Source organism: Mus caroli, unplaced genomic scaffold (assembly GCF_978045245.1).
Source record: "Mus caroli unplaced genomic scaffold, Mus_caroli_1 scaffold_11, whole genome shotgun sequence".
NCBI lineage: Eukaryota > Metazoa > Chordata > Mammalia > Rodentia > Muridae > Mus > Mus caroli.
The window spans coordinates 99207835-99329730 of record NW_028227266.1 but is presented as its reverse complement, the minus strand read 5'-3'; the positions used below and the strand labels follow the sequence as shown (position 1 = coordinate 99329730).

General features: G+C 41.7%; 3 protein-coding genes and 1 long non-coding RNA gene across 9 annotated transcripts; 3 read left to right on the top strand and 1 right to left on the bottom strand.

The window, feature by feature from the left end:
• The first annotated feature begins 1824 nt into the window (after nt 1–1824).
• On the top strand, nt 1825–22026 carry Slc35g2 (solute carrier family 35 member G2). 3 transcript variants are annotated; one of them, XM_029481378.2, is made up of 3 exons: nt 2026–2087; nt 13938–14059; nt 19501–22026. In XM_029481378.2, the coding sequence occupies exon 3, from the start codon at nt 19519–19521 to the stop codon at nt 20755–20757; it is 1239 nt and encodes a 412-aa protein (XP_029337238.1). In that variant the 5' UTR covers nt 2026–2087; nt 13938–14059; nt 19501–19518; the 3' UTR covers nt 20758–22026. The 3 variants fall into 3 exon arrangements, with proteins under 3 accessions (XP_021028269.1, XP_029337238.1, XP_029337239.1); XM_021172610.3 differs by lacking the exon at nt 13938–14059 and having other exon boundaries at nt 1825–2087; XM_029481379.2 differs by lacking the exons at nt 2026–2087; nt 13938–14059 and adding an exon at nt 2101–2215.
• LOC115031919 (uncharacterized) lies at nt 20412–27040 on the bottom strand. The gene is made up of 3 exons (XR_015044476.1): nt 26947–27040; nt 26712–26830; nt 20412–20699 (listed from the first exon to the last, which is right to left on the bottom strand). It is a non-coding gene; the product is annotated as an uncharacterized LOC115031919 (long non-coding RNA).
• A 93-nt stretch (nt 27041–27133) lies between these two features.
• Nucleotides 27134–80085, top strand: Nck1 (NCK adaptor protein 1). Of its 4 annotated transcripts, none has more exons than XM_021172607.3 (4): nt 27134–27272; nt 62407–62650; nt 72943–73655; nt 75229–80085. In XM_021172607.3, the coding sequence occupies exons 2-4, from the start codon at nt 62425–62427 to the stop codon at nt 75421–75423; spliced, it is 1134 nt and encodes a 377-aa protein (XP_021028266.1). In that variant the 5' UTR covers nt 27134–27272; nt 62407–62424; the 3' UTR covers nt 75424–80085. The 4 variants fall into 4 exon arrangements, with proteins under 4 accessions (XP_021028266.1, XP_085684070.1, XP_029337241.1 ...); XM_085827944.1 differs by having other exon boundaries at nt 27157–27240; XM_029481381.2 differs by lacking the exon at nt 27134–27272 and adding an exon at nt 27494–27721.
• Nucleotides 80086–83992: 3907 nt separating this feature from the next.
• Nucleotides 83993–111761, top strand: Il20rb (interleukin 20 receptor subunit beta). The gene is made up of 7 exons (XM_021173127.3): nt 83993–84367; nt 95409–95535; nt 97207–97397; nt 101645–101769; nt 103697–103847; nt 107936–108078; nt 110308–111761. Exons 1-7 carry the CDS (start codon nt 84295–84297, stop codon nt 110422–110424), a joined length of 927 nt encoding a protein of 308 aa, XP_021028786.1. The 5' UTR covers nt 83993–84294; the 3' UTR covers nt 110425–111761.
• Nucleotides 111762–121896: the final 10135 nt, after the last annotated feature.

The following is a 121896-nucleotide window of genomic DNA, read 5'->3' as shown; positions in this document are numbered from 1 at the left end:
CTGTCTCTTGTGAGACGATGCCGGGGCCTAGCAAACACAGGAGTGGATGTTCACAGTCAGCTATTGGATGTATCACAGGGCTCCCAATGGAGAAGCTAGAGAAAGTACCCAAGGAGCTAAAGGGATCTGCAACCCTATTGTTGGAACAACATGATGTACTAACCAGAACCCCGGAGCTCTTGTCTCTAGCTGCATATGTATCGAAAGATGGCCTAGTCGGCCATCAATGGAAAGAGAGGCCCATTGGACTTGCAAACTTTATATGCCCCAATATAGGGGAATGCCAGGGCCAAAAGAATGGGAATGGGTGGGTAGGGAAGTGGGGGGCGCTATGGGGGACTTTTGGGATAGCATTGGAAATGTAATTGAGGAAAATATGTAATAAAAATATTAAAAATCAAAAACAAAAACAAAAAAAAACAAAAACAAAAACAAAAACAAAAACAAAAAAAAAAGAATCCTGACACTTACCATGTTCTACCAGGGCTGTTCCTACTCCAACTGGGCTGGTCCTCTTAATCTACCTACCCCATGGGGGCTTTCTCCTCTCTTCTTTTGGTCTCTGCCTCAGACCCCAAGCCATGGAACCAAAGCCCTGCCAACCTCTCTTCTGCCCAGCTACAGGCTATAGGCATCTTTATTCAACCAATAGTTTTAAATTAAGGACCAAGGTTTGCACAGCAAAAGCTGCTATGGTATGTGTGTCCATATGTATGTATGTGAGTGTGTATGTGTGTGTATTTGTATGTGAATGTGTGTATGTGTGTGTTTGTATTTGTATGCATATGTGCATATGTGCGTATATGTGTGCATATGTGTGTATGTGTTTCCCGTGTGTCTCATATACTCACACCATCCATAACCTAGAAGACAGTTGACTTCATCCATTAAGGTGTGTGTTTGTGTGTGTGCTTGTGAGTATGTGTATATGTGTGTTTGTGTGTGTGTTTGTGAGTATGTGTATATGTGCGTTTGTGTGTGTGCTTGTATGTGTATATGTGTTTGTGTGTGCGTGCGTGTGTGTGTGAGTATGTGTATATGTGTGTGTATGTTTGTGTGTGTATGTGGTGTGTTTGTGTATGTGTGTGATATGTAAAAGAACCCTCTGGGAGCCATCCAGGATTGAAGGAGGAGGACAGCTAGTGGTCAGGTGTGCAAACACAAAACTCTACCAGAGGATTCGGGTTCTGACTTTGAGATGAAGACCAGTCGATAACAATAACTGTTTCCCATGTGTCTCTCACTTGCCCACACTATCCAAAAGCTAGAAGACAGTTGACTTCATCCATCAAGGTGAGTCCTGAGTCAGAGCAGGACTGAAAGGGATCGAAACAGACTATGAAGACGCTTGTCTTTCCATAGTTAGCACCATAATTCAGGCCTGATCCTTTCTTACCTGCTCTATGATCACGGTCTTCCAGCCTGTCTCCTGGACTCTCATTGCCTTGGTGACTTGGTCTGTTTTTAAGAGTGTGTTCATTTAGCTTTGGGGGTTGGAGTATACAAACATTTGCATTGTCAAGACTTCTCCCACCTTGCAAAACCTGGGTAAAACAGTCAGGACTCAGGGATATCCCAAGATTATTCTGTCCCGAGGTTTATAGATGCTGTCACCACTTCAAACATCAAGAAATAATTTTTAGTTCTTACAACCAGATAGAAATGAATGGAGACTGCTTCCTCATCTCTTCCCAGAGGACCAAGTCACCCTGGCTGGCAGTCGATTGCTTCTAAGAGCCCCCCCAACCCCGCCTGCCCCCACTCTCCGCCCCAGGGCGTTGGCAGCTTCCATTGCCTGGGACGCTCACGCCTCTCGGGGAGGGCCAGTCCCCAGGTCTAAGCAAGCATCCTGGTGGTCTCCTGCGGTCTTCCACTCCCGCAGCGCCTGCAGGTGGGGGTTGGGGCAGCGGAGAGCGCAGGCGCAGTGCCCCCGTCTGGCGCCCCTCTCCTTGCTGGCCGCCCCTGGCAGTCCAGGCTGCAGTGGTCCCCGCCGAGCGCGCGGCGGCCTCAGCTGGCTAGGGAGGCCAGACCAGGAGCGCGGGAGTCCGCTAGTGCCCCCGGCGCACCGGCCTAGCCGCGACTCGCAGGTAACCGAGCCGGTGGCGGGTGGGCAGCAGCGGGCGGTGCGGGACTCAGCCGTCTGGCCCCGTCCGGAAGAGGGAGCGCACCGAGCCCCACGTCGGTGGCAAGTGACCCGTAGGGCGCCTCGTTTGGGGTAAGGTAGGCTCCCGTCAAGCGCCCCGCCTACTTGACAGACCTCGGTGGAGCGCGCGTCTCTGCAGGACGCCCGAAAAGCCACCCAGTGCCCACTTCTCCCCGTTGCTGTCCTGGAGAACAGGAACAACGGGTTGATAGTCAGCACCATCCCCGGGCCTGACACAGTTGCTTGTGTGGGCCCAACCCCAGTCGCATGATGAAGGTCAGGGCTTGTCCCTCCTTTGGCCCCGGAGCCCACACAAGCGTGTGGCGTCATAGGAGTGATTGCGAACGCAACTTTCGAAAATTACTGGGTGGTTTTAGGAGTCTGACAAAGATTTTGGATTTGCCATCACTTTCCTGTCCTGTGTCTTTTGAGTCTTGAACTCCAGTTTAGATGGGTTGTAGATTTTTCTGTCTCTTGACTCGATAGGGAGGAAGGACCAGAGTGTGGAGGTGGAGGCTCTGGCAAGTCAGTTTCATCTCATCTATCCACTTAGAACAAAATGCGGATTTTCTTGACGGAATTGGTTCTAGGTTTAGAATTTTACGCAGCGTGTGACCGTTTAGCTCATGGGGGAAGACGGGTCGCGGGAACTGGCAGGAAGAACAGTCACTCTTCCTGGGGCAACTAGGGGCGCTGCGCAGATCCACGTCACTACCCAGGCTGTCACCAGGCTCTGGTAGGAGCAGGAGCAACTTCCCGTCCTGGGGAGGATTGAGGAGTTCCTAGTCTCACACCAGGCGGGAAGGGTGAGGGGGCAAGAAGGCCAAGTCTGCGGCTCTTCTGAGGAAAGGGCTTTGAGCAGAGTTGACTGTGTCCGTGGTGCTGAAGCTCCTCGTGCCCAGGTCTACGACTTCCTGGGCCTATGCCAGCCATATTTTCCTATTTTGCACCTTTGCCAAAAAATAACTCATGGCCAAAGCAAGCGGACAGGCCGGAGCCGGCTAGACACTGAAACTCTTCACAGATGGGTTGAGCGTGGTCTCCTGAGGGAAACACTGCAGGGAAATGTGGCTCACCTTGGAAGAAGAGATAAAGCACAGCTTGCTTGATTTCCTAAAAGTACACACTGTGAGCAAGCACACCGGCCCTAATGTATGTGCATGCATGTGAAGGATATATGCATGAGTATATACCTACAAACATAATGCTCATCTCTTTTCAAAGCTATCATGTACCACAAGCCACACATTTCCCAGAACCTTTTGTGACTTATCTTTATTTATTTTTTTTTTGACACCTCTTGAGTTTCTGGACTCTAGAGCACAACTAATTTTCATAATCCTCTGTTCCAAAGGCACTGTGCCTGTAGATTGAAGTGCTTGGTGCTTGTATTCACCCAAGTTCCAGAGAATGCTGTATTAGAGGGACTGGGAGTGTAGCTCTGTGGTAGAGCATCCACTCAGCGTTCAAGAGACCTTATGTGGGCTTCTCACTGCCACAATCAATCAATCAATCAATCAATCAATCAATCAATCAAACAAACACTCGATTGAAAGACAAAAGAAATGTAAAGAAATTTAGGTAATAGAGAAATACAAAAATTCTTTTGTGTGAGCACATATGTACTTTTAGATGGACCATTCTTCTGTCTGTTCTGTTTTCGATAATCTCTTAATTATTGAACACTTATGTTCAACATTTTGTTAGAATTGACTAGTGGTTCTCAACCTGTGGACTGCACCTCCTTTGGGGTAGTCACACATCAGATATACTGCATATCAGATATTTACATTAAGATTCATGACCAGTAGCAAAATTACAGTTATGAAATAGCAATGAAATAACTTTATGGCTTAGGGTCACCCCAACCCAAGGAACTGTAAAGGGTCTCAGCATTAGGAAGGCTGAGAACCCTGTTAAAGACAGTTCTGCGAACAGCTTTTATGTTTGTTTACAGTTTTGGGACAGAGTCTCACTGATTCCCACACTGGCCTCGAATGCAAAGTTGTCCTGCCATAGCCGTCAAAGTGTTGGGATTGCATGGGATTATGGATATGTGCTATCAAGCCCAGCAAACACTCTATGTTTTTTCTTTTAGACAGATTCTTTTAGACTTCCCCAGTTGGCCTAAAAATTGGTATGTAGACAAAGATGACCTTGAATTCCTGATCCTCTTACCCTCATCACCCAGAAGGTGAGATTGCAAGCATGCACTACCATGGCGGGCCTAATGCCTGGCCTAAGTATCTTAAGAGCAGAGCTAGAGATGTTGGCAGAGAAGAGTGCTTGCCTTTCTTGCTGAGGACCTACATTTGATTCTCAGTCCCTAGATTGCAGCTTACAACTCCCTGTAGGTTCGATTGCAGGGGATCTACGCTCTCTTCTGTCCTCAGAGGGCACCTGGTATGGACCAGGTGCACATACATCTATACGGGCAAACATCTTTACATATAAAATAAAAATAAATAAATAACTCTAAGGGAAAAGAGATATGGTAAACATCTACTTTCTCAAAGATTTAAATGCATTAGATCAGATGGATGATAATGCATTAGGACTGACTAGAGGCACAATGGACAGCAATTCCTGCATTTATTCATGTGACTGAAATGTCAATGCATATAGACTAGTAACTCCCTATTTCTCCCTGCTTCCCAGCCCCGGGTAACATCTGTTCCCATCTTGTCTATGACTTTGCCCATCTCATGCACTCCACATAAGTGGAACCACACAGTGTTTGTGGTTGGTTTCTTTACTCAGCATAGTATCTTGTTTGTATTTTTCATAGGACAGAATTGCTTTCTCCTTAAAGGCTGAATGTTGTTTCTTTGTATTTATAGATGCTCCATTTTAAAAAGCTATTCATGTACTGATGGACACTTAAATTGCTCGGTGTGAATATAACCTCTTTGCACAAACACACACTTGTTTAATTACAATCTTCTTTGTTTTGTTTTGTTTTGTTTTCTGATAGTGTTTCTCTAAGTAACTTTGGCCATGCTGGAACTCACACTGTGGACTAGCATGGCCTTGAGCTCAAATATCCTCCTGCCTCTGCCTCCTTAGTGCTGGGATTAAAGATATGTTCACCACACCCATCTTAAGTATATAGTCTTTTCATTCATTCATTCATTCATTCATTCATTCATTTATTTTGAGACAGAGTTTCTCTGTATAGCCCAGGCTGTCCTGGAACTCACTTTGTAGACCAGGCTGGCCTCGAACTCAGAAATCCGCCTGCCTCTGCCTTCCGAGTGCTGGGATTAAAGGAGTGCGCCACCACGCCTGGCAAGTATATATAGTCTTATAACAAAATTCTTGAAGTAAAATTTGTGGTTCAAATTATGGATATTTTAATTTTGATACATTTGAGACATTAATTTGTTCAAATATTTTTTATTTCCTCTTTTAAACATTTCCAAAATCACCCACCACATTTAAGGAATATTTATTGGGCAACCAGTATTTACAAATTGTGCCTAAAAAATTGATGAACATATGCTACTATAAATGGTAAATTTGAATTTCAGTAGACTCATCCTTTCACCAAAAACAGGTCTTATCAATTGCTAAAGGGTTTTTCTAATTGGGTAGAGAGAAAAAAAAATTGTTCATTTATTCATTAGCAATATTTATTTCTCACTTTGCGACTTATTTACTCATATATTTATTTTTCTATTGGCATGCTCACTTACTTTTTGATTCATATAAGCTCTTTGTATAGTACCATATTCTGTTTGTTGTACTTTTTTTTTTTTTTTGGTTTTTCGAGACAGGGTTACTCTGTGTAGCCCTGGTTGTCCTGGCACTCACTTTGTAGACCAGGCTGGCCTCGAACTCAGAAATCTGCCTGCCTCTGCCTCCTGAGTGCTGGGATCAAAGGCATGCGCCACCACTCCCGGCTGTTTGTTGTACTTTTGAAACAAAATCTCAACATGTATTTCTGACTGGCCTAGCTAGAGTTTCCTATGTAGACCGTGCCGGCCTTGAACTACAGAAATCTGCTTCATGGGATTAAAGGCTATGCTGCCACATTTTTTTCTTTTTAATTTTGTTAACTTTGTTTATAGTATTATGCCATATAGAATATATATATATATATATATATATATATATATATATATATACACATACATACACACACACACACATATATATAATTTCTATTTGAATGGTGTGTATGTGTGTGAGAGTTTCTTTAACTGTTGCTAGGATGTAGTATCTTAAGAAATCAACTTAAGGGAGAAAGAACTTATTTAAGCTTATAATTCAAATCACAGTTGACCGTGGCGGGTAAGTCAAAGCTGCGAGGGTTTGACATAGCTGGTGCCATCACATCCATAGTCAGGAACAGAGAGGTGTGGGTTCAGGCATCTGTTCAGCTTCCTTTCTCCACGTACACAGTCCAGGACCTGAGCAGGGAACGGTGCCTTTACAGTAGTGGGCCTTCTGATCTCAATTACTGTAACCAAGACAACCATAGATATCAATAGGTATCCCATAGACAACAATAGGTATCTGCAGAGGCCCATCTCCCAGGTAATTGTACTTTTTGTTAAGTTGACAGTCGACACTGCCATCACAGAGTGAGTCCATGTTCATGTGGGTGTGTGCATATGTGTATATGTGTGCGTATCATGGTGTGCATGGTGTGTAAGGGGATGGAGGATGCTGGGTGTTTGTCTCCATCACTGTTCAGCTCAGTTTTTGAAACAGTGTCTCTCACATAACTTGGAGCTTACCATTGGCTGGAGTGGCTGTGAGCTCCAGGAATCTACCTGTCATCCCTCTTCCCCCTCAGTACTAGGGTTTCAGATCTGTGCTACTGTGGGCTTTCATGTGGGTGACAGGGATCTGAATTCAGGTCTTCATGCTTGCTCCACTGATTGGGACATCTCCATGCATATTAAAATACTTTTGTTATATTTTTTGGCATTTATATCAGCACTGCATTTCTCTATATACAACATAATCCTCCTGATACTCTGATGTTCTGAGGTTACAAGCATGCATCTGCTTCTATTGCTTTTCATATATAAAAGCATCTTCTCATGGGAACATTGTTTTAAGTTTTGAATTTGCAAATGATTCATTTATAATTTACCAAAAAGATGCTTTAAACCCCAGATTTATTCTCTTATTTTCTTTTTAAATGTAGTTCATTACTAGTTGTAAACTATTTTGCACATTAAATAATAAAAATAATAATGTCAGTTTTCTAATACATGCAAGGCCCTGGGTTGGAGTGACAGAAAATGGAATGGAATTAATGATTATTGATTTCTAATCCATATTTATCTACATCTTCTAAGAGAGGCACTATGCTATTTAATCTGAGTCTTCCAATGTGATATATTTAACATTTAGAAATCCACTTACAGTGTTTTACTTTAAATGTAGTTTGTAGTATTTTAAAACTGTTAGCATGCGATTTTAAAAAAGCTATACTTTAGAGTATTTTTAATGTAGTTAGAAGAAAATGTGTCTAAGAGCACTAATTAGCCAAAATGGGAACTTATGTCAGAATGTTTCTAAAAGGAGAACCACCCATTCATAAGGATGCATACATATAAGGTTGGTCAAATGCCTTTTGGCAACCATACATTATGGATCAATGTAATATATTTTCCAAAACAAAAGAATGATTATTTGGGTATTGTTGAATTATTCTGTATTATTTTCTTTTCAGTGTTTAAGATCATTTTGGACTAGACTAATGAGAATAACAATTTTTAAAAATATTTAGTTCTTTATTGGGGAGAGGGGTGTCACAACACCTGTATGGAGGCCAAAAGACAACTTGTCCGGGTTGGTTCTCTCTCTGTACCACAGGAGTCCAGGAAACTGAACTCAGGTTATCAGGCTTGGTGGGCAAGTGCTTTAACCTGCTGAACTAACCCTACAGCTCTGAGAATAACAACTTCATTGTTTTCAGAGGATATATTTAAAAACAACGCTGATTATAAGAAATAAAAAGATCAGATTATAAAATAAATCCTTCTAGTCAGTCCAGGTCAGTAGGAACCAGCACAGATGTTAGTTTGAAGTAAATATTTTCAGATTATCACATTCATAACAATGACTGTGAGATGTATCAACTTTAAGATACATTTTAACTTTAGAAATATAACATTATATACAATGAACTTAATGCATCATAAGTAGGGTTATGAGGTCTATTTTTTTTTTTCTGTTCTGTTGGTTGGTTGATTTTTGAAGCAAGGTCTTACTCCATAGTCAGGCTGGCCTTGCTGTCTCTCTTTCCCTGCCTCAGCCTCAGGTGCTGAGATTGTAGCCATGTACTCCGATTCTCCTATTTTTCAAAAGAAAATGTTTTTTCATCAGAACATGATTTTAAGGTTTCAGTCAGTCAACATCGTATGCACATTTAGATTACTGGCAGTTTAGTATAACTATGTAACAGTGGTGTTTCCTTGTGGTAAATTCCTAAACAAAGTTAATGCTTCAGGTGGTGGTGTGGCACTGCACTGCAGGGAGCATTTGCATCTTTCTCATCTAAATGGCAACCTGGACATCAACCTGTTCACTTGTGTTTCTGTATCTTTAACAGGATTGTATATCATTCTAGGTATGTACTGGCTATTCTTGTTTTTCTTTTATGGATACCTTGTTATAGTAATCACATTGTATTTCTCTAGTCACCACTTCTGTTTCTGAGCATGCTCTAAAAGGGTTTATCTATCTGTGCTGGTGTGCCTTTCAGGTAGCTAGCTTGTCTGGAGTAAGTAGAATCAAGCAGAGGGGCCAACTCTGAACATAGGCCAACGGTCACTCTGATTTTTTTTTAATACAGCTGAGAGAATAGGAGTTAATAACTCCTATTTCAAATAACATAAAAATAATATTAGGGGCTGAAGAGATGGCTCAGTGGTTAAGAGCACTGACTGCTCTTCCAGAGGTCCTGAGTCCAATTCCCAGCAACTCCATGGTGGCTCACAACCATCTATAATAGGATACAATGTCCTCTTCTGGTGTGTCTGTGGAGGGCTATGATGTATTTGTATAAAAATAGACAAATAAATCTTTAAGAAAATATTAAAAATAGTCTCTGGGGTCTGTAAAGATTGCTCAGTGATTAATGTCATTTACTGTTCTTCCAGAGGACCTGAGTTTGGTTGCTAGCATCTGCGTCATAATCACCTGTAACTCCAGCTCTAGGCACCTGATGCTGCTGTCTGACATCTGTGCACACCTGCAGACATGTGGCATACATAGACATACAGGCAGACAGACAGACAGACAGACAGACAGACACACACACACACATCCCACAATCTTTGTTTTCTGTGCTTTGGTGTTTTGGCTGCATGTATGTCTGTGAAAGTGCCAGATCCCCTGGAATTTGTTGTTACAGACAGTTCTGAGCTGCCATGGGTGCTGCTAATCAAACACAGGTGCTCTGGAAAAGCAGTCAGTGCTCTTAACCACTGAATCATCTCTCCAGCTCCTAAAATCTTTTTTTTTAAAGATAGTATTTGGACAATGATAGTTCCTTCAGGCTGCCATAATAAAATGGATGGCTTTTAATCAACAATAGAAATTTGTTTCTCATCATTTTGAAGGCTGAGAAGATCAACATTAAGACACTAGAAAATTAGGTATCTGGTAAGGTCTGCTTTCTGTTCATAGATGATAGTCTTTTGTGTGTCCCCATGGTGTGGCCCCATGCAAGGGCGTGGCAAGAGCTCTGCTCTCATGGCCTAGTTATCCTCTGACGTCACATATGGACATTCTTACATATGACTTTGTAGGAAGAAAGATAGTCTAACAGGAAGGTTAGTACATTTACAAATCATAACTAAAAAAATTGTCCTGTCACGGATGAGACACAGGATGTGACACAAACTAGGCAAATACTCTACTACTGAGCTGTGCTCACAGCACACAAACCATAAATTATTAAAAAAAAAAAAAGCCCTACACATGATTTTGTATCTCTTCAAAGAAGTAGGCTTAATAAAGTCAAGAGAATATATAGAAAGGCATAAATACATCCTGTGATCAAACACAATTTTAATTGAAGCTTATAAAGTTTATTTTCAAAATATTTTAATTCACAAAGATGGCTAAGTTTCTTGATGCTTTTCAGCTTGGATAGACAGTGTTGCTATCCACACTTGAGACCTGGCGGATCTCTGCCAACACCAATGTACCAAGCAATCTTATGGTCTATGGTTCTCACAATGAGGATCAGCCACTCCTCAGTTATGTGCTCCAGGAAGTTTTGCTTCCCGATGGTCTGAACAGAAATATAACCTTCTGGTGGCATGGGGTCTGCGGTAAGGCAAGAGGGAAGAAGAGCAGAAGCCTCTTCTAACTGGGCTTTCCCCAGCATGTTAGAGCTGTGCTGCTCGTAAAAGCCTTGCTTGGGTTCCGTGCTGAGCCACCTTGTGCCATGGTGCTGTTCTTACACACTGACACCTCGCAGTGCCAGCAGGGCCATTGCTGTTTCCTCTTTGCCAGTTCTCACTCCTTTCCCCTCAGGTTTGTACCCAGGAAATACCCTTAACTTGGCAGGGAAATGTCAGAGACCAGTTGAGATCATGGAACTTTTTTCTGACTCTTGATTAAAATTTTAGTTTGCTCTATAAATGTTAATGTACACACATAATTAAAAATAATGGCTTGTATATAAAATTATATTGGTGCACGGTTTACTCTAGGTTCACATAATTGTTGCTGTACAGAACCAATGCAGTATAACACTTTATGTGCACATAAACACTATTTCTCTTATGATTGCATATGAACTCAGTCCTCATGCTAACATTTTACTGGAGTGTGTTTAGTCACTTCCTGACTGCATATAATCAGTGACTTGGGAGTGAGTTGTTTTTTATTTAAGACATCACACTATCTTTACTGGACTCGTTAAGAGCCTGATAAAAGGAACAAACTCTGTGACCCATTTTTCCGATGACATTTGCTTTACCTTTGTCTTCTGTCTGTTGCTGGATGAGCCACTGTTTTAAACAGGAGTGGCGGTTTGAAGGGAGAGTGAGTGTGAGGGAGGCTATGAAGCCAAATTCTCCTATTACTCCAGAGTCAGGAGTTATGGGAGAGTTAGACTGGAGACAAAGGCATGCATCAGCTGGTTTGATTGAGGATTCAAAGCCAACAGTTAAATGTGAGGCCAGCTAGGCCAGAGAGTTCCTGATTTACCAGCATTTGTTGAGTCTAGTTCTGAGGTAAGACCTTCAAGATATCAAGAAAAAAAAAAAAAAAGATAGTCAGCATCCTTGTTCTTGGCCTGGTGAGAGTTTATCAGGGGCTATGTTTACATGTGCACACAGCCCACAGTGATAGTTTGTCCAGGACTGCTATAACATCCCAAGAAACAAGTGTTCCAGAGCCCAGGGAAGGAACAGGTCGTGAGAGAGAAGCTCCTCCAAGTGAGTTTCCAGCCCCCATTATCTCATATGTTTTCTTATGATGGGAATCCGGCTCCTGGTATCCTCACTCTATTTATTTGCTCTTTCTCCTTTGATGTAACCATTGTCCCGACCCCATCAGCCACTTCCTTGACCCAAATCTTCCCAAGACTCCATCCTGCTGGTTCTGCCAGCCTCTTCACAACAGTAAATAAATAAGAGAGCTGTGGACCAAGAAATTAAAATCTCAAAGGTGCTAATTACTTGTGAGAACCCTTTACTGGATCTTCAAGCCCAAGGACGTCTACTTATAAATGGTATCAATGAAGACACTCAGATAAAAGTAGGCTCTTGGGTGATGAGTGATGGAGAGCTAAGGAGGCAGAAATAAAGATCTGGACAGTGAGTCAGCCCCAGGGACTTGACCTCCATAAGAAACATGGGGGATCAAGGGAAGGGCAGCCAATTGAGGGCCATGGATGGAGGATTCTCCAAACACGGTTAAGCTTCAAGGACCATTCACCCAACATCCCCAGGACCACAGATACCCTTGTGTGTGTTTTGCTCTGAAGACCTTTTCATGGCATTTATTTAGTGTGTGTCGTAACACACTTGTGAGAGTCAGGTTGGTAGCAAGCACCTTTGCCTACTGAGCCACCTCCCCACCCCTCCTCCGATGTGTCAGAAACACATTGCACTAAAGCATAGAAATATCACTCTGCTTCTGAAGAGGGAGACAGCGCTCCTGTGAGCAGCTTCTGAAATTGCAGTCTGAGGACGTGGATGACATTATCGTCTGCTTTAGTGCTGACTCCAGTCCCTGGGCCAGAGCATCGGAAATCTGTGCATGCCTTAGAGAACAGCATGCGGTCCATCTGTTCAGGTCAGATTTTCCCACATTAACATGCAGATTTATGGGGCGGTAACTTATGTAAGAAAAGCCAATGGTAATGATGTTAGATTCTGTGCTGCCATTTGGAATCTACATATATTTTTAGCCTGTCATGAAAATACCATAATGCACGCATGCAAGCGCGTGCACAGGCACACACACACACACACACACACACACACACACACGCGCGCGCGCGATTCTTTCTAAAGCAATAACAAAGGCATCGCCCACAGTTTGCAGTCATTTGCCTCTGTTTTGGTTTGAGCTCTAGACAACACCCATTCATATTTCCCCTGTAAAGTGGTCTGTTTACCCACAGCTTTCCTTCCACAGATGGCACAGATATACAAGAACTATGCTGGCTCCTCAGCTGACTTGTCAGACTAAAATACAGTAATGATATATGTTTTTCTTCTTAAGAAAGTAGGTTAAACTTTTTCAGATTTTAAATAGATACATATATAGAAAAATAAAAAAGCCCATAAGTACATATGCATGTATGCACATACATATGAATTATTTTATATAAATAGAACCCGATCATGAATATTCTTTAGGGTGTGTGTGTGTGTGTGTGTGTTTTAGTGAAAAACAAAATCTTGTGCATCTCATATTGGCTTCAGACTTTCTTTGTAGCCAAGGATGTCACTGAACTCCCTATATTCGCGCGTTTGCCTTCAGAGGGCTGGGGTTACAGGGTGGCGTGGCCATGTCTGGTTTATGTGATGCTGAGCATCAAACCCAGGACTTCATGCATGTTGGGCACTTTTCCAAATGAACTACAACCCCATTCCATGAGCACTCTTTTATAAATTTCTTTTGGTTCAATAATATGACATAATTATTTTTTATATCCATATATATACATAGGTATTATCATTTAGTATTTTTCTTTAGCTCCTCTCCACTAATGGGTAATTAGTTTATTTCTAATTTTTTATCAATTAAAGAGAAGCAAGGTGACTACTCTCATGTGTGCATTTTATATGCCTACGGATGACCTCCTTAGGTTCTATTACTGGGATTGGCATGGCTGGGAGAACTCTCACATATAAAATCCTGATCCATGTTGCTAACTAACTTATGATGGCATGGACTACACAATGCTTGTCATTAATGCACAGAGTCCCTGGCAATGATGGGGACTTGATGAAGTCTTTTCACCTTTGCAGTGGGTATGTGTTCTACATACATTAATAGAGTATGGTGATTGGTGTACTGTGATTTTGATATGTCTATGTATATTATGTTACCTACCAGGTATTGTGAAATTTAATTAAAAATATGATTTACAGTGTGGTCTGAAATAAGAGGGCATCTAATGACCATTTCTTAATGGTCTTTGGGATTTTACTGAAAAACAGTATATGGAAAGAGATGACTGAATTGTGACTTTTTAAAATTATAACATCATTCTGTTATGTGAAGAATCAGCTATGATTAAAACAAATCAAATCTGTAAAATGTTGGGACTAATGCACTGTGGCATTTCTGGACTTTGGCCTAGAGTGGAGTTTGAGGATTCTGGCTTGGTGCTCACACAGATAAACAGCAGGAAGAACAGAGCAGATGGGAACAGGTGGTGCATGCAGTGTTTCAGGGCTCTGAGAACACACTACTGCTCCTGGGGTATGTCCTCCTCCTCCTCCTCCTCTCCCTCCTCCTCTTCTTTCTCCTCTTCCTTTTCCTCCTTCTCCTCCTTCTTCCTTTTGTTCAGAGATTCTTACATATCTAGGATGATTGGAGGACATCTTTGAGCTCACTGGGATGTTTGATATTCTTTCATAAGACTTAGGTAAATGATAAGCAGCCAAAGTACATCAACAACACAAGAATTTGTTTTACACTTATTTAGCATGTAATCAATACAATAAGTCAATGATTTAACCATGGATATACCTATCAAATATAAAATACAAAAGGTGATTTTAGCTGGGCCTAGTGCTACACACCTTTAGTCCCAGCACTCAGGAAGCAGAAGCAGGCAGATCTCTATGAGTCTGAGGTCAGACCGGTCTACATAGTACGTTCCAGGACAGCCAGAGCTACACAGTGAGATCCTGTCCCCCTCAGCCTCTCCATCAAAAGAAAAAAGAAGATAATTTTATTCTTGCCATTTTTCCCTAGCCATGCTCTATTATCCTTAATAGAGCCACCAGCAAGCTGAATTTAAAGGTGCTGATTTCAGTGCAAATTGACTTTGCTTAAATTTTTTTTTCTTTCAGGCAGAAAGAAAATAAGTGTCAGATGATAAGTATGTGTCATCTGAGACTAGCATATTTTATGTAAATTGATAAAACTGCTTTTCAGAGATTGAAGGGCTCTTTGCTGGAAGGGGTGTGCTGAGTATATGTTGTGAGACTTGGTGCTGGGGCTGTAGCTTGACATGTGTGAGACCCTGGGATCGACCTCTGAAGTCAAGGGAAACAAAGGGAAATAACATAAATGGTGAAACTCTTGCATTTTAGCGTGTTCTTAGCTGCCAGCCAACACATTCATTAGTGTGCCAGGATGACTTTTAAAGTGTCACAACATAATTGCTCTGTTTTAAACCAGGCATCATCACCTTCACACAAGCCAAATCTACTCACTGTTTGAAAACTGACACATATAGTCATACACACACACACACACACATACACACACTCACACACAAAACTTTTGTGAAAAATCTTTTTTAAAGCTCCCTTTTCAAAAACCTGGTATTGCCAGGCCTGGTGGCAAATGGGGAAAAGGCACAAGTCAGCATGTCTTGCTGCCTTAGCATTAGAAACCCTTGTCTCCGGCCTTCCAGTGAGCCCAGGTATCATCCCCTGCTACTCACTCTGGGGTCACTACCATTTCCTTATTGTAAATTTTTTCCCCTTTCTTTTCTTGCCTTAGCGGTTTGGGATGGTCTACAACTGATGAACATCTATGAGCAACAGGGGCTCAGAGCCTTTAAAAAACAATAGCATCTCAATTTAGGTATGCCTTCTCATTCCCCAGTTGGAAACACGCCTAGATGGAACACTTTAATTTGCCCCTTGTTTCTTTCTGAGTACAGAGAGTGTAGTTGGAAAGAAAAGAGTGAGCCACGATGGGTTCAGTCGCTGTTTAGAAAGACAAGGAAGAATGAGTCTCTTGGGGCCAAGTGAATACAGTTGGTTTTTGTCCAAGACAGCTAGGCACTGGGAGAATTGTTAGCCCCACAGTACTAAAGTCTCCCACAGCAGAGACCTGAGTGTGAGGTCCTTTGGAACTGACCTGAGAAAACCTGCATTTGCATGCCTGCAACCTAAGGATATGTAACAAAGAAAGACACTTACAGAAACAATTCCAAGTATAGGAATGTGAAATTCAGGACCACCTAGGGACTGTTCATAAGGAACTGGCTTATGGTACTGTAGAGCAAGTGTGAAGTCTATAGAGAGGTAGTCAGGGAGGAGAGATTAAAAGCAAGTTGGAAACTCATAAACACAGACTATAAAGTTTTGTTGTCTAAGAACAGTAAAGAAAAGTAGTGTCTGCGGGCAGGTTGGAGCTTTGACGGCATCAAATATTTGGATCTCTGACATCATAAAACCACTAAGCACTCCTTAGACATTCACCTTACTAGGTTAGCCCTGCTCCAAAAAGTCATGTGGTCTCTTAATTAAGTTAAATTCAACTGATCATGAATATTTTCTCTTTTCCTTTCTTTTGTTTCTTCCTTTTCTCTCTCTCTCTCTCTCTCTCTCTCTCTCTCTCTCTCTCTCTCTCTCTTTCTTTTTCTCTTTTTTTGAGGCAAAGTCTCATGTAGCTTGGGGTGGCCTTGAACACCCTGTGTATCGTATCTGAGGCTGGCCCTGAACTCCTTATGTTTCTGTCTCCATTGCCCCAGTGCTGGGATTACACCTCAGTTAGGGGTTTTTAATCACATCTACAAAGTCCATTAGTGACAGCATTTAGATTTGTGTTTGACTAAATAAGTAAGGCCTGTAGTGCAGCTTGGCCTAGATTAGACATCAGTAGGCCATTACACAAGAGTCTGTGCATGGCATGTGTCCCTCTCATGTTCTTTCCTTTTTTTTTTTTTTTTGCCACTAGAGAAGCTACAGCCCAACAGATGGGGACTAAAGCAATTAAGATAAACCCTTCTGGGGCTGGAGAGATGACTCTGCAGTTATGAGCACTGGCTGCTCTTTCAGAGGACCCAGGTTCAATTCCTAGTACCCACTTGGCAGGTCACAACGGTCTGTAACTCCAGTTCTAGGACTTTTGACATCCACACAGTGACATAAATGCCAGCAAAAAAGGAGTGAATATAAAATAAAAATAAATTATATATTAAAAGGTTAACTTTTCTTTACAATTTTAAATATTATATATGTGTGGGTTTTGGCATACATGTGCCATGGCATGTGTGTGGAAGTCAGAGGAGAATTTGCAAGAGTCAGTTCTTTCTACCATATGAGTTCCAGGGATTGGACATTGGCCTTTTTTTGGAGTGCATCCTTGACTACGCAGCCATCCTGATAGCCCTGTAAACTCTTCTTATGGTCTCCAAAAGGAGGAAATAGGAGGCATAAATAGCAAGCTACACATGCTCTCTAACTATGCCCTAGGGCTGTAGATGTGGCCTGTAGCAGGACTGGGAAAACTCTGAATGGATACGAGGTAACATTTTAACAATAGCAGCAAATGTGAAGTTATGGAATGTAAAATTTCATTAAGATAATTACTGGTCATCAAGGAAGAGAATTGACATAGTTAAATTGGGTACAGTGACTAGGAACATAAAACCCTAGAGCTGAGCCAAGCAGGAAGCACGTGATTACGTTATACAAATTAGATTAGAAGTGCCGTAATTATTTAGATAAAGGGATGTCTGGAGAAGACAGAGGCTTGTTCTTCAAGACAGAATCTGAATTAGGCCCTAACAGATGATCAGAATTTAGACAGTTGGAGCAGAGGAGGAACTGGTGGAATAAAAATTTGGGAAATGATTTTTTACACACGCGGTACGAGGTTGGGGGCGGGGGAGGGCACACTCCACACAGATTCCTGCAGCAAAGCGTGGATGCCAAGGGGTAAGGACAGACCAAGGAGCAAGGTACCAAGTGCCTGGCAGAGAGGTTGGGTTTAACTTTCCTTTCTTGTTTTTGAGACAGCATCTCATGTGGCCATGGCTAGCTTCAAATCCACTCACTATGTAGCTGAGGGTGGCCTTAACTTCCTGGTCTCCCTGTCCCCTAAGTGCTGGATACAGGGGTATACTGTGAAAGTGTAGGAATGAGGTCTGTAGAGAGCTCTAGGTTCTTGAGTGAAGGAAAGTTTTGTTCTGAATCTTTCAAAGACAAGTTAATGTGACAACAGGATGACACAGATGGGATCTGGGGGCCGGCTGGGACTCAAGCAGGGCGGACAGGAGGCCAGGGTAACGTTCTAGTTTGGAACCCACACTAGCTTCATCTAGACTAATGCCACAAACATGGAATTAGAGAAAAGAGAAAACCCTTGAGAAATATCTCAAAGACAAAAGCAGTATGAGGGACGGCAAGTTTAGAGTATGATGACAGCAAAGAGATTTCAGAGTATCTCCTGGTTTGTAGCTTGGGAATCTGGAAGGACCGTGAGGTCACCAACTGAAGTGAGGGAGCAGGGAAGAAAATTCCTTCTTGGGGATTGTTCCAGAGTTTGAGGATACTGAAGCTAAAGCCATGACTTTAAATTGAAAATGGCTGGGAATGGGAAGCAAAGGATCCTGGGATTTCTTGAGACAGGTATGCTGGAGGGCCTGCAAGGAAGGGGTGAGTTAGGAACCTGGAGGCTCTGAGGCCTGGGTGGTATTTCCCACGGCTTCTTCCAGCTGAAGAGACCTTCAGAAGAAAGGGCGGAAGCAGAACAGCTGGCTACAGATGGTGTCAAAACAACAGAACCGGGCTTGACTGGGGTCATGGTGTAAGATCCTGGAATTAGTGAGCTTGGGCAAGGATTTTGGGTATCATGAGTGAAAAAAAATTTCCTCTTTTCTCCATTGTCTCTTCCCTTTTAGGGTGAGAATTCCAGTGGGTTCCACATATCTGGTAAGGTATACTGCCAGACTGTCTTTTAGGGTAGAAGAAAAAAGTCACTGAGAAGGAAAAAGAATTGTTCAAAGAAAGGCAGACTGAGTGAGAAAGAATAGCACTGTAAACCCAGTGTACCCTAAGTGAAAATAGCCAAATTTACTTACTGCTAATATTCGAGAGTTTACTATACATAGTGCTGTGGCAAATTATTTATGATCAGTATTTCTCTAATCCTTATTTTGGAGGAAGATTAATATTTTTCCTAATCAGCAGTCTATCACAATACCAAGTGCTGGGATTATAGGTATGTGCCACTACACCTGGCTTAGATTTGATTATTATGTAAAATACTTTGGGGGACTGATGAGATGGCTCAGTGGTTAGCACTTCCTGCTCTTTCGGAGGACCCAGGTTTGTGAGGATATCTGTGCTCTCTCTCTCTCTCTCTCTCTCTCTCTCTCTCTCTCTCACACACACACACACACACACACACACACACACACACATACACACACACATACCACATACACAATTTAAAAACCTTTAAAATACTTCAGGTTTATGTACTTGCAATTTGGAACATAATCAAGTAAACAGGCCAGGTGTGACTGAAGTTGCTTTTTATTTATTTTTTGTTTTTCTTTTGAGATGGGTTATATTATGGTATGTGCCTCTAGTCCTTGCAGTTGGGAGATGGAGGCAGAAGGACCAGGAATTCAAGGATATTGTGGGCTACATGAGACCCTATTTCAAAAAACCCAGTTAACCAACCAACTAAGCAAGCAAAAGAGCTAACTGGGGTAAAACAAACAGAATGAGACTGTGACAGGTTTATAACAGATGTGATAAGGGGTGGAAAATCCAGTTGCTCTTCATGTATATGATAATGAACATGCCATATCATCTTTTCCTATTATATTTTCTAGACTCTTGTTATAATCTCTACCATTCATCATTGAATTAGTATATACTTGTAAAATAGCAATGCAGTTTTCAATGGAATGAACATGTTTTTCTTTTCTTCTTTTCTTTAAATAGGATTTGTTATCTGAAGAGATGGATACTTCTCCATCCAAAAAATATCCAATTAAAAAACGGGTGAAAATACATCCCAACACAGTCATGGTGAAATATACCTCTCATTATCCCCAACCTGGGGATGATGGGTATGAAGAAATCAACGAAGACTATGGTAGGTTTATGGAGGAAAACCCAAAGAGAAGTCTGCTGAGTGAGATGAGAAGAAAAGGAAGATCTCTGTTTGGAACCATGGACACTCAGCCTCAGTCATCAGAAGACCCAAGAGCCAGTGGCATGGGACAGTTCCAGAGCTTTGCAGAAAAAAACATTTTTCAGTCCCGAAAAATGTGGCTAGTGCTGTTTGGGTCTGCTTTGGCGCACGGCTGTGTGGCTCTCATCACGAGGCTCGTTTCCGACCGTTCTAAAGTTCCATCCTTAGAACTGATTTTTATCCGGTCTGTCTTACAGGTCTTGTCCGTGATAGTTGTGTGTTATTACCAGGAAGCTCCCTTTGGGCCCAGCGGATACAGATTACGACTTTTCTTTTATGGAGTATGCAATGTGATTTCCATCACCTGTGCTTATACCTCCTTTTCAATAGTTCCTCCGAGCAACGGGACCACGATGTGGAGAGCCACCACCACCGTTTTCAGTGCCATTTTAGCCTTTCTACTTGTAGATGAGAAAATGGCGTATGTTGACATGGCTACAGTGGTTTGCAGCATCTTAGGTGTTTGTCTTGTCATGATCCCCAACATTGCTGATGAGGACAATTCTCTGTTAAACGCCTGGAAGGAAGCCTTCGGGTATACAATGACTGTGATGGCCGGGTTGACCACCGCGCTTTCTATGATAGTATACAGATCCATCAGGGAGAAGATCAGCATGTGGACCGCACTGTTTACCTTCGGTTGGACTGGAACAATCTGGGGATTATCTACTATGTTTGTCCTTCAAGAGCCCATCATTCCTTTAGACGGAGCAACATGGAGCTATCTCATTGCTATATGCGTCTGTTCTACTGCAGCGTTCTTAGGTGTTTATTACGCTTTGGACAAATTCCACCCAGCTTTGGTTAGCACAGTACAACATCTGGAGATTGTGGTAGCGATGGTCTTACAGCTTCTAGTGTTACACATATTTCCTAGTGTTTATGATGTTTTTGGAGGGGTGATCATTATGATTAGTGTATTTGTTCTTGCTGGCTATAAACTTTACTGGAGGAATGTAAGGAGGGAAGATTATCAGGAAATACTGGACTCTCCCATTAAGTGAATACCTGGTTATTATCATCTTGTTAATGTCTAGTCATTAACATGCACACTGCCATTTTAATATTTACCTGTAGATGTCTTTTGTGTTATATTATTGATATAGTGCTATATAGTATAAATAATTATGCGGATGCAGAAAAATATACCAGTCTAATATATTAAAGAATATTAAATAGATGAAATATGTCATGAACTTTGTGTCTTTACAATAATTAATAAAAGGTAATTGTGACAAAGAGTATTATTCTCCATCACTAAAGACACAAGACTCAGAGCTCAGACTGAATTTTCTGTGGTCATAAACTTCTAAAACTTGAAAAATGTTTTTGTTTTCTTTTTGAGACCAGGTTTCTTTATGTAGTCCTGGCTGTGCTGGAGCTATGTAGAACAAGACTGGTTTCCAACTCACAGAGATCTGCCTGCCTCTGTCTCCCAAGTGCTGGCATTAAAGGTCTGCGCCCCTATGGCTGGTAAAAGTGTTTATTCTTAATACTCTACAACTGTGCAACAAACATCCTTCAATATTCAAAAATATTCATTCATGAAAATCATACTAAAGGATAAAATGTTGAACACTTAGCTAAAATCCAGTTTTCCACTAAAAATCTAAGAGGTTCTAAAAGGAATGAGAAGGGGAGCAAAGAAGAGTTGGATTTCAGTAACAGGGAGCCTAGGCTCGAGAATGGGAGAATGTCTTCCCACAGTAGGCTTCGGCACTGAATAGAGAATGAGTGGAGGGTACAGTTGCTTCTCACCAGCTGTCTATAATCGATAATCCTGATCGTGATAATCCTGATGATGTGAGAGCTAATACTTGGACAAGTCTCTTTATCTTTTTAATGCAAATCTTTTTCATTGCTGATCCTGTTTATAATTCTAAGGTAAGTTTTTAAGTAAATCAGACATACTACTTTAAAAAAAAAGCCTAAAAAAATAGACACGTGTCTATTGACTGATGAACTCAAAGCAGCTGCGGTTACAGAGCGGGGTCCGCACAGGGCGAAGTTCGGCAAGGTGCAGGGTCTGCACAGGGCGCAGCTCGGCATGATTCCAGCACAGAGAGGAAAGGGGCGGTGGTTGAGGATGTTCCTACTGGTGTGTTTCTGTGTTTCTGTGTTCCAGGTTCCCTTCCCTCTACTGTGGACAACAGTAATTGGACTTAATGGGTTACTTTTTTGAAAAAGTCATTTCTAGGAGAGGCAGGGCTACACAGAGAAACCCTGCTGCAAACAAAAGTAAAACAAAAATCAAAACCAAAAAAGTCATTATGTTGGGAGTAGGGCATGTTGAGGGGCACATGGGGAGTTAGAGGAGGGAAATGGGGACAGATATGATGATATTTTATTGTATACATGTATGAAATTCTCAAGAATAAAGAAAACTTATAATTAAAAAAATTTAATACTAGCAGTAATCACGATACAGCAGAGAACTGATATGGTATCCTGAGGATGTCTTCAAAGGGACCTCTAGGCTTGTAAAACCCTACCAGGCAGCATCAATGTGAGTCTAATCTGGGCCGCTCTTCATTCTGCTCACGCCTCTGTTGACGTGATACTGATTGTTAAGGCGCTGCCTTAGCTTCCTTCTATACTTTCGTGTGTGATGCTAAGGCTCAGCCCCACATGTTTCACTTTTCTGATGCTACCAGTATCTCTCACAGGGTTCTGCCTACAAAGGACATTACAGAGGGGCTGCGCCCGATGGCATAGGACTGTAATTCTAGCTACTTGGGAAGCTGTGGCAGGTGGATGACAAAGTTCAGGGCTAGCTTTGGCAACTTACTCAGACTGGTTTTCAAAAAGGAGAAAGTCTACTGGGGATATAGCTCAACAGCAGAGCACTTACATACTATGTAGCAAGTTGCTTTAGGTTCAACTCCCAGCACTGCGAATTAATGAATAAACGAATAAATAAAAGCAAATAAGTCAACAGAGGGAGATTAGAAGGCAAAAACTGAGGACCTTGTTTAGCCCCCAGTACTGCAAATAAACAAACACACACACACACATGCATACATACACATACATACATACACACACATACATACACACACACATACATACATACATACATACACACACATACTTGACAAAGCAAACAAGTCAATAGAGAGATTCGATGGCAGGAGAGGGACTTCCCTCTTTCCATTTGCCTTATCATTTGCTGTTTGACTCCAGCGATCAGCAGGACTTGATTTTTACCCTTATGTTACTTTTGGCATTATTCCACCTGCATATCATTCCCTGAGCAGTAGAAGAGCCAACCTGAGAGCTTCCTCCTGGAGGTCCGAGCTATATCCCGGCTGGGTCATGCCTTACTGCTCAAGTGCTATAGTCCAAACTTGATCTCCCTTTTCACTAGCCCTAGGGGTGGTAGCTGATCCACAGAGCAACTTCCTTCGGGTTACCTCAATGTCATCTCTGGCCCCTCCTTGCATTTTATTTTATTTTATTATTTATTTTGTGATCCTCTTGAGACAGGGTCTCACTATATACCCATGCTGGCTTTGAACCTGGGGTGATCCTTCCTGTGTCTGCCTCCCCAATAATGGGATGACGGGCGTGAGCCACCAAACCTGGCGTCAGTTCTTTCAGCCCATTAACACATTATCCTAAATCTCCTCCATTGTGGAGATTTCTGTGATTTCTGTTTTTCTGAATAAAATGTTTCTTAATCATCTCCAGACAGATCCAAATCCATTAACCAGGTAGCCAGCGTTGGGAAATGTTGATACTTAGATTTTCAGGGATTACTAGACATTAGTTATCAACAGGCATTATGCAAACTGAGCCAGACATAGAGCTATAAGCCTGTAATCTTAGTGTCTTAGAAAGCTGAGGCAGGATGCTCCTAAATTTGAGGCCAGCTTGGGAAATTTAGTAAGATCCTGGGCAGCATATGTGGAGTCTTGGGTGTAACCTGCTGAGGGTGTGCATAGACATTGTTGGGAACAAGCAAAAGAAACTCATTCTAAGTATAACCATTTCATTTTCAGACTCAATTCAACTACTGGGAGAAACTAGATTCCAGGTCCCAGGTCCTAGGGGAAATGGGGATTCCCAATAGCTGAACAGCTTCTGTTGTAAGGAAACAGTTGCCTGAGTCCAGACATCTCAAGGACAACTTCTCCATCTTGTTGGCAGGGTCAAACAAGTTCATGTTCCCAGGCCCAGAGACCAACTCCAGTCCTGATTGATGGGCACTCCCTTGTTCAATCCCTATGTCAAAGTATGATTGGACAATGGTATGGCCTACCCTGCTCCCCCTTGCTGTATGGCTTAATGTGAATGAAATTTCTTTAATATAAATGTGACTGTGAATCAATCTGGTGACTGTATTTATTTATGTTATGCTAGTCCTCAGTAACTTCATAGAGAAATCAAGATTTATTTAAAACTACGCCTTATTACCCATAGTTAAGTGATCTATCCTAAACTTCTGTGCTAATATGGCTACCTCCCAGCCCCATCCCGTGATAATGACCCAGCTCTTCAGACCCTTTCTTCCTGGCTCCACTTCCTCCATCCTGCTGCTGATCTGAATCTCCCTCTCTCCTTCCTCTGGCTGGTGGGTGGGATTGTCTATTCTGCCCAGCCATTGGGTGACCAGCATTTATTGACAAGGCACAGAAAAAGAACTGTTTACACACAAACCTGAGACAGGAGATTCTTGGTATAAGCACTACAATGCTGTGACTGGACTGAAACAAGATATGAGGGCAGAGAAATCAGCATTTGATTAACACAGTATATAAAAACATTATGCCTACAGTCTTATCCCCCCCCCCTTTTTTTTTTATGCTGTACAATGTCCCTTCAGGGTTATAGTTCAGCTCCTGTCACGGGTCTTTAGAAGAGGAGTTGGGTTTCTAGCACCCACTCGCAGCTAACAACTGTCTGGTATTTCAGTTCTGGAATTTGGTGACCTCTTCTGGTCTCTGAGGGAACTGCATGTAAGCAAAACCCATCACACATAAAAGAAAGTTGGTTTTTTTTTTTTGTTTGTTTTGTTTTTTGTTTTTTTTTGAATTGCTACTTGCTTCTCAGTAGAAACAAGAGCTAGAAAATATCAGAATGATCTACTGAAAAAGTCCTGAAAAACAGCTCTTTAGTGAAACAATTCTTTCTCATTTCTTGTAGGATAAACTCTAAGGTCCTCAGCTTTCCTAACACATTGCTTCAAATCTAGCCACTGTCTGCTCCATCAACATACTACAATTGCTTAATGTCTTTAGACTTGGTAACTCTCTCCCAAGACCTTCTCTTTGCTCAAATAGTCTTCCTACACATTTCCCCTCTCATTGTGGCTTAATGCCCATCTGTCCCTACATACAACTGTTGATATGGTTAGCACAGAAATAATACAGGTTGGTTTAAATCTCAATATCTGACACTGGTGTGGACTCAAGATCTGCAGTGCCTATTTTAGCACCTTCCATACAAAGCAGACTCTTTCCTATAACAGCATAATCATACTAAATCCAGAAATTAAGTTTATTTAGTAGGGCTCACTAATGTTTACACTCCAATATCAAGTCTGTGATAACTTCTTGATAACAGATAGGTAGGATTTCCTTCCTCCTAAACATTACTGTATGGTAGGGACACTAAACTAGGTCATTCTAACTATATAAGCTGTCAATAGCTTACTGGGAAAGGTCTCAAGATATGGAGGGTTCTTATTTCCTTTCTTTATTACCCCAAATATCCTCCTTTGGAGTTAATGGGGGTCAGCTGCCTGTATGTTTTTTGCTTCTGAGATAGCATCTCTCTATGTAGTCTTGACTGTCCTAGGATTTGCTACATAAACCAGGCTGGCCTTGAACTTGCAGAACTTGAACCTGTCTCTGCAGGTGTAGTGTATGTATGAATATATATATATATATATATATATACATGTATATATATATATATATATCTTTTTGTTTTTTGAGACAGGGTTTCTCTGTGTAGACCTGGCTGTCCTGGAACTCACACTCAATCTGTAGACCAGGCTGGCCTCGATCCACCTGCTTCTGCATGTATCACCCCCTTCTCTTCGGTATGTATGTTTTTAAATATATAATTTGCATTACTTACTTTTGATACTAACAATAGGCAGAGTATCCTTTCCCCAGTTTTAGGTTTGACTTTTCTCAACTAAACTCAGGATAAAAAGTGGCTACAGGTAATTTGTATTTTACCTAGGGCAGGCCACCCATGTATTTATTAACATGCAATTAAGTTAAAAGCAGAAAACAACTTTTTAGGATTTACAGGTAGGGCCTGTAGTATAGCTAAAGGAAGGGGCTGAGATTCAGTGATTAACAGCGCTGGTCTTCCAAGGGACCTGAGTTTGATTCCCAGCACCCACAGGGTGGTTCAAAACCATCTGTAACTCCAGTTCCAGAAGATCCTATTCCCTCATTTGACCTCCATGGGCAGCAAAATTATACACAAGTATAACACAAATACACCAAACACTCGAACACACACAAAATAAAAATGAATTTTTAAAAGATGAAAGGAAGATGTATTAATTCCTCGATTATTGACGATGATGTGCTAGGCACGAAGTGGGCGTGGGTGAACACTGAAACAGTTCTTCTTTTAATAGACTTTGCAATCTAGGTATATGGGTGCAGCTACGCTGGAGGCAAAAACTCGTGTTTCCATAAAATGACCTAACCTAGAATGTTTCTCTTAGGTGCCACACCCACACTAAGCAACAAAGGTGATTGGGAAATAGTGAGGCAGGTTGAGTGGCTGTAAGGCAAGTTAGGAAGGAGAACCGATTTATTGATGCCTTCCTTGGCAGGTGACTGTGCCACTGCCATGCTCACCCCTAGGGCAGAGGTAACAGTCCTTTCCACAGGACTGGATGCCGGGAATGAAGGCTACCCACGCGCCAGGGCACTCGGAAGTTGCTCGCAAAGCTTATTTTGGTTGTGGTTTTCATTAACAAACATCTTACATTTTTCTCCGAGGCTTCATTTTCTTTGTCTCTCCCTGTCCCTAAGATCTGTAGCTGGTCCGCCCTTTCAGATGCAGGCACCAGAGTAGTCTGGGTTGAACTCGGGACCGCTGTTCGACCTTAATGAGCGATTTAAAATGAATGACAGGTTTTAGTAGCAGTGGGAGAGGCGGAAAGTAAGCAGCCACCGAGGAGGGTAGGGGAGAACAGGGCGGTGGGGCCCGGCGCTCCTCACCTTCTGTCCGAAGGCCGCGTAGTCTCAGCTCAGGGACCACTCAGGGCCCGCGCTTGATTGACAAGCCCGCTCGCCCAATCCCGGAGCGGCGCATTCCGCTGAAGCGTCAGGGGCGGGCGCCGGAGGCTATGGAGCCTATTAGATTGGGCGCGGAGCGGGTTTCCTGCCCGCAACGGTCCGCCCACCGGGTACGCGCGCCCCGCCCCTCTCCGAGAGCTACGCGGCGGCGCAGCACAGGCCTCGTGCGGTAACGGCATCCGGGCAGCCGCGGTGGCGTCCCGGTGCGGTCCTCAGGTGACTGGAGCCGAGGGCTCGGCGGAGGGAAGGTGAGACGGCCTCTCCCGCGTGCGGACACACGCACGGTCCTTTCGGTCTCCGCTCCGCCTGCTAGTCTCTGGTCGCTTCCTCTTTCCCCGGCGAAGTTGGCCCGGGGGCGCCGTCTGCTGGCGGCGGAGCGGAGCGGAGGGGGCGGGGAGGCCGCTCGGCGGAGCTCGGGTGTCCGCGGTGCAGCCCGGTGACCCCGCGGCCTCTGGCCTGAGCTGCGAGCGCCGGTCGGGAAGGCGGGCTGGCAAGTGTGCGGCGCGCTGCCTCGGCGGTTCTCCGCAGAAAGCCCTGTCGGCGGTCTGTGTCGGTGTCCGAGGCCGGGACGGTAGTAGGGACGCGGGCTGGCAGGAAGGGCGCTCTCACCTCCAGCCGCCAGCCTGAGGAAGCCGAGACGGGGGACATCCTCGGGGCGCGCCCTCCCCTCCCCCTCCCGTTCCGGAGCAGGAGAGATGTGGGTGTCCGGGGGCTGTTTGAGGTGGGGTAGGTCCAGGAAAAGCAGTCCTCGGGGTTGGTTTCGTACTGTTGTCGTACGGGTTTCCGTGCTAGGTCGGTTCAGTGTTAACAGCTGGGTTGGAAGGAAGCTGGTTTTTTTGTTCAGGGTTGAGGACCGTAACATGACCGGTTAACGTCGAGCCGAGCTGAAGTCACCCGAAGAAAAATACTGCCCCTTAGTTAGGAAAGAATCCACAGGAGTTAGGAAAGAACGAGATGAAGAAAACTTCCTGACCCCATCTTGGGTGGGGAGCAGTGAGAATCCAGGGTTCGGCCAAAAAAAAAAAAAAAAAAAAAAAAACGGGTCAAGTTTTGCAAGAAGTGTTCCATTTTCAAAAGCTTTGCTTTGGTAGCTTGATGATGATCAATCAGCCTTAACGGTTTCTTAAGCACCTGGAAATCAATTGTGTGCTTTCAGCCTTTAGCGACGTCACAACAGGAACAGAGAAATAGTCCAAGGAGAAAGTTTTGATTGATCATTTTCAGTCGTGTTTTTAAATAGACATTCTCTTGACATCGTGATAGTAAGTCAGAGCGTATGCGTTGGTGGATTGGTACCTTTTTTCATCGTGGCCACATGTGGTGCTTTCTCTGGGAAAACTTCTGTAGGAATTGGCTAGAGTAACTTAAGTGTGCATTGTGTTGATGTCTCCGCTGTATGTCTGAGCATTAAGTTTGAAAAGGTTTGCCTCCCCAGCAAGCATTTTAAACTGTTTAGGTTTCCAAGCCCTACAGATCCGTGTGTTAATAAGTCGACATATTAATGTAGTGCCTTATTAAACACTGAGTGATAGTTTATGCTGCTGATTTTCTAATTTGAGAACTTCGTTCTAGAGTTCAAGGCTTGTTGTGATTATTGTTGTAAATAAATTCCTTCTCAGGAAAACTTGAAAAAAAAATGAATTAACTCTGGTAATGTGGAAGAATGCATGGTTTCAATGCCAGAAAATCAAATGATTATTTCACTGTTAAGTACAATTGGAGGAAACGTGGACTGAGCATTTAACAAATCCAACAGTTTGAAGACAATTTGACAGGCCTGGATGATTCTCACTTTAACCTATCAAGGAAATAGAACCTCAAAGTCTTCCCTTCACAACTGATACCCTGCGCCGCGCTGTCTTTCATTGCTGATACAGTATGTAGCATGCTTTCAGGAACCCAGACATAAACCTTAACATTGTACTATTTTTTTGTAGTTGTTTTCTTTAAAAAAAAAATAAATCTTACCTTTGTATTCTTATATATTGTTTTTCTGTTTCTGAACTACTCACTAGCTCTAACTGGATTTTCTGCCTGGAGGATCTCAAATGTGTTCTGCCTGTGCTGATCTTAAAATAATACTTTGAACATATTTTTCACTGTTTAGACACTAGTAATACCTTTCGTCTAGATTCCAGTCTTTTAAGGATTTATTTTTATTTTATGTGTTTTGTAGTGTTTTGCACGACATGTGCTGTGGACTCTGGGAACAGAACAGAGATCCTCTGCAAGAGCTCTTTTTTTTTTTTTTGGTTTTTTTCGAGACAGGGTTTCTCTGTGTAGCCCTGGCTGTCCTGGAACTCACTCTGTAGACCAGGCTGGCCTCGAACTCAGAAATCCGCCTGCCTCTGCCTCCCGAGTGCTGGGATTAAAGGCGTGCGCCACCAACGCCCGGCCTCTGCAAGAGCTCTTAACCACTGAGCCATCTGTCCTAACACAGAAACATTCTCTGCAAACTACTAACTTCGCAGAGGAAAAGTTCGCTAAGCTTTCCTTCCTCCCTTCCCCACCCTCTCTTCTCTTCCCCTCTCCTGTCTCTTTTGCCTTCCCTCAGTTTTGGGGTGAGACCAATGGCTTCTCATAAACCTCTGAGGTGGATCATCAGTCAAAAGTTCTATCTTTTAAAAAAGTGATTGGTTATTATATTTTCTACAACCAGAGTCAGGACAGCTTGTGAGGGGTCAGTTCTCTGTCCAGCACATAGGTCCCATGAAGTGAACTCAGGTTTTTAGGCTTGGCTGTAGGTACCTTTAACTGCAGAGGCATCCTGACACCATCCAGAGTTACATTGTTTTACATATAGTTAAACATTTTTAAAAACTGTGTGCTTGTATGTATGTTGAGGGCATGATGTGTGCACAAGAGGCAGGTGCCTGAAAAGGGAGGCCAGGAGAAAGTGTCAGACATGGTGAAGCCAGACTAACAGGGGGTCACGAGCCTCCTGTTGTAGGGAATCAGCCTTGGGTCTTTTACAAGAACTGTACTTGAATTTAACTGGAGCCATCTTCCCAGCCCCTAGAAATTTAATTGTGATTTTTGAGTGAAGGTTGTCAAAATTTTCTGTTACCTATGTTAAACTGAGTCTTTTTTTTTTTTTTTCTTTTTTTCTTTTTTGCACGCCCTTTCTTTTTAAGTTAGCACACAGAGTGGTGGGTTTTGTGATGACATTTGCATGTGTCTTTAATGCTGTGCTTTTTTCTTAAACATCCTTTTCCCCCAGCTGACTTTTTTCTTTCCCTTGCTTTTTAATTTTATATGGATTTGTGTCATGATATCATGGAACGTTGTTGAAACACTGGAATCTAAACGCTGCTGACCCAAGCGTTTTCTAGATTGAGAATGTGAAATCCATGCTAAATAACTACTGACATGTCCACATCTTGATGTTGGGGCAGAGCTGAGACTCAAAGTCATCTTATTCAAGTATCATGTGTTCTTTATGATACTATATTATTGCCTTGTGTAATATGTAATATTCATTTTGTGTTTTCCCTCTAGAGATCCAACACTTTTATTTTGAGATGGGCTTTCAAATTGTTGCTCTAAATTGTTGCTCAAATTATGTTCTAATGTGATCTTCCATCTCCTGATTTCAGCCTCCCAGTAGCTGGGATTCCGGGCATATGACCTTTTAGTTTGTATTTTTCAGACTCCATATATTAGAAGCATTAACAAATTCAATTGTCTGTGTAGTTGAGTCCTGTAGCCCCCTAAGAAGTGTAAGATGGTGCTAGGGATGTAGCTCCGTGATGGACAGAGGGAGGTTGGATCCTTAGCACCTAAGAGGAAAGACAGTGAATGGCTGCCTTTCAGGTTTTACTGTTAGAATTTATTTTCCTTGACTTATTTGGTAAAAAGAATGACTCTCTGGGGGATTTGAAAGGCTATTGCAATGGTTTGGTGGGAGCTTGGAGGGTTTATCATGTATCTAAATGTAATGAGTTAACTAAATGGGTGTTAAAACAGTAACACTTTCACATTTTGTCTGTCAAGAATCAGTTTTGCAGTCTGCTTGTGTTAAACACATTGTAAAAATCACTTTCCATTTTGTAGAGTTAGAGCTTTTTATTTCTTTAACTCTAAAGTTTGTTAATAAAAGCAGTGTTGGGTTGCCTATAATGAGTTCAGTGGTGCAAGACAGCACAGAAAACTGCCAGGTTTTCTGAGTCTTTTCACCTATCCTCCCCTTTTTTGTGTGTGTTAAAAGGTTTCACTGTATAGCCCTGGTTGAGCTGAAACTCACTAGGTAGACCAGGCTGGACTCAGATTCACAAAACATCCTCCTGTCTCTGCCTCCCAGGTACTGGGTTTGAAGGTGTACTTTACCAGGCCTCACTGAGTGCTTCCTTTTTTGATCTGAAAAAGATTAGAAGCTATTTTTTTTTCAGTTATGTTTTGGTTGGTTAGTATGGCTTGTTTTTTTTTATTTGTTTATATAAACTGCCAAATCCTAGAACTTGGACTGAGGCAGGAGAATTACAGGTTTGAAGTTAGCTTGGACTATGTAGTACAGTCTTATCTTAAAACAAAATTACAAGTTAAAAAGTCTTTTTAGCCTGGTATAGTTATAGTGGTGCACACCTTTAATCCCAGTGCCTGGGAGGCAGAGAGGCAGGGTGATTTCTTGTGAGTTAGAGGCTAGCCTTATTTACAAAGCAAGTTCCAGGACAGCCAGAACAAACAAGAGAAACTCCATCTTGAAAAGCAAAAACAAACAGAAAAATTCTGTTGAAAATGCTGATTCTTATTTATTCCTGAAATTATCTTTAGTGATTTGCAAATTATATATAAATATGGTATGGGTGATGTCAGAGTTTCTTCAGATGATTTGAATACATACAGTATATCAGTGAGAATGTGTGGAAAATTTGTTTCAGGCTGGTTTTGAACTTACTCTGTAGTTGAGGGTGCTATTGAACCTCCTGATCTTCTGCTTCCACGTCCCCTTAAGTGTAGGCCATCTTTGTGTATGCAGTGCTGGATCTTGAACTCGAGGCTTTGTTCTTGCTAGGAAGGCACTTTACCACCTGAGCTATGTCCCTAGATCAGTTTCTGAATCAATTTCTAAATCATGTTGTTGTGTAGATCAACTCAAATAATAGAATAATTTGGCACAATGTGGCATCTTTAAAGCATTCCAGCTCTATTGCAGAAACATGTTAACAGGGGATTGGAAAAATTTCCTTGGGAGAGGCAGAAATTGTGGAAGCTGCTATGGGCTTTCTTTCTCTGTCTTGCCAATCTTGCTTTTTATTTTTATTTTTATATCAACTAATATCTGAATAGTTTTATCTCCCCTGCCTACTTTATGGTTCAGAGCACTGGTTGCTCTTCCAGAGAACCTGGGTTCAGTTCCCAGCACCGACAAGGCCATTCACAACTGTCCCTCTAGTTCCTGAAGATCTGACCTCCTTGGGCACTCCATTATGTATACTTACCATTTTCTCTATTGATAGACATAGGGCATTGATTATATGGGTTGGTATTGTGCAATAAAGGTATGAAGAAGTGTGGTCAACAGACCTGTGGTCCCAGTGCTAGGGAGGCTGAAGGTAAGAAGGGCACAATTTTAGGGCAATTGTGTCCTGTATAATAATTTCAAGGCTAACCTGGACTACACCTTGAGACCAGACTATACACACCAAAACAGCAGCAAAAACCTAGCCAAAACAGATACATAAATATGAGTGCCGATTATTTCTTCAGCATGCTGATTTCAGTTCCTTCAAGTATATTCCTAGAAGTAGGCATGCCAGATCATACCATAGTTCTTGTTTCCCCAGGAACCTCCACACTGTACAGTCTTTTGCATGCCTACTGTGATGACTTAATGACAAAGTCCCCGATTGGCTCAGATAGCTTAGTACTTGAATCCTACTCTGTGCTGCTGTTTGGGGAGGTGGTGCACCTTGCTGGAGGAAGAATGTCACTGGGTGGGCTTTTGCAACACCCATTTCCAGTTTACTGCCTCTGCTTCTTATTTGCCATTGAATATGTGATTAGTCTCTTAGCTTCTGTTCCTGTTGCCATGCCTGTCATTTTACTGCATGTCTCTTTTCCATGATGTATTCTCACCTCTTTGGAACCACAAACCAACAGTCTTTGTAAGTTACCTGGATCACAGCAATAGAAAAGTAACTAATACATTACCAACACTAATTTCTCAGCTCACCCTCATCTGTGCCTACTTGTTTTTTTTTAATCACATGGTTTTGATTTGCATTTCTCTAGTGATGAACGATGAGTATTTTTTATGTATTTGTTGGCTTCTGTAAATCTTCCTGAGAGTTCCTATCTACAACATTTGCCTATTTATTACTGTTTATTTATATATTTATTTATTTTTGAGATGAAGCTTCATCCTGTATCCCAGACTGACCTTGAATTAGTCTTTTCCCCTCAACCTCTGGAGGGTTGGAACTGTGGCCATTCTCTTGCAAGCCAGCTACTTGCCCACTTTTAATTGTAATATTTGAGGTTGAATTGTTTGAATTTTTATGTGAATACCATGTTAGAGGAATAGTTTGCCAGTGTTTCTTCCATTTTGTAGGGTTTTTCATTTTTGGTAGTTTCCTTTGTTACAATGAAATTTTATTTTATTTTTCTTTGATGTAGTCATAGTTTTTGCTTTTGTTCCCTGTTCTTTTGGTATCTTATCTAAAAACTAAACATCTTGCTTGGACCCATGTCCAGAAGCATTTTTCTTGTATTTTCTTCTAGTGTTTTCATAGTTTTAGGCCTACATTTAAATCTTAGATCCATTTTGATTTTTTTTCTTTTCTTCTTTTTCTTTTTCTTTTTCTTTTTCTTTTCTTTCTTTCTTTTTTTTTTTTTTTGAGACAGGATTTCTCTGTATAGCCCTGGCTGTCCTGAAACTCACTCTGTAGACCAGGCTGGCCTCGGAACTCAGAAATCTGCCTGCCTCTGCCTCCTGAGTGCTGGGATTAAAGGCGTGTGCCACCACGCCCAGCTTTTTTTTTTTTTTTAATCGAGAAATAGGGACAGATGTTTTATTTTTAGGCATTTCTATATTCAGTCTTCCAAGAAGTATTGATTAAAGAGACTTTACCTTTTTCATCAGTGTACTTGCCTTGTTGAAAATTTGATGTTTAGTATGTGGTCTTACTTGATTTTTTTTCCTAGTTAATTTGTATATATATTTTTAAAAAGTTAGATTTTATATGTTGATTTTTGTTTTTTGTTTTTGTTGTTGTTGTTTTGTTTTGTTTTTTGAGACAGGTTTTCTCTGTATAACAGTCCTGGCTGTCGGGACTTGCCTTATAGACCAGGCTGGTCTTGAAATCACAGGGATCGGCCTGCCTCTGTTCCAAAGCACTGGGATCGAAAGTGTGTGCCTAGCAGAGTTAATTTTGATATCCTATAGCTGTAATGAATTTTTTTATAATCTCTAGGTTTTTCTATATATAAAAATTTATTCTCTCTATTGTGGTTATATTTCTGTTGATATGCAGATATGCTAAAATGCTCTGACCAAGAGTGCCTCACAGGAATGGGTTTATTTCAGCTTGTAGGTTATTCTCCTATTATTGAAAAGTCAGGGCAGAAACTCAAGTAGGAATTTAAAGTCGAAATTTTAGAGGAACACTACTTGTTAGTTTATTTACTGGCTAACGCTTAGCATGTGTGTGTGTGTGTGTGTTAATAGGACCACATACCACTCAACAGTGGTTTGGATCTTCCTACATCAATTAATGACTAAGATAGCTTCCCACAAACTTGCCCAGAGGCTAGTCCAATCTGGGCAACCCCTCAGCTGAGACTCTCTTCTCAGGTAAAGTAAGCTGTGTTAATAGTTAAGGCTAACAAGGATACTTCCACAAGATGGGGTAGTTTGAATCCCTTACTTCCTATTTAGATACATGCTGTTTCTCTCTCTGGTCTTACTTTTCTGTGATTTCAGCAGTGTATTGATGAAGTGTGGTGAGAGTAGACATCCCATTTTGTTCCTGATCACAGAAGAAGTCACTCTAGCTTTTCCCAGTGTGGTACTGCCTGTGGGTTTGTTATATGTAACTCTTACTTGTGTTGATGGATGTTTGTCTTTACTTAATTTTTAACTTGTTTTAAATCATAAAGAGACGTTGAAGTTTATCAGTTTCAATACCTTTATGTGCCAAGAAAGGTGATCCTATGACTGATGATATTATTTGCTGTGTTTGAAGACAAACTCAGGGGCTGAAGCCTGCTAGGCAAGTGTTCTGAAATGGAGCTGTGTAACTCTAGGTTCTAATACATCTATGGTGTCTATCCTTTGTTTCCATTTTTTATCCTTTCCCTTTACTAGTTGAGTTTGTTTTGTTCTTTGCTAGTTCTTTAAATTGCATACTTGTTTGAAATTTCCTGAATTTTTTTTTTTAAAAGATTTGTTTCACATGTGTGAGTGTTTCACCTGCAAGTATGTATGTGCACCAGGTGCCTGGGTCTTGTCGTTGTCAGAAGAAAGAGTTAGATCTTCGAAAGTGGAGTTAAGAATGACTGTGAGCTATGTTCTTGGTGCTGGGAACCAAACCTGTGTCTTCTGCAAGACCTTACCTGCTGAGACGCCTCTCTAGCTCCAAAAATCTGTTTCTGTTTATGTTAGGTTGACACTACTATAAACATTGCTCTTATTTTTATTAAAAAATATTTTTATGTTCCTGAGTGTTTGTCTGCATGTATGTATATGGGTGTGTTTGCTGTTCCTGGAGGCCAGAAGAGGGTGTTGGATTCCCTGGAATTGGTGTTAACAAGTGGTGGGAGCTGCCATGTGGGTGCTTTGAACCAAACCTGTGAGGTCTTCAAGAGCAGCAGATGCAGTTCCAAAATTTTCCTTATCTTTATTTATTCATGTGTACGTGTTTTTCTGTGGATGAGTGCCATGTATGTTAGGTTCTCCACAGAGACCAGAAGAAGGTGGTGAGATCCCTGGAGCTGAAGATACAGGCATTGGTGAGCCACTGGATGTGGGTGCTGTGAACTGAACTTGGGCCCTTCAAGAGGAACAAGTGCTCTTACCACTGTGCTGTGTCTCCAGCCCCCACATTGTTGGTTTTTGATGAAAAATTATTATTATTATTATTGTATGTATGTTTCGTGTGTGTGTGTGTGTGTGTGTGTGTTTGATTGCTGCTGTGTGTATGGGAGGCCAGAGGATGATAACTTTTGTGGAGTTGGTTCTCTCACTTTTACATAGGTTCCAGGGATTGATCACATCATTTGATTTTCATAGCAAGAGCTTTTATCTGATGAATTTCTTCATTTCTTAGAAGTTTCTCTGTTATCCTTTGTTTGGTGCTGGGGTTGAACCACTAAGCATACATTCTATTGTTGAGTTTACTGAGTTCTATCCCGCAGGCCTGGCTCTGTGTTAGACAGTTTGACTACTAAATGCTTTAAAGTTTAAAATATAATAATAATAATTTAAAATAATATAACAATAGCAATGATGGTATTATTGTTATTATTTTGAGTAGGTTTTCTATGTTTTCCCCCTTCCTTTTAAGCACAAACTGAATGCTTGCTTAATTCAGGGTTTCTAAGTCTGGAGGTCTTTCTTTTCTTTCTTTCTTTTTTTTTTGTTTTTTGTTTTTTTGTTTGTTTTGTTTTGTTTGTGGCTTAAGTCTGACTAGATATTTTCAAAAGACCTATCTTCAAAGTAAGGTATTCTTCCTATTGGTTTTTCTAATGAAACTCTCAACTGTATTTTATTTGTTGAGTTTTCAGTGCCAAAACTTGAGGTACTGCTTACTGATATGCTAGGCAAGTGTCCTGCCACTGAGCTATATTCTCTAGCCCTGATTTTTAAAAATTGGTTATTTTATTTATTTACATTTCAAATGTTATACCCCTTCCCGGTTTCCCCTCCGCAAACCCCCTATCCCCCCCTTTCCCGTTCTATGAGGGGGCTTATCCACTCACCCATCCACTCCTGCCTCAGTGCACTAGCATTCCCCTACACTGGGGCATCGAGCCTCCACAGGACCAAGGACCTCTTCTCCTCCTGATTCCAGATAGGGCACACCTCTGTTACATATGCAGCTGGAGCCATGGGTCCCTCCATGTGTACTCTTTGGTTGGTGGTTTAGTCCCTGGGAGTTTTGGGGGTGGGGTGGGGGGAGGTCCTGGTTGGTTGATATTGTTGTTCTTCATATGGGGCTGCAAACCCCTTCAGCTCCTTCCATCCTTCCCCTAGCTCTTCCATTGGGGTCCCTGTGCTCAGTTCAGTGGTTGGTTGTGAGCATCCACATCTGTATTTTTAGCCCTGATTTTTTTAAAAACGATTTTTACTTGCTGAATTTTTCACTCAGTATAATTTTTTGACAGTTTGTTGGTTTCCTTTTCTTTGGCACTTTCTAAAAAAAGGTTTTTGTGTTTCTTTGGAAGTGTCTTGTTAACATATTTCTTTATGCTTCTTGTGTCCCTGTGTTGGTATTTTGTGCATCTGGTAGGTTAGTAGTCTCTGCCAATTTTGTTCAGAGTGGCTTTCATACTAAAACATTCTTGGCAGTGCTTCCTACTTTTGTTTGGATAGACTGTGTTGGCTTTGGTTTCAGGTGGATACTTTAGCATAGTCTTTGTGTGGGTTTTTTTTTTTTTTTCTTTTTTCAGCTCTAATTAGTTTGAGAATGTCTATAGATGTCTTGGGACTGAGTTTAGGCAGTGGTGGGAATGCAGCACCAGATAGGATGTCACTCCCTTAGGCATCTTATTGCCTTATCTTGTTGACTGCTCTTGATGTGTATCTAGGTTGTATGGGAGGTCTGCTACTTTCCACTGATCATATGAAGGCAAGCATACCCCCAGGGGGGTTGGTGATACAGCACAGCCTGTTTTTTAGAGGGGTAAAGTGTTGTGTCTGCCAGTGTGTAAATGCTGCCTGGTAGCTAATTACTGACCAGTGGGTAAAGATAGAGCATACATAAGGTCTCTTGTAGGATGACTGCTCAGGGAACCCTGCCCACCTTCCCAGGCTGGGTGGTTGGGACTAAGCATAAGCTTAGGGTCAGTTTTCTGATCCATAGATTGCAGGCAGAGAGGGAACTAACTGAGAATGGCTTTTGAAACGTCAAAGCCTTCCACCAATGACACAGCCCCTCTGTCAAGTCCACACCTCCTAATCCTTCTCAAACAGTTCCTGAGTGGTAACCAAACATTCAAATATATGGCCTTATGAAGATGATTCTCATTCAACTATCACAACTTAGTTTCTGTTTTCGTGCTATGTAGTGTCTTCTTCATATTCCCGCTATACTTCAAAAGTACTTCAAATATTTCAGTGAAGTAGTTGGTTTTTTGCTTGTTTTGGTTCTTTCTGTCTAAGACAGCTACTCCCTACTCAGCCATCTTGATTAAATCATCTTAATGTAAAACCTAGAGAGCCCAGGGAAAGCATAATTGTGAAGAACTGAATCATAGAATATAATAAATCCTTATTGCTCTTTGCTTTGTCATCTAAGTGCAGAACCCAAGGGGCTCATATACTTTCAAGAATGGAGAAGAAAAGGAGCTTAGGACAGTGGAATATACCTGAAACCTTATGTGTTTGGGAGGACAGAGTTTGGGGTTAGCCTGTGTTACATAATGAGATTTTTTATCTCAAAAAGAAACAAAACAAAACAGGGGAAGGAAATTAGAAGATAAAGTCCTTGCCTGTAATCCTAGCCGCTTGAGAGGCTTTGGCAGTAAGATACATTTGCGGTCAGATGTAAAACTCACATAGTGAGGGGGAAATTGGGAATGGAGGAGTTTCAAAGTGCTGGATCAAATTAATGTTTTGTTTTGTTGTATTTGCTATGCAAACCTCTAAGGTCTTGGAGTATATTGGTTTTGAAATACCAAAGAAAGAACTCACTTTTAGGATTCAGTGAGAGTTTGTAGATTAAATGTTCCTGGATGAGCACATTGGATGGGGACAAGGGTTCTCACAGCTCCTATAAGAGCACCAGTATTTATACATAGGCAAAACAGAGAAAGAGAATCCTAGTGCTCAAAGATGGTATTTGGTAACTTCTGATTTCTAATGGACACACTTTGCTGTCTTCAAATGAAGGATTGGCTAGAACCTCCTTCAACTCAGGCACTCACCATTACAGTCTATAGAGGATCTGCAAGGACAGCAGTGTCACTAGGACTGCTTCAGGAGCTGACACAGAGTGGGTCTCACAGCATTCATTTTTTAGGATTTACTATGTAGCCTAGTTTGGACTTGGACTTGTGTTCCTTTTTTTTTTTTATAATTATGTGATTTAAAGATTTATTTATTTATTATGTGTAAGTACACTATAGCTGTCTTCAGATACACCAGAGGAGGGCATCAGATCTCATTATGGGTGGTTGTGAGCCACCATTTGGTTGCTGGGATTTGAACTCAGGACCTTCGGAAGAGCAGTCAGTGCTCTTAACTGCTGAGCCCTCTCTCCAGCCCCTTGTGTTCCTTTTCTTGCTGGACTCTTTTTTTTGGGGGGGGGGGTGTTCAAGACAGGGTTTCTCTGTGTAACCCTGACTGTCCTGGAACTCACTCTGTAGACCAGGCTGGCCTCGAACTCAGAAATCTGCCTGCCACTGCCTCCTGAGTGCTGGGATTAAAGTCGTGCGCCACCACACCCGGCTCTTGCTAGACTCTTAAATGTTGAGTTTAGAGGTGTTTAATAGCTCATATGCATTTCTACACACCTATCTGTCTGTGTACACACACACAGGCACGCACGCATGCACGCACGTGCGCGCGCGCGCGCATAGACACCCTTGTATTTTCCCCAACATCTATAAGAAATAAGAGAGAGAAGGCCATAAATCGGCAGGCGAGACAGCAGTGCATCTTTATAGGAGATTGTGTTTTCAGGGAATGGCAAGGTGGCTCAGCAGTAAAAGTGCTTGCCATCAAGCCTGATGACCTCGGTTCCTTCCTTAGAACTCAGATGGCAGAAGGAGGGAATTGACCCCCATAAGATGTTCTCTGACCCTACCCTTGCATCATGAAGCTTGTTCCATTTCTCCAAAAGAAGAAAAAGAAGATGTACTAGAGGTAGTACTTTTAGGTAAGCCCCTATGTTAGAGGTCATTGGACAGCCCAGAGAGGTCAACCAGCAACAACAGTAGTTGTGTCCACTGAGGGAGCTAAAGTTGTAGAGGTAGAGGTCAGAGATGTGCACTCAACCGAAGAGCTAGTAGTATACAGTACTAGCCATCAGAATAGGTAGCAGTTATCTTGACATAGTGGGGACATCTGGGGATACCCACTTGATGGATATGAAGTAAATACAAGTGTACGTCAGACTTAACCTGGCAAGCTTTCAGTGCCCTGGCTTGTGTGCATATATTCCTTAAAAAAAAAAAAATCCCTGAAAATTATTCTTCTCCTGTGGTATTTTCAAAGCCCTGTGGTTTGTTTGTTTGTGTAAAAGGATGTGTTATCTCAAAGGACAGAGCAGTATTAAGGGCTGATTTTATTGCGAAGCTGCTCAGTACCAAATGGGAGGGTCTTGCTTCCTGCTTTTGCTTTGCAGACTAGACTTGTGGACCCTGGTTGTCAATAGTACACTGTATTTCAGGAAACAAGTGCCATTTTAAAAGTTTTATAAAAATTTAAAAAATTTTACATTACATTTCCTATAATGGAAGTATTGATTTTATTATACTTTCTGGAACTCTTTGGGGGGTTTAATAGAAGATATTTACATGAGTCCTGATTTTGCCATGATATTGATTAAAATAAAGCTACCCAAAGTTTTAAAATATACCACCTCACAAAGCAAATGAAAATAATACCAACATGTAGATGCTCATTTTGATATTATTTCAGATGCGCATCACCTGATGAGTTAGTGAAATGTATATGACACTATGGAATATTATTCAGCATTAAAAAGTAATGAAATATTGATTCATATTGTAACATTGTTGAACTTTAAGAACATTGTGCTATGGAAGAACCTAGTTACAGGGCTGCAGAGATGGTTCAGGATTAAATAAGTACACTTCCAGGTTCAGTTTCTAGCACCTAAATGTGTCTCAGAACTGTTAACCTGATTCTGAGGCTCCAACATCATCATCATCTGGCCACTCCTGACCTTAAGTATACAGCTGTTAGACAAACATACTTGAAGGGCAAAGCATGCACATATATATGCATGCTGGAATTTATTTTATGTAGATAAAATAAAAATTAAGAAAAAAGTCACAAAAGCTACAACATTGGCATGTATTTTAGTTTAGATAGACCTTGAAAACTATTTTTAAAACCCCCCACAAAATGCATGATTCTGTTTGTGTAACGCTTCCGACAGATTTTAAAATGATGGTTCTATAGTTTTCTGATTATACTAAAATCATCACACACTTTATTTTTTACTTATTTAAAATATTTATTTACACGTGTATATATGACTGTACATGGAGGCCCGGAGATGATGTTAGATATTCTCCTATAATTTTCTTCCTATTCCTTTTGAGACAAAGTCTCTTCCTGAACTTTCTCATCTAGGCTAGAAGCAAACAATCAGAGTTAGAATGCTAAGCAAGTGTGGGATGTTCAGTTTATTACACGGGTGCTGTGATGCGCAGGGTCACACAGTGAGTGCTTATAACAGAGGGCTCATAAGTACCAAGCCATCTCTTCAGTTCCTATTGTGCATTTTAGGCAGGTAAGTTTTATGATGTGTGAATTATATCTCTATAAAGCTATTAAATAAAAGCTTGAGTTCAGATATTCTTGTCAGTTGGTACAGATGAATGACTCCCTACTTTAATGCCTCAGCAGGACTTAAAAAATAGTTTAAAATGTATCTTTGGGGGAAGAAGATAGGCATTAAACATAACTGAAGACCAGGTAGCCTAGAAAAATGTGATTAAGTAAAAATACTCAGTACTGTAACCCTTTTTGAGAGCTCTTCTCTTTTGCTCCTGGTATTTTGGCATTGGAGTAGTAATTGAGAGAATGCATTCCAGGATGTGATTATTCCTGCCAGTAATCCTAGCATCTGGAGGCAGAAAGATGCCAAGTTCAAGGCCATTTTGGACTACGTAGTGAGATTCTGCCTAAAGACAAGAGAGAAGAGATGTTTCTCTTATGACTCCAAAGGGAGCAACTATTTAACAACTTCCTAGGGAATTCCTTTTACATTTGAGCAGACAGACAGGATCAGTAGATATATGAGGCAAGCTGTGCAAAGAAGAAAGTGAAGCAAATAGGAAAAAAGGAATGTAACCAGAATAACAACAAGAAGCTGTTAAACTGTTATAAAACAAGGACAAAACAATAAAAGGATGAAAGTTATTAGTGACCTTTCACAAAGGAAGTAGGAAGCCAATGATAAAATATAAAATGTCAGCCTGGAAAGTCAATTTCCAAATAATAGAAATGTTGATCATATCATTAAAACTGAGAAAAAGAAATTACCAGTAAAATGTTGAAGAATTCCTGTAGTTGAAGAGTAAGATTTTGTATGGTACATTTTTAATGACAGCTTGGATATTGGAATACTCAACTTTTGTTGTAGCCAATGAGCCAGAGGGATATGTCACTAATGGTATCTAAATCATACAGCACGTACTTTAGGATGGGGACAGTATCACAACGATTTATTTATTTATTTACTTAGTGTATGTGAGTGCACTGTTGGTGTCTTCAGACACACCAGCAGATGACTTCAGATCCCATTACATATGGGTTGTGAGCCACCATGTGGTTGCTGGGATTTGAACTCTGGACCTCTGGAAGAGCAGTCAGTGCTTGTAACTCTGAGCCATCTTTCTAGCCCCCCCCCCCCCCCCCCGCTATCTTTTAGAAATGTAATTTGCCATACCTTGAGCAATGTTCTTGATGCCATTAGGATATTTCACAGATAACTTCACTTAAGATAATTAGAGCAAAAATTTCCTAAGTCTTCCTCATTTTATTAAATGTAATTTCTTCCTTTACCATGGGCTGGCTTTGAACTTACATAGATCTGCCTGCCTTTGCCTCCAGAAAGTGCTGAGAGTTAAAGCTGCATGCCACCACACTCATTAAATGGTGTTTCTGCCTGGAAGTCAAGTGCCATACCTGATACCTTTCTGTTCCGTATTCTAGTCCATACACATTATATTTAGAAATACTTCTTGAATTCTTTAAAAATTTGTTATTATTGTGTGCATATCTGTGTGTTGTGTGTGATCATGAGTGTGTGTATACAGGATGTGTGTGTGTGGAGGGGTGGCACATGTGCCACAGTTCATGTATAGAAATCAGAGGACAACTTTGTGGAGTAGATTTTCTTCTATCTCTAAATGGTTTGGGGGCATTGAACTCAGTCTCCAGGCTTGCGAGACAAGTGCCTTTATTTATCTGCTGAGTCATTTTGCTGGCCTTTGAAGGCTTAATTACTTGTTTAGCTAGGGTCTCATAACCCTGGTTGGCCTCAAGCTTAATAATTGAGCTGTGGGATTACAGGTATGCACCACCATACCTAATTTTATGTGGTGCTTGGGATCAAACCCAGTGTTTGATCCTCTGGTGGTCAACATTTTGATGAATGGTTGACTCTTGCTTACTTGTAATTTCTGCATTCTAGGCAGAAATTCTAAATTATGCATTCTAGGCAAACACTTCTGACTGGCTGCATTTTCTATTTATATCAGTACATTAGTCAACTGCAGGCTACTACCAGTGATATCTTCACTTGGATTGTTGGCCTCCTAGTGTTGTGTTATGGTTATTTATTTTTTTTTTTTTTGGTGTTAAATATAAAAATTTTACAGCCTTAAGGTTTTTCTCCCTCTTTATCTTTTTTAAGATGAGATCTTATTAGCCAAGGCTGTTCTGGAACTCAGGATTCCCCTGCTTCAGTTTTAACTACTTTCAAGTATATAGTTTAGTATTACTAATTATATTCATGTTGTAGGGTCTTTCATCTTGGTATGAAAACTCTTTACCGATTTAAAAAAGTCCCCATTCTCTCTGCTATCCCCTAGCAACTACCTTCTAATCTGTTTTTTTTTTTCAATAAATTTGTTTAACTTTGCAAGTGGAATAGTAGAGTTACTGTCTTTTTGTGACTTGTGTCCTTTGCTAGATTGTACAACAGTTCTATTTATAATATTTTTTTGGGAACTATACTGTTAAGGTTCAAGAATCACTGAAGGAAGACTCAGAATCAAGAAGTATGCCAAGGCAAAGAACGTTTGTTCTGCAGAAATTACCAGCATGCTAGGGTCAACCATTCATTAAAATGTAGTCACCAGAGGATCTAGCAGGCTCCCCTTCATGCAGGACGAGGGGAATTTCCTAGAAGGTTAGGTAACCTCTAATATGATTGGTTGGTAGCCAGCAAAGCAATGACATTAGTGCATTTTTGATTGGCTGCTATGTTAATTTCATTATATTTGGTGATACCTTGAAGAATTTTTAGAAACCAGCTCTGTTTTAGCCTTGTTATCCCCTTGAGCCAGATGTCTGAGGATCTGACTCAGCTCTAGACTTATCCTCCCTAAGTCAGGTCTGTCACTGATCAACAATTTAGTGTCAGTGTCTTCCTCTGAGGAGCCTAGATTGCTTCCTGGCGAACTAAAAATTTTTATTCCTAAGGTTTTTAGACTTCTCAATACTGTATGGAGGAATTTTAATCCAGCAACATGGCTGCTCTGCCAAGGGATCACATCCAAAGACCTTCTAGGTCTGTGCTATCTGGCTGGAATGAGTCAGAGAGAGAATAAGTCCAACTGTCATGAGGTTAGACAGAAAAGAGAGGCAACTTCAGAGCAGCACGGGGAGAGAGTTTAGTTCATGGAGTTCAGGGGCATTTTTTCCAATCAGAGCAATTCAGTCAGAAGCTGAGAGAAGCCATTTTGAATCAGTTAGCTTAGAAAGGAGTTTGAGCCAGAACAGCTGATTTGAACCAGACAGCCAGGGTTCAGAAAGAGCTAGAAAGAGAGAGTTTATTCAGCAGTAAGTTTTGAAGGCTGAGACATTCTAGGCCTAGGTTAGCAGACAGAATCTGGAAGCTGAAGCTTTCTGGGTTCAGACTTGCAGAAGATTAGATAGTATGGAAACTAGAAGCTTTCAGGCCTAGAAACACTTTGGACTCAGCTCAGGTCAGTGCACAGCTTGGCTCTCATCACTTCATCTGAGGAAATAAAAGCAACAATTACAATAATGTTTCAGAGTTATTGTAATAATTTTAGGCTATCAATAATGTACCTCCTATTAGATTTGTTTTTGTTTTTTGGTTTTGGTTTTTTTTTTTTTTTTTTTTTTTGAGACAGGGTTTCTCTGTGTAGCCCTGGCTGTCCTGGAACTTACTTTGTAGACCAGGCTGGCCTCGAACTCAAAAATCCGCCTGCCTCTGCCTCCCGAGTGCTGGGATTAAAGGCGTGCGCCACCACACCCGGCTTAGATTTGTATTTTTTATTTGCTTTTTGAGATTTATGTATATTTAGAAAAATATAATTTTTTTTTAAAAAAGTAGGCAATATTCTTTTTGTTGTTGCTGTTGTTTTTGTTTTGTTTTGGGGTCAGGGTTTCTCTGTATAACAGCCCTGGCTGTTCTGGAACTCTCTTTGTAAACCAAGATGGCCTCAAACTCAGAGATTCAAGTCCTCTAGGAGCCAGGAGGAGGAGGAGGGAGTGGGGACTTAATGGAAAAGAGTTTTTCATACCAAGATGAAAAAGTAAAGGAGACCTACTCTTCTGCAGTATGAATATACGGTTTTATTTTTCTTCAGATCTCTAGCTCAGGCTGACTGTAACTCAGTGTAGCCCCTGGCCATAAACTCATGGCAGTCACTCCGCCTCTTCCAGGTATTGGATTATAGGCATGAGCCATGATGCTTTTTGGCTTAATCAGTCTTTTTTTTTTTTTTTTAATCTCTTTATTACCTTTTAAAAAATTATTTTACACAACAGCCAGAGAAATGTTTTTAAGATTTCTATATTAGGTTATGATTCGTTACTGAGTTCAACAAGCCACAAATCTTAGTGACAACACGGGATTTCATATTACTTTCAAATATCACTGTTGTCTGAGGTGTGTGTTGAGGTAACTTTGCTTCATGCACTTACTTAGAGACATAAGCTTTTCTATCTTTTTATGTTACCACCACAATCAGCAATGGCTTCTGATGTTGATTTGAAAAGGGAAATGTGATAGGAAGACTTAAGGTACTGGATTGGAAGTGGTATGTATCGCTTTTATCCATATTGTATTGGTCCTAGCCAAGTCATGTTTTCTTTGTAGAAATTTATGCATTTCTAAGAAATGTAGGATAGCAGTAAGCTGATGAAAGGAGCATAGATATTAATGAATGGTAGCAGTAGCTGTCGTGGTGGGTATTCAGTTATGACTTCTTCCCTTAAAATCCTTTTGAGCATATGTATATGTATTCTTGTGTGTGTGTGTCACACATACTAGTGCACACTTGTGCATGTGGAGGCCAGAGGCTGATGTTGGATAGTTTCCTTTATTGTTATCGTCCTTATTTATTTGAAGTGGGGTCTCTTACTGAACTAGAAGCTCACTGAATCAGTAGACTGGCTGGTCAGTAAACCAGAGATCCTTCTGTCTTCATGTCCTCAGAACCGAGAGGTTACAAATACACACTACTTTGTCCTTTTTTTTTTTTTTTTTTTTTTTTTTTTTAAATATGGGTGCTGGGGTCTGAACTCAGATCTGTATTTATGTTTTGTGCATCTTACTGAATGAACCATTTCCCCAGCACCCAGTCTTCATCTTTTAATTCAAGCATTATATCTACAGGGGTATTATTGAAAGCTATAGTCTGAATCCTTTCTTGTTTGCTTGTTTGTTCACCTTAGAAGTTTGCTGCTTTTACTAAGTTAAGGATGTGTGATTCTTTGTTGCTGTACTTTTCTTGCCAGGAAGTTAGAGATGCTGAGCCATTTAGCATCTATAAGCTGGTGGCTGCTGAGGGGAGGTTTGGCCAGGCTAGTGGTGAGTAGGAACATTGGTACCTGAATTGCTCTTCTGAAGCCATAGCCCCATACAGTAGCTAGTTACTGGTGGAGGTAGCCCCAACATCTGTCAAGTATAGACCTGAGGTGGGATCTGAGAAATGTTTAGATGTGTAGTGGTGTGTACAGAGGCTTGGGGTTGTAAGCTCTGTCAGCAGTGATTGCTAACAGGCTGTCTTGTTCCTGAACTCCAGCTGAATGGTACCAAAAGCATTCACACTTGTAGCCAGGTAGAGTTCTGGTAACTGACCTGATGACTTGTTTGGTGAAGTGGACACTTTTTGCTCAGCAATATAGTCAACAAATTGTAAGGGCAGATTGCTTCAATATTGGCACAGTTCTTTCTCTCTTTCTTTCTTTCTTTCTTTCTTTCTTTCTTTCTTTCTTTCTTTCTTTTTTTTTTATTACGTATTTTCCTCAATTACATTTCCAATGCTATCCCAAAAGTCCCCCATATCCCACCCCCCCCACTTCCCTACCCACCCATTCCCATTCTTTTGGCCCTGGCATTCCCCTGTATTGGGGCATATAAAGTTTGCAAGTCCAATGGGCCTCTCTTTCCAGTGATGGCTGACTAGGCCATCTTTCCATACATATGCAGCTAGAGACAAGAGCTCCGGGGTACTGGTTAGTTCATATTGTTGTTCCAACTATAGGGTTGCAGATCCCTTTAGCTCCTTGGGTACTTTCTCTAGCTTCTCCATTGGGAGCCCTGTGATCCATCCAATAGCTGACAGTGAGCATCGACTTCTGTGTTTGGCCCCGGCATAGTCTCACAAGAGAGAGCTATATCTGGGTCCTTTCAGCAAAATTGGCACAGTTCTTAACCAAAAATATGTAGACCTGTGAACATCTGAGTCAATTCTGATGTCAACTAATTACAAATAGACTCAGAGTGAATACCATCCAGATACTTGAACTCAAATGACAGCAGTTTAACAATGGTGTGTGTGTGTGTGTGTGTGTGTGTGTGTGTATATAAGTGTGTAACAGAATTCCCACAATGTTTTTGGTTAGTTCTCTTGATTATATCACACAGATCCCATGTCACGTCTGCTTTTTTACCTTTTCTTGGTATTCACATTGCCTTTTTAAGTACTTCAGTGTGTTTGTTTTCTTTTGAATATTTTGATCTATTATTGGCTCCTAAAAGAGTCTCACAGAAAAATGGAGGGAGAATGAAGAGAGAGAGAGAGAGAGAGAGAGAGAGAGAGAGAGAGAGAGAGAGAGAATTCTTTAAATTTCCTTCAATCTGAGAAGGAAGGATTGACACTTGGGAGAAATGGAGTGTATGACTGCCAAGGTATTGAGCAGGTAGTCACTGCCCACAGAATGAGCTGAAATCAACTCAGATTAGCAATACCTTGTATTTCATAACTTTGCACTGAAGTTGCCTTGTACTGGTCTCTATTTAGGATTCCCTAAATAGATCAGACCAGACCATATTATGCTAGTCTAGGTTTGGAGACATTCTTGTGACTTCCTCTTTTGCCACCTTCCTAGAGTCTTCTCATGACTTTAGTTTCTCTCGTGTTGAAAGAGTTCTTATCTTTGTAGAGTTTTAAGGATCACAAAAATAAGTTCATTGTAACTCAAAGCAAATTCATTTGAAACTTCATTCAATTTAACTCTCAAGGCCACTTAGTAAATAGTAAAGGAAAAATTCATGTTTCCAGCTAACTTTTTCTAAAAGTGACAATTAGATTCTTCCAAATAGAAGCAAGTAGACTGGAACAGGGGGACTACTTAAAGGCTGCCTCATTATCTTAGTAAGCTGCTTTGCTCCTCACGTATATGGCCAGAATGCTGTTACTGTACATCCATTTGAGTCCTGTTAAGAGGATACAAGGGCAGTGAGTTGAGAGGGAGGTGACTGAATAGGGTTTATTAATCAAGATCATTGGCTTGGTCATACAGTAACTGGGTGGGATACAACAGGAAATTTCTAAGAAAGGCAAATGGAGGTGTCTGACAGAGGAGTGGTGCTGTGAAACGTGCTAGGATTTTAAAGTAATAATAGACCAGTTCCCTATACCTGTAATTAATAAGTCATAGAATGTATAGGTGTGTGTGTGTGTGTACATTGATGCTGGTGCTTGTGAAAACCAGAGGCGTTGGATCCCTTGGAGCTGATGTTATAGGCAAATGTTAGCCACATGATATGGGTGTTGGGAGCTAAACTCTGGTCCTTTGCAAGAATGATGTATGCTCTTAACTGTTGAGCTGTCTTGCCAATCCTGGAATTTATATTAAAAAGTGTTTTTTAGTAATTCTTTCAGAATTTCATACATTGTAATTTGAACATTTTCATCCCTCTTGCACATCTCCTCCCATACCCACAAGCCATATCCACCCAACTTTGTGTCTTCACCTTTTTATTTTTAAAACCCATGAAGTCATGTTAGTACTACCTATCTACTACCCTGGGTTATATGGCCTTCCACTGGCACTAGTTAGACCACCTAGGGCCGCATCCTTAAAACCAAAACCTCCCTCTCCTGGTAGCTGTCATTTACCAATAGTTCCTCAAGAGGGTTAGGACCTTGTGTCCCTCCCCCTCCACATTGAGATTTTGTTTGGCTTGAGCTTGTGCAGATCTTGTGCGTGTTGTTACGACTGCCATGAATTCATATGCAGCTGTCATATTGTGTCTGGAAAACCAGTTTCCTTGTATATTGCCTCTGGTTTTTGCAGTCTTTCTGTCCCCTCTTCTGCCATAACCCTTGAGCCTTGGTGAGATAGTAAGTCTGAGGTTGGGGTATCAGCAGAGTTCTCGAGAGCCTCCTCTTCTGTACGTTAACTTTCCTCCTGTCTTGGGCTTCTGGATGACTGCTCTCTCTTTAAGTGAACCAAACTTCTCTACAGGAACACCAGTCATACTGGATAAGGGCCTGTTGGTAAACTCATTGTACCTCATTTACATTCTTAAGCTACCCACATAGCCATATTCTAAGGTGCTGGGGCTTGGATTTCAACATACAATTTGTGTGTGTATATGTTGAGGATTGTCTCCAGCTTTACCATGTGAAATTTTAAGTAGAAGTAATTCAGTGTTCCTTGTTGGTAAATTTGTTTTTGTTTTGAGATGGATCTCTTTTAACTCATCCTGGCTTTAAACTAAGGATGATCTTGGATCCTCTGTCTCTACCTTCCCAGTTCTGGAACTACAGGCATGTGCTACTCCATCTGGTTTTATGTGGTGATGATGATTGAACTCAGCAGAGCTTCATGCTCTAGGCAGGCGATATACCCAGAGCTACATCCTTGACCCCTTCAGTTATTTTTAATCTCATTCAGAACACTTTAAAATGGATGTAGTCAACTGTGATTCTATTTTGTTTCTTAGCTATCTAGTAACCTAAGGATTAGGTAATAACTCTTTAACTAATAACTAATGTTTTATATTAATGCAATTCTTTGTTATACATTTTCACAGTGTGTGGTTGTAATTGTGTGGTTGTAATTTACTTTAGCAAGATTGTTTACTGTTTTAGTGGTTGCTCCTTTAGTTATTATAAATCATAATCCTCTCTTCAGATTGCAGAATTGGTATGTTCTTTTATTTATTGTTTCTTATGTGCATTGGTGTTATTGCCTGCATGTCTGCCTGTCTGTGTGTGAGAGGTGTCAGGACTGGAGTTACGGATAACTGAGAGCTGCCATGTAGAAGCTGGGTCCTTTCTGTGGAGGAGCAGCCCAAGAGTGTGTAATCTTGGGTAAGTTTATTTTAATTCAGAGAGGATAGAAAGTAAGATTTTGTGATGACTGACAACAATCATCATATAGGGAATGTGTTACTCTTGTGTTAGTCTAAGGCGTGTATAAAGGAGTTGAAGAAACAGGATTTTCACTAGAATTCCTTTTATTAGCAGAATACTTGATTTCTCTTCCTTTGTTTTCAGAACTTGGTTTGTTCTCCTAGTGTACATTTACTCAGTTAATATTTGTTGAATGAACAAGTGAATTTTATGTGCACAATACTCTTTTACTTTTTCATCTTTCTTGTTTTCTCATCTTGGTTATGTATCCAAAGTAATCATTCAAACCTGAATAAAATATGATAAAATTGTTCCCTATCTTTAAAAGAACCTAATCGTGCTGAGCATGGTGATACAGGTCTAAAATTTCTGCATTTGGGATTGGAGGTAGGAATATCAGTAGTTCAAAGCCAAGATCATCCTCACCTATATAGTGAGTTTTAAGGCCAGCCTGGGCTACATGTGATTACAACTGACCAAACAAACAATAAGAAAATAAAACCAAACCAAACTCAACAAAACAAGTTGATGTAATCCTCTATTTCTGATGTGCTTCTAGTTTTTGTTTTGTAAGTAGTAGAGTGTTTCATTAGTTTTATTAGTTAGAATATTTAGCAATATAAACTATGTGATGTTGTGGCTTAAAATGTTGATTATAGTAATCTTGTAAATTTCCTTCTCTTTATGCCTGCTGTGGCATATCAAAGTTATTGTTGATTTTTCTCCTTTCATAGTTCACTGTGAGATTGTAACCCATCTAAACTTCCTGACTTAGTTACTTGGGTACTGTTACTTAGCTGATCCTTATCAGAAACAGGAAATTGTCAAGTGATGAGTTAAAGCACAGCAGACTGTATGTGTAACTAGCATGGTAGATTTCCCTGTAGATGTCCCCCTCCCCCTCCCCCTGCCACTAGTTGTTTTCAGACAGGAACATCTAACTTGCCAAAAAAGGATCCCATTGCTTATGACCTATGTCAATGGCAAACATTTTCTCCTTCCACAGAGTTTCCTGGTTAGATGGTTTGATAGCCTTTCTTTGAAACAGGGTCTCATTGAGTAGCCCTGCCTGTCCTGGGACTTTCTATATAGTCCAGTTTGTCTTGATTTCAGAGATCTGCCTGTGTCTCTTTTGAGTACTGGGGTTAAGGGCATTTGAGATCACAAGTGACTGTTTTGACAAACTTAATATTAAGTGTTCTTAATTAATTTGTAGAAATAGGTGAAGTATAGATATTTGGTCTGATGTACTCATTGATTTAGATTTGTAGTTGACTAAGGGATCTATAAAGACAAGGCAATTTTATAATAGTAGGATGCTAGTTTCTCTTTTACTATGAATATTTAGTTGTCTCCAAATTTGATGGCTGTCACAAAAAGTATGAACAGTTGGAAGGTATATAAAATTTAGTGAGTATTGAATAACAATATAAGATTATGTATGTGGGAGACTGATTCTGTGTTTTAAGTCATCTTGGTAGCTGTTTGGTTCCATACTTACTTGATTTACAATGCAGTAAAGCCCTTTTTGGTGTAACTAAGTATTAAAATTACAAGCTAGTCAAAGAGACAGGCATAATCATATTGGAAAGAATAGGGGTCTAATGAAAAAAAAATCTCTCCTCAAAGTGCTTATAGCAGTCCAGTGTTAAACGGGAAAAGAAACACAGGCAAGGACTGGGGGTTTTCATTGTAGCAATCCAGGCCCTCTATGCTTCAGACCATTCGTTATCTGAGGTACAGACAGATAAAAGCTATGTGGTTGTTTTTGCTTTAAAATGTTTATTTAACCTATTGTTGAGTTCCAAGGTAAGTAAATTTGTGAGTGAGTGTGTTTGTGTGTGTGTGAGTGTGTGTGTGTGTGTGTGTGTGTGTGTGTGTGCTCCTCAGAAGCTGTCCTGAGGAGTTTGTGACAGCACCTTTTACCAATCTGGAATGCACTAATTGCACTAGGCTGGCTGACCCTGGAGATCTGCCTTTGTCTCTGCCTTCCCAGAGCTGGGATTACAAGTACACCACCATTTCCATTTCTGCCTTTTCTTTTTACATGGGTTCTGTGGTTTGAACTCAGGTCCTCATGTCTGCAGGAGGCAAACTGTGTTTAGAGCTCTCTCCCCTACTATATCATTTCTATGAGAATTGGCCCCATCATCCCCCCACCCCCTCATCCCAGATCCCTCTTAGAGCACTGTATTATCTAGTTAGCTGTTTATTGCTGTATTTGTACATAGATTCGGTTAAGGACACTTGGAAGCATGTAATTAAAAAGGAGCATGCTGGTGTCCTGGAAAGGAATTACAGTAGCAGAACACAGGAAGGCACCAACATTGGGACACAGCGAATAGCGCCACCTGGTGGAAGTATAGGTGAATGTTTAAGCGCTCCTTTCACGTGAATTTTCCTAGTTTTTGTTTTCTCTTGGGAGTGCTGAGAGTTCATTTCAATTTTGACTTTACTTCCCTCTTGCCAGTCATCCTGTGCTTTGAGCCCTCTTAGTAAGATAGGCATGTTCCTCTAGATAATCTTAACTCATGTTGTGTGGGGATGTGATATGGACAGTAGTATGTGTTTAAAAAAAAAAGCAAATTTTAGCTAAATTTGATAGATAGATGAGGTTTAGAAAACTTAGGCTAAGTTTAAGCAAAAGCTACTGCGTTGAACAGAGGGTGTAGCCAGGTGTGCATGCCTTTAATCCCAGCACTTGGGAGGCAGAGACAGAAAGCTCTCTGGAAATTCAAGGCAAACCTGGTCAGCGAAGCAAGAAGTACATAATAGAGAAACCCTGTCTCAGAACAAAACAAGAAATAATAGGCCATAGTTACAAGTTAATATTGAGAGTGCTGGAGAGATGGGTCAGAGGTTAAGAACACTGCCCTTCCAGTGCTGAGTTCAATTCCTGGCAACCACATGGTGGCTCACAACCATCTGTAATGGGATCCGATGCCCTCTTGTGGTGGGTCTGAAGGCAGCAACAGTGTACTCACATAAAATAAATACATCCTTTTTTAAAAATAAGTTTAGTTCTGTCAGAACATTTAAGAGAATTTGTTTAGAGTCCTTTTTTATGTAAACCAATGAATTACCATTGTGGGGGAAAGCATATCTTACATCTAAAATTTCAAAAAACAAATAGAAAGTAGGGAAGGAGCAGTCTTGAAAATTTCAAGTTAATTATTTCTTAGAATTTAATTTTCTGAGATTTTAATGATACAGAATTTGTAGAATTGCAATTTAGGAATTAAGTTGTATTTCTTTTCTTTCTTTTGTTTTTTTTTTTTTTAATAGAGATAACATCTTTAAAATTCCCTAGATAGATATCATGAAATGGAAAGTCTTTGGACACATTACTGTAAGAATCTTTGTTTATAAGCTAAGAATATATATATATATATATATATGCACATACATATACATGATTATAACTTTAAAGACATTTTATTTACTTTTAAGAATTTCATTTATAAATACTAATACAGTGGTTTTGTTTTTAAAAAATGTTTTTAATGTGTATGGGTATTTTACCTGCAGGTATGTCTTTGCACCATGGACTTGTTTGGTGCCTATGTAGGTCAGAAGGTGTAGGATCCTCCTGGGACTAGAGTTGTGACCCTCTGTGTGGGTTCTGGGACTTGAACCCAGATCCTCTGTAAGAATAAGTGCTCATAACTGATGAGCTATCCCTCCAGCCCTTATTTTGAAATGAGGGTGAATAAAGCAAATTTAGTTATATTCTACGCCAAGTTAAGAAACTCATGATTGGCTATTATATTGGATTCACCCAGCTTTTTAAAATAGTGACTGTTTATAACTTAAATTGCCCTTACACAAACTATTACCCTACCCTAGTTTTAAAAATTATGAGCAAATATAACCCCTAATTATTATAAAATTTCATTGATTTAGAGTTTCTCTAAATTATTGGTCTATGTTGGGTGAAAATGTATTTTAAGTAGTCTCTGTAGGGAGGTTTGCATCCTGATGCACATGACGTGGCATGTGTGGAGGTCAGAGGACGACTCTTGGGAATTGATTTCTCTTCTGCTCATTTAAGTAGTTATAGTTAGTAAGTTAGTTTGAGACAGGATCCTCTGTGTAGTTAAGTAGTTATAGTTAGTAAGTTAGTTTGAGACAGGATCCTCTGTGTGGTTCTGGCTAGTCTAGAACTTTTATTATGGTGACCTTCCTGCCTCTGTCTCCCACATGCTTTGATTATAGGCCAAACTCATGATGGGGGATGCACTATAGGAAAGATGAATCTAGTTTCTTCAGGAAAGAACATGGAAGAGTAAAGAAAAAGAATGGCAAAGAGACATAAAATATACTAGCTAAAGAGAATTTTGAAGGTTCAAGGCCAACCTGGGCAGCTTTACTGAGACCCTGTCTCAAAAGCTTTTAAACACACATTGATGTGGTTCATTGATAAAATATACTTTGTATGTGGGAGGCCCTGGATTCTAGTACCGCCATCACCACCACCAAAGAAAAAGTAAATGCATTTTAGTTTTGTTGATTTTTACTTTACCTGGTTATTTATGTGTATACATTTGAAAATATTGCTACTAAGTGTTATAGGTTTCACCAGACTATTTTAAGCTTCTGACCCTCAAAAAAAAAAAAAACCTGTAAGATAATGAATTTGTGTTTTCTAAAATTACTAAATGTTAACTAGTTACAGCAGCAATACACTAGGTGCTAAATGTGCTAATTTTTTGTTTTATGTTTGAACTTTATTTTGAGATAATTCTAAATCCATGTGTAATGTAAGAAACCTTAGAATTTACTGAAAGACCAAGTTATTCTAGTGGTAACATCTGGCAGAATTATAGTACAGTATCACAATCAGAATATTAATGTTGACACAGTCAACAAACAGTGTATTTCTTTTATAAAGAAAAAAAATCTGCCATGTTGCTGATTTGTCGCTGCTGTGATTTCTAAGCCCCTCAAAAGTCTGTGTGTTAAAAGTCTTGCTTTCTTGCCAGGTGGTGGTGGCCCACGCCTTTAATCCCAGCACTTGGGAGGCAGAGGCAGGTGGATTTCTGAGTTCGAGGCCAGCCTGGTCTACAGAGTGAGTTCCAGGACAGCCAGAGGCTACACAGAGAAACCCTGTCTTGGAAAACCAAAAAAAAAAAAAAAAAAAAAAGAAGGCTTGCTTCCTAGCCCTTGGTGCTTGGGAAGTGATGGGCCCTTGAAGTGCTGAGGCCTAGGGAGAGATCTTTGGGTCATTTTGAGGCTGGAGGGAGGATATGTTCTCTCAGAGGCTTAGCTCCCTTCCTTTCTCTTTTGCTTCTTAACCATAAAATAAGTGGCTCTGTTCCTTCATGGCACCAATACTAGCTAATTATGGGCTAACTCAAAATTGTGAGCCAAGATGTTTAAGCTCAACATAAGTTATCTCAGTTTTTTGTTTGTTTGTTTGTTTTTAGTGGTCAGAGAAAGCTCTGACTAACAAAACCATCGTACCCACAATTCTCCTATTCCCATTTTCTCCTTTTTAAAAAAAATTAAAAAAAAATGTTATGTGCGTTGGTGTTACTTGCACATATGTCTGTGTGAGGGTGTATGGTCCTCTGGAGCTGGAGTTAATAGACAGTGGTGAGTTGCCATGTACGTGCTAGGAATTAAACCCAAGTCCTTTGGAAGGGAATCAGTGCTCTTAACTGCTGAGCCATCTCTCCAGCCCCCTTCCCATTCTCTCATTAGCTTTGGTAATTTCTCTCTAGTCACTAGCTCTAGTTCTGTAACACATCATTCTAAGAATTTTATGTAAATGGAGTCAGAGTTAGCAGTCATCATTATTGGCTTTTTTCTACTCCATGTAATTCCCTTAGAACTTTATCCAGGTTTTGAGGATCAGTCTTGCTCACTTTGGTATGGCCTTACTAGTTTTTTAAGGCAGTCATTTGTTAAAGGATATTTGTATGGCTCTTTTTGAATATTGGATAAAGGCTTGGTACAAACTTTTGAACGCAAGTTTTATTTGTTTTATTGAAACACTCAGGATGGGAAGAGTATGTGCTGGTTGCATGTTTAGTGTTAGTAGAAACTGACAGTCTTCTATCACATCTGTAGCATTTTATTTTTTATCAGCTTCATATTAATGAGCCAGTTTCAGCATACTTATGTAAGCATTTCGTATTATTAGTTTTGTAAGTAACTGTTTTGATAGGTATATTATGTAGTGGCATCTTAATGTGACTTTAATAGCTAATAAATATCTTCTTAGGTTCTGATGCCACCTGTACAGATTCTTCAGTGGATGAATTGTTACACACACACACACACACACACACACACCTTCTTTTTTTGACAGTATCTTCCTGTTTAGCTCTGTCTGGCTAGTCTAGAATTTGCTATGTAGATTCTGGTCTATTTCATCATGACACCTGTTTCTCTTGAAGATTTCTTCTTTGACATGCGGATTATTCAGAATTGTATTGTTTATCTTCTTCATCAAGGAAGAAGATCATCTTTCCTATTATCTGTATTAGTTTGGTGGTGTTTTTTTAGTGTTGGTGTTTTTGCTAAAATAAATAGTTAAAGCTTAGGCAGTTTATAAAGAAAAGATGTTTATTTAACTCTTTGTTTTAGAAGCTGAAAGAATAAATTTATACAGCCCCATTGGTTTTTACTGTAGACTCCCACTGGCCATAACCCATGGCAAATGATGTGGTCAGGAGTGTGTGCCAGAGGAGCACAAGGTAAACTGAAGGCAAAAGGATCTATGTACCAGAGCCGCTTGCTTTAGGACTTCATGGGAGTTCCTTTGAGGACACATTAGAACTCCATTAATCTCTTCCGAGGGCTGCACATCTGACATAATTATCTTTTACTAGGCCCCAACACTTCCAGTTCCATTACCTTCTAGTACTTTCATATTAGAGACTAAGCCTTTTTGAACCCTTAAAAGATAAATTACTTTGCCACATACTTTCTGCTACTGATTTCTAGTGTGATTCTGTTGTCCAATTACTGTGTGATTCAGTTTATTAAAATTTGTTGGGTTTTGTTGTGGCTTAAGCTATGGTTTATCTTTCTATCTGTTCCCTGGCACATGTTGAAGCATATGTATTTTGATATTTGGTGGGCAGAGGATTCTATAAATGTTGGTTTATTGTTCCTTCGTGGTTGAGCATGTTGTGTAGGTCTTTGCCTGCCTGTGTGAGATGCTCTAGCTGTGTTCCTTTCTCTTTTCAGGGTTGGTTTATTTTTGTGCTGAAGATTGAACCCATTCTACACATGGTTGTTAGGTGTCAGCTTTGGTAGAGAGAGGGGTTTCCAGTCTCTCTGATATTTTTAATGCCCCATTCTCTCTCCTACTCTCCTGACACAGTGTCTAGGAATTTCACTTTACTTAACAAAAGGACAGAACTCCCTAGTAGTAAAAGTTCCTGATTAGGTAGAAACCTGGGACCATTTCCCCTAAAGGACAGACACCCCAGTGTCAGTTATTCATTAAATAACTTAACTCTAACATGATTTGCAGTGCTACTCCTCATACAAAAGCCTTGTATTTTTGAATGCTTTTATACAATAAAAGTTTCTTAACTGACTTGTCTGATTAGGCCCGTCCATTTCTGTTAATGAAGAGGATAATGGGATACCTTTGGTACAGTTCTGTTCCCATGAATTAAATCTGCTTACTGAAAGTTTAAGAACCTTTATTTATTAAATAAACAAATAGTGCTAAAGAAGGCTATTTTGTGAAAACCAAATTGATTGCTTTAGAAAGATTTATCAAAGAAAGTTGCTTAAATCACTTTCTTTTGAATTAGTTGGTCTGTGTGAAACATTTAGATGTTTGGGAGAAGGAAAAATAGAAATATAGACAAATCTCTTCAATGTTTAGATCACCAGTAATTTGAAGTACTCTACTTTTTAAAAACCTAATAAATTAAAACTTACTTGTATACTGGGAATAAAGACTTCTAAACGTTAAGTGTAAGCGACTGTGTGTTAGTTGTATTGATTTATATGTTTCTGCTTCAATATTGTCTTAAATTACTTTAGCATTTTTAAGCACATTGTGATAACTGGTAACCTACCTATAATGTGACCTAACTGAAAATAACAGTAAAAGAATGACCTAAATTGCCTGAGACAATGGACAGTCTTCCCATTACTAACGCCAGGGACCTGGAGGTTCAAAGGGTGGCATGTGCAGTTGGTTGTTTGTTTTTAAATCAGCTCTGGCTCATTTCCAAGCAACTGTCTTTCTTTTTTTTTTTTTTTTGATTTTTAATATTTTTATTACATATTTTCCTCAATTACATTTCCAATGCTAACCCAAAAGTCCCCCATAGCGCCCCCCACTTCCCTACCCACCCCTTCCCATTCTATTGGCCCTGGCATTCCCCTATATTGGGGCATATAAAGTTTGCAAGTCCAATGGGCCTCTCTTTCCATTGATGGCCGACTAGGCCATCTTTCGATACATATGCAGCTAGAGACAAGAGCTCCAGGGTTCTGGTTAGTACATCATGTTGTTCCAACAATAGGGTTGCAGATCCCTTTAGCTCCTTGGGTACTTTCTCTAGCTTCTCCATGCAACTGTCTTTCTACTTTCTGTCAGCTTCATCCTCCAGCTGGTAAGATGGTCCCCTCTCATCCTGAAACAATTTCTTTTTGTTTCTCAAGAGCCATTCACCCTTTCTCTGAAGGCTCTCTTCCTTTCATTTAATTGGCCTTAAAAGTTCAATATGTGAATCTGATACCCTGATGGAGCTTTGATTAATCCAGTTGCTTGAAGCTAAAGTTAGTCTCCCAAGCTGTATTGCTAAAAATAACAATAGGTTCTAATAGAAGGGTAATCCAAGTATGCTCCAAACAGGAGACATTAAATTCTGGAATATATAGTCTGTCAGCACATAATATTTTTCCAAATATTCATCATTAGTTTTACACACTTTTCTAGAAAAAAAATTCAAGTATCAAAATAAAATCCATTAAGCTTGTATAAATTAGGTGTGGTGTATAAGGGAGAAGCCATAGTTCTTTAGCCTATCTTTGAAAAATATCCCCGCTTCTAGTTTTTCAGTGTTTCAGAAAGCTGGTTGCTCATTGTAAAATCTCTCTCTCTCTCTCTCTCTCTCTCTCTCTCTCTCTCTCTCTGTCTGTATGTCAGAGGTTGAGTTGACAACTACATGCCTTCTCTAATAGCTCTCTACCTATTTAAGAATTTAAGAAAAGGTTTCTCACTGAACCTAGCTAGGCTGGTAGATGGGCTGGCATTAAATTCTGGAATGCTACCTCCTAGGACTTGTCTGTGCCCAACTCTGGGATCACAGTGGTGTGCTGCTACATCTGGCGTTCTTGGGTATCGAATTCTTCCCCCGGTTTGCATAGCACGCACATTAGCACCTCCTCAGCTTTTATTCTAACTTAAATCACATCATATGTCAGTAATAATTTAGATTCTTTGTGCTTAAGTAATTTCAGACTGTCAACTTGCAATAATACAAGTAGCGTCCCCTCACCCCCTCCCCCAAATTTCTCTGCTCATCTATGTTTTTCTCATGATGGCTATCAAACCCTTGAGGCCTTGTGCATTCTGGGCAGGAATACTACCACCTTCTAGTTCATCAGTGTTTCTTACACTGTTGTCTCTTACACGCCATCTTGTCTCTTTTTCTTCTTTTTAAAAGCATTTTGTTGACTTAAGTGGTTCCCTTACAAAGCATAAAACAATGTGTGGCAGATTTTGAGGCTTTTGCAAATCCTTTGTCTGTATCTATCTTGTTGACATACTTATGCAAAAGGATGTTGAATTCTGGATTAAAGTACTTACTTCATTTTTGAGAAAACAGACATGGTAGTCAATACCCAAAATAAAAGGCTGAATTTATTTGCTTGCTTCATGAGGCATATCTGCTTTTATGAAACAAGTCTCTCTGAAGATAGCAGAGTGAGATCAAGTCTAAACTTAAGTTTCAGGACAGTGTTTGCTTATATATATACTTTTTTAATTTTAAAATAATGCATGTAAGCTAGGCAGTGGTGGCTCATGCCTTTAATCCTTGCACTCAGAAGGCAGAGGCAGGTAGATCTATGGCATTGAAGCCAGCCTGGCCTACAAGAGTGAGTTCCAGGATAGCCAGGGTTACACAGAGAAACAGTGCCTCAAAATACAAAACAAACCAACAATTCAACTAACTCATTCAATTATATTTTTTTATTTTTCATAGAGTTTGATCATTGTATTTTATTGTCCTCAGATTTATTTATAAAGTTGTTTGTGTCACTATTCCCTTTGACTGTTTACAGTATACAGTTGCGGTTCCAAGTATTTGCATGTTCTTTTTCTTTTTCTTAATATTTCCAGAATTGTCATTTTAATTAGAGAGTGGCTTAGAGATTTATCTCCTGAGTGTTAAGTGGCTATGGCTAACAGCCCCAACTTTAACTAAACATCTCCTTCATAAATTCTTTTGCCAGTTACATGAAAGTTTACAATAATTTTTAAGCCAGTTTATAAAGTAATGGGCTTCATTATTCCAGTTTAAATATTTATTTTTAATATTTTTAATTTATTTAGTGTGTGTGTATAAGAGAGAAGAACTATAAAGAGGAGAGAAGAGATGGAGTTACAAGGGGTTGTTAAAATGGGTTGCTAGTTGCCTGAGGTAGGGAGTCGGAACCAAATCTTGGTTCTCTGAAAGACTGGGAAGTACTTTAATAGCTGAGCCATTGCTCCTGCCTTTATTACTTCATTTTTCATACACATTTATCAGTTATACTTGGTTCTCAGTCCAGAGAACAGTATAAAAGGAGAGAGATGTTTCTGAGATCTGAGATGTTGTCTAGGCCTCAGAGCCTCAGAGTTGTGATGCTACGACCTCAGCCTCCAACTGCTGAACTTACACTAAGACTGTGTTTAGCCTCACACTGATGATTGTTATGTGTCCCATATATGTTCTTTTGTTTAGAAGTAACATTTTATATATGCCGATTATATCTCACTAATACAATGTTATTTTATAACCTTGGTGCTTTGTCTCCTTGATTGCTTTGTTATTGAGATAAATATGTTAAAAATTATCCCTTATAATAATGAATCTGTTATTTTCTCCTGTAGTTATACCAATATATTTTAATTTTGTACTTTATAACTTATATGGGAAGGCAGAAGTGTTCAGAAAGCATCTGTTATTTGTTGTATACAAGTTTGATTTTATCTACTTTAAGAGGAATGTTCAGTTGTTTGTAGAGTGAATTTCATTGCTAACGGTGGTTTTAAATATAAGTTAGTTTATATAATACCAAATAGGAACAAGTGCTTTTTAAAAATTAGTACTTGTCTGTTAGCATTTTTCATATCACTTTTAACTTTTTGATACTCTTAAATTTATTTCTTTTTATAGTATTGGGAATTGAGCTCAAAACTGTGCACGGGCTCCGAGTATCTACTACTGAATTGCATAGTGCCCCGCCCGTCTCCTGTTTTGTATATTAGTTTTGAGACAGGGCCTTACTCTGTAGCTTATTCTAGCTTCAAACTTAGTATGTAGCCAAGGCTAGCCTCAGACTTATGAAAGTCCTCTTGCCTCAGCCTTTTGAGTGTTAGGTTTGCTGGTATGAGTCATAATTCCTGGCCTCTTAAATGTTTAAGCATGTCTTTCTGGACAAGCATGTAGACAGTTACACTTCAGCACCATTTAAAACATGTTCTGTGTGTTACAGTGTTGACGCTGCTGAAAGATGGCTGAAGAAGTGGTGGTGGTGGCCAAATTTGATTACGTGGCACAGCAGGAACAAGAGCTGGATATCAAGAAGAATGAGAGATTATGGCTCCTGGATGACTCTAAATCCTGGTGGCGAGTTCGAAATTCAATGAATAAAACAGGTTTTGTCCCTTCTAACTATGTGGAAAGAAAGAACAGTGCTCGGAAAGCATCTATTGTTAAAAACCTGAAGGACACCTTAGGTAAGCTGTCTCTTAGTGAAGGGGAAGCAACAGCTTTCATTTTAGATCGTAGGTTTTTGGCTTTTTTTTTTTTTTTTTTTTTTTTTTAAGATTTATTTATTTTATGTATATAAGTACCAGAAGAGGGCATCAGACCCCATTACAGGTGGTTGTGAGCTACCATGTGGTTGCTGGGAATTGAACTCAGGACCTCTGGAAGAGCAGTCAGTACTCTTAACTTCTGAGCTATCTCTCCAGCCCAACTTTGACCTCGTTACAACAGCTCCTGTGGAGTTTCGATTTGCAGAAAGTTTGCCACTAGTAGAGAATGGAAAAAATGCCTGGCATTCAGACTTGGTTCCTTTGTATCCTGGTAACTTATGTTATGTGGCACATTATTGAACTTTTTTGACATGAATGAATCTCACTTAAAAAACAAATCATTTTATTTTATTCTAACTGAAGAGAGTTTTATACCAGTGGGTTATTGCTGTATATTCGCATCTATAGGATTGGTCACTTTGCAATTTTGTTGACGTCTTTCTTTCTCTAACTCTGTGTGTTTGGTTCAGATTTTTGCTGGCCTTTATTAAGGCCAGAGATAGGGGGAACCTACTTCTCTCTGGCCTTGGTTAAACTGAAGGAAGGAAGTATGTAGGATGGAGACTCGCCTCCTCCCTTTCCTTAAGTTATCTTTCCTTAATGGACAGGAAGGAATTGGGAGGGACAGAAATTTAATTGTGGTGTTCAAGGAGACAGATGTGTAATTGCTTAATAATTCTTTGCCTGTTTGTAAAAAAAGAGGGAAACAGTTTTTTTGTGGACAGTTTGGGACTAAATGTAGCACAACTGACATACTATTATTAAATAGTATTTAAAAATTTCAATGCATACTTAATAGTTTAGTATTTTAATACTTATTAGCGATATAAGGTAAATGTTTCTTCTTTTAAACTATTTTAAGCTGCAAAAGCTAAAATATAGTAAAAAGAACTTCCTAAAGTATTGGGTTTTCAGTTTCTACAGTATTTCTGGTATATCCAACATTTTAATTAATCTGCAGTTATCATGGCATTTGACAGACCAGTTAACTTATCTCTTAATTTTGAGAAACATCAGTTAACTGTACTCAGAATATTACAGTTATAGTTGTCTTCATTCCCCAGAGTTTGGGAATACTGTATTAAATTAGTGGTCACATCTAAATGATATGAATCTAGGTTTTGTATTCAAATATCTAACCTCCCCTTTTCCCAGAATTTCTGCAACCCATTTTGATACCTTAAAACTCATATAATTTAATGAATTTGTTTCACAATAGCTGTGCTAGTAGAGGCATTGTTTGGAAGTCAAGGAAAAGGAGGAAATGCAGGAAATGAAGAATGTATGCATTCATTTTTAACTATTAGAAACATACTAGCTTTAATATTTTCTGTTACAATGAGTGAATTACAACTCCTGTTTTTGCTGCTGCCCTGAGTTACTTGTTCCACAGGTTACTTTATGGCTTAAGGGGAGAAAACAGTATTGGAAAAAGAGAAGCCTCAGTTTTGAAAACTTTTCTATTGCTTGGGTGTGGGCCAGGTCACATGGATTGGGTGTGGGAAGTTTCAGTGTTACAGAGCAGACCAGGAAGCTCACTGAAAATTATCCCGGAGCTGTGTCAACAAACTTTGAAAAGAGAACACAGAATTTTTATTCAAAATGGATTGGTTAAACATCTTTAAAGATTTTTTCAGTAAGTTATTTTGTTTATTAAGTCTGTAGTTTTCTTGTTCCAGATTTTGAATTGGATTTTATTTTCTTTGTGAATTAAGAGGGAAACTTTATGGAAAGAACTCAGTGGGTTTATGTAAGCTGGTACTTTATGCTGTTTGTGAAATAGAAGGTAAATGGCGGTGATATTTTCACTGCTGTTAGTTTGATCTGGTAAATTATTTAAAAGTGTTTCATTGTGAATGCTTAGCAAATAGGGAGAGGATATACATGATTTGGATGAGAAGTAGAAAGTTGTACCACACACAGGCATTTGAAGTAAAGTAAGTCAGTTGTGGACAAATTTGTTTACTCTCAACCTTTGAGGTAACATAATAGGGGTTTTTTTGGTTTTATTTTGGTTTGGTTTTTGTTGTTTTGTTTACTGAATTTTACTTAAGCCTTGTTGGAATAATGTCAAGATAACATTTAATAAGAGCTCTAGTAAACTACAAGTACTGACTTAGAAGTAAACCACTATGCTAGCTTGGCTCTGCTGGTAGCATGGTTACGATAATTGTGTGCTTGATTGTATCTCTTTGAATATTTGCTAAGTGTCTTTACAAAAGTGAAGAGAGAAATTATTCTAGAAGTCTCTTAATAGTCAAAAAGCCTAAGGAAACAGTGATCTGATGAGAGATTCCAAGAGAAAGGCAAAGGCAAGGAGTAAGCCCTGTGGAAGAGAATGTGGCCATTGCAATGTGTGGGCTTTTGTCTCCTCCTTATCTTTGATGGCTGACCGATTCCTGCATTCTCCCTTCTAACTCCTATTTACTTTTTAGAGAACAAATACATTTTTAGATCTTTGAGATTCCAGTTTTAAGCTAATTTTCTTTTACACATTTGTATGTATGTGTGTGTACAAGCCTATGTGCATGTGGGTACATGTTATAGAGGCCGAAAGCTAACCTCAGGTGCCATCCTCCGGAGCACCGGCCACCTCTTTCCAGGGAGACAAGTTCTCTCATTGGTTTGGAGCTCATAATTGGGCTGCCAACCACACCCCAGCAACGTCTGTCTCTGTTTCCTCAGCTCAGGGATTATAAAATTGGGTTAACACACTTGGCATTTTTTTACCTGGGTTCTGGGTAAAAAATGAGGTTATTGTGCTTGTGGGGCAGGTAGTTACTAACTGAGGCTCCCCTCAGCTCTTTATTCATTAATTTATGAACACATTTTTATAGAGAATCTAATGCAAGCCTTATAAAAACCAGCTCGATGGTTTGGCAAGATTGTTCAGCACTTGTCATCAAGCCGGAAAACCCATATGATCCCTAGAACTGCATGGTAGAAGGAAAGAACTGATTTCTACAAACTGTTCTCTTACTTCAGCATATTCATGTACACATACATACACGTACACATACCAAAATAAATGAACAAATAATGTAATAAAATAATTTTTAAAAATTTGTATGAAATATTAACTCTTGCAGAATCTGCTAGGAAGTTAGATGATCGTTTCTATCTAGGGTTTCTATCTAGGTGTGGTCATGAGTGGTTTTTTGGCTTTTTTTTTTTTTTTCCTGAGACAGGGTTACTCAGTGTGTTCCTGGATGTCTTAGAACTCACTGGCCTCAAACTCACAGAGATCTGCCTGTCTCTGCCTCCCAAGTACTAGAATTAAAGGCATGTACCACCATGCTCGGCATGAGTGGTAATTATTAATAAACCAAAAAATATATTAAAAGATGATGCATATAAAGCATATTCAGTCCTGACTGTATCTGTAGTCCAAGGGCTGAGATTTTATAGTTTTGTAAGCAAACTATTCCTTTCCTCAGTCCCTATAATATGGATGTTTATTCTGCTAGCAACCTTGTCAGAGTAGAGACAGGTCACTCACTCACTGAGTTCTGAATGGACTTGAAAAATAGAGAAAACAGGGTTATATGTTCTTCATTTGATAGTCAGGATACTTCGAAAACAAAAAATTACAATATTTGTCATTTTAGATAAAATAATTATAATCTGTGATTTATTTCATGTAGACAGATGAAGAGATGAAGTGCAAAATGGTCTGTAATGAGTAGAATAGTATATATTTGTATTTATAATAAATTAGTTCTACTCTCAAATAAACTATGTATTAGCTTTGTAGTCTTAATACATAGCTAAACTTTTTTTATTTCCTGTTTGGGAAAAATCAACTGTTGGGCAAGACCAGATGATCCTGGAAAGTACCTTCCAGCTCTACAAGTCTGACAGTCTTGGCATACAAGTACATGGTCTTGTGTGTGTCATGGGAATCGGGGGAAGTCCACAAGGGAGAAACAGGTTTGAAGAAGTGAGAACAGAAGAACAGAGTGAGACGATAACTCAGGGAGGAATTAGAAGCGGCAATACTTTCTCTGAACCCATTCTGTTGAGCATTTACTTAGTGATTCAATGAAAGAGAGCTAGTATTGGAAGCAAAACCTAATAAAAAATTGAAAAGATTGATAAAAGTCAGCCTGGGAATGGCTGACACAAAGAAAAAAATTTAGTAAGAGCTGCTGTGGTTGTGTAGGTGCAGAACTCCATGGTGGCCTTGATTCAAGTCTTAGAGTTACAGTTACTCAGGTGAGGGCCTGCAGCAGCTTTCTTACATATATTCTGGCCAGCTAAACGTGGCAGTTTGCTTACTTGGTATCTGATGCTTTCAGACTCTGACATTAAGTTTATTAAGGGATATGAAAGTAGTTTATATAAGGTAGAGTTATTGGTACAAAGATTTGCCTGAGAAAGAATAACACTATCATAGAGAGATTGAGTTAATCTTTTTCTTTAAGTAAGGTTTCACTTTGTAGAACAGCTTGGCCTCACATTCAGAAATCTGCCTGCTTCTGCCTCTGGAGGACTGAGATTAAAGGAATTTACCGCCATATTCAGTTGGTTCTTAAAAGCTTTTGAGGAAGTTATAATGCATTGTTCTTGTTAAAAACATTGCTATAAGGAGTTAGAGATGGCTCAGTGGATGAGCCCACTGACTACTCTTCCAGAGGTCCTGGATTCCATTTTTAGCACCCACATGATGGCTCATAACCTTTTATAACTAGTCCCATGGGATCTGTTGTTTCCTTGTGGTATGCAGGCATACATGTAGACAAAAACAAAACAAAACCCCACATAGACATTAAATAAGTAAATAATCTTTAGCCAGATAAGGTGGTACAAACCTTTTAATCCCAGAACCTGGGAGGTAGAGGCAGGCAGATTTCTGAGTTTGAGGCCAACCTGATCTACAGAAGAGTTCTAGAGCAGTCAGAACTACCTAGTGAGACCCTGTGTCGACTCCCTCTCCCTACTCCCCAAACATACATAAAATTTCTAGAGAAGACCATATAGACAGAAGCTATACAAACATTTTTAAAGTAACAACAACAACAAATATGACTGCTTCAGGGTTATGTCCCTCCTCAGTGTATACATGTGACTGTTTCCCTCCCAACCCTGGCCAGAGTGGTCCAACTGTGTCATGATAATAAAGGCTTATATAATTCTGAAAAATAACCAAAAAACTGACAACTGTTATCTATTGAGTGCCTACTATGTGCTGTGTATTATCCTAAGCACTAATATATACACTTAAAAAAACTCTACAAAACTTTGTAATATAGGTATATACATATCAATATTTTATAAAGGCACTGAAGTTTAAAAATTAAATAACTTGTTTAAATTAAATAAGATGACAAGGGAAAAATATAAATTTAAGTCTTTTAAGTTTTCATAGTAGACCCTTTAAGACTTACAATCAGAATAAAAGTAGCAATGGAATAAAATAATTTGGGGGAAAAAAAAACTAATTGAAGGTAGGATGATTGTGGTGAACTAAAATGCTAGATCAAGATGTGCTATGAATGTAGTGGGGTTTTTGTTTGTTTTTAAAACAAACAGAATCTCACTATGTTGCCAAAGCTGTTTTGGATTCCTTGGTTCATTCAATCCTCCTTAATAACTGAGACTATGAGACCATGAGCTACCGTGTATCAGCTGTGACTCCCAGAATTTATAGGTTGAAACCTAACCATCAATAGAATGTTATTAAGATGTGGAAGATCTTTAGGTAGTGATTATTAAGGCAAAAACCTTCATGAATTAGATTAGTGCCATTGTGTAAAACATTTGCAAGCTTCCTTATTTATCTCTTACACCATGTGAGTACTGAATTCTAAGAAGTAAAAACCTCATTAATTTAGTCTTTAGCTTGGACTTCCAGCTTCCAGAACTATGAGAAACAAATAGTGGTTAACTGTAAGCTGTGTGGCTTATGTATTGTAATAAGCAGCCTGAACAAAGAAAAATAGGAGGACTTTTGGGGGGAAAAGTAATATTGATTCTGAAGCTGATCTAAAAGAAAGGATCTAATCCTTAATAATTATCACATAAATGATTAAGTGACTTAATACTTTAAAAATTATTTTTTGTAAAATATTTTTGTATTAACCTTTGTTGATAGCAGATTGTAATGTCCATTTTCTGGTAATAGAAACAAAGTTGTAAAGCAGGAAAATACAACCTACTGTTACACATACATTCCTTTAGAAAAATTTATTACAGTTATTTATTGTGTGTGCACACCATGCACGTGCACATGAGCACAGATATGTAGGTTAGAAAACAACTATGGATGCTTGTTTCCCCATTCCATCATGCGGGATCAAACATAGGGTCATTAGGATTGGTAGGAAGTACTTTCACTCACAGAGCCATTTGCCTACGTTTGTTCTTTTCTCTGGTAAAGATTAATGGAACATTTAATATAGGCGAGGCACTGGGGATAGAGAGTGGGGAAAAGCAGGATGCTTGGCCTTTATTTAGCATTAGGGTGAAAATAAAAAAAAAAAAACTGTAATAGTAAAAGGAGAAACACATAGACTCTTTGGGGGAGAGGAAAGGAAATCTTCAGTGAGCAAATACATATCTCTGCCAAGTTTTGAAGAATAGATGGGAGTGTTCTAGTGGTTATAGGAAATTTGTTCTGGCTGTGGTATGTTATAGTAGTAGTTGGAGAGGAGGAGGTATGTTGTTGAAGACATGTTCACAGAGATATGGAGAGCCTCTAGTGTATGGAAACTGTACCATGCCCTTACTTACATTTCTTCCTTTAAATATTTCTCATCTCCAGATTAATGCAGATTGTTTTTAATGTGTTCTCACTTGAGATATTAGTTGTTGGATTTTTGCAGAAATTCTTTATTTTCTAGTAATATGTAATCAGAATGCATATGTAATTGGAATATCTATAACTAGTTATAGATATTTTCTTTAGGATTAAAAGTCATTTGGATTAAGAATTTAATTTTCAGTGAAAAGTTTAAATATTTTATTTCACTGTACTGTTTACGCTGTATGTCCGCTCCAGATACAGTTTTCGATTTTACAGTGCATGCAAAAGATTAGTAAACCATGAACACTCCTCACTGAAAGCTACGCCTTGTATTTGATTTAAAAACAAAATAAAACAAAAAACTCAGAAAAAAAAAAACTATTATGCAGTTAACTTGTGAAGTACAAGATCCGGGGATGTTTTAACAAGAAGTGCTGGCTGGGTGAGATGGCTCAGTGGGTAAGAGCACCCGACTGCTCTTCCAAAGGTCCAGAGTTCAAATCCCAGCAACCACATGGTGGCTCACAACCATCCGCAACGAGACCTGGAGCCCTCTTCTGGATTGTCTGAAGACAGCTACAGTGTACTTACATATAATAAATAAATAAATAAATAAAAAAGAAATAGCAAAAAAAAAAAAAAAAAAGAAGTGCTTAAGTGTCCTTGGGTGGGAGGGTAGGTTGATTTGAATCTAGGTATACTATCACTGATGAAGAGGAACTTTCTTCCTTTATGCCTCCTCATCTTAATTCCTCTATTACTGCTTCCTTTGTGTTTCATTTCTTACAATGTGCTGTTTTCTTATCTGTTCCCTTTTGTAGTTTTTAGGTTTTCCTTGGAAACTACCCTGGAAATTACAATTAGCATTTTGTTTTTAACAGGTTTAAGTTAATCTCAATGTGGTTTGGATGGTATAAATAACTGCTCCTTTATATCATTATATATTATCTCTTTATACACTGCCTACTTACTTAGGTTGAAAATGTGATTTATGTATTTTTAAATCATATAGGAACAAAGGAAAAAAGTTGGGCTAGTACTGACTTTATATTTACCATTGTCGTTTATTTCTTCTCTGTTTTTAAAATTTATGAACTTTTAATTACATTTCCACATTCACTTTCTTCCCTCCAACACCTCCCAAGCACCCTTGCTCTGCACCCTCCTTGAAATACATGGTCTCTTTTTCTTTAATTGTTGGTGGTGTTGGTGTGTGTGTGTTCTTAAATATTTAATACAGTCTGCTCGCTCTGTATAGTGTTACTCCTATGTATGTTTGCAGGCTGACAGTTTGGCATTGGAGAACTAACCCGTGGGCTCTTCTTGGGAAGGCGTCTGCCTGCTCTTAGCATTCCTTAGTTGTCTGTATGCTGTTCTCTGGCCAGGGTCGAGGCTTCCTGCACTTTAGTTCACATTAGCTTGTCTCTGTTGCTGGTATTCTTTTTTCTTGCTTTGTATGACTTCATTTTTTCCCTTCTGTCTGATGTCTTTTTTATTTCCATCTAGAAGACTATTTTTTACATTTCCTTAAAAAGCACAAGTTTATTGGTGATGAGTTAAGAATGTCTTAATTTCTTTATCTTTGAGGAATTGTTTGATATTTTTTGTAAAGTCTTTATTCTTATTCATATGACTAATGAAATCTGTTTCATAGCTAGTATTTTGACATTGTTTTCTTAAACATACAGAACCAAAAGAAAATGGGGAATGGAAATCTCCATTTTTATAGTTTGGCTGTATGCTTGTATACTCTTTTAATATTTGGCCAAGCCATTTACAATTTTGTCTTGGACTTTACCTACTGTGTTTTCAGAAGTTGTAGGTCAGCAGAGATAAGGATCAAGGTGGGGTTTTTTCTCTAGACTTTTCCATAGCGTACGTCCAGCCCTGATCACATTTGTGATCATGTTGGTTCCTGAGAACATACAGGAGCTTTTAAGTACCTTATTTCTCCATGTATTACCTTTCTTACTATCTTCCTTTTCCAGCTTTTTGATTTTTCTTCCTTGTCCCAAGCTACATCATCAAACACGATTTTAAGTGAAATCCACCTAGGAAGACAACCTAGCTCTGGAATCAGAGATCTGAGGTTTGTTAGGTAGCTCTCCTCAGAGTAACTCTGCACTGGGGGAGGGAGACCAGTAGGAAGGCCTCTTGCCTGCTTCAACATCTTAACAGAAGCAGCGCTTTCTTCACTGAGCCTTGCCCTGCCACTTCGCTTTCTTTACCAGATTCCATGATTTACAAAATTGATACTGACAGTACTTGCCATCTCATTAACTGATCTTTAGAGGAAGTCCTGAAATTTCTACTCTGCCATTTTTAGTGATGTCACCCTGCTGTAAAGATTTCTCATAATGATGACCTCACTAGCCAGAAGTAAGGAAATTAGGGACACAGTTGATTTAAAGGTATAGAAGGATTTTTTTTAAGGAGGGATCATTTTTATTTGGACATGAATACAGGTTTGAGGTGTTGGTTACATCTAACAGTGTCTGTTGATAGAACTCTTAGTGTTGAGATTCCAGATAGAGCAAGGGTTTAAATCTTCAAGTAAATCTGAAAAATCTATAGAACTTAAAATGAAAGTATATGGGGTTTTTTGTTGTTTTTTGTTTGTTTGTTTGTTTGCTTTTTGTTTTTTAATGTAGAGAAGGCCAACTATGCCATCTTAGAAAAATATTTTCAACTAAGGACTTACTAGTTCATTCATCAATTACTTTCTCCTGCTCACTAATATATAAACTATAGGCACTGGAGATAAAGGGGAAAAATTCTAGTTTTCTGTCCCTAGGGAGCTGACTCTTCTCTTAGGAAGCAGACAAGTAATGGAGTATAAGACATTGTTATAGCAAGGCTCACAGGGGACCAGAGAAACACAGGAGCGAGTAAATGTCACAGTAAGAGGGGCAGCATGAAAACAACATAGAGAGCTTGCCTGTGATCTTATTTTTCACATGAAAAGATGAAAAGGCCAAAGAGGCTAATAGTTGTGTGTTTTATATATATAACACATTACATGATCTGGCTTTGGAAACTAAGAAATTCGTAAATAAGATTACCCAGATATAATTTTATATGTGCACAGGTACTAATTTAAATAGTTATTTCATCTTTATACAGCTCGTTACAAAATCTTGGTCAATAAACTAAAATGTCAAAGTGTGGGATTATTAGAGTGTCTGTCTTCTTAGTTTTAGCTATGAAAGAAGTAAACCATTTTAATACTTATGAGAAAATTCAACATGGCAACTTTATTATTATGCAGTTATTTCTTGGCTTTGGCAGGAGAAAAGAAGATAAACTTAATAGTTTATTTGGCTTGGTTATGGAAGAACAACTTGTATTTCATCTCCCAAAAGATGATTCCATCATGTCACAGTCTGTTTGCTACATTTAGAGGCTTGTTAAGGTAAGTGAATCAAATTGAAGCTATAGTCTTATGGTCTCCTCTTTATTTAAACAGGTATTGGAAAAGTGAAAAGAAAACCCAGTGTTCCAGATACTGCATCTCCTGCTGATGATAGCTTTGCTGATCCAGGAGAACGTCTCTATGACCTTAACATGCCCGCTTTTGTGAAGTTTAACTACATGGCTGAGAGAGAGGATGAGTTATCGTTGATAAAAGGGACCAAGGTGGTCGTCATGGAGAAATGCAGTGATGGATGGTGGCGTGGCAGCTACAACGGACAAATTGGATGGTTTCCTTCAAACTATGTAACTGAAGAAGGTGACAGTCCTTTGGGTGATCATGTAGGTTCTCTGTCAGAGAAATTAGCGGCAGTTGTCAATAACCTAAATACGGGTCAAGTATTGCATGTTGTACAGGCTCTTTACCCGTTTAGCTCATCCAATGATGAAGAACTCAATTTTGAGAAAGGCGATGTAATGGATGTTATTGAAAAGCCGGAAAATGACCCAGAGTGGTGGAAATGCAGGAAAATCAATGGCATGGTTGGCCTGGTGCCAAAAAACTACGTTACCATTATGCAAAACAATCCATTAACCTCAGGTTTGGAACCGTCGCCTCCACAATGTGATTACATTAGGCCTTCACTCACTGGGAAGTTTGCTGGCAATCCTTGGTATTATGGCAAAGTCACCAGGCACCAGGCAGAAATGGCATTAAATGAAAGAGGGCATGAAGGAGACTTCCTCATTCGTGACAGTGAATCTTCGGTAAGTTGATTTTCAAAGGAAATGAAAATAGAGCTCCATGCATTAATAAATAAGGTTGGAAAGGTTGAGTGGCCGGCTTCCTTAAGCCAAACTGAGGTGTGATCATACTGTTCTTTCCAGCGTGCCTGTTTTGAGTAAGATATTGAGTACTGAATATGCTGTATTAAGAGACTTTCTTTAGTTGTATTAAATTTGCATATCTGGAATATTTCTGTCCCATTAAACTTAAAAATGGGGCAGACTGAGCATTGGTTTCTTCCTGGAGAGTAGGATAATGCAAATTAACTGCAACTAGAGATAAGAGATAAGAAAGCAGTCATTGTAGTTCTTGCAGGAAATCTCTTAACTATAAAAAATTGTTTCTTTATAAATTAGTTGTTTGATTAAAATCTCTTTTTTTAAAAAAAATAAGAGAATGACTCACTGTATAACTCTGTCTGCCCTGAAACTCGCTGTGTAGGTAGACCAGGGTGCCTTGAACTTACAGATATACTATATCTGACTTAAAATAGGTTTTTATTCACCTCAACAACCTGTTTAACACCATTTAAAATATATTTGCAATAAAAGGTAAATTACGTTGCAGTACCAGCTAGACTGTAAAGCCATACAAATTGAAAAATGACATCATTAATAATCTCTTAAAAGTGTTCCTTTGAATGTTAAAATTTGACAGTTATTTTTCTTAAATTTTTTTTCCTGATAAATGCTATCACTGCTTTTCTATTTATCAGATCATGGTTAGTACTGGTTTTTGTGAATACCTTGTACAAAAGGTTGAATGAGATAAAGTGGTGTGTGTATGAGACTGAGGTAATTGAACTTCCTGATGGAAATTGGGAGAAATCTGGCCTGCAGCCTCTCAAAGTCCATTTCCTTATTAAATCCTGATATGCAGAGCATACCATTTAAAAGTCACTATTCGTGACTTGACATTATTCAGAAATATTAGGTTTAAAATGACACCTGCAGCTGCCACCACCTAATTAAGAAAAAAGGAGCCGGGCAGTGGTGGCGCTCGCCTTTAATCCCAGCAATTGGGAGGCAGAGGCAGGTTGATTTCTGAGTTCGAGGCCAGCCTGGTCTACAGAGTGAGTTCCAGGACAGCCAGGGCTACACAGAGAAACCCTGTCTTGGGGGGCGGGGGGGAGGAAATTTAGTTGAATTCTTATTTGTCCATTATTTTTGAAATACAGAGTATTATATAAGTCAGTTACTGTTCACTCTGACCTGAGAGGGGATGGAGTGAAAGTCTGAAATTTTCTGATGTTTTCTCTTGTGCTTTTGAAAACTACTTTCTGTGTTCACTGCTCTGTGGGTGCTGTGGGTAACTGTTAGGAGACACTGGCACCCTGTTACCAGGTAATGGATCCTAGGCGTGCTCTCTGAGCCTTACTTTTCTCATTTATATAAAAAGGGTTTATTTTGAGGAACAAAGAAGAGTATGTAAATAATTTAGTATAGTGTCTTGTACTTATTAGTAAATGTTCAGATTTAAGCAGTTATTGTTTATCTTACTTTCTGATACATGGCTTTCAAAATGCTTACTTCCCCCTCCCCCTTTCTCTTTTAGCCAAATGATTTCTCAGTATCACTAAAAGCACAAGGGAAAAACAAGCATTTTAAAGTCCAACTGAAAGAGACTGTTTACTGCATTGGGCAGCGGAAATTCAGCACCATGGAGGAACTTGTAGAACATTACAAAAAGGCACCGATCTTTACAAGTGAGCAAGGAGAAAAATTATATCTCGTCAAGCATTTGTCTTGATAGTGCTCGTCAGCAGTGACTGTTCCACAGCTTTAACTGGTCATGTAGCTGGAGACTGAGAAAGTGCTGGGCCAATTGCACTTGCTTGGAAAGTGCTGTTTCTAACTATATGAGAATTGACCATAATCCATGAGTACTTTCGTGATAACTCAGCCCATACGTATATACTACATATGCAGTGCATCTCTATAGAAGAGTGCTTTATTCTTGGTCTTCTGTCTTACTGTTTTCTTTGCTGTTTTTCTCTTTCCTTCCAACAATGAAGGTTTTGTATTCTGAAACGAATAATTTGGTTCAAAATCTTTATATGGAAGAATTCTTTTATTGCTGTTTCTTTATTTCCTTGTAAAGATATCCTGTTCTCCCATAGTTCCTCTTCACATAAAATTATATCTATATGGCATATGATAAAGGACATTCTTGTAAAGTGTTAATCTTTTCTGTGACTAAATAGCAATAATAAACAGAAAATAAGAAATTATTTTCAGATATTGTATCTGTCACAAGCCATTGTAAATATCAAGTATGTTGTTTGTGCCTTAATTTTTAACATTCCATTCATTGTATCCAAAAGAGACCAGATAATAAGTTAGAAAACATAATTTATAGCTATTTAAACAAAAATACAAGAATTTAGGGAGTGTCCCCCACACCTCGAGTATCCCCTTTTACATGGTTATTCACGAGAGCAGTTTGGGCAGTTGACTCTTGAAATGAATGTTCCTTAGGTTCTTTGATCAAAGTATGTTCTATAGATTGTGCCATATTTATGCCACTGTGAAATAAGCCATGGTCAAGTTTGGGGAATACAGTAGACAATAAGATATGTAATTTTTTTTTTCTTTCTAAACATCACTAATTCCTCATGTCAGTAATTTAAAGTTTTCAACTTTTCACCATCCTGATCCAGTATCTGATCATATTTACGGGGAAAAAAAAACCAACAACATTTTTTGACACTATTGAATATTAAACCCAAGGATACACATGAAAAGCAGGTGTTCTAAACTGAGTGGGTCCCCTAGCCCCTCCTTACTTATCTTCTAGTTTCTTTAACTGGGACACACACTGAAGTGATGTGCTATGGTTAGGTAAACAGTATTATCTAAAATTTTTTGTTTGTCATCTAATACTTTGTGTGTGTGAATGAGAAACTAAAATATTGAGTCTGCTGTTGGTCACACTTCTCTTCCTTCTGAAATTGTTCATGTAAATAGAGTAACGAGAGCCCCTGATGGCACAGAAGCACAGGGACAGACGTTGCCGTTCTCTGCTGGTTTAAACACTTACTGTACCGAATTTACAGCTGGTAAAAATAACAGTTGTGTAGTTTCACCTTTTCCTTCATTGTAGTAGCTTAAATTTTTTAATTTAAATCTTTAAATCATTGGAGGCTGATGTTGCCACTGGGTGGCAGCCCTGGCCTCTCCCACTAAGAAGTCCACAGATATAATTAAAGCACTGATGTATAATTTCAATCTTTATAACACCTGCTTTGAAAGCTTTTTAAGTTACGTTTGTCTTTACTCTTTTTTGTTGTTGGTTTTTTGTTTAGGGTAAATGGTACTAGATTGGTTTAATATAAGATTATATGATACCTTTGGAGGTGTCAAATAGTATGACTGGTTTCAGGATGAGTAAGTAGGTAGTAGTAAGCACTCTTAGTGTTTGACGACACTTTATTTTTTGCTTTCTCTTTGTATGTCCCCCTCCACTGAACAAAATGGACCTTTATAAAAAGAAGCAGATAACTTTATCATGGACATAGCTGTTACTGGAAGCCTGCAGCACAGGTGATACTTTGGGAAGGCAGCACTGGAGCAGTGCTGAGGTGGAATGCATCCGGTTGTAGCTAGAGTTTGTAGAAAGCGGGGGTGCTTCAGTGATGGCTGCACTCTTAACTGTAGAATGAAGCCCAACTATATACTGTTATTTTGTACCTCAAACATTTGATTGATTTTTAAAAATGTTTTCAACTTTCTCTTCAACCAAAGTCTGTTCATAACGCATGAGTTTTCCTTGGAGCAATTTTCTTAGGAATTAGAACAACCTTGGAAAATGTGTATATAGCTAGGTAGAAAGACTTATAAACATCCAAAACTTAGTGCTGTGTGTATCTTGACACACAACGTTCTGTGTGCTAGTTTTAGACTAAGAAGTGGGTCCTGGGAAATTGCTATTACAAAAGTTTTCATCTGTATATGAAGACATGGTTAGTTCTCAAATTTTGATATACATCGTACCTGTAGTCCTGCCTGGCTTGTGTCTACAAAAACTTCTCTAAAATCTTGGAAGAGGTTTTGTTCTTAAACAGCTTTATGTATGTGTGCAAGCTTCATGACAAACCAAACCAAAACAACAACAAAAACCAAAAACCCTATAAATGTTATGTCTCTTATTTGGTCATAAATCTTGTGTGAGTTGTATATTTTCATAATGTGTATTGCATACAATCACTGTGTTAACACATACACCTAAGACTATTAAAGCTGACATCATTGAGCAAAATACAAAATACCCAGCCCAGAATTATAAGTGTATAGTTTTGGCTGCCCATGAGGCTGAGGCAGGAGGACTATGAGGCATGCCCAGGTAATTTATCAAGACACCATCTGAAAAGAGTTGGGATTGTGGTTCTGTAGCAGAGCTAGAAGCCTGGATGCTATCCCAAGCACCTCCAAACAACAAAGGAAGCCGAGCCTATTGCCAGAGTACGGAAACCTAGCGATGAGCAACTTAGGTTCTTAGAACATTGCATGCAAATCATGTCATTTTAGTGTTCTGCCATTGCAGTCTAGGGTTGCAAATATATGGTCCATGAGGCGACTGAGAATTAGGAAAAGGCATTTTCTCCTCATACACCCCCATCCCTTGTCAAAAAGTGTAGACTTTTACCCACTAATGGTGTGGCCAAATATAGAAGTATTGTTCAACTTACGTAGTAGTCAACTTGACAGCACTTAAAACAGATTTCAGATAACATTGTAATTTATGGTTTAAAAATAAGCTAACAATGTGAGTTGAATTCCCTAGGTAGTAATCAGCTTGGAACCTAATGTGGATGGTATCATAGTACACATGTGAAAGACATTCAAGCAGAATAATAAAAGCCTTCCCCGACTCTCAACCCATAATTATAGCCATATTGATTTATTGTTTCTTCCTATGTTTCCTATTGCATGTAGAATTTTTGACCTTGAATATGAAATTGCCATTTTTCAGAAACAGTTCCTATGTCCAAATCAATGAATTTGGAGTGTAGCATTACAGCTTTTGCTTTTCCATTTTAATACTTTTATTACAAGACAAGAAGTCTTTGTATAGTTTTCTTAACTGTTTTCTAGTTTTTTACAACTGTGGTCACTCCCTTGAATTTTGTTCACTATAAAACTATTATTTTCTGAATCACATCACAGAGGCTTGAAAAACAGACTCCTGATTCTGCTAGTTCTGTTAGTGTAGTGTTCAGCAAATCTATATTTTAAACACTGCAGGCAGCAAAACAAGCCTAGTCCACCCCCTCATTTCTTGCTGCTACATGTGTATTTCAAGTTTACTTATAGGAGTCTCTGGACCTAAAAGTGTATGTTGTTTGCCTAGACTTGTTGGATGAAATAGGAAGTTAACTGCTTGCTGAGGTTTGGTCTGCTATCATTGGGTATATACACAGATGAGTTTTAAACCAAAATCTGATTTTTTTTTTCTGGCCAGGAAACTAATTTCTATCAATTTCACAACTGGCTTGATGCCTCCAGTAGCCTACCAGGGACAGGCTGGCTGACATATTTATCCTTGTCGTGCTGGACAGTAGAACAGGTGCCTCATGCATGCTAGGAATGTGCTCAACCAACTCTGACTTTAAGTGATTGAGTGCATGACTTCGCAGCACAGCAGAAGCTGGTCTCACTGTTACAAAGGTTTCCCCTCTACCGTACCTCATTGACAAACAGCAAAACAAAGTACTTTGAAGTGATAATCATGTTCGAAGAAAAGATTGTTTTAAACTGACTGTTGGGCTTAGATAGATCTTTATGAACTGGCAGGTAGGTATCTATCACTGGGAAATTGTCGAGACAAAAAGATGGATTCCAGAAAGAGAGTAAGTCTTGTCTAAATATAGGCTAAATAGGGAATAGCTGGGGTAATTTTGAACACCTAGAGAGGAAATATAGTAACTCCTGAGTTAAGCATGGCTTCTCTAGAGCAGTGTCGTCAAATGTAACGTGTGTTCTAGCTGTAGATAGAGGGGTATTATACAGAACAAATACTGATTTCATCGCTTGGTTTTAAGGTTGAATTATTGCTGTAGTTTGATCTTGCATGTCCCTCAAAGTCCTGTGTTAAGCCTTGGTTCCCATCTGTAGCACTTTCAGAAGGTGGTGGAACCCTAAGGAGATGGGCCTCCCTCTCTCTTCCTCCCATTCCTCATCTTGCCCTAAAATAATTCTACCTTTTTAAAGTTGATTCTTTGGTTGCTCAGGCATGAGGGTGTACTCACCCAGCAATACAATAAAAGCAAAAACAGGGCTGGAGAGAAGCCTCAGCAATTAAGAGCACCAAGTGCTCTTCCGAAGGTCCTGAGTTCAAATCCCAGCAAGCACATGGTGGCTCACAACCATGCGAACATAATGAAATCTGACACCCTCTTCTGGAGGGTCTGAAGACACCTACAGTGTACTTACATATAATAAATAAATCTTAAAAAAAAAAAACAAAATCAAAGCTTTTGTGAAATTTTTAATCCATTAATTCCAAGAGATTAATTTCTTGAAGTCTGTCAGTAGATTGAAATGACTTTGTTCAAAAAGGTTTTTTGAATTTCGTTTAGTTTGTTTTTTACTTTTTAACTTTTTTTCTTTTTTTTTTAACTTTTTTTTTTTAATGTGTATGAATATTTTGCCTGCATGTGTGTCAGTGCCCTTGGAGGGAGACCAAGGGGATGGGATCCCTGAGAACTGGAAAAGGTTGAAAGCCACCATTAGGTGGGGGTGGGGATGGGGATGGGGAGGTGGGGTAGAAATTGAACCCAGATTTTCTGGAAGAGCAGCTGGTACTGTTAACCACTGGACCATTACTCCAGCCTCACAAAGGAAGTTTAAAAGGCATGCGAAAACTCTGAAAACTGGAGTCTGGCAGTGTAGAAATTAAGTTGGAGTGGAGGAAATGTGCTGGATACAAAAGGGTATTAAAAAGAATTCTACTGTTTAAATTCTCTTCATCACTTCCAGGAAAAAGAAAGGAGAGCTAAATGTCAGATATGCAATATATGGAGACCTTGGTGCGATGCAAGCAGAGAGGGTAAAGGAAGATTACAGGAAGAGAGTAAAGTAATTCTCCGGTTGACCTGTGACTGGACTCTTGGCAGTCTGGAGAGTGAACCTGGAATTGGGGGTGGAAAAAAGTGGCCATCAAAGTTTTCCTTCTCCCTCACTTTCTCTCTCTATAAAGCCCGTGTTTTTCCTAACAAAATTAAATACTAAAGATTTAAGTAGCAATTAGGAGGTAAGTGCTATTTTTAGACTCCCCACTTATCCATCCAGCTCACCAGTTAATCTTCAAACCTGAATGATCCTTCAGTTCTGCAGAAAATTAATCCCAGAAGTGGCAGACAGCAGGGCTGGGATGTAGATCAGATGGAAGAATGGTGTCTAGCCTGCACAAGCCTCTGGGTTTGAGTTCCAGTGCAATCTAAACCGTGCATGTTGATGTATACCAGTTCCAGCAATTTGGGGATGGAGACAAGATCAGAAAGTTAAAGATCATCCATGAATTTGGCTACAGAGTGAGTTTGAGACCAGTCTTGGCTCCTTGAGACCTTGTGTCAACAACAAGAACAACAACAACAAAACCAAAATAGGGAGGCAACAGGATAAAGGATAATTTAGTTTGTGCACGTTGCATAGATATGCATCATAACTGGTTGATGAGAAAGTATAAGAGGAGAATTGACAGAGCCGGAGAGAAGCAAGCTAGAGTCCAGCCATTGGGGGTGGGGGTGGGGGTTGAGCAAATGAGGCATAGCCATCCAGAAGCCCTCACCTTGTGGGATGGCCCAGACAGGCATATCATCTGACTTTCTTACTGGGTGGTGCCCAGGCTTGAGAGAGATTAATTAAAAAACTACGATAGGTTAATGACATTGCCTCTCACTGCCCTGTATGCTAAGTTTGGGACTGATTCACCCTGTAGATGCTTGTGAAAAATTGGCAGGTGTCTGTCAGGGTGGTAATGTTTGGCTGGTTTGTCTTGATATAGACTCATAACCATTTTATGATCCCATGGCGTGGTGGTGGACTGCCCCACAGCTCAGCTGTGTGTCTTAACTCTTGATTGCATTACTTCTGTCTGCGTTTCCTCTTCTGTCCTTTGATTCACTGAGTATTCTCAGTGTTTCCATTCACAAACTTTGCTCGAGTTGCTCTATCTGGATGGCTGAGTCAGGAACTCATCCCACCCCTTCTTTTCAAACATAGGTGGGTGGATTCCATTTTGAGACCCACTTCCTGCTTATATTCTCAAAACCTTTGTTAATTTCATGGATCATGTTCCTTTTAGTGTTAACTGGGAACCAGTTAAATGAAAAGAACTTGGGAGTTGGGCATATTCATGCTGGATTTCCTACCCCCCATTCTTGATTCCCACAACTATTTTGCAAGACATTTCTTTGTAAATTGAAAAAAAAAAAGGAAGGCTGATGGGATTGGTTTTTTCCCCTGCATCAAATGGTCATTAGTTTTTCCATTTATTCTTCAGCCCACAGTGATCTAGGTTCTGATCCAAGGCTTCCACAGGAACTCCTCTTGCTGGGATTACAATGACTTTCCAGTTGTTATATCCAGGGAACATTGTTTAATGGTTAACTCACTGGGGACTCTCTTCTGCACTCGGCCTCAGCAATCACATGCCTCATTGTTTTCAGGACTGTAGTTTGTACTGGATCCACCTCTCTGAGCTAGCCTTCCACCCCACCCCTAGCTTTCTAGTTCATGTTCTTGCCTTGGTGTGTATATCTATGAATTCACACCCTCCTTAATGGACATGTTCTTTGCACAAGCTCTCTCCATAGGCAGGGGAAAGTTTCCATTTCCTTGACATCAATTTGAGATAGCTTATTTACATAGCGGGGAATGTGACTGCTCACATATGCTTCAAATCAAAGTGTATGAGGCTATAAGCATGCAGCCTCTTTCTACAGACCCTTAATCTGTCTGTCTTGACCCTGCCTTACTCTGCTCCTTTCTATTCTCTCCACTGCTCTCTATCCAACCAGAACGGGAAAGTCCTGTTTGGCTCCTCTTCCTGACCCCTCCCAATCCATGCAATGTGTAGGAGCCACTATTCTACTAAGTCCTGCATCTTGAGGGGTTTTTTTTTGTTGTTGTTGTTGTTTTTTTTTTTTTTCCACGGACATAGGAAACCTAGAGAAGGCTAACAGACAGTATCTCTCACCTGGGTTTCTGATAGTCCCCTCTAGTCTGCCCTTCCTTGCTTTCTCAGAAACCTTTTGAGGCTCACATGCAGAATATGTCACCATCCGATATGAGCTTAAAACCCTGCCCTTGGTATTAACTGCTCTCAGGAGAAACTGGAAGTCTCTCAGAAAACATTTTCTCCTTAGTTCCGTACCCCGTGCCAATCTTCTCAGGAAACCTTCTACAGTCCCATAGAGTACACTGAGTATTTCTACTCCAGCATCCCCAGTGATCCCTTCACTGTATTCAATATTACCCCATGGTTATTTATGCCATGGTTATCTTTATCAGTTGGGAAAGGATAAGAACTGTGAATTCCCAGATTTTTGCACATAGTAAACTCCTAGTGAATGTTTGTTGAATGAATCAATGGCTGTCCCAAAATTATCTTGCAAGTAACTGGAACCAAAAAACACTCTATTAAAAAAAAGAATCAATGTTTATTCTCAAACTAGTGTTCGTTTTACTATTATAATTTGCACATTGGGGTTTTTAAAGTCCTCAAGGAATTGAAATTTAAGGGGCCAATTTCTATTACAGGATTTCCCTTCCAAGTTTTAAAATTACTTTTAATTTTCCATAGTACATTCTTAGGATTCAATACATTTTTGCTTTTGTTTTTTGTTTTTTGTTTTTTGTTTTTTGTTTTTTGTTTTTGTTTTTGTTTTTGTTTTTGTTTTTTTGAGACAGGGTTTCTCTGTGTAGCCCTAGCTGTCCTGGAACTCACTTTGTCTCTGCCTCCCAACTGCTGGGATTAAAGGCATGTACCACCACTGCCCGGCTTATGTTTGACTTTGAAAATGGTATTTCTAATGGAGGCAACAGGGCTGAGATGTAGCTTAGTGGCAGAGTGCTTGCGTAGCTTGCACAAAATCCTGGATTCAACCCCAGCACTGTAGAACACAGTAGTAATGGTAATCATTTACCTTCCCTGCTTCTCCAGAAGTGTGTATACGCAAACAGCTAATTAGCACCCAGCTTGAATGGACAGGCAGAGAGCTACTTGGCAGAGGAAGCTACTTGATGAGTAGGGAAAATAAACCTGGCTGCTCACTGGTAAGACCCAGGGCCTCCACAACCGCCTGGATGCCCTGATGTCTCCCTCAGGCAGATGTCTCAAGTTCCCCAGTTATCTGGAACTCTTACAGGCCACTCCCCTTGATGCAATATCTGGGTTTGGGCAAAAAGGAGGGTGCTGCAAAGCCCGCCCATTTTGAGCATTTGGGCCAGCTCCCCTTTCAGAACTGTTCAAGCTTCATTGCAACTCTGACCTCAGCACCAGCATCTGCTTCCTGAAGGGAGATGGCCAGGATGGACACACAGCCTCCTTCTGGAAGAAAACAGTGTCTCCGGGCAAGCTGAGTTGGCTAGAGACCCTCACACCAAACAGACCAGCACAATGATTTGCCAGGGAGTCTGGACAAGTCTGATCATGTGGTTTTTCTACAGCATGACCTCAGGTTTTCTCACTGGTAAGAATGAATTTAAATACAACTGATAGTTTGGGCCTTGAATATAGGTTAAGGTGACAAATACTTTCCTGGGTTTGGGGTTGAATTAAAATGTCAATTTTTAAAAAACCTTTTAATCTCCATTTTTCGAATCTCAAATGCCTGCATTCTATTTGGAAAATTTCCTCCTAATATCCACAGAACAATCTAGAAAGATGCCAGTAATATAGTCTGCAGAGCTCTATGCATTTTGCAATTTCATCTGGTATTTGAAGGGTTAAGGTATAGTTATTGCAGTTATTTTCCATGTGGCACTTAAAATGATTAAAAATTCTGACAAATACAAAAAGACATAAGCTTCATATTGGGCATAAGATTTATAAAAATTAGATTTCTCTTTTGGTCATTATAGAAAAAGGTACTTCATACCATTTAAAAATAGATTTGGTTTGGGGCATTTTCTCTCCTAGTAAGATTGCATAATTTTCTGTTCCCCTCCTGGCTTCTTGTAATTACCTTCTTTATTGTCCCCAAAGTGCAGCTCCTCCCTTACCGGTCAGTGTTTCTTTAAGTGACACTGCATTTAAGAGAAATTTCTCCAATATACTGGTCACTTTTTGGTGTTGGTGGGAGCCTTGTGTACTAAAGAAACATTTCTAAGTTTAGCTGACATAGAATTGGATGGTATCTCCAGCCCCCAAACCTTCAGCATTCCAAAGGTTCAGCAAATGTTGTCCACTTGTCTATATATGGGGGGCTCGTCCTGCATTTATTTGAGCCCATGTCTCACTCCTTTCAGAAAACAAATACAGATTGCAGGCCACTTGCTGTCTCCACAGTATATGCATTCTATGACTGCTTGCTTGCCTTGGCCTTTGTTGTTATAATTTTCCCACGGGGGTTGGGGGGGCTGTTGAAATGGTTCGGTTGGTAAATGTATTTTGTTGCCAAGCCTGACAACTGAGTTCAATCCTCAGAACCCAAACGGTGAAAGGAGAGGACCAGCTTCCTCAAGTTGTCCTCTGACCTCCACAAACTTGTCATGGCAAATAAGCCAGTCTGCCAACCCATGTGTCCTCCTGCTACACCCACCCCACCACGTGTCCGTGTCTGTGTCTGCGTGTGTTTGTGACTTACTAGTTTAGCCACTGGTCGTATAACTTCATTTTCCCATCTGTGAAGTGTTTATAACAGCCACCTTAAAGTCTTGGGGACAATACAAAGAAGTTTTTAAAAACTTAAAAACTTTAACACCCCTGCCCCAAATGCTAATTATTCTTCTCTTTTGATATTACAAATGACGGTGTCAGAAAAATACTTGTTTTAGCTAAAGTTGCCTTCGTGCAATTTTGAGCGTTTGCTCAGAACTTTGTAGGCGAACATTGCAAACGCAGAGTGAACTTCTACTGCTTTCTAGATCACTTGGTAGCTGAGTAAAGTTGACTTTCCAAATAAAAGTGGGTGACTTAGGAAACGGCTTCCTAATACTAATAACAACGACAGCCACAGTTGCCTGCCTCTAACTTCCTTCTTCTCTCTCTCTCTCTCTCTCTCCTTCTTCTCTTCTTTCTCTCCTAAGATCGGACCTATGACCTAATGCATTTTGATGCAATTGCTCTACTATTGAACAGTATTCTCAGAGCCTTGTCCCTGCTTGTTTTTTGTTTAGGTTTTTGTAACTTTCTGTTTGTCAGTTGGAGTTTCCCTACATTTTCAAAGCTGCCTTGAGCTTGCTCTGTAACCCAGACAGGGCTTGAATTTGCAAACCTCCTGCTTTGCCTTCCATGTAGATTGAATTCTTAACCTGTGCCAGTAAATGTGGCTTACATTTTCTGAGTACACTGTATCTTCACATCAGTCTGCAAGGTGGGTCTGATGATCCCTGTTTTACACCAGTAATCAAGACGCAGAAAGGTTCAGCTCTTTGTCCAGGTATTTGATCAATGGGGGAATTGGAGTTCAACTCAAATTTAGCATCTCCAGACAAAAGTTCTGCGTGTGCTGTCCTTCTGTGGGGAAGGAGGGGAGACATAGATGTAGGTGAGAAAAAAAGGAGGGGTGACAGAGCGAAGGGATTAAGGGGATGAAAGCCTCTCCCAATGAATGCATTTACCTTAAAAACTTGGAGGAAAGGGTGGCAGAAGGAAAACCAAACAGGCAGAGGTGACCAGAGGGGTCCAGGGAGGAAGGGTTTGCCGTGTGGCTTAATGGAGGATGCCTTCCTGCTGCCTCCCTTACATGCACCTAAGATTTTAGGACACAGATGTTTGGGAGATGTGAGTCTTAGAGCCACTCAAAGGACCTCAACAGCTGAGAGATGAGGAGAACCATCAGGCCTAAACTAAACTCCTTCTGGGAGTCAAGGTGCGTGTGGCTCACTTGCTCAGTTTCCTTCACTTAGTGTCTCTGAGCTCCTTTTCTGTGATGGGCTCTGAGCTAGGTGCTGGTTAGAGATGAGCAAAACCATCCCTGTTTACAGTAAACATAAAGCCTGCTAGAAAATACACTGCAGCCTTCAACATCTGGGGATTTAACGTATTTTAAACCATTCTTTATCCCCCCGGAAGTGAGCTCTAGGTCAGTGTTCCAGTCTCAGAAGAACTCTGAGGAGCTTTTTACAAATGTAACTGCCAAGGCTGCGTGGCCAAGGATCCCAGATTCATCTGGGGAGCAACCTAGGCACTGGGAGTTTAGAAACTCCCTGGGTGGGGCTCTTTAGAGAAGTGGATGCTTACAAGACTGGGCAAGGAGAATGCAAGACGAGACAGGAACAACTCGTGGTAAGCAATGAAGTGCTTTAAAATAGGATAGGGGCCCTAAAGTAGCAGAGCATCTTGGGTTGGATTTTGGAATGGAAACAGTTGTTCGTGGAAGAACTGGCAAAATCCAAATCAAGTCTGGGGTTTTTTTTGTTGTTGTTGTTTTTGTTTTTGTTTTTGTCATTGACCCACAGCGTCCCTTAGTTTTGATAACTGTGTCATTTGAAATGGGTAGATGTAGAGTTATTATTTAAGTCTATTGACAAGGCTGGGTGTGGTGATAGATGCATTTAAACCCAGCACTCAGAAGCAGAGGCTGATGGATCTCTGATTTTGAAGCCAGGAAAGGCTACATAGATCCTGTCTCAAAAAAAAAAAACAAAAACAAAACAAAACAAAAAAAAACAAAAAACAAAAGCAAAAACAAAACAAAACAAAACAAAAAAACAACACTAAATCAAAGCAAATTGACAAGAGGAAAATGGAGAAGGGGGTGGGGGAGTGCCAAGAACCAAACGGACACAAGAATCAACCTGAAAGAGTTTCCATAAGCCAACAGTGGAACGACCGAATAACAAATGAAGTAATGGTAGCATTGGGGTTTAACTATAACATGAAGGCAGTACCTAGGAGTCTATTTTATCTATGTAAATCACTGGAAACATAGCCAACAGTGGAGGACTGCCTTTTCCTTATGGAAGAATCCCAGTTCAGTCAAAAGAGACTCAGATTACAGCTGTAGTGATTGCTGAAAGAGCTACCTGCCAACATTAATGTATGACAGGCTGAAAGGAATTTACATACTCTCACACGTCTCTCCCAGCACATTTATTAACTTTAACAGGTAAATTGGTAGCTTCACAGATCAAGATTAACATTTGATAATTACACATATTGATACCGTGTCCTGTGCATGCAAGGCAAACTCGTATAAACATTTTGCAATCGGTTGCTTGGGCTTGCCCTGGTTTGGAGCATGTAGAAAGATGGAAATGAGTGCCTACAGCAAAAATGCACAGTAGACTCTGCCTGGGAGTTTTGGTGTATCTCATGGAAGAGGGCCAAGTGGAGCATATTAGGCCTTGGGGACATCTTTGTTGCATCAAGGTACACAGCAACACCCTCACTCAGCCGGAGAAATTATTCACAGCCTCAGACCAGACTCCACTCACTGTGTTTGGACTTCATAGGGCAAGGCAGTGGTTGAGGACATCACTTAGCGTATGGGGAGCCAGGGGTCTTGCTATGAGGTCATAAGCCAAGAGATGCTGCAGCCTATCTGGATCCAGTGGCTTACCAATGTTGACCTGAACGTCTCCTTTGGGGTGCAGCCACGTAACTGAGACCTGTCTCCAGCTAACATGACAAAAGGGACAACCTAAGATTGATCTCCCCACTGCCCTCAGGAAACTAGGATGGGGGGAGGGCTTCACTGGTCTTTGAGAAATTCGTGAAGGATACTGAAGGAACTGGGCTTGGTGCACCATCCTGTCGCTGTAATGGAATATAATGGCAATAAAACAAACAACCCTTAATAACTTCACCGAAGCCTGGTGAAAACAGACAGACCCAAATTGAGACCAAATCTATAAAACAACCAACCCAGTTGCTCCTCAGAAATGTCAAGGTCATAAAAGACAAAGACGGAGTGAGAACGGTCTGGGGGAGACTTAACTAGATGTGACAGCGACACGGGGAATCCGGGGCTAGTTCCTGGAAGAAAGAAAAGCAAGCACAGAGGGAGAAAACTGGGAGAACTGATTAGAGACTGACCGTAGCCCGTGACCCTGCAGTTATATCTTGGTCTTATTTCACAGTCATGCTGTGGCTGTGGATGCGTGGAAGGATGGATGAGGGTATATAGAGGCTCCCTCTGCTATTATGCAGCTGCTCTCAAAGGCTGAAATAATTTCCAAATGAACTGTCTGCTGAGTTACAGGAGCACCTCATGTTGTTAGCATCACTGTATCCCTTCTGGAGGTTGGAGGGGCCAATCTGTTTCCTTGCCACCCTGAGCCTCTAGCAAGTCCTTTGGTTCCTTGCTCACAACCCCATCCATTATCTACATGTTACCCTTCATAACATTCACCCTTTGTAAGCAATCACCTATTGAAAGACACTTGGGCCCATTCCAGTTCAATTTTAAGCATTCATATGCACATCTTATATGGCAGAAATTTCCATTTCTCTAGGATAAATGCTCAAGATCACAACTGCGAAGTCAGATAGTAATTGCAGGCTTAGTTTTAAAAGAAACTGCTAAGCCTTTTTTTTTTTTCCAGAATCAATGTGCCAATTTACAATTCTACCAGCAGTGAATGAGGGCTCGATCTTCTCTGTCCTTGCCAGGATTTCATTTTATAACTTTAACTACACAGCTATGCCATCCAGATAGCTGTGCGGTGCTGTCTCGTGTTGATTTGCATTTCCCCCATAGCGGATGATTTAAACCTCTTTAAACAACATTTTGCTCACACGTATGGGTGTTTGGGCTACATGTGCCCTAGGGTCCCCTGGAGCTGGAGTTACAGTGGTTGTGAGCTCCTGTGTGGGTGTTGAGAATTGAACCTGGGCTCTCTGGGAAAGCAGACAGTGCTCTTAACCACTGAGCCATCATGCCTACTCGGATTTACATATCTTTTCATGCACTTGATTTTCATCTGTACATTTCCTTTGGTAAAATATCTCTTCATGCCTTTTCATTTTACTGCTCAGCTGTTTGGTTTCCTACTGTTAAGTTTTGAGTGTTCTTTATGTATTCTAGGCAGGCATCCTTTGTGAGATAGGTTAAGATCCACTTTGCATTCATTATTATGTAACATGTGAGGTTTACTTCCCCTGCACATACCAAACTTTCCCAGTAGTGCTTGTTTTAGAGGCTCCCGATTCCTCTACTGAATCTATTGTGTCTTTGTCAAATCAAACTTGAACATATTTGAGTAGATTTGTTTCTGAGATCTTTATTTTTCTCCTTTTGATCTGTGTATCTATATCTTTGGTTATACCACACAGTTCAGCCTTTTTTTTTAAAGATATGTGTGTGTGTGTGTGTATATATATATATATATATATATATATATATATATATATGAGGTCACTATCACTGTCTTCAGACACACCAGAAGAGGGCATCAGATCCCATTATAGTTGGTTGTGAGCCACCATGTGGTTGCTGGGATTTGAATTCAGAACCCCTGGAAGAGCAGTCAGTGCTCTTACCCTCTGAGCCATCTTTCCTGTCCCATATGCAGCCTTAATTACTGTCAGTTTTGGAATGTGTAGATTGGTCCTTTCACTCTTACTCTTCAAAAAAAAAAAAAGAGTACCCTTGTGGAGGTCTGAGAACAGTTTTGTGGGGTTGATCTTCTCTCACCTTTACATAGGTTCTAGGGATCCAACAGAAGTTACCATCTTGTCATCTCTCAAACTCTTTCAGACTTGTTTTAGTTGGGGCTGTGGAAAAGAAAGGAATGCTTAACATTCACAAGGTTCTGGGTTCAAATCCCAGCCGCAACATATATATAAAGCACACACACAGATGCACACACATATACACAAATTCACACAGCACATGGATATTCACATAGACAAACACAGGTACATACACAGATATACACACCATACAGTGACAGATAGACAGATACAGAGATGCACACACACACATACATACATACAAATACATACACATACATACATACACACATACATACACAAGTACACATATACACAAACCACATAGACACACAAATACACCTACACACAAATATACACACCACACCAACACACAAATACACAGACAGGCACACACAGATGCACACACATACATACAAATATTCATACACAAATATACCCACTACATAGACACACACAAACAGACATATATACACCACACAGATAGACACATAGACACATGGATGCACAGACAGACACACACATACATAGACATACACACCACACAAACACATACATAAACACATAGAGTTTTAGTCTAGTTCCATAATCTTTCCTTTCTTTTTCTTGTCCTTTTTTTCTTTTAAAGTAATGAGACAGGTCTGTAACAGCCTGGCTTCTTTCTAGCTTAATATTTATACCGACTATAGCCTCCCTACTGCAGAGATTATAGATGTGAGTGGCCATCCTTAACTAGTTCCATAGCCAGGGGATGGCAGAGGGCTTTGCTGTGAGTTTGAGATCAGGCCAAGCTATATATAAGTTCTAGGCCAGCCTTGACTTCATAGTGAGAATTGGTCTCAAAAGAATAAAAGTATGAAACTTGAAATCATTATGTTGAGTAGACTCAGACAAATGCTATTTTTTCTAGTATGCAGAATCTAGGTTGGTTCATCTATTCATTATAAGTAATAAGACATGAAGGTGGAGAGTGGTTTTTTTTTTTTTGTGAAGGAAAAATGGACCACTGGAAGCAAGGAGGGAGACAGGAAGAGATGGTGAGAGAATGGTCAAGAATGTGCTGTGCACATTTGAGAGTTTTGTGAAGGATGTCCTCTTGTACAATGAACATAAACTAATGACAAAAATCAGAAACAGAAAAAAAGAAAACAAAAATAAAGAAGTTAGGCCGGGAAGGCCAAGAAGTCTCCCTGCGGGTGTCCCGGGTCTTTTCTCCCAAGTAGAGCGAGTGCGTTAAAGATGAAGGTACATTGTCAGAGTCCCATCGCAAGACGCCAGCCAGGTGCTCTCAGAGCATCCCTTCCTCCTCACATTCACAGGCTTGATGCCTGATAACAAAGAGCAGGTGCCAATCTAGAGGCAGAAACAGAAAAGTCCCAGGTAAAGACCCCAGCTGATATTCTGAATGCCATGTCATTGAGACTACCACTGTGACTTGTAATGGCAAAGGAGTCAGGCTCTGAGTACTGAAAGAGCATGTGCAAAGGAGAGGAACGGTTGCAGAGGTCCAGACTGTACGCAAAGCCGAGCAGTACATATAAGGCTGAGCTTCGGGCTGTCTGGAGGTCATATCAGTGCAGGTGCACCTTTGCTGGCCATTTTTGTTCTGTGCCAACTGTAGTACTACCGTGCACATACTCTAGACACATTGCCTTCATCCTGTGCCTGGGATGGGCTCCTGGGCTTGCAGTCTTTCCAAGGTGGAGTCTCTGAGCTGTTTTGATACCCTTCTTTGTTAGATTATCTCCATAGTAAACCTGAGTCAGAGCTTCCCACGTGGCTGCAGATGCCCCATTGACCTTAGTGGTCACTAATTAATGTGTCCTGGTGCCCAAGCATGGCAAAGAGATGTGATGAGAAACTGGTGAGAGCCTGAGTGAATTTTCCATGAAGAAGTGGAAGGCTCAGGTTTATGCGGTTGCATAAGATAACATATTCCAGGGCTGAGTCGAGGCCTGAATCCAGGTCAATTTGGCATCAAGATTATCATCTAGACTCTATAAGGAACTCATTAGCAAGTCAGCAAATAAACGGATTGAAAATGGACAGTAAAATAAATAGACAGTTCTTAAAACTACATGATACCGATGACCTAGAAGTATGTGAAGCAATATGCAACATCATTAATCATCCCAGAGAAGCAAAATAAGAGTAAAATAAGATATCACCTCACCCCAAACTGAGGATGTAGCTCAGTAGAACACTTCCCTAGGATGTGTAAACTCGTGGGATTTTATCCCCAGGACCATAATAAAAGTGATTTTCAATAAAAACTTAAAAACAACAAGCCAAAAGCTGGTGTACACTATTACTGAAAATGTAAGCTATTATAATCCTTATGGAAATCAGTGTGGAGGTTCCTTAAGATGCTCAAAGTGAAGTCATCCTAAGACTGAACTATCCCACTACTGGGTATGCATTACATCCAAAGGAAAATTAAAAAACTGTGCTGAGACATCTGCTACACTGTTTATAGAAGCCACGATGTGACCTAAACGTCCATCAACTACGATGTAGAGGAATTTTAATTCAGCAAAATGGTTGCTCTGGCAAGGAATCACATCCAAAGATATGATCTGTCCAGAATTCAAACACACCCTGGGTTATAATATGATCTGGCTGGAATACAGACACACCCTGAGTACACACCTTTAATTCCAAACAATAGAGATAAGGTTAGTTTGTAGAAGAAAGCAGCCATGCTTGAAAGTGATCTATCAAGGTGATTATCAAAGAGTTGATGTAGTGTATGTTTAGAATGGAATGATAATTGAGGGACAGACTAAGTGTCGAGCCAGAGAAAGATTTGACAGAATGAATCCGAGATAGAATACGCCCAACTTACATGAGAACAGCAGAGGAAGAGAGGCTACATAAGAGCAGTAAGAGAGAGAGAAAAAAAGGAGGGTGATGTGGTAGTTGATGGGTAGTGTGTGTGTGTGTGTGTGTGTGTGTGTGTGTGCACGCGTATGCATGTACGTGTGTGTGTGTGTGTGTGTGTGTGTGTGTGTGTGTGTGTGTGTGGTAATTTTACTGGGACAGTTTTACAGAAACAGGCTACAGAGAGAAAAAGCTAGACACAGGTGAAGACAGAGAATGAGAAGGAGCCAGAAGATTAGAACATATTGTCAAAGTTAATATGAGGCCAGGCAGAACAATTCTGCCAGAAGCCAAGAGAAGCTGGATTGAATCAGTCAGCTTGAAAGATTAGATTGAAGAAGGCTAGAAGCTTTCAGGTGTATCTTTAGACTAGAATAAAAATGGTAGCTAGAGGCTGGAGAGAGTAGTGGTTACAGAGAGTACCTGGTGTCTGTGACATAAGGAAGCAGTCCTTCACAGTCCAGAGGGTGTACCATCACCCCACACTGCACCCTCTCCAGGCCATCCTATGACCAGTATTAGTCATACATAGAAGAGAGAGAGAGAGAGAGAGAGAGAGAGAGAGAGAGAGAGAGAGAGAGAGAGAGAGAGAGAGAGAGGTGATTATCATGGTGGAGTTGCAAATAGACATCCAGTTTCACTCCTTTGGAAACAGCTCCGCATCTGGCTGGCTTCCAGTCTTTCAATTTCTCATTAATGTTCTTCCAGCCATATTTCTTTGTTCACTAACAAAGGATCTGTCCCACATGTTAAAAGTCCCCCATAAGCCCTGTGGTAAGGTGAAAGTCCTGAGACTCCCATGTTCTGGCCTGGAGAGCTTGTTTCCAGATTTTTCTGTGCTGCCCTTTCATCTCCATACAGACAAGTGACAAACCTCAAACAGGAGATCGGTCAGTAGTTACTAGTTATAGTTAGATAACAGAGCTTATTCTCCTATCCTGTTACATAGTAGAGTAATTTGAGAGGAAAAAATGTTTTCCAAAAGGCCCACAAGATAGGATATTTGAAGGCTTTTAATAAAAAAGAAATGATAAGTGTTTGAAATAGGCTTGCTTTTATTTGAAATAACACATTGTATCCATGTGGCAAAACACCACATAGTTACCCACAAATATAATGGGTACATTTTTTATATGTTCATTAAAATAAATAGGGCCAGTGAGATGGCTCACTGAATAAAGGTACTATTGTGAAAGCCTGCTGACCCATATTTGAACCTGATTCCCATTGGTGGAATAAGCCCTAAAGTTGTACTCTGATGTCCATGTATACACCATGGAATATGTATCCACACTCATATACATACTTATCACACATACACACCAATAATAAATAAAGTAAGTAAAAAAAAAAAAACCCTATCATGCTGGACAGTGGTGGCGCACGCCTTTAATCCCAGCACTCTGGAGGCAGAGCGGGTAGATCTCTGAGTTTGAGACCAACCTGATCTACAGAGTGAGTTATAGGGTAGTCAAGAGAAACCCTGTCTTGAAAAAAAATGCTCTTGAGCAAATAACATGTCTCTGTTTGTTTGTTTGTTTGTTTGTTTGTTTAATGGGGGAAATAATGGTTCTTTTACTCATTGAGGTCATGAAAAGCTGGGCATGGTGGCAAACACCGTTAATCCCAGCACTCAGGAGGCAGAGACACTAAGTTTGAGGCCAGGCTGGTCTACAGAGTGAGTTTTAGGACAACAAGGACTACACAAAGAGACCCTGCTTCAAACAAACAAACAGAAGAAGAGGAGGAAGAGGAAGAGGAGGAGGAAGAAGAGGAGAAGGGAATTAAGTGGGACAATCCTGTAACAATCTGGCAATGGCCTACATAGAGTATAAGCAATATCCACTAAAGCTTAGCTATTATTATTACTACAAATATGCCCTGTTGTCACAAAGGTACAGGAGTGATAAAATTGCAGTCACTGTTGATGAGCCTGTAAGACTTTTCGTCTGGAGCTATGCTAGCTCTCGCTGTCGCTCAGAGGTCAGCTTCTCTACTTAATTTCGTCCCAGATGCAGTGTCCGTTTTACCCGCCCCCCAGAACCTCTCTGTACAGTCGACCAACATGAAACATCTCTTGATGTGGAACCCAGTGACCCGGCCGGGGGAGACAGTGTTCTACTGTGTGGAGTATCAGGGGTGAGTCTGCTCTGCTTTTTGCTTAATAGTTTTTCTTCCTCAGAGAGCACTTCTGAGAAGGACAGTCCCTCCTTCTCTACTCCAGGAGGCGTTGAGGCTCAAGAATAGATGTCTTACCCAATCCACCCCTTAGTGTTAATGGGTTTGAGAGACCCAAATACATTGAGGTGCACCTGTTTTCAACAGTAAGAAAATTGATGAGTTTGGTCCTCAGCTGGGACGGACAAATCCAGAGAGCTAGGCCCTTGGAGGTGTAGGAGGCCATAGTTTCCTTGACTTATTTGGATAAAAAGTCCAAATAAGACCTGACCCAGTTCAGCTGACCCAGGGGTGGGTGAACTTGGGTCTAGTTTTTTCCCAGATGTCCAGGCTCTAGCAGTTGCTGAGAAGTGACTGACAGAATTAGTGTTCAATATATTTCATTAACAATTGTAAGACCCAAAGCTAACCTGTAAACCCACCTCTCCAATGACCAGGTAACTTCCTAGATGTTAGGAGCTACAGTTCTTGGAAAATAACAAGGCCACATGGGAAAATATGGCGGCCATATGGGTTTGTCCTTCAAAGCCTCTGCAACATGTGTCTTGCGGCCACTCAGCGGGGAATTCCAGGGAGTTGTCTTGGCCAAGGTCCATCCTGGTCAGTGGTTAATTAAAGCTTGCTTCAAATTTGGCTCAGAATTGGGAAACTGGTTTTTCTCTTGGGGAATCTCAGTATTAACACAACAAGCACAAACAGAGCCCTACATGTGTAGACATGCTTCTAGGGTCAGGGATACAAAAATGCAATTTATAGATACAGGGAAACTAGCATCTAGAGGAAAGAGAGAACTAAATACCCTGGGTGTGCCCTCCTCAGTGTTGCAGGCACTAGCTCCTAGTAGCTATTTAGGTTTAAACTAAATTGAAACATGTTGCTGAGTCCCCTTCTCCCTTTTTCATATGCTCTATAGCCACAAGTGGCCAGTGACTACCCCCCACCCCCCAACAACATTGAAGCAAAAACATTTCAGTCATCACAAAGAGTTCTATTGGGCAGCAGAGCCAAATGTAGAGTTTTGGAGTCCTGATAGGAAGCTGTAAAGGCTGATGCAAAGGAGTTGAGTGTGTGGCTCCTTTGTCTTAGGTGGTGGCCTCTGTAGGAGGTGATACCCTAGCTGTGAGGTAGCAGAGGCAGGACTTTTGAGGCAGTGAACATCTCAGTAGAGGCCATAGACAAAGAGATCACCAGCATTTTGAAGGAGTGAGCAGCAAGTCAGTAGGGCAGGAGGAATGGCATCCCTAGAGGGCAGGATGGGAGAAGGCCAGTGTCTCACAGAAAGTCATCAGGGAGAGAAACGTCACCGTTTGCAGAGTGTGCAGTATTTGAGGATGGAATCTCCTCGGCAGAATGTGGAGCATGGGAAACCACAGTGTGGCAAGGCATGGTGGCAGCTGAGATGGGAATGGTGACAGTGGATGTAGAGAGACAGGGACAGATAGAGACTAATGCTATAGTTTCTGAGGAGTAAAGGAGAATGGTGGTCGGGGTAGGAAGGGAGTAGGGGATCTGGGGCTGGGGAGAGAATGCATGTTCTACTGACGCACGAAAGCATAATGACAGCAATTGTGACCATCTTCTGGTCTGCCTCAAAGGGTGTGCTGTGACTCTGTGCCTTCTCCTCCTTGCCAGGGAGTACGAGAGCCTGTACATGAGCCACATCTGGATCCCTAGCAGTCAGTGCTCATCGACCAAAAGTCTGGAGTGTGATGTCACCGATGACATCACCGCCACAGTGCCATATAACTTCAGGGTCAAGGCCATGCTGGGCTCACAGACTTCAGCCTGGAGCAACCTGGAGCACCCCTTTAACCGAAATGCAAGTAAGGCACAAATCCTCCTGCCCCCCTAGGAACTATCTTCAGCGTCCAAATAACTGGTGTCCTTATAAACACAAAACCTTACTGACATAGTTTTAAATTGCTGACACTCTCACATACTGTCTCTCTCCTTCCTCACGTTGGGAGTCTGTCCTGACTGTCCTGTTAGGGTCCACGGGTATGGACATTCCAGCATGGCACTGGGATTCTTATTCTAATCGTGCCTCTGTAGATCTTTCCCATCTGAAGCCTCGTTAACCCCATACTGCTGAGAGCAGCTTCATTGTTTAAAAGCATCTGTACATTTAACAGCTACTAGAAACATTTCCTTTCTGTGGTCACTGGCAAATAACTTTTCTATTGCAACTATAGCTAGAAAGTGATTGAAAGGGAAGAGGAGAGTCCAGGTAAGTGGCCAAGGGCAAGCCATGGCTATCGTGTAAAATGACCTGTGTGTTTGGGATGCGATGAGGGCTGGTTGGGTAGTGTGGCAGATGAAGCAGCTGGCCCTATGGTAAAGTTTGCTCAAGTCAGGAGATGGGAGCAATGGAAGGAGACAGGATCTGAGCCATGTCTTTCTTACAGAACAAATACTATGGCCACTGTGAGGAAAGTGACCTGGAGTAGGGTAAGAGCAGAGGAAGAACAAGAGGGGACCTGATAGCTTTCAGCTAAGCCAAGACGGTTTCTGGTCTCTAGAGTATCAGAGAAGGTTCGAGGGAGTGGAGGAATTCAGGAGACATGGCTGCATTTAAAATGGACAGAGCCTGGGGATTGGCTAATGAGGGATGGAGATGATCTAGCTTCTTACCTGGGTTGTGAGAGTGCTATCTAAAGCAGAGAACCTGAAAGGAGCAACTGATCTCTAGGGACAGGAGACCCTCTCCTCTCCTCTCTATATGTTGTTTGGAGCTGAGTTCCTGTGACATGCCATGCTGTGGATGTCTGACTGGCAGCTGGAAATCAGGCCCTGGGGTTCTTGGAGATGAAAGGCAAACACACAACACAAAGTTACATTAGCTCTAGGCCTGGAGATGATGTGAATGTCCAGGGGCAATATGGGGAGGAGAAAAGAACACAGGGCAGGCTCCCAGAACCTCGGGGTTTAAAATGCAGACAGAGGAAGGATTTGAGTAGGTGGCTGGGTAGGTAGAAGGGGCAGAGAGCTCTGATAAGCTTAAGGAGGCCCTTGGGTGGCGCTTGAGAAAGTGACTTGGCTGCAACCACCACACACAGTGAACTGTGTGGAAACAGAAAGAGGCAGCTCATTGTCTGAGGTGGAAGTGGGTGGGATGGTAGGAGGTGGTTCTGGGGAAGGTAGGGCCTCCAGTGGCCCATTTTCTTCCAGTGGCAGAAGATCTGCTTGGAGTGAGGGCTCAGAAACATTAGGTCCCAGTCTCCAGTAATGGAGTAAGTCAAGCCACTGAGGACAGAGGATGTTGAGTGGAAGTCAGGAGGGTTTGGATGCTGAGGCATCCCAAACTGGCCCTGAGGAATTATGAGGGTTGGTTCAAATCCAGCTTGGAACTTGATAGCTGTGTGAGTCCAATATTTTGCCTCACGGAATAGCTGAGGGGAAGCACATGAATTGTTGTTAATATTATTACTGTTGCCCTGGGGATGCCGGAGCTGAGAGCCAGTGAGTAGATGAGGAGCATTGGGTTGTTAGAGTGGGAGCCAGGGAGGCTTTGTTGCCTTATGTGGACTTTTCTGCTGAGCATCTTTTCCGGGCACTGGGAAGACTTGGCTGAAGTGGTGGGAGCCCAGTGTAGGCACCTGGAGGCTCATGGACACTGGACGACACTGCAGCTCTTCCTCTGCCCACAGAGTTCAGGCAGCGCCCAGCCCTGCTTCCTCTGGCACCTGGGAGCTCGAGACTCCAGCCAAGAACTCCTCTGGGGTCTGGCAGCTATTGCTGGAAGGAAGGCCAGCCAGGACAGATGGAGATCAGGGAGTGCCGGCAGCTATTTGGGAGGGGCTGGGCAGTGAAATCTGTGCTCAAGAGGCCAACATAAACAGGAAAAGGTCTTGCTGCAGGGGCATCTGAGGGATAGGAGTTTGCATGTGCTGAAGAGAACAGAATCTCAAGAATCTGTGGGCTTCATGTGTAGTGGAGACAGCAACCTAGCTGAGTCGGTACTAGCTCTCTCTCTCTCTCTCTCTCTCTCTCTCTCTCTCTCTCTCTCTCTCTCTTTCTCTCTCCCTCTCTCATTTTTCAAGACAGGGTTTTTATATGGAGCTTTGGCTGTCCTGGAACTCATTCTCTAGACCAGACTGGTCTTGAACTCCCAGAGATCTGCCTGCCTCTGCTTCCCAGGTGCTGGGATGCACCATCACCACCTGGCTTGCACTGAATCTCCTAAGGGCATTCCATTCGCCTTTTCCATTTGAGAGGGTCACCCTGACTTCTCTGACACTTGAAAATCCACAGGAATAACATTTACCTTCTGTGGGGAGATCAATTGAGCCAAGTATACTGAGTGTGTAGACCAGAGGTTTCTGCCCAAGTGCTACCAGAAAGGAAGGAAGGAAGAAAGAAGGAAACTCTAGACTGAAAATGATGGTATTTAATGGCCCAAATTCTGACCGTATGTGGAGTGGGCATTCTCTCTTTGCAGGTATTACAGGGGCAGTGGTGCTGTGTCTGAATTAGCTACATTTGCACAGGTGGCCTGACTTCCCAAGTCCTCTTGTCCCTTCAAGGGGCAGCTCATCAAACCCAGGGATATTTTCTCCAATGAGGATGGCAAGGGAAAACCGCTTTGCTCTCTGAGTGCTTCCTCGAGGAACTGCCTTTCTTCTCTATGTTCCTTGGCCTCAGTGCAGTGGGATTTAGCCCATGACACCTCCCTTCCTACTTCCTAAGCCAATACCAATCATCACACAGGCCCTTCTGGTCCTGCAGTGTCTAGATTGATACCGAAGAAGGGGAGGCAAGGTATCCCCTTCTGTTTTGGCCCCTTGGTGGCAAGGTATCCCCAGGGGCTGGCAGCCTCTCTGTTAGGGAACTTGCAAAATGTGAAAGATGGTGTTTGTCCTTGGGCTGTGATTTCTAGAAGTGATTGTCAGAATTTCTAAGAAACTTCTGACTTGCTGACAGTTTTTATGTAAGAGTAAGAATCCTTGGGCCAAGAATAGAAGGACCAAGCCACCCAAGCTACTGGTGTCTGCAAGACACTAGGTATCATATGTGTCAGGGCTCTGTGTGAGCGCTAGGGATGCACAGGGTTGACCCTATCAGGTATGTTCATCCCTAAGGGGCAAAGGCAATGCCAGCTGTACTCAGCTAGCATTAAGGTGTTGGGGATTGGTTCTAATGTTTTGAGTTAATTGGGAATCTGCCTGTCCAAATGCTAAAGGTCCTGGTCCCCAGTTGGTTTTTGATCGATCAATAAAATTGCCAGCGACCAATGGCTGGGCAAAGGGAGATGGGGCAGGGCCTTTAGATTTGATCAGGCTAGGAACTGGGAACACGGAGACAGAGAATTGCCATGACGTGGGGGAGAAGGATGGGACATAGGAGCTGCAGGAGAGAAAGCCATCCAGCCATGTGAAAATTCGAGTGGGTGGCCACCGGCCACGTTTTCGATTAGGAATGGGGTAGTAGGTGAAGGTTTAGGAGTTCCTAGCCTTTGAGGTAGCCAAGACATTTTAAAATTAACTGGCGTGTGTATGTGTGCCTTCCATTCGTGAGAACTGGTGCACACACTCAGTGCTACATTAGGGAAAAGTATCCGCTCACTTAGTGTCAAGGTGAAGAACAATGAAACAGGGTGGTGGAGAGAGGAGGCAGAGCTCATGCTTTGAAAGGGAAAGAAAGCAACAATGTTTATTCGAGTTCTGAGGACCACCAAGATAGCTCAGCAAGCAAAGGCACTTAAGCAGGACAACCTGAGCTCAATTCCCAGAACCCACCTGGTAGAAGAAGAGAACTGGCCTCTGTGTTTCACATGCAAGTACACACACACACACACACACACACACACACACACTCACTCACTCACCAAATATATTTTTTGAAAACAAAATTTAATATAAATAAAATGTAAAAAGAATCTTATGAGCATCCATGGAATGCAGAAGAGTGCGTATATACATTATTCCACACACTAGGACCCCTCGGCAGACCACCCCGCCCCCTCGCCCGCCCATCGGGCTGCTGTGTCTCCACTGATGGCATGGTCATTTTATCCCAAGGAAATCGGTTCTCCCTGGAGCTGACTTTGATTCTTTCTTTCTCTTGCCAACAGCTGTCCTCACCCCACCCAGGATGGAGGTCACTGAACATGGGCTGCATCTGGTTATTGAGCTGGAAGACCTGGGGCCCCAGTTTGAGTTCCTTGTGGTCTACTGGAGGAGGGAGCCAGGTGCCGCGGTGAGGCTTCCCGCTGACCTTTGAGTCACGCCTTAGAGAAGGCGCGCAGCTTTCTGGGGGAGAGGGAGTGTGTCTAGCTTTGCAGTGCTCATGGCATAAGTGGCTTGACCAGGGTGAAGTTTAAGGAAGGAGAGATGAGAGAATCAACCATCCATCCCTACACTCCTTCCTCAAAGACCTACCTTTGTTCATCTTAGGCCAGGTCTATTGAAGTTTAGGAGGCTGCTCCCCTTGCTTTAATGCCCCCCCCGAACCCCTAGTGCTTTTTTGATGCATTTGGTTTTTTTTTTTTTCTTCCTCACCAGCTAGTCTCAGACATATAGGGCCAACAGGGCAGGATGTTCCAGCCCAGGGTGTTCCGGATGATTTCAAAAGCACAGAAGGTGGGCATGAACCTCTCGAGGGTGTGTGTCTTGGCAGAGTGTGGAAGTGGGGCATGGAGCCAGGAGCTAGCTTATGAATAAGACTATCTAATTATGATCCAATGGGCCGTGCAGAAAGCTTGGAAGGGAGCTGCCCTTCCCCATGGGAAGGCCGCTGTAGTCTGGGGTGAGTGGGAGGCCAGCCCTCATGGAAGGGTGGTCAGACAAGCAGCAGAGGCAACACAGTGTAAAACACTCTAGCAGACCCAGGGGACGCCATGCCCTATGGAACCCTGTTTAAGCTGATATAATGGCAGAGCCTGGTGACCCACCTCAGTGGGCACAAGGAAAGCTAGCTTTCTCAGAAGGATCAACATGGGCAACAGAGGTGTCTCACCAAATCTGTGAGCAGAACCAGCAAAGGGCCAGGCAGAAGTACAATCTTCACTCCACAGGGACTCAGGCCTGTGGGAGCCTTGCTTCTTCTTCTTGAAGGTCTTACTGTGGCCTCTCCCCTTCACTCCCAGGTCCTATCCATGCCTGTGACTGTGCCTCCCTGACTCCTCAAAGCAGCTCAGACTGACCCTCCTCACCCAGTCCTCTCCCTTTGTCCTCCTGTCCAGCTTGAGGTATTCAGTTCCCCAAGACCAAATCCTTCAGGGATGAATCCCATTGCTTGTGCCTTACCGGTCGGTCTAAGCTGCTTGGGGTTTGGACAGCCAGCAGAGCTCTGTGGGACCCCTTCTCAGTCTGGGCTGTTCAGTGTCACATAGCAATATCTGGGGGCTCTGCACCCTCATTGGAGTGGGATAGTGATCTTGGAAGATAGCTGTGGGCAGGTGGGACAGGTTATTGGCCAATGTTTACCCTCCTGGGTCAGGGCACACTAGTAGCACGTTGCATTGCCAGCCAGGCAGATGGAACAGGGTGGGAGAAATGCCACTTGGCAGAAGAGAGCACGCACCAACCTCATAGTCTTTGGGGGTGGAGCCTCCCCCCTCCCTTGTAACTGGGAGGCTCATTGCTGAGAGAGTGTATGCCCTGAGTCATCTGGGCTGGGTCACACAAGCTTCTACAGGCTCCTCTACAGGCCTGGGGGTTAGAGTGGGTGTTGAGGGTTGGGCAGACAGGTGGATGGACTCTGCTCCAACCTTGTCCTGTTGGAGAGGCTGTTTCTTATCTCCCTTTAACCCTTGTGCCTCCTAGCCACTCTCTCTGCCTTGCCCCGGTTTTGCTTCACAACTCTAATCACTACAGGAATGTGTTTATGTAATATTCCTCTCCCACATGCAAGGTCTCTGAGAGCAGAGGCTTATGTGTTTCATTCGGTGCTGCATGCCGAATTATATTACTACATTTTTTATATCAGTATATTAGTACAGGCCTAATAGCTATGAGTGTGTGGATGAACAAATGAACGCCTTCATGAATGCCTGAGAAGGAGTGTTCTCTGTCCTGGAATGTTCTGGAAAGGACTAGCTGCACTTTTTCCTGCCCAGCTCTCCCCACCATCTTCAGCTCTGCTGCCTTTAGGTACTAACTGCGTCTTGATCTCTTTTTAAAAGGAACATGTTAAGGTGGTGAGGAGTGGGGACATTCCGGTGCACCTAGAAACCATGGAGTCAGGGGCCATGTACTGTGTGAAGGCGCAGGCGCTGGTGAAAGCCATCGGGAGGCACAGTGCCTTCAGCCAGCCTACGTGTGTGGAGATGCAAGGTAAGGATAACCTGCTCGTCCCTGGGTCCCTGCACTTGGCAGCCTTACCAATGCATGCCTGGATGCCCGTCGGCTGTCTGCTTCTGAGTCTTTCCCTGGCTTTACTACCAGGCTTGCTTCCAGGCTTGGTGGGTTCTAAGGTAAACTCTGACTCCCCCATGGGTAGAAGCCCACCATGGGGACTAAATAGGATTTCTTGAGCAGGTGGCTGGAGCTGCCCCCAAAGCTACCTCCTTGTGGGGGCACATTGTTACAAGACTGACTACCTTGCCAGATCTTGGAAAGAGGGGGAGACACCACACTGTATAATAAAATTACAGCCGCTTTTGTCTAGAAGGGATCGTAGAGTCTATAGAGTCCTCTTTTTGACTAACTTTTTTTCACTTGAATTTAAACAATTTAAAAATTGTGTTTGTGTTGTGTATATACATGTGTGTAGGTATGTGTGTGTGCACATATATATGCATGTGTATGTATGTCCACACATGCACATGTGGGTGTGAAGGACAGAGGCTGTATTGGGCATCTGTTCTCTTCCTCTTTTTCTATTTTATGAGGCAGCCTCTCTCACTGACCCCAGAGCTAACTGACTGGCTATGCTGTCTGGCCAACAAGCTCCAGTGACTCCCAAGCACCTGTGTTAAAGATGTACACAGCCTTCTCTGGCTTTTATATGGGTGTCATAGATCCAACCTTGGCTCCTAGTGCTGGCATGCCGGGCACTTTTACTGACTGGAGCACCTCCCTAGACCCTTTGTCTACCTCTCTCGCTCACCATCTAAAAAAAACCTACAGCAATTAAAAACTCTTTGAAGAGAAACAAAATCTTACATTCTGCGAGCCCACCGTGCAAACACCACTAGTTACATTTTTCTTCTAAGCTTTAAAAAATTATTGTTTTGAATATATAAGTCTCTTCACATGGCCCATAGCACACAGTATACATGTAAATTACCTTCTCTATGTCTCTTCTCTATTTACACAGTTTATGCATCCTTTCCCTTCAGTATGAATTTCTTATGTAGTCTTCTGAAGACATTTGAATCCATATACATGTAGATGGGGACATGTATATGTAAGTATGTACATATATATTATATTATGCATACACACATATAATCTTTTAAGCATGACTGATGGCATATGTACTGTTCTGAATCTTGCTTTTATGTATCTTATAGATGTTTGTGAGTGAATAAAGAAATTCCATCATCCTTTTTCATTACCAAATTCTATTCCATTTGTATATGTGTGTATGTATGCTTGTGTGTGTGTATGTGTGTATGCATGCTTGTGTGTATGTATATGTGTGTGTTGGCTAAATTAACTGATCTGCTATTGATATAGTTAGATTCCCCCCACCAAAATTTCCTTGCGCACAATCACTTTTGCTGATACATTATACATATATATGTATATATGTATACATGTATGTATGTATGTATGTATGTATGTAAGTATGCATGTTTGAATGATAAATTCCTGGAAGTAAAGTAGCTGGGTCAAAAAACATGCATTTAACTTTGACACTGCTGTAAATGCCCTCCTCTAAGGAATTGTGACCCTTCAGTGATCCTCCATATGAAGACATGCTATAACACAATATGACATACCTGTTATATCTGGTTTATGACATACATGTTGTATCTGGTTTGTTTTTCACAAATACATTCATAACATTTTCCATAAACACCTTCTGAGTAACATTTCTTGGTACTTAAAAAATTATTTGTCAAGCTTATGAAAAATCCAAACAACACAGAACTATAATGAGTAGGCATTTCTCTATCTTTCCTCATGCTACTCAAGAGACTTGCTGTTACAATTTGGATATAGAGTGTCTCCCCATAGACTCGTGTGTTTGAACACTTAGTGCCTGGCTCACAGAACCATTTGGGAAGTTGTAAAACCACTGGGAGGTAGGGCCTAGCTGGAGAAAGTGGTTCTCCGGGAGGTGGACCTTGAGGTTTAGAGCTCAACCCCACTTCCTGTCCTGTTTCCGGAGCTATGGGGATGTAAACACACAGCTTCCTGTTCCTGCAGCCATGACCACACCTTCCCTGCCAGGATGGAATGTATCCTCAGAGCCAGAGTCAAAATAAACTCTCCCTCCCTTTCGTTGCTTCTTGTTAGGCATTTGATCACAACACTGAGAAAAGTCACAAGTACATTTTTACAGGCAAATCCTTCATTCTTCTTCCCTTCTTCCCTCCTCCTTCTCCTCCTCCTCCTGCCTCTCCTCCTCTTCCTCCTTCATCTCCCTTTTCTTCTTCCTCTCCTCCTCCTTCTCATCTTCCTCTTCCTCCTTCTTCTCCTCCTCCTTCTTCTCCTTCTCCTTCTTCTTCTCCTTCTTCTTCTTCCTTGACTTTCTCTCTCTTTCTCTCTCTCTCTCTCTCTCTCTCTCTCTCTCTCTCTCTCTCTCTCTCTCTCTCTCTCCTCCTCCTCCTCCTCCTCCTCCTCTTCCTTCTCCTTCTCTTCTTTCTTGTTTTTCTTCTTTGATTCAGGGTCTTACTATATAGCTCTGGATGTCCTGAAACTCACTATGAAGTCAGGCTGGCCTAGAACTCAAGAGATACATCTGTTTCTTTCTCCAAATGCTGGGATTAAAGGCTTATGCCACCATGCCTGGCTTACCTTCCTTTCTAAAGACACACGGTATGCCAATATGTGCAAGTATATCTTTATTGTTAGCGATCCCATTTACTCTCCAAATATTTTCCATTATCAGTCAAACTGTAATCTGTCCATCCTGTTTCTTCTTTTAAGAGCCGAATTGCTAATCTACCATGCCAATGTTCTGTAATATCTTCCATCAGCCTGTTTTGTTTGGCATTTAAATCATTCCCATTGGCTCTGGAAGATGAAGTCCTTCCTTTTATTTTGATATTTGCAGAGCACTGACTACGTGTCAAATCTTGGCCTGTCCACTGGGACAGAGAAGGGAGTCCCTGCCTTCCAGTTATGGAAGCAAACAGCAAATTAATAGCATGTGAGAGGTGTGTGTGTGTGTCTGCGAGGAGAGGCACGGCACACAGGGATGCATGAATGGCAGGACACAACCTGGCAGGAAGGAGACTGGCTGCGGCTCTTGTCTGGACATTCCTGTGCACTGACTGATGTACATACTTATTTCCTTCCTTGGAATAACTTTCTGGGAATGGACATCACAGGAGGGCATTGGAAGCGTATGAACATTGTACGGTTTTTGATGTCTACTGCCAAAGTATTTTCCAAAAGTGAAACAATGCATAAGCCCCACCCTACACGCCACAGCTTCATGAGCTGAGTCACCCCTAACATTGTGGGTGAAAGGCCCAGGCAGGAGGTGATAAACAGGTTGTTTGAGGTTAGATAGAACAGAGAGGTGGGAAACCAGCTTGTCTTCTCTTCTGCATCTCCAGATGCTCAGATCTGGTGCTTTTTGCTGTATTTGTTAGCAAATTCATCACAGGCTTCGAAGTTAGACCTTCCTTTGTATCCTGTCCTAGGCCATTAGTCCATCTTGAGCATAAATAACATCCTCTCCCATGAAAGAGGCCCTCACCACGTGGAGCAGAGGCCTGGACCTTAGCAGAGTCCTGAGGGAGTGGAAGTTGACCTAGCATACATAATAGGCCCTTGATCTGTCAGTTATTATGTGACTGTCTAGGGGACTTAATATTTTCCTCCATTATTGGAGTCAATGCCAAGAGCAAATTGTGAAACACTTTGTTTTTGGCTTCCGCCGAGCCCTGTTCTGGGCTGTTCTGCTCCAGCACCTCCTCTTCATCCCGCCTGGGACCTGGCAGCCTGCCTTCCTCTGGCAGTAGTGCCAGGCACATGCTCCCATGGACAAAGCCTTACATTCCCCGTCCCCTTCCCGAGACGGAGATGGTAATCGTCTCTGTGGTTCTCTGAAAAACTGCACTCAAATTGAACTTCTAGAAGAATGGTGGTAGCTGTAGCCATTGGAGGACACACCAAGTCTCAGGGTGTGTCACCTGCCAGCTTGGCCTGAGTGCAGTTCTAAGAAACTCTCAGAGGTGGGTGCGGGACTGGGGCTCCCCTTCCCTGCAGTTCCCAAGCCTTCTCTTATGCTTTGTCCATAGGAGAGTCTCTTCCGCTGGCACTAGCTCTGTTTGCATTTGTTGGCTTCATGCTGATTCTCCTGGTTGTACTACTCTCCATCTGGAAGATGGGCCAGCTGCTCCGGTATTCTTGCTGTCCCACCGTTGTCCTCCCAGACACCTTGGTAAGAACATTCCTGTACCTGTCAGTATGATGCTGGCCAGATGCATCAAGGGCCTTAGTGGGGCATAGACATGTTTTTCATGGTTTATGAAGATATGCAGAGAGTGGAGCAAGCATCATCGGGACTTCACTTGTCTTAGTCTGTGATGCTGTAATAAAATACCACAGACTAGGTCATCTATAGAGAATAGAAGTTCAGTGGCTTCTGGAGGCTGGGGATGGTGGTGGTGGAATGAAGACAGAAGGGGCTTATGGGTAAAGGTCTTCTTGCTCTTACAACATGGCTAAATGTGATAGAACAAAATTTCACACTGGTAGCCTTAAGGCCTTATAGTCTACATTTATGAAGTTAGGCCTTTACATCACCTCCTACAGTTCCTAACCTAGCCCCATTGCGCTGGGCTTTTGTTTCCAACATGTGGTTTTTGAGGATACGCTCAGGTCGCAATAGCTCCTGATCAGAAGGTCTGGGTGAGTTCTCCCTTTTCCAGGGTATAGTAAGCATCCTGAGGCTCTGGAAGGCCATTATGCTGTTCCCCCTGCCCTCCAGATCTGGCAATACCAAAAGGGTGGCTGGCTGTGTTGTTCAGCCCAGGGTGCCTACGGTTTCAAGAGTCATGCGATGTGATCTTAGTCATTCAAGGTGCCTTCTGAGTACTCTTAGCTTCCCCAATTCTAACAGCAGCTGTGACCTGTAACATGTGCTGACTCACAATACGCAGTCTGTATGCAAAGAGTCTCACGATTCTCTTGTTTGAAGATCCTGTGGCATGGACTGTGCTTTGCCTTGGACAGGCATGGAGCAGGCCAGGGCGACAGTCTGGACCTTCACAGTGACTGCTCAAAGAGCTGTCCTTCCAGGGACCCACAAGCCCAGGATGCTCATGGAGCCTGTCTCTGAGCCTCTGGGTAGGTGTAGGCAGGCCCTGTGTGCCTGCACCCTGGACGGGGAAGAGGAAAGGCGGGCCTCAGCCGCTTACACATGTTCCACCTGTGGCTCTTCAGAGGCCTCCTAGATCTCAACCACACCAAGCAGCATAAACAAACAAAGAACAAACAGGAAGCACTGCCCCCCCCCCATCCCTGTCACCTGAAAGGTGTCAGAGTGCTGACTTGTAGGGAGTTAGCAGTCAGTTGCTCTAGTGCATCAGAACCAGCTCTGGCTGTCGTCCACACACTGCTGGGGCTCCTTAACAGCCTGCAGTTTCTATGAAGCTGCTCTTGTGTGGCTTGCTTTTAGGTCTCTACAAAAGACCTGAAAAGAGAAATAACTCCCCCTTTATCCAGGTCTTCAGGGTGCCCCTCCACCCTTCTCTCATAATGCCAGCTCTCCTGTCTCTAACATTTCCAAGTAGTCATAACAGTGTTAGCTGGCAGTAGCAGAGCTGAGCACCAGGGCTCTTGGGAGGTCGCTCATGGATTGATTCAGATCACTGAGTTTGCCCTGACTTCTGTCTGCTACTTGATTGAGAGAACACGGTAAAGAATCTAACTATGAGTGTGGCTACCTCTGTTTCTTCCTGTTGGTCAACTTTCCATGCATTTTTGCTTTTTTTATTTTTCGAGATAGGGTCTCACTATGTAGCTCTGGCTGTCCTGGAACTCACTCTGTAGACCAGGCTGGCCTCGAACTCAGAAATCCGCCTGCCTCTGCCTCCCAGGTGCTGAGATTAACGGCATGCGCCACCACACTCAGAAAATTTTCATGCATTTAAGTGTGTACATATTTCTGATTGCTGGATCTTCTTAACTGAACCTTTCAGCATTATGATGGGTTTCTTTTTATTTTTGATAATATTCAATTCTTTTTGTTTGTTGCTTATATGGTATATCCTTTATAAACTTCTGTGTTCAAGTTTAAAGTGCCTTTTGTAGACAGGCCCCTAATGTGAAGATCAGAGTTAGGGTCCCCAGAACCTGTATAAATGCTGAATGAGGGATCAAGGAAAACTTAGAATGTCATCTAGGGCCTGAACATAAGAGCACATGTATCCACCTACACATGTGAGAACACAGAAACACACACATGCACACATGAACACATACATGCACACACATATGACACACATACACGTGCACACATGCATATACACATATGCACACATTCATGAAAGTGCACACATGTGCTTGAAAAGGAAGTTAAATAGTAGGGATTTATACAATAGTCTTTGTTGCTACCACCACTCAAGCAATGTCTAATGAGTAATTTTTATGAAAATGATTTTTTTAGAAAATAACCAGTTCGTCCCAGAAGCTGATCAGCTGCAGGAAGGAGGAGGTGGACGCCTGTGCTGTGGCTGTGCTGTCCTCGGAGCATCTCTTTGGGGTCTGGATCTCACAGACTTGAGAAGGACCTGATGGATTAACAGCCTGGTCTGCAGGACCCAGAACCCTGGATGGGGTGGGTTGTGTTTCTGTGGACAAAAGACAAAGAGAAGTAACAGGAACCTACTGTGTGCACGTCTAGCAGTGACCGTCAGAGGCAGAGTGACAGAAATAGTCTGGAGAAGTGATCCCCGGACACACAGTTACCATACGCTCACTGAATAACAGTGGAGAAAATGGCTTCATACCTCGGACCCCCGCTTTGTCACCTGTAGTGGGGACTAAATGGTTTCTCCCCTCATCTCTGTGTGTATACAAACTAGCACTTGCAGGTTGGCGAGGAGACTGGTGGCACTGTGCACAACGGTGAGTTCAGATCATGCGGACTGTGGGGCACACGTGTGTGCTAAGAATGATCTGAGTACTCAGCCGGACGCGTAATCTCAGCACTTCGGAGGAGCGGGAGAGAAAATCACAGCCTAGACGACACAGCGAAACCCCTTCTGCAGTAAACAACCGAACAACCAAGAGTAATAAGCCTCCTTTTGTCAGACCAAACTCAGACCATGGTTGGTTTGGACGAGGAAACCTGGGGAGGGACGGAAGAATGGGAGGACCGTTTCACTTCAAGCCAAATCCTGGCTGAAGTGATAGGTCAGCACACTCTGCTGAGGGTGACATCGAGAGAGGCCGTAGCCCGTCCATGATGGGACATGCATGGATGTTGCTGTGGGTTCATGAAATGTCATCAGATCCTAGGACCTTGTCCACAGTAAATCACACCAGCTCTCTTCCTAAGGACAATTCACTCAGGGTTTCTCAATTGCTCGCAGGTACTCATCAGGAACTCCTGACTAGAGGCATAACCATTACTACCTCCAGGCAGTGAGGGAGGGGTGGAGGACAGCTTCAGTCAGAGGAGGATGAAAGGAGGTGGCTTCATCTCTCTCTGCAGAGTCAGGCTCACCACCACCTCCCAGCTCTGGAACCTGGAGCTGGCTTGCCTCTGCCCCAACTTCCTGGGCTTCATCAGCCAGACAAAGAGTAGAGACAGTGTAACGGTTTCAACCAGGTGCTTCCCTTCCGTCTTCAGCACAGATGCCAACAGCCCCATCTCTACTTTGGGGACTCCAGGAGAGATATGTAGGTGTGTGGGCTGAGGCTCCCTGCCTTTGTCCTGTTCTGTATATTTCTGCCTTGACTCTTTTGTGAAGCGTGTGTTAAATGCTATATTTCAACTGGTCTGGAAATGTGCTGTTTACAGAATTAAAAATTGCATACTTACATTGGCCTTCATCTTTTCTCCCCTCTCTTCCCTGCTCCCTCACCCCAGGGACCTCATTCCTCTGTTACCTAAGCTCAGAATAAAGAAATACCCCCAGCCTTCCTCTGTTACAGTTTCTCATGGGATGCTACCTGGTTTTGCTGGCCTCTGTAGCTACATAGAGACCTCTCTCAATTATTCTGTTGTCTCTTAAGGTTCCCAACATGTGGATATTGGACCCCACCCAAACATCAGAAACAGAGCCTGCTCCTGATGGGGGGATAGCTACCTCCTCAGAGCTGGTTTACTCTCTTAGAACCCCCTTTCCTCTCTCTGTCGGTGTAACAGTTCTGTCAGCTTGATGCTATCTAGAATCAGGCAGGAAGATTCTGAGTGAGGGACTGCCTAGATCAGGTTGGCCTGAGCTCAGGTCTGTGGAGGATTGTCTTGATTATGTTAATTGATGTGGCCCTTGCTTCCCACAGACCTAGATTCTCTACTTGTGCCTTCATAGAACACTTAGCATCATCCAAAAACAAAATCCCGCTTCATGGAGCTTGGATTTCAATGAACAATAGGGAGATGATTAAACAATACGATATTATTAGTAAGTGAATTATTAGTATACCGAGAGTTTATAATAAGCCTTAAGAAAAAGTGAAAAGATAGAGAATAAAATTGGCCGGGGGCAGGTCACAGCCCTCTAAAGATGAAAATGAACGCCAACACCGGAACCCACACTTCAGTCCCCATGTAGCCCCTGGTGTGAGAGATTATGTGTGATTTGAGTCACAGTAAGTTGGCAACAAATCCTCAGGGGTGTGCTGTCTAAAACAAAATTTATTCAGTGTTTGTACTGTTTCTATTGATAGTTCTTTAAAAAGTTATTTTCCTAAGCTATCAGATAAAGCAAATGAATATTCTTTATTCTGAAAGAACCTGACGTTGGGGGTCAAAACTGTGGAGGGTCAATTGTGGACGTCCAAATTTGCATAGGAACAGTGTGTTGTTAGAACCAGATCTTTGATGGCCAGGGTTAATGTCAACTTAAGACAGGCTAGAGTCATCTGAGAGGAGTCAACTTAAGACCAACCAGAGTCACCTGGGAGGAGGGAACTTCAGTTAAGAAAATGTGTCCGCAAGACTGGGTTGTAGGCAAGCCTGCAGGACATTTTCTTAAGTAGTGATTGATGGGGGAGGGTCCAGCTCACTATGGACAATGCAGTCCCTGGACTGGTCTTTCTGGAATCCATAAGATAGACAGGCTGAGCAAGGCCAATGGCCTCTGTGTCAGCAACTGTCTATGGGTTCCTCCCCTGCTGGAGTTCCCACTCTGACTTCCCTCTGTGATGGATTGGAAGTATAAGCAAAATAAACCCTTTCTTTCCCAAGTTACTTTTGGTCATGGTGGTTTTGGTCATGGTGTTTTTTTGTTTTTTTTTTTTGTTTTTTTCAGTAATAGAAACCCTAAGACAAAATTAAACAATGGGTAATGTGGAGTCACGGCTGTATAAAATGCACAAGTCTTTTGTGCCACCTGAAGTTGGAAGTCACACCATTTGAAACCCATAGTTTGGTGTTAAAAAAAAAAAGTTCTTTTGCTTTTTCCTGTTGAAGTGGCAGGGTAGAATTGAACCCCTCCACAATGCACACCGATGACATCATTTTGGTTCTCAACGTTGTTTATCCTCCAAGAAGTCAAGGTTTTTCATAGAACAATAGCTAATTCTGTGTCTGGTCTGGAAGGGAAAGGCTCAAGGGAATTCTAGAACATTTATGCCTTGCTCCATCAGAAAACCAAGTTTTGAACAATTGGGTCAGTCAAAACTTTACATAGCCAGTCTAAAAGGAGTCTCTCCTGGCCAGAGGTGGGACAGAGTTGAGCACGCCGAGGAGAAAGGCTATCTATCAATAAAATCTACCTGAAGTCATCAGCCCATAGGGATAACCAAGAAGATGATGGGACACACTAATTCTCAAGATGAATTAAGTCCAGTGAGGTGGCTCAGATGGCTAAAGGCGTTGGCAGAGCAGGCCTGGAGACCTGGGCTCAACCCAAGCCTGGAAACCACAGAAGGGGCAGGAGGGAGCAAACACCACAAAGGAGTTCCCTGGCATCCGCACAGTGGCACAACACACACACACACACACACACACACACACACACACACACACACACACACACACATATGCACACACCCTCCACACACATACAAAAGTAAAAATTTGAAAGAGAGCAACAGTGTATATTTCTGCTGCTAACTTGTCAGGTCTTGGAAAGTATCTATGTCAAACAAAACAAAACAAAACAAAACAAAACAAAACACCCTGACAGACTTAGCTCAGCTCAAGGGAGACTATAGGAGGGTTATGGGTGGTTAGATAAAAGCCAGCATTCCTCAGGAACTTGTGAAATAGGATTCCCTCTGCCAAAAGGAGTCGTGTCCCTTGCCTCTGGCAGAGGGGACATGTGGCTGTCCATTGATACATACCCACGGCTGCAGATCAAAGTCTATGCTGGCCTCCAGGTTTCCTCAGACCCTACTTACACCCCAAAGCCCAGGTTAGCACCCTGGCCCTTGCCACTCCTCCCCCACTATGCTAACTCCTAGGCTGCCTCCATTCATAGGCTTCCTTCCTCCCAGAAACCAGCCAGCTCTCCATAATGGCCAAAACTTTTCCCCCTTTCCCTCGTGCGCTATTCTATACCATACTCCTTGCTACTCTGGCTAGTCTCTAGACTATTCTATGGCACACACACACACACACACACACACACACACACACACACACACACCCCTTTCTCTCTGCTCCCAATAGTGCTGGCCATGTCCAATCTGCTTATTTCTCCCTCTGCTCTGGACTCTTCCAGGTGCCTCTGGATGTTCTCTCTGACTCTCTGTCTCTCTGTCTCTGTCGTCCCCCCCCCCCCGCTCCTTCGCCCCCTCCCCCCCCGCCCCATTCACAATAAAAATCTTCCCCCAATCATGGAGCGGCCAGTTTGGCGGCTTCCTTACTGTGTCATCGCTCACAGTACTCATTTGTGTTGGGCTTATTGACACACTCGTTTTATCATTGGAAAATGCCAGCAATTGCCAAGAGATCAGTCACAGGCCGATTTCTCCTCCACCAGTCCCTGTCTCCAGACACCACTTGCGTCCACCTGCAGGCCTGTAATTGCCTCTCTGGGCTCTCCATCGATTGTTTCCCACACTTTACTGTCCCCTGTCACGTCAAGCACCCGTTTCCCACACTTTACTGTCTAGTCAAGGTTTCTTGCGAAACTTTCCGTTTTACTGAGGAGTTGCAATGCCGATGATATCTCTCCTCTGTGATACTCCTCCCTATCGCTTTAAAATAGGCGTCTTGTTTTCCGTGGGCCTATTTCCTTCTTTGGCCCGTGTGACTTTTCTGGGGATGCGGATCTCTTTCCTTTGAATCCAGCCTGACCTGATCCGGTGGCCCAATTCCACCGCCCACCCGGCGGGAAGCGACTTCATTGCGTCTACGGGTGTCTGGTGCCACCTTGTGGCAAATTCTGAAAAAAAAATCCATTTGTTCCCACTAGAGAGAAAGCTCCCTGGGCTTCCCGATGAGAGAAAGGGAAAAGCCCAGGCTAGTTTTCCTGGAACCAATCCTCAGTTGGAGAAAGTCCCTAGGCTTAGACCGGAACATAGTTTCTCCATTGTCACTTGCAAGTTTAGCTGCCACCATGTCCTCTCGCTCTGTATTCTCTAACACCAGAGCATGTGCCCAGTGATCCCTTTTCTCTGCCTCTGTTCTACTCTGCAAGTCACTCACCTGGATCCCAGTCGTTCCCCGCCCCCTCCTCCCGGGTCATTCATGCTAAAGCATTGTGCATAGTTGGTGAAGTCAGAGCAACATCCCCGTTGACCCAAACTGTAGGTTTGGTTTTGTTTTTCCGGCTCCTGGGACCCTGGTGATTCCTTGCCAGAGTGGGAGGCTCACAAAGAAGATGCAACGTTCACTCCTTGCATCCCTTAGCGAGCAGTCGGCAGCCCTGGGAGAGGCCGGAAACTGATCCACACAGAAGAGAACCTGAACAGAAGTAGTCCTCCAGGGACCCGAAATAGCACGAGGTAGCTCTTACCTTTACTCTGCTACCTCAACTGCTCACCTACCACACACTACAGGCCTCGAGATTGCCTAGGGACCTTCAGCAAGTTTTGCATACTTGCTCATCCTAAGGTCGTGCCTGCAGCCGCAGCTGCACAAGGCCCCTCCCCCGCAGATCAATTTGTCCAAAGTTCAAGGATACTTTTAAGTTTACTTTGAGATCATAAATAAAGCTCCTAGAGAATGCTGAGTCGGGACTTTGGGGCTCTGTAATTGATTTCAGGGGACAATTTGGGATTCTCTAGGAACAGCACACAGCCAGAATGCCACTGTGATTACAAATACTGTCATCTTGCCAGGCAGTGGTGGCGCACACCTTTAATCCCAACACCTGGGAGGCAGAGGCAGGTGGATTTCTGAGTTTGAGGCCAGCCTGGTCTACAGAGTGCGTTCCAGGACAGCTAAGGCTATACAGAGAAACCCTGTCAAACAAAACAAAACAAAACAAACAAACAAACAAACACTGTCATCTCAGGCCAGGTGTCCTGGCCCACATCTTTAACTCTGTCTGGAAAACAAAACAAAACAAAAATAAAACAAAACCAACCAAACAAACAAAAAGAAATAACTGTCATCTCTCACAAGAACACACAAGATCAGAAACTGTAGGGTTGTGAAGCTTTCACTTTTCAAGGGTTGATCTCAACTCGCTGTGACTCCCCCCTCTTTTTGTTCTCTTGTATTCATTCCCATTTGGGAAAACAACAACCACCAAACACCCCCGAACCCATTAAAATCCCTGCAGATTCTACCCTGTGCTAAAGGCTCAAAGTAAATGTCTGCACAGTGAACAAAAATGCCAGGTGCTCATGGAGGTTCACATGAAGGAATGAAATCCTTAGGAAACAGGAGTCAGTGTCCTGCAGCCAGAGCTGAGATGACGTGTCAGTGAGTGCTCGGTACACTTGAAAGTCAGGAGTCTAAGAGGGTACACAAATAGACACTGTCTGTACCGAGCTGCTGAAGAGAAGGAGGAAAGAGCTACTGATCATGTTGGCATCACGAGGCCAACACCCCCTGACTCTAGACAAAACAGAAGAGGAAGCACTCAAGGAGAACACAAGTGGACTGACTTTGCAACAGAAATATGTGGCTGGGCTGTAGCCCAGTGGTGGTGTGTGGGTGTATGTGAGGCCCTTGGTTTGATCCTTGGAACACTGAGATATCTTTGATCAGGGCTGTAAAACTGATGCGTGGAACCTGAGTTTGATGGGCCCTGACTTCTGGCTCCTGGCTCCAGGCCAGGCTTCTCTATTTGTTTCTGCACACAGCTCTTAAGTTCACAGCTAAGCGGCTGTTGAAAAATAAAATTGTTTGGAATCTGTCTCTCATTTTCCCAACATTGATTCAAAGCAAAGATACTTTCTGAGAAACAGCACAAATCTCATAAATAAACCCAAAGGTGACAGTGAGTGTCATAAGTTCCAAGAATATTTAAGTGTTCAGCTTTAGTCATGGTGTGTGCTTGTACACACACACACACACACACACACACACACACACACACACACTGTGAAGTGCTCTGAAAACTTTCAAACTTGGATTTTTTTTTTTTTTTCCTGAGGAGATGGCTCAGTGGGTGGAGCAGTTGTTACACAAGTGTGTGGAGTGGACCAGGGATCTCCAGAACTCCTGTACACGCTGCGTGATGGTGGTGACAAGCCTGCAGTTCCATCTCCCAGAAGGCAGGGACAGCAGATCAAGCTAGACTAGCTGCATAGGTGAGCTTTGGGTTCAACTGGGAGATTCTGCCTCAGTAAATAAAGTGGGGAGTGCAGGCTTAGAGTCTTCAAAACCTACTTTAATAAGGGTTCTTAAATGCTTCAACCACCCTTCTAGTCCACCAACCAAAGGCAGGGGGGAAAAGATGGTAAATAGGACGAGGGGATGTGGGCCTGTTTAGAAGTAGCTCTTTGGGCCAGTTCTCATCTTCATTTGCCAGGATACCAGGAGTCCACTTCAGTAGTGTCAGGATACCGAACAGGAATCAACAGTGGTTGTGCGATCCAGCAGAAACAGCCAGGCCTCTGCAGAACTGCATGAGTCAACGGAAGCTACTAGAACCAGCTGGGACCCCAGGAGAAGTTCTCTGCTGTGCCTCTCTCAATGGACTGAAGATGAGCAGAGACGCCAGACCAACAAATCTAGCTGTGCTAGCATTCTAATCACTGTCCATTGAGTCCTATTCGTACTCTCTCCAAACATTACCTGTCCTTCCATGGGTCTTACCTCAGCAAAACACCACGTGAGTCTGCATCACATGACATATCCAGGGACTTCCACCTCAGGGAAGTCACATGACATCACCCTGATGCCTCTTTAGGTGTATGTGCACACACACCTGCATGAGCACACAACCCACCTGCAAATCTGCAAATGCACACACACACACACACACACACACACACACACACACACACACACACTCATATGACATGGGTAATATCTGTACTGATAATTTTCACTGGTTCCCTTCCCCCCATTCAGAACATCTTTACTTAAAGATGAGAAACCCAGAAAGAGGCCACAAGAGAAATGAAAGAGCTTGTCTAGCTGCCTATAGTGACATCTCCCCCCTCCTCCCTCCTCAAAAAGCTCCACATACTGTGTGTGTGCTTGATCCTGCCTGTGGTTGAAGTATTAGTCAACGAAGGAGATGGCGGCTGGAGGCAGGGATGATGAACTTCTTTGGGGTTGCATTGGTTTTGAGGTGCTGGGCTTGCAAGACAGGAGGAGTAAAGGTTCTGGTCTATGGCGGGAATCATTGTTAGGACCGTGCTAGTGGTGGGAACAGAGTCTCATGCCTAGAGCTTGAGAAGGCTGGAGTGGAGGTGAGTGGAGGGTGGTGGCTTGCTCCTCCCAAAGTAGGCGCAGGAAGGAAAGAAGCTGAGCGAGAAAGTTAGCTGGATCCAGTAGTCAGTCACCCGGGGAAGTGCTAAAGTGGACAGTCTCCAGCCTCATACGGAGCACTTGAAGATGGTGAATGTGGTGCCTACTATAAAATTAAATAAATAAATAAATAAATAAATAAAGAAGGAAGGAAGGAAGGAAGGAAGGAAGGAAGGAAAGAAAGAAAGAAAGAAAGAAAGAAAGAAAGGAAGAGAGAAAGAAAGGAAGAGAGAAAGAAAGGAAGAGAGAAAGGAAGAAAGAAGCAAAAGATATGGAGAAGAGGTAGGAAGAACAACGCTCTGGGCTATGCACAGAAAAGGCTGTGCCTGTTTTGGGACAGATGTTGAGGACCTGGCTAGCTAGTTCCTCGTTCTATGACTGAGGACACATCCCTGCGTCCTTTCTTGTACTCAGCTCCTGCCTTAGAGGACAAAGGAGACAGAGCAAGCTGCCCTGAGGGATCCTCCTGCTCTGACTCTGCAGATGGGGGTCTCTTTCCTTCCATGCTGCAGGCAGGCCTTGCTCCATCCCCTACTATCCCAGGCTTATCATCTGATCCAGAACAGCATGTGCGTCATCCCTAGGGTAGAGCAGCTCAGCACCCTGGAGAGGCATTACCGCAGAGACAGTGGAGCAGAGGCAGTAAGGTGTTCAATTTAGGCTTAGTCTCCTGGAGTCTGAGTTCTGGTTGAGCTATTTGAAAGTGTTGTGGCCTTGGGAAAGTCACTTAACTCCCCTGACTTCAATTGTTCATCTGAAAAAATAGAGCTAACAGTATCTCCCATACACAGAATGACAGAGGCGAATGAGGAAACATACGAAGTGGCCTGAGGGCAGCCACTACTCAATGACCCCAGCTGGCTGAAGCGTTTGCAGATAGGCCAGCTGTTCTGACTTCAATCAGGGTGACACGTGGCTCCTCTGACAATGAAGTTTCTGACGTAGTGCCCAGACCACCTTCTTGCTCTTATAATTTTTAGTTTCATTTTATTTTACATGTTCGGGTGTTTTGCCTGCATATATGTCTGTGTACCACGTGCGTGCATGGTGCCTGAGGAGGCCAGAAGAGAGCCTCGGATTCCCCGGAACGGCAGTTACAGATGCTTGTGCGTCACCATGTGATGTTGCAGATGCTCGTGAGTCACCACTAATTGAACCTGGGTCCTTCGGAGGAACAACCAGGGACTTAACCACTGAGCCATCTTGACAGCCCCACTCCTTTCCCATAGATTCTGTAGGCTTCGGGCTTGGGCTGATCAGCTAAGCAGGCTGGATGGACAGTGTGCTCACAGGAGAGGGAGCTTGTGAGCTGCACCCTTGGCACAGGGGCTTCTGAGCCCGTTGGAGGACAGACGTGACCTCAGTGCTTGCTCCTGCGGTTTGTATCTAGTCTCCCAGGCATCAGGCCCAGAGCACTGAGGCTTTTCAGGCTATTGAATGAGTCTTCCCTGCATCAACTGCCTGGAAAGAAGCAGCAGGGACAGGAAGGAATGGATTTCTGCGAAAGTCACACAAACATGAAGTCCTCCCATCACCCAGGGAAAACCATGCCTTTCCCAAAATGGGTTTGTCTACTCTGTCTGAGAAATGACTGTAGTCATCCTATGGAGACTAAGATGTGAGCACACACCAAGTCTCCTCGGCAGCAGCCTCCAAACTGAGAGGAGTGACAGCCTCAGCTTGGCTCTCCTCTCTCTCCCTCCCCTCCCCACCTCTTCCCACTTCTTGCTGGTAACCACATTCTTTGTATTAAGAATGAATAAAGAGCGGGGGAGACAGCTCTATCAGCACGCATGAGGGTCTGCGTTTGATCCCTAGAACCCATGTGCATACGTGTAATCCCCATGTTGGGGAGGTGGAGACAAGTAGAGGCCTGGCAGCCTAGTCTGCATGGTGAATTCCATGCTAGCCAGGGACTCTGTCTCAATGAAAGGGTGGGTAACTCCTGAGGAACGACCCAAAAGTGCATGTACTCTAACACACGCATGTGCACACCCACCAGGCAAGCTGATGGAGGACTGAGTCATGAAAAAGCAAAAGCTCGCTTTTGTGGACTTGAATCTTATTGCGTGGAATGTGTATGTCTTTATGTTAGGTATATATAAATTTATACAGTGTGCCAGGATTTGCTATCCCAAATACTGCTGCAATGACATCCCCTGTCTCTTTCTTTCTTCTCTTCTCTCCCTTCCCCTCCCCCTCTCCTCCCTCCCCATCTTTCTTTATTTCTTTTCCTCTTTTTCTTTTTCTGTAGCTCAGGTTGACTTTGAAATGGTGTTCCTGGCACCTCAGCTTCTCCAAGTGCTGGGGTTACAGCTGTGTACCACCATGTCTGGCCTGCATTCTCTCTCTCTCTCTCTCTCTCTCTCTCTCTCTCTCTCTCTCTCTCTCTCTCTTAAATTTGATATGGGGTCTTTATTTATAGTCCAGGCTTGCTTGACACTCATGGCAGTTCTCCTGCCTCAGCCTTCCAAGGCTGGGATTACAGATGTGTCTCTATGCTTGGCTTGCAAAGACCTTTACACAGTCATGTATGTGTGGGATGGGAGCATGTGTGTTGTCTCACTGGGTCTCATTTGCCTCTCGAGTCTGTCCCTCTGTTTCCTTTTCTTTGTGACCCAGCTTTTTTTCCTGACATGGATGGTTAGGACTTCAATTCTCCTTCGATATCTCCTTCCCTTTTCCAAATTAAAATATTTAACCATGATGTTATGGTTCATAGATTCTCAAAGAAATAGTGAAAGCATTTCTTCCCTCTTTCCTCCTTTTGAATATTTGTAAATTACCTGGATTAGCAATATTTGGCTTTTTCCAAAGCGGCTTTGGAGGGTGCACCAGAGCCAGCTGTCATTCCAGAAGTTGCCACTAGGTGTCAATAGAGGCCGCGGTAGTCGGTTCAGGGCCATCGGTTGATTTGGTTGGGTCCCTGCGGATCTTCTGAGTCCTCTCCTGTAAAATAACAAATGTCCGTGGTGCAGAGCACTTTCCTCAGGAAGTACTCTAGGGAGCCCGGGAGTTTGCATACGAAGGCGAGGAGCACGAGGCTCCTACTAATGATATTCCATGCCGACCGCAGTCGCTCCTAGGCAGGGCCTGGCTCTCCTAGCTTTGATGTATGAGATTATTATTGAGTATGGTGGCCAAGCGATGCTCTGTGGGCAGGCTGAGGACGCGAGTCCTGCGTGGGCTGCAGAAATGTTGCTG

What these genes read in the sequence shown, in the direction of transcription:
- Slc35g2 (XM_021172610.3), top strand. Translation starts at nt 19,519, where the DNA reads ATGGATACTTCTCCATCCAAAAAATATCCAATTAAAAAACGGGTGAAA.
- Nck1 (XM_021172607.3), top strand. Translation starts at nt 62,425, where the DNA reads ATGGCTGAAGAAGTGGTGGTGGTGGCCAAATTTGATTACGTGGCACAG. An exon ending in AAACCTGAAGGACACCTTAG is followed by an intron (nt 62,651 to 72,942) that starts GTAAGCTGTCTC and finishes TTATTTAAACAG; the next exon opens with GTATTGGAAAAGTGAAAAGA. An exon ending in TTCGTGACAGTGAATCTTCG is followed by an intron (nt 73,656 to 75,228) that starts GTAAGTTGATTT and finishes TTTCTCTTTTAG; the next exon opens with CCAAATGATTTCTCAGTATC.
- Il20rb (XM_021173127.3), top strand. Translation starts at nt 84,295, where the DNA reads ATGATTTGCCAGGGAGTCTGGACAAGTCTGATCATGTGGTTTTTCTAC. An exon ending in TACTGTGTGGAGTATCAGGG is followed by an intron (nt 95,536 to 97,206) that starts GTGAGTCTGCTC and finishes CCTCCTTGCCAG; the next exon opens with GGAGTACGAGAGCCTGTACA. An exon ending in GGAGGGAGCCAGGTGCCGCG is followed by an intron (nt 101,770 to 103,696) that starts GTGAGGCTTCCC and finishes TCTTTTTAAAAG; the next exon opens with GAACATGTTAAGGTGGTGAG.